Below are 112621 nucleotides of genomic sequence, written 5' to 3'. Positions count from 1 at the left end.
GAGGAGCAATGGCACACGCGAAAGCCCAGCGCCGCGGGCAGAGGCAGCGAAGGTTGACGGCAGAACAGTGCTCGGTTTGAACACGGAGAGGGAAAGCGAGGGGAAGGTGGCCGAAGCCGGCCGCAGTCTCTGAGCTCTCCTCCTCCTGATTGTTTTCTCTCAAAGCCATTTCTGTCTGTGTGCGGGCACCCGGAGCCGGCAGAAGTCCCCGTGAAGTCCTTCGGCAGGACGGAGGGCTGCGTGGGCTCCAGTGAGAGAGGGAGTTAGGAGAATCTTATCAAGTAGAGATAGAGCGCTGACAGCGTTAAACTAGGATGCTACTTAGCGTCTTTGCTAACTATGGTGCATTGTGCCAATTAACTAAAGCAAGAAGCCTTGGGCCCCTTACCAAGGTCAGTCTCCTAATAAGAGAGTGAGCCTGTCTTAAGAAACTGGGAGAAACTGGTCCTGCAGATGGACAAGAGCCAAGGAGCAACTGAGTCTGTGCAAAGACAAGAGGTCAACTAGCGGTGACGAGGAAGAGTCATCAATCTTCATGCCCACGACCTCCCGTGCTGCCCAGCGCTGAATAAACATACCTACTTTACAATCTCACTGATTGTGGAGTCCCTTTTCCGCAAGTCACTAGCAGCGGTTTCTTCCGCAGAGGTTTTCCCAGAGCCGCTTCAAAGCTTCCCTCGCGGAGCTGGGGCGTCGCAGGGGGTCGTCAAAGCACGCACACACACACACACACACACACACACAGGCGTTGTTGTCCAAACAGAAAGTATTTACAACAAATTCGACAAGCGGTTTTCCTCTGCCAGCAGCAAATGCCTGAGGGCCCCTACAGCTTCACAAATCATAGCACAAAGAGCCTAAAGTTCCTCTAAAATTTAGGGAAATGATTCAAAATAGATCTGCTAGGGGAAAACGATCACTGGCGGCAGGGTACACAATACACGCGAGTCTCAGCTCTCCTCCGCAGGGTCAGTGCCCACGCCCAAGTGCGACGCTGATGGCACCCGAACATTTGCTGTAGCAGGCAGCAGAGCCAGCAGCTCAGGGGAGCAATTTTAAAAACCACGAGGCACTTAAACCAACCCTTAATTGACCCAGTTACTGCAGGAGAGTCCCGACTACTCGCCCTGGAGTCCTACTGTCACCAGCAAAAAGCACCAACCAAAGCTTGGGGGAACTTTGGTACAGCACAAGAGAAGGGAGTGGGGGTAGCGTAGCCGTATCGCAGAGCTGCTGCTTTTCACACCATTTTATCATCCCTGATAATTGAAAGTAAGGCCGGGTGGGCTGACCCCACCACCACCACTCCTGGCAGCATGTTTGGTCCACAACGCTAGAATAATTATTTTGCTCCCTCCCGCCCTTACAGCTTCATCATCTGAAAAGATTACAGTCAAAACAATGGCATACACAAATAAAAGTCAAGAGTTGACATAGTAACTCCGGGATTTGGGTATCAACTGTCCGAGAAATCAGAACACCCAGGCTTCACAATGTGCCCAACATCGAGCTGTGCCAAGGGGGGGCGGAAGGAAGAAGCTTTCCGTTTAAGCCTTCAGAGCATCGCTCCATCACTACGTCAATTCACAGCCACCACAGCGTGCCGATGGACATCTTTCTGTGCCAAAAGAAACAAGTGTTTTGTCCTCTTGATATCAAAGGTAGCCACCTCTACTTACGGAACCATGCACAAGACCTTAACTCTGACCAGCAGGGAAACTTAGGACAACTGAGTGCAAATCCTGCCAATTTCTACCAGTTCCAACTGTGCTTTAAGTCTCATTGCAAAGCCTCAGTTAGAAAAAGGATCACCTCAGGGTATCCAACAAGAAGAAGAGTTGGTTTTTTTTTGTTTTTTTTTTTTTTGTTTTGTTTTTTTAATATACCATAGGACTATGCAGTTCAATCATCAATCATCTTGGAAAGCTCAAGGAGGAGGTCATCCTCATCCTTCCCTGGGTCCAAGTCGAGCTCGGCTTCCAGTATGCCGTCTGAGAGTTCCCAAAGTAGCATCTCTAAATCCTCGTCTACAGATACGGGCGCGTTGCCTGTGGAACTCAGCCGGCGTGTCCTTGCTTCTTCTAGCTGGGAAGAAGCTGAAGTCGAGCTTGAGAACTCCATTGGCTCCACGGATTCTGCCTGGCTTCCAAGATGTGCTTCAGGTCTTGGCAGAGCAAGGAAGAGAACAATCAGTATATGCTATTTCTTAACGGGAAATCCCTTTTCTGCAAACCGGCTCTTAAAACCGTAGCCAACCCCTCCTGCACTTCAATCTTACCCAGGGATTGTTATTCAATTAACCCAGGGCTACATTTAGAGCCCAATATATTAGCAGGTACATTTTTCAGTTTGGGGGTTTCTCTGTGAAGCCAGAGCACCCGGAGTCTAGCAAAGATGGGAAACCAACATGGCCTCCCGGAAGCCCAGTGTCCGAGAACTACATCTCCCGGCATGCTCTGGGAAAACAATATGGACTCCCGGAAACCCGGTGGCCAAGAACTACATTTCCCAGCACTCCCCAGAAAATTGAGCCTCGCACCTTGCCGTAGGACGCCATTTTTTGCTCTGTTACATTACCGGTTTTGTGTTTATGGAGGGTTTTCCCGCCGTTTTGGGGGGTTTCCCCTCAATTTTGGGTTTTCAGCTCTCCATTTCAGAGTTCTTCCCCGCAATTTTGGGGTTCCTTCCCCTAATTTGGTGCTTCGCCCCCCCCCCCACTTTTGGGGTTCCCCCTCCATTTTGGGGATTCCCCCCAATTCCAAGCCCCCCACAATTCTGGAGGCCCCCACCATCCTTTCTTGGCCTGCCACCCTAATATTAAGGTTCTTTCCCCCAGTGTTGGGGTTCTCACCACATGTTTGAGGTTCCTTCCCTTAATTTGGGGCTTAGCTCCCCGGGATCTGGGGCTTTAACCCCAAATTTGGGGGTCGCCCCCAAGTTTGGGGATTCCTCCCCAGGTCTGGGGGGGGTCCACATTCAATTCTGGAATTTCACACTTCCATTTAAGTCTTCTTCCCCCCAATTTGGGGGTTCACCCACCCAATTTTGGGGGTTCCTCCCTTAATTTGGGGGGACACAACCAATTTTGGGGGTCCCCCCCAATTGTAGAGTCCCCCACCCTCCTTTTTTGGGTTCCCCCCTAATATTAAAGAGTTCTTCCGCCCAATTTTGGGGGACCCCACAATTTGGCCGTTCCTTCCCCTAATTTTGGGCTTCAACCCTTCGATTTTGGGGGGGGCTCCCCCCCTCTTATTTTGGCCTTCCGCCCTAATATTAGGCCTAACCCCTAAGAACCTTGACCCCTAAGCCTATGGCAACCACGGATCTAACCCTAACCCCTACCCCAACAAACCCTAGAAACCCTTACCCTAAAAACCCTTGCAGCCCTAACCCGATAAAATTTACCACACTAAACCCCTGAAGACTGTTCTGGGGGGTCCACATTCAATTCTGGAATTTCACACTTCCATTTAAGTGTTCTTCCCCCCCAATATGGGGGTTCGCCCACCCAATTTTGGGGGTTCCTCCCCTAATTGGGGGGGACACAACCAATTTTGGGGGGGACACAACCAATTTTGGGGGGGACACAACCAATTTTAGAGTCCCCCACCCTCCTTTTTTGGGTTTCCCCCAATATTAAGAGCTCTTCCGCTCAATTTTGGGGGACCCCACAATTTTGACGTTCCTTCCCCTAACTTTGGGCTTCAACCCTTCAATTTTGGGTGGGCTCCTCCCCTCTTATTTTGGCCTTCCGCCCTAATATTAGGCCTAACCCCTAAGAACCTTGACCCCTAAGCCTATGGCAACCACGGATCTAACCCTAACCCCTACCCCAACAAACCCTAGAAACCCTAACCCTAAAAACCCTTACAGCCCTAACCCAATAAAATTTACCACACTAAACCCCTGAAGACTGTTCTGGGGGGTCCACATCCAATTCTGGAATTTCACACTTCCATTTAAGTCTTCTTCCCCCCAATTTGGGGGTTCGCCCACCCAATTTTGGGGGTTCCTCCCCTAATTTGGGGGGGACACAACCAATTTTGGGGGGGACACAACCAATTTTGGGGGGGACACAACCAATTTGGGGGGGTCCCCCCAATTTTAGAGTCCCCCACCCTCCTTTTTTGGGTTTCCCCCAATATTAAGAGCTCTTCCGCCCAATTTTGGGGGACCCCACAATTTTGACGTTTCTTCCCCTAAATTGGGGCTTCGACCCTTCAATTTTGGGGGGGGCTCCCCCCTTAGTTTGGCCTTCCACCCTAATATTGGGCCTTACCCCTAAGAACCCTGACCCCTAACACTACGGCTCCCACGGATCTAACCCTAACCCCTACCCCAACAAACCCTAGAAACCCTAACCCTAAAAACCCTTACAGTCCTAACCCGATAAAATTTACCACACTAAACCCCTGAAGACTGTTCTGGGGGGTCCACATTCAATTCTGGAATTTCACACTTCCATTTAAGTGTTCTGCCCCCCCAATCTGGGGGTTCGCCCACCCAATTTTGGGGGTTCCTCCCCTAATTGGGGGGGACACAACCAATTTTGGGGGGGACACAACCAATTTGGGGGGGGACACAACCAATTTGGGGGGGTCCCCCCAATTTTAGAGTCCCCCACCCTCCTTTTTTGGGTTTCCCCCAATATTAAGAGCTCTTCCGCCCAATTTTAGGGGACCCCACAATTTTGACGTTTCTTCCCCTAAATTGGGGCTTCGACCCTTCAATTTTGGGGGGGGCTCCCCCCTTAGTTTGGCCTTCCACCCTAATATTGGGCCTTACCCCTAAGAACCCTGACCCCTAACACTACGGCTCCCACGGATCTAACCCTAACCCCTACCCCAAAAAACCCTAGAAACCCTAACCCTAAAAACCCTTACAGTCCTAACCCGATAAAATTTACCACACTAGACCTACGCCTAAAAGCCCTAACCCTAAAAATTAAGACCCTCTAAACCCTAACCCAAAACGTAAAGATTCTCAAAGCCCTAACGCTGGAGACCCTAACCTTAAAAAAACCCTAACCCTAAATACCTGACCATAACTAAAACCCTAAGACCCTAACCCTAAAACCCCTATCAACACTAAAACCACAAAATACTTTAAAACCTTAACACACTAACCCGCAAACCCTAACCCTTATAACTCCAACCCTAACAACCTTACAATCCTAACCCTAAACCCTGGAAACCCTAACCCTGAAACCCAACCCTAGTGCCTTAGCCCTGAAACCTTAAAACCCTAACACCTTATTAGAAACACTCTGTAACCAATACCATAGGCTCAGGCAAGTATCTCAGTGAGGTAGCATTTTTATTCATGATTGCAATGGCAGGCGTCCCACAAGCCACCTACTAGTTCCATAACACAGTTTATATAATTTTTTTTTTCCTCTCGGTGACCAGGACCCTCCCCAGTTTCCCCATTGACTGGGTAATCCATGTTCACGATCTATCCAGTGCTTCACAGAAAATACACAGCTGCTGGCCTGTTACTAGTCAATTTTATTTTTTTCTTGACTGTTTTCCTCTTTGAGGTGGTAATGTTTCTTACACCGTGATTTCCACCCAATTGCTCTAAGGATTCTGGTTGTCTGCATTTTACAAGGTTGTCTGTTAAGCTTTCTTATCACTGCAAGCATATATCAATACCACCTTCCTTCCCTCTAAACGATGTAACTCTGTGCAAAAACATTTTTATTCCCACAACCTTGATCCCCTTACCCTAAAATCCTTATTCTCTTTAACCCTAACAACTCTAACCACAACCCTAACCCTTCATATCAACCCCCCGACGCTAATGACACTGACTAATGATCCAAACCCCAAACCCCAGGCAACCAACAAAGAAACAGACACAAAGCTGAAAACTACAAAAAAGGCAAAACCCTGGATACAGACCCCAAATCACAAACACGCTACCAAAATGCTACAGAAAAGCCCCAGACGCAGGCCCCAAGCACTACAGCTAGGCCCCAGAAGCTCTAGACACATCCCAAAGCCAAAATGCAATCCCCAAACACTACAGAAAAGCCCCCAAACACCAGACACAGGCTGCAGAAGTCTACAAGCAGGCCCCAGCCACACCCGGATGCAGACCCCAACTGTCCACAAGCAGCTCCCAACCCACCCCCCCCATGAACTGGACCCCCCACCACCACCACCCAGATGCATGCCCCAGGCCCCAGGCCTCAGCCCCAGCCCCCACACCCCAGACTCAGGCCCCAAAGGTGTACAACCAGCTCCCAACTGCCCCCCTCAAAGGGAGGCCCCAAAGCCTGCCAGAGGACCCTAGAGCGTACAAGCAGCTCCCAACCCCCCTGGCACAGGCCCCAACCCCCCCCGCAGACACAGGCCCCAAAGGTGTACAAGCAACTCCCCATCCTCCCCAGAGGCACGCCCCAAAGGTGTACAAACAGCCCCAACCCCCCAAGACCCAGACCCCTACAGCGTAGAAGCAGCTCCCAACCCCATGCCCCCAAGGCACATGCCCCAACCCCTCCCCCAAGGCAGGCCCTAACAGTGTACAAGCAGCTCCCACCCCCCCCCCAGACGCAGGCCCCAAAGGTGTACAAGCAGGCCCCTACAGTATACAAGCAGCTCACAACCACCCCCCCAAAGGCAGGCCCCAACCCCCTCCAGATGCAAGCCCGAAAGGTTAAAACCAGCTCCAACCCCCCAACCCCCCCCGCCCCGCGCAGACGCAGGCCCCAAAGGTGTACAAGCAGTTCCCAACCCCTCCAAGGCAGGCCCCAAAAGTGTACAGGCAGGCCCCTACAGTGTAGAAACGCTCCAACCCCCCCCGCTTCCACCTCGAGGGAGGCCCTCCCCCCCCAGTATACACGAAGCTCCCAACCCCCTCTCAGAGGAATGCCTAAAAAAGTATACAAGCAGCTCCTAACACCCCCCCCCCCCCCCCCCCCCAAAGAGGCAGTCCCCAAAGGTGTACAAGCAGGCCCTCAAATCCCTTAGGTGTACAAGCAGGCCCTTCAAATCCCTTAGCCCCTGCGCCAGCTTTATTGGCGAGCAGCGAGGCTGGGGGGGGAGGGGGGCAAGACAGCCTTAAATAAAATACAAATATAAAAAGTGTTATAAATGGCTGTTATAAATCCAAATAGGATTACAATCAAAGTTTACAATTTATTAAACGAATAGAGGCAAGCAAGCAGCGCTGGGTGCGCCGGGAGTCTCTGCTCCCCCAGGACGCACGCCTGTTACGTAAGGCGGCTGGTTTTGATGCTCCCAGGCTAATACATATTCATTACTACTTCGAGAAGAGGCAGGGTTATTAGAATTGGTTTCCGGAATCCGAAACCCCTCCCAGGGGCGCCTGCGTACCAGTCTCTGGTGGTCTCTCGGGGCTTGCTCAGGCTGAATGCTGGTTGTCTTCCTCTCAGGCTTTTGTCCTTCAATTGTCCTTCAGCTCCCCCTTCCTCCTCGTTTGGGAGCCTCTGCGCCGGATTTCAGAAACTCTAGCAACATCCCCTGCAGTAGTCAGCACTTTTCCCTAAAAACCCCTTTGTTCTCTTATCACCTAGACCCGGGCCTCGATGTTAACCCTTCAAATCCCTTAGTGACACGAATTGCTGGACCATTCCTTACAAAAGGAAGGATAAAATATGTAGAGGAGCAATGGCACACGCGAAAGACCAGCGCCGCGGGCAGAGGCAGCGAAGGTTGACGGCAGAACAGTGCTCGGTTTGAACACGGAGAGGGAAAGCGAGGGGAAGGTGGCCGAAGCCGGCCGCAGTCTCTGAGCTCTCCTCCTCCTGATTGTTTTCTCTCAAAGCCATTTCTGTCTGTGTGCGGGCACCCGGAGCCGGCAGAAGTCCCCGTGAAGTCCTTCGGCAGGACGGAGGGCTGCGTGGGCTCCAGTGAGAGAGGGAGTTAGGAGAATCTTATCAAGTAGAGATAGAGCGCTGACGGCGTTAAACTAGGATGCTACTTAGCGTCTTTGCTAACTATGGTGCATTGTGCCAATTAACTAAAGCAAGAAGCCTTGGGCCCCTTACCAAGGTCAGTCTCCTAATAAGAGAGTGAGCCTGTCTTAAGAAACTGGGAGAAACTGGTCCTGCAGATGGACAAGAGCCAAGGAGCAACTGAGTCTGTGCAAAGACAAGAGGTCAACTAGCGGTGACGAGGAAGAGTCATCAATCTTCATGCCCACGACCTCCCGTGCTGCCCAGCGCTGAATAAACATACCTACTTTACAATCTCACTGATTGTGGAGTCCCTTTTCCGCAAGTCACTAGCAGCGGTTTCTTCCGCAGAGGTTTTCCCAGAGCCGCTTCAAAGCTTCCCTCGCGGAGCTGGGGCGTCGCAGGGGGTCGTCAAAGCACGCACACACACACACACACACACACACACACAGGCGTTGTTGTCCAAACAGAAAGTATTTACAACAAATTCGACAAGCGGTTTTCCTCTGCCAGCAGCAAATGCCTGAGGGCCCCTACAGCTTCACAAATCATAGCACAAAGAGCCTAAAGTTCCTCTAAAATTTAGGGAAATGATTCAAAATAGATCTGCTAGGGGAAAACGATCACTGGCGGCAGGGTACACAATACACGCGAGTCTCAGCTCTCCTCCGCAGGGTCAGTGCCCACGCCCAAGTGCGACGCTGATGGCACCCGAACATTTGCTGTAGCAGGCAGCAGAGCCAGCAGCTCAGGGGAGCAATTTTAAAAACCAGGAGGCACTTAAACCAACCCTTAATTGACCCAGTTACTGCAGGAGAGTCCCGACTACTCGCCCTGGAGTCCTACTGTCACCAGCAAAAAGCACCAACCAAAGCTTGGGGGAACTTTGGTACAGCACAAGAGAAGGGAGTGGGGGTAGCGTAGCCGTATCGCAGAGCTGCTGCTTTTCACACCATTTTATCATCCCTGATAATTGAAAGTAAGGCCGGGTGGGCTGACCCCACCACCACCACTCCTGGCAGCATGTTTGGTCCACAACGCTAGAATAATTATTTTGCTCCCTCCCGCCCTTACAGCTTCATCATCTGAAAAGATTACAGTCAAAACAATGGCATACACAAATAAAAGTCAAGAGTTGACATAGTAACTCCGGGATTTGGGTATCAACTGTCCGAGAAATCAGAACACCCAGGCTTCACAATGTGCCCAACATCGAGCTGTGCCAAGGGGGGGCGGAAGGAAGAAGCTTTCCGTTTAAGCCTTCAGAGCATCGCTCCATCACTACGTCAATTCACAGCCACCACAGCGTGCCGATGGACATCTTTCTGTGCCAAAAGAAACAAGTGTTTTGTCCTCTTGATATCAAAGGTAGCCACCTCTACTTACGGAACCATGCACAAGACCTTAACTCTGACCAGCAGGGAAACTTAGGACAACTGAGTGCAAATCCTGCCAATTTCTACCAGTTCCAACTGTGCTTTAAGTCTCATTGCAAAGCCTCAGTTAGAAAAAGGATCACCTCAGGGTATCCAACAAGAAGAAGAGTTGGTTTTTTTTTTGGTTTTTTTTTTTTTTTTTTTTAATATACCATAGGACTATGCAGTTCAATCATCAATCATCTTGGAAAGCTCAAGGAGGAGGTCATCCTCATCCTTCCCTGGGTCCAAGTCGAGCTCGGCTTCCAGTATGCCGTCTGAGAGTTCCCAAAGTAGCATCTCTAAATCCTCGTCTACAGATACGGGCGCGTTGCCTGTGGAACTCAGCCGGCGTGTCCTTGCTTCTTCTAGCTGGGAAGAAGCTGAAGTCGAGCTTGAGAACTCCATTGGCTCCACGGATTCTGCCTGGCTTCCAAGATGTGCTTCAGGTCTTGGCAGAGCAAGGAAGAGAACAATCAGTATATGCCATTTCTTAACGGGAAATCCCTTTTCTGCAAACCGGCTCTTAAAACCGTAGCCAACCCCTCCTGCACTTCAATCTTACCCAGGGATTGTTATTCAATTAACCCAGGGCTACATTTAGAGCCCAATATATTAGCAGGTACATTTTTCAGTTTGGGGGTTTCTCTGTGAAGCCAGAGCACCCGGAGTCTAGCAAAGATGGGAAACCAACATGGCCTCCCGGAAGCCCAGTGTCCGAGAACTACATCTCCCGGCATGCTCTGGGAAAACAATATGGACTCCCGGAAACCCGGTGGCCAAGAACTACATTTCCCAGCACTCCCCAGAAAATTGAGCCTCGCACCTTGCCGTAGGACGCCATTTTTTGCTCTGTTACATTACCGGTTTCGTGTTTATGGAGGGTTTTCCCGCCGTTTTGGGGGGTTTCCCCTCAATTTCGGGTTTTCAGCTCTCCATTTCAGAGTTCTTCCCCGCAATTTTGGGGTTCCTTCCCCTAATTTGGTGCTTCGCCCCCCCCCCCACTTTTGGGGTTCCCCCTCCATTTTGGGGATTCCCCCCAATTCCAAGCCCCCCACAATTTTGGAGGCCCCCACCATCCTTTCTTGGCCTGCCACCCTAATATTAAGGTTCTTTCCCCCAATGTTGGGGTTCTCACCACATGTTTGAGGTTCCTTCCCTTAATTTGGGGCTTAGCTCCCCGGGATCTGGGGCTTTAACCCCAATTTTGGGGGTCGCCCCCAAGTTTGGGGATTCCTCCCCAGGTCTGGGGGGGGTCCACATTCAATTCTGGAATTTCACACTTCCATTTAAGTCTTCTTCCCCCCAATTTGGGGGTTCACCCACCCAATTTTGGGGGTTCCTCCCCTAATTTGGGGGGACCTGACCAATTTTGGGGGTCCCCCCCAATTGTAGAGTCCCCCACCCTCCTTTTTTGGGTTCCCCCCTAATATTAAAGAGTTCTTCCGCCCAATTTTGGGGGACCCCACAATTTGGCCGTTCCTTCCCCTAACTTTGGGCTTCAACCCTTCGATTTTGGGGGGGGGCTCCCCCCCTCTTATTTTGGCCTTCCGCCCTAATATTAGGCCTAACCCCTAAGAACCTTGACCCCTAACGCTATGGCAACCACGGATCTAACCCTAACCCCTACCCCAACAAACCCTAGAAACCCTAACCCTAAAAACCCTTGCAGCCCTAACCCGATAAAATTTACCACACTAAACCCCTGAAGACTGTTCTGGGGGGTCCACATTCAATTCTGGAATTTCACACTTCCATTTAAGTGTTCTTCCCCCCCAATATGGGGGTTCGCCCACCCAATTTTGGGGGTTCCTCCCCTAATTGGGGGGGACACAACCAATTTTGGGGGGGACACAACCAATTTTGGGGGGGACACAACCAATTTTAGAGTCCCCCACCCTCCTTTTTTGGGTTTCCCCCAATATTAAGAGCTCTTCCGCTCAATTTTGGGGGACCCCACAATTTTGACGTTCCTTCCCCTAACTTTGGGCTTCAACCCTTCAATTTTGGGTGGGCTCCTCCCCTCTTATTTTGGCCTTCCGCCCTAATATTAGGCCTAACCCCTAAGAACCTTGACCCCTAACCCTATGGCAACCACGGATCTAACCCTAACCCCTACCCCAACAAACCCTAGAAACCCTAACCCTAAAAACCCTTACAGCCCTAACCCGATAAAATTTACCACACTAAACCCCTGAAGACTGTTCTGGGGGGTCCACATCCAATTCTGGAATTTCACACTTCCATTTAAGTCTTCTTCCCCCCAATTTGGGGGTTCGCCCACCCAATTTTGGGGGTTCCTCCCCTAATTTGGGGGGGACACAACCGATTTGGGGGGGGACACAACCAATTTGGGGGGGTCCCCCCAATTTTAGAGTCCCCCACCCTCCTTTTTTGGGTTTCCCCCAATATTAAGAGCTCTTCCGCCCAATTTTGGGGGACCCCACAATTTTGACGTTTCTTCCCCTAAATTGGGGCTTCGACCCTTCAATTTTGGGGGGGGCTCCCCCCTTAGTTTGGCCTTCCACCCTAATATTGGGCCTTAGCCCTAAGAACCCTGACCCCTAACACTACGGCTCCCACGGATCTAACCCTAACCCCTACCCCAAAAAACCCTAGAAACCCTAACCCTAAAAACCCTTACAGTCCTAACCCGATAAAATTTACCACACTAGACCTACGCCTAAAAGCCCTAACCCTAAAAATTAAGACCCTCTAAACCCTAACCCAAAACGTAAAGATTCTCAAAGCCCTAACGCTGGAGACCCTAACCTTAAAAAAACCCTAACCCTAAATACCTGACCATAACTAAAACCCTAAGACCCTAACCCTAAAAACCCTATCAACACTAAAACCACAAAATACTTTAAAACCTTAACACACTAACCCGCAAACCCTAACCCTTATAACTCCAACCCTAACAACCTTACAATCCTAACCCTAAACCCTGGAAACCCTAACCCTGAAACCCAACCCTAGTGCCTTAGCCCTGAAACCTTAAAACCCTAACACCTTATTAGAAACACTCTGTAACCAATACCATAGGCTCAGGCAAGTATCTCAGTGAGGTAGCATTTTTATTCACGATTGCAATGGCAGGCGTCCCACAAGCCACCTACTAGTTCCATAACACAGTTTATATAATTTTTTTTTTTCCTCTCGGTGACCAGGACCCTCCCCAGTTTCCCCATTGACTGGGTAATCCATGTTCACGATCTATCCAGTGCTTCACAGAAAATACACAGCTGCTGGCCTGTTACTAGTCAATTTTATTTTTTTCTTGACTGTTTTCCTCTTTGAGGTGGTAATGTTTCTTACACCTTGATTTCCACCCAATTGCTCTAAGGATTCTGGTTGTCTGCATTTTACAAGGTTGTCTGTTAAGCTTTCTTATCACTGCAAGCATATATCAATACCACCTTCCTTCCCTCTAAACGATGTAACTCTGTGCAAAAACATTTTTATTCCCACAACCTTGATCCCCTTACCCTAAAATCCTTATTCTCTTTAACCCTAACAACTCTAACCACAACCCTAACCCTTCATATCAACCCCCCGACGCTAATGACACTGACTAATGATCCAAACCCCAAACCCCAGGCAACCAACAAAGAAACAGACACAAAGCTGAAAACTACAAAAAAGGCAAAACCCTGGATACAGACCCCAAATCACAAACACGCTACCAAAATGCTACAGAAAAGCCCCAGACGCAGGCCCCAAGCACTACAGCTAGGCCCCAGAAGCTCTAGACACATCCCAAAGCCAAAATGCAATCCCCAAACACTACAGAAAAGCCCCCAAACACCAGACACAGGCTGCAGAAGTCTACAAGCAGGCCCCAGCCACACCCGGATGCAGACCCCAACTGTCCACAAGCAGCTCCCAACCCACCCCCCCCATGAACTGGACCCCCCCCCACCACCACCCAGGTGCATGCCCCAGGCCCCAGGCCTCAGCCCCAGCCCCCACACCCCAGACTCAGGCCCCAAAGGTGTACAACCAGCTCCCAACTGCCCCCCTCAAAGGGAGGCCCCAAAGCCTGCCAGAGGACCCTAGAGCGTACAAGCAGCTCCCAACCCCCCCGGCACAGGCCCCAACCCCCCCCCAGACACAGGCCCCAAAGGTGTACAAGCAACTCCCCATCCTCCCCAGAGGCACGCCCCAAAGGTGTACAAACAGCCCCAACCCCCCAAGACCCAGACCCCTACAGCGTAGAAGCAGCTCCCAACCCCATGCCCCCAAGGCACATGCCCCAACCCCTCCCCCAAGGCAGGCCCTAACAGTGTACAAGCAGCTCCCACCCCCCCCCCAGACGCAGGCCCCAAAGGTGTACAAGCAGGCCCCTACAGTATACAAGCAGCTCACAACCACCCCCCCAAAGTCAGGCCCCAACCCCCTCCAGATGCAAGCCCGAAAGGTTAAAACCAGCTCCAACCCCCCAACCCCCCCCGCCCCGCGCAGACGCAGGCCCCAAAGGTGTACAAGCAGTTCCCAACCCCTCCAAGGCAGGCCCCAAAAGTGTACAGGCAGGCCCCTACAGTGTAGAAACGCTCCAACCCCCCCCGCTTCCACCTCGAGGGAGGCCCTCCCCCCCCAGTATACACGAAGCTCCCAACCCCCTCTCAGAGGAATGCCTAAAAAAGTATACAAGCAGCTCCTAACACCCCCCCCCCCCCCAAAAGAGGCAGTCCCCAAAGGTGTACAAGCAGGCCCTCAAATCCCTTAGGTGTACAAGCAGGCCCTTCAAATCCCTTAGCCCCTGCGCCAGCTTTATTGGCGAGCAGCGAGGCTGGGGGGGGAGGGGGGCAAGACAGCCTTAAATAAAATACAAATATAAAAAGTGTTATAAATGGCTGTTATAAATCCAAATAGGATTACAATCAAAGTTTACAATTTATTAAACGAATAGAGGCAAGCAAGCAGCGCTGGGTGCGCCGGGAGTCTCTGCTCCCCCAGGACGCACGTCTGTTACGTAAGGCGGCTGGTTTTGATGCTCCCAGGCTAATACATATTCATTACTACTTCGAGAAGAGGCAGGGTTATTAGAATTGGTTTCCGGAATCCGAAACCCCTCCCAGGGGCGCCTGCGTACCAGTCTCTGGTGGTCTCTCGGGGCTTGCTCGGGCTGAATGCTGGTTGTCTTCCTCTCAGGCTTTTGTCCTTCAATTGTCCTTCAGCTCCCCCTTCCTCCTCGTTTGGGAGCCTCTGCGCCGGATTTCAGAAACTCTAGCAACATCCCCTGCAGTAGTCAGCACTTTTCCCTAAAAACCCCTTTGTTCTCTTATCACCTAGACCCGGGCCTCGATGTTAACCCTTCAAATCCCTTAGTGACACGAATTGCTGGACCATTCCTTACAAAAGGAAGGATAAAATATGTAGAGGAGCAATGGCACACGCGAAAGCCCAGCGCCGCGGGCAGAGGCAGCGAAGGTTGACGGCAGAACAGTGCTCGGTTTGAACACGGAGAGGGAAAGCGAGGGGAAGGTGGCCGAAGCCGGCCGCAGTCTCTGAGCTCTCCTCCTCCTGATTGTTTTCTCTCAAAGCCATTTCTGTGTGTGTGCGGGCACCCGGAGCCGGCAGAAGTCCCCGTGAAGTCCTTCGGCAGGACGGAGGGCTGCGTGGGCTCCAGTGAGAGAGGGAGTTAGGAGAATCTTATCAAGTAGAGATAGAGCGCTGACAGCGTTAAACTAGGATGCTACTTAGCGTCTTTGCTAACTATGGTGCATTGTGCCAATTAACTAAAGCAAGAAGCCTTGGGCCCCTTACCAAGGTCAGTCTCCTAATAAGAGAGTGAGCCTGTCTTAAGAAACTGGGAGAAACTGGTCCTGCAGATGGACAAGAGCCAAGGAGCAACTGAGTCTGTGCAAAGACAAGAGGTCAACTAGCGGTGACGAGGAAGAGTCATCAATCTTCATGCCCACGACCTCCCGTGCTGCCCAGCACTGAATAAACATACCTACTTTACAATCTCACTGATTGTGGAGTCCCTTTTCCGCAAGTCACTAGCAGCGGTTTCTTCCGCAGAGGTTTTCCCAGAGCCGCTTCAAAGCTTCCCTCGCGGAGCTGGGGCGTCGCAGGGGGTCGTCAAAGCACGCACACACACACACACACACACACACACAGGCGTTGTTGTCCAAACAGAAAGTATTTACAACAAATTCGACAAGCGGTTTTCCTCTGCCAGCAGCAAATGCCTGAGGGCCCCTACAGCTTCACAAATCATAGCACAAAGAGCCTAAAGTTCCTCTAAAATTTAGGGAAATGATTCAAAATAGATCTGCTAGGGGAAAACGATCACTGGCGGCAGGGTACACAATACACGCGAGTCTCAGCTCTCCTCCGCAGGGTCAGTGCCCACGCCCAAGTGCGACGCTGATGGCACCCGAACATTTGCTGTAGCAGGCAGCAGAGCCAGCAGCTCAGGGGAGCAATTTTAAAAACCAGGAGGCACTTAAACCAACCCTTAATTGACCCAGTTACTGCAGGAGAGTCCCGACTACTCGCCCTGGAGTCCTACTGTCACCAGCAAAAAGCACCAACCAAAGCTTGGGGGAACTTTGGTACAGCACAAGAGAAGGGAGTGGGGGTAGCGTAGCCGTATCGCAGAGCTGCTGCTTTTCACACCATTTTATCATCCCTGATAATTGAAAGTAAGGCCGGGTGGGCTGACCCCACCACCACCACTCCTGGCAGCATGTTTGGTCCACAACGCTAGAATAATTATTTTGCTCCCTCCCGCCCTTACAGCTTCATCATCTGAAAAGATTACAGTCAAAACAATGGCATACACAAATAAAAGTCAAGAGTTGACATAGTAACTCCGGGATTTGGGTATCAACTGTCCGAGAAATCAGAACACCCAGGCTTCACAATGTGCCCAACATCGAGCTGTGCCAAGGGGGGGCGGAAGGAAGAAGCTTTCCGTTTAAGCCTTCAGAGCATCGCTCCATCACTACGTCAATTCACAGCCACCACAGCGTGCCGATGGACATCTTTCTGTGCCAAAAGAAACAAGTGTTTTGTCCTCTTGATATCAAAGGTAGCCACCTCTACTTACGGAACCATGCACAAGACCTTAACTCTGACCAGCAGGGAAACTTAGGACAACTGAGTGCAAATCCTGCCAATTTCTACCAGTTCCAACTGTGCTTTAAGTCTCATTGCAAAGCCTCAGTTAGAAAAAGGATCACCTCAGGGTATCCAACAAGAAGAAGAGTTGGGTTTTTTTTTGGTTTTTTTTTTTTTTTTTTTTTAATATACCATAGGACTATGCAGTTCAATCATCAATCATCTTGGAAAGCTCAAGGAGGAGGTCATCCTCATCCTTCCCTGGGTCCAAGTCGAGCTCGGCTTCCAGTATGCCGTCTGAGAGTTCCCAAAGTAGCATCTCTAAATCCTTGTCTACAGATACGGGCGCGTTGCCTGTGGAACTCAGCCGGCGTGTCCTTGCTTCTTCTAGCTGGGAAGAAGCTGAAGTCGAGCTTGAGAACTCCATTGGCTCCACGGATTCTGCCTGGCTTCCAAGATGTGCTTCAGGTCTTGGCAGAGCAAGGAAGAGAACAATCAGTATATGCCATTTCTTAACGGGAAATCCCTTTTCTGCAAACCGGCTCTTAAAACCGTAGCCAACCCCTCCTGCACTTCAATCTTACCCAGGGATTGTTATTCAATTAACCCAGGGCTACATTTAGAGCCCAATATATTAGCAGGTACATTTTTCAGTTTGGGGGTTTCTCTGTGAAGCCAGAGCACCCGGAGTCTAGCAAAGATGGGAAACCAACATGGCCTCCCGGAAGCCCAGTGTCCGAGAACTACATCTCCCGGCATGCTCTGGGAAAACAATATGGACTCCCAGAAACCCAGTGGCCAAGAACTACATTTCCCAGCACTCCCCAGAAAATTGAGCCTCGCACCTTGCCGTAGGACGCCATTTTTTGCTCTGTTACATTACCGGTTTAGTGTTTATGGAGGGTTTTCCCGCCGTTTTGGGGGGTTTCCCCTCAATTTTGGGTTTTCAGCTCTCCATTTCAGAGTTCTTCCCCGCAATTTTGGGGTTCCTTCCCCTAATTTGGTGCTTCGCCCCCCCCCCCCCACTTCTGGGGTTCCCCCTCCATTTTGGGGATTCCCCCCAATTCCAAGCCCCCCACAATTTTGGAGGCCCCCACCATCCTTTCTTGGCCTGCCACCCTAATATTAAGGTTCTTTCCCCCAATGTTGGGGTTCTCACCACATGTTTGAGGTTCCTTCCCTTAATTTGGGGCTTAGCTCCCCGGGATCTGGGGCTTTAACCCCAATTTTGGGGGTCCCCCCCAAGTTTGGGGATTCCTCCCCAGGTCTGGGGGGGGTCCACATTCAATTCTGGAATTTCACACTTCCATTTAAGTCTTCTTCCCCCCAATTAGGGGGTTCACCCACCCAATTTTGGGGGTTCCTCCCCTAATTTGGGGAGACCCGACCAATTTTGGGGGTCCCCCCCCAATTGTAGAGTCCCCCACCCTCCTTTTTTGGGTTCCCCCCTAATATTAAAGAGTTCTTCCGCCCAATTTTGGGAGACCCCACAATTTGGCCGTTCCTTCCCCTAACTTTGGGCTTCAACCCTTCGATTTTGGGGGGGGCTCCCCCCCTCTTATTTTGGCCTTCCGCCCTAATATTAGGCCTAACCCCTAAGAACCTTGACCCCTAACGCTATGGCAACCACGGATCTAACCCTAACCCCTACCCCAACAAACCCTAGAAACCCTAACCCTAAAAACCCTTGCAGCCCTAACCCGATAAAATTTACCACACTAAACCCCTGAAGACTGTTCTGGGGGGTCCACATTCAATTCTGGAATTTCACACTTCCATTTAAGTGTTCTTCCCCCCCAATATGGGGGTTCGCCCACCCAATTTTGGGGGTTCCTCCCCTAATTGGGGGGGACACAACCAATTTTGGGGGGGACACAACCAATTTTGGGGGGGACACAACCAATTTTAGAGTCCCCCACCCTCCTTTTTTGGGTTTCCCCCAATATTAAGAGCTCTTCCGCTCAATTTTGGGGGACCCCACAATTTTGACGTTCCTTCCCCTAACTTTGGGCTTCAACCCTTCAATTTTGGGTGGGCTCCTCCCCTCTTATTTTGGCCTTCCGCCCTAATATTAGGCCTAACCCCTAAGAACCTTGACCCCTAACCCTATGGCAACCACGGATCTAACCCTAACCCCTACCCCAACAAACCCTAGAAACCCTAACCCTAAAAACCCTTACAGCCCTAACCCGATAAAATTTACCACACTAAACCCCTGAAGACTGTTCTGGGGGGTCCACATCCAATTCTGGAATTTCACACTTCCATTTAATTCTTCTTCCCCCCAATTTGGGGGTTCGCCCACCCAATTTTGGGGGTTCCTCCCCTAATTTGGGGGGGACACAACCGATTTGGGGGGGGACACAACCAATTTGGGGGGTCCCCCCAATTTTAGAGTCCCCCACCCTCCTTTTTTGGGTTTCCCCCAATATTAAGAGCTCTTCCGCCCAATTTTGGGGGACCCCACAATTTTGACGTTTCTTCCCCTAAATTGGGGCTTCAACCCTTCAATTTTGGGGGGGGCTCCCCCCTTAGTTTGGCCTTCCACCCTAATATTGGGCCTTACCCCTAAGAACCCTGACCCCTAACACTACGGCTCCCACGGATCTAACCCTAACCCCTACCCCAAAAAACCCTAGAAACCCTAACCCTAAAAACCCTTACAGTCCTAACCCGATAAAATTTACCACACTAGACCTACGCCTAAAAGCCCTAACCCTAAAAATTAAGACCCTCTAAACCCTAACCCAAAACGTAAAGATTCTCAAAGCCCTAACGCTGGAGACCCTAACCTTAAAAAAAAAAAAATAAGACCTTAAAACCCTAACCCTAAATACCTGACCATAACTAAAACCCTAAGACCCTAACCCTAAAAACCCTATCAACACTAAAACCACAAAATACTTTAAAACCTTAACACACTAACCCGCAAACCCTAACCCTTATAACTCCAACCCTAACAACCTTACAATCCTAACCCTAAACCCTGGAAACCCTAACCCTGAAACCCAACCCTAGTGCCTTAGCCCTGAAACCTTAAAACCCTAACACCTTATTAGAAACACTCTGTAACCAATACCATAGGCTCAGGCAAGTATCTCAGTGAGGTAGCATTTTTATTCACGATTGCAATGGCAGGCGTCCCACAAGCCACCTACTAGTTCCATAACACAGTTTATATAATTTTTTTTTTTCCTCTCGGTGACCAGGACCCTCCCCAGTTTCCCCATTGACTGGGTAATCCATGTTCACGATCTATCCAGTGCTTCACAGAAAATACACAGCTGCTGGCCTGTTACTAGTCAATTTTATTTTTTTCTTGACTGTTTTCCTCTTTGAGGTGGTAATGTTTCTTACACCTTGATTTCCACCCAATTGCTCTAAGGATTCTGGTTGTCTGCATTTTACAAGGTTGTCTGTTAAGCTTTCTTATCACTGCAAGCATATATCAATACCACCTTCCTTCCCTCTAAACGATGTAACTCTGTGCAAAAACATTTTTATTCCCACAACCTTGATCCCCTTACCCTAAAATCCTTATTCTCTTTAACCCTAACAACTCTAACCACAACCCTAACCCTTCATATCAACCCCCCGACGCTAATGACACTGACTAATGATCCAAACCCCAAACCCCAGGCAACCAACAAAGAAACAGACACAAAGCTGAAAACTACAAAAAAGGCAAAACCCTGGATACAGACCCCAAATCACAAACACGCTACCAAAATGCTACAGAAAAGCCCCAGACGCAGGCCCCAAGCACTACAGCTAGGCCCCAGAAGCTCTAGACACATCCCAAAGCCAAAATGCAATCCCCAAACACTACAGAAAAGCCCCCAAACACCAGACACAGGCTGCAGAAGTCTACAAGCAGGCCCCAGCCACACCCGGATGCAGACCCCAACTGTCCACAAGCAGCTCCCAACCCACCCCCCCCATGAACTGGACCCCCCCCCACCACCACCCAGATGCATGCCCCAGGCCCCAGGCCTCAGCCCCAGCCCCCACACCCCAGACTCAGGCCCCAAAGGTGTACAACCAGCTCCCAACTGCCCCCCTCAAAGGGAGGCCCCAAAGCCTGCCAGAGGACCCTAGAGCGTACAAGCAGCTCCCAACCCCCCCGGCACAGGCCCCAACCCCCCCCCAGACACAGGCCCCAAAGGTGTACAAGCAACTCCCCATCCTCCCCAGAGGCACGCCCCAAAGGTGTACAAACAGCCCCAACCCCCCAAGACCCAGACCCCTACAGCGTAGAAGCAGCTCCCAACCCCATGCCCCCAAGGCACATGCCCCAACCCCTCCCCCAAGGCAGGCCCTAACAGTGTACAAGCAGCTCCCACCCCCCCCCAGACGCAGGCCCCAAAGGTGTACAAGCAGGCCCCCCAATTTTGGGGGTTCCTCCCCTAATTGGGGGGGGGACACAACCAATTTTGGGGGGGACACAACCAATTTTGGGGGGGACACAACCAATTTTGGGGGGGACACAACCAATTTTAGAGTCCCCCACCCTCCTTTTTTGGGTTTCCCCCAATATTAAGAGCTCTTCCGCTCAATTTTGGGGGACCCCACAATTTTGACGTTCCTTCCCCTAATTTTGGGCTTCAACCCTTCAATTTTGGGTGGGCTCCTCCCCTCTTATTTTGGCCTTCCGCCCTAATATTAGGCCTAACCCCTAAGAACCTTGACCCCTAACGCTATGGCAACCACGGATCTAACCCTAACCCCTACCCCAACAAACCCTAGAAATCCTAACCCTAAAAACCCTTGCAGCCCTAACCCGATAAAATTTACCACACTAAACCCCTGAAGACTGTTCTGGGGGGTCCACATCCAATTCTGGAATTTCACACTTCCATTTAAGTCGTCTTCCGCCCAATTTGGGGGTTCGCCCAACCAATTTTGGGGGTTCCTCCCCTAATTTGGGGGGGACACAACCGATTTGGGGGGGGACACAACAAATTTGGGGGGTCCCCCCAATTTTAGAGTCCCCCACCCTCCTTTTTTGGGTTTCCCCCAATATTAAGAGCTCTTCCGCCCAATTTTGGGGGACCCCACAATTTTGACGTTTCTTCCCCTAAATTGGGGCTTCGACCCTTCAATTTTGGGGGGGGCTCCCCCCTTAGTTTGGCCTTCCACCCTAATATTGGGCCTTACCCCTAAGAACCCTGACCCCTAACACTACGGCTCCCACGGATCTAACCCTAACCCCTACCCCAAAAAACCCTAGAAACCCTAACCCTAAAAACCCTTACAGTCCTAACCCGATAAAATTTACCACACTAGACCTACGCCTAAAAGCCCTAACCCTAAAAATTAAGACCCTCTAAACCCTAACCCAAAACGTAAAGATTCTCAAAGCCCTAACGCTGGAGACCCTAACCTTAAAAAAAAAAAAATAAGACCTTAAAACCCTAACCCTAAATACCTGACCATAACTAAAACCCTAAGACCCTAACCCTAAAAACCCTATCAACACTAAAACCACAAAATACTTTAAAACCTTAACACACTAACCCCCAAACCCTAACCCTTATAACTCCAACCCTAACAACCTTAAAATCCTAACCCTAAACCCTGGAAACCCTAACCCTGAAACCCAACCCTAGTGCCTTAGCCCTGAAACCTTAAAACCCTGTTGTGGTTTAACCCGGCTGGCAGCTAAACACCACACAGCCGTTCGCTCACCCTCCCCCCTCCCTCTCTGGGATGGGGGAGAGAAACGGGAAAGTGAAGCCTGTGAGTTGAGATAAAGACAGTTTATTAAGACAGGAAAATAATAATAACAATAATAATAATAATAGTGATAATGGTAATAGTATTAACAATAATAATGTGTAAGAAAACAAGTGATGCACAATGCAATTGCTCACCACCCGCTGACCGATGCCCAGCCTATTCCCGAGCAGCCGGCCCCCCACCCCGGCCAGCCACCCCTATATATTGTTTAGCATGACGTCAGACGGTATGGAATACCCCTTTGGCCAGTTTGGGTCAGCTGTCCTGGGTCTGTCCCCTCCCAGCTCCTGCTGCACCCCCAGCCTGCTCGCTGGCAGGACAGAGCAAGAAGCCGAAAAGTCCTTGGCCTGGTGTAAACACTGCTCTGCAACAATTAAAACATCAGCATGTTATCAGCGCTCTTCTCATCCTAATCCAAAACATAGCACCCTACCAGCTACTATGAGCTACTTAACTCTGTCCTAACTGGAACCAGGACAGATATCCACCCCTTATTCCATACCATTTATGTCATGCTCAGGTTACACTCTGTCCAATACATTCTAATTAATCACCATTTTCATCTATGATATATAGCAATCATGGTAGTGATGACATACATTATTATATAATAATTAACATACTACAATTCAAATCATGGGCTATTCTCACCCAGTATCAAATCCCCTTGAGGTACACACCGGACCTCCCCATTCTTTTGCATTACCCACCAAGTGCATCCAGGTCCCTGAGCAAAAGCAATTCCACGAATGGGTTTGCCTTTTCCTGAGGCAGGAGTAGCCCAGACTGTTTTACCCAGCATGTTTCTTACGTGCACTACAGGAACTTTATCCCCTTCTACAGTGCGTAACAGGTTTGATTGGGCAGGTCCAGCTCGGTTGGCAGATCCCCTGGTATTGACTAACCAGGTGGCCTTTGCCAAATGTGTATCCCAATTTTTGAATGTCCCAGCACCCATTGCTTTCAGTGTAGTCTTCAACAGTCCATTGTATCGTTCAACTTTTCCAGAGGCTGGTGCATGATAGGGGATGTGATACACCCACTCAATACCATGTTCTTTGGCCCAAGTGTCTATAAGGTTGTTTCGGAAATGAGTCCCGTTGTCTGACTCAATTCTCTCTGGGGTGCCATGTCGCCATAAGACTTGCTTTTCAAGGCCCAGGATAGTGTTCCGGGCGGTGGCATGGGGCACAGGATATGTTTCCAGCCATCCGGTGGTTGCTTCCACCATTGTAAGTACGTGGCGCTTGCCGTTGCGGGTTTGAGGGAGTGTGATGTAATCAATCTGCCAGGCCTCTCCATATTTATATTTCAGCCATCGTCCTCCATACCAAAGAGGTTTTGACCGTTTGGCTTGCTTGATTGCAGCACATGTTTCACAGTCATGAATAACCTGTGCTATAGTGTCCATGGTCAGGTCCACCCCTCGATCACGAGCCCATCTGTAGGTTGCATCTCTACCTTGATGGCCTGAGGTGTCATGGGCCCATCGGGCTATAAATAATTCACCTTTATGTTGCCAGTCCAGGTCCACCTGAGCCACTTCAATCTTAGCAGCCTGATCCACCTGCTGGTTGTTTTGGTGTTCTTCAGTAGCCCGATTCTTGGGCACATGAGCATCTACATGGCGTACCTTTACAACCAGGTTCTCTACCCGGGCAGCAATATCTTGCCACAATGCCGCAGCCCAGATGGGCTTGCCCCTGCGCTGCCAGTTGTTCTGCTTCCATTGCTGTAACCACCCCCACAGGGCATTTGCTACCATCCATGAATCAGTATAGAGATAGAGAACTGGCCACTTTTCTCGTTCAGCAATATCTAAAGCCAGCTGAATGGCTTTTACTTCTGCAAACTGACTCGATTCACCTTCTCCCTCAGCAGCTTCTGCAACTCGTCGTGTAGGACTCCATACAGCAGCTTTCCATCTCCGATGCTTTCCCACAATACGACAGGACCCGTCAGTGAACAAGGCATATTTCTTCTCATTTTCCGGTAGCTTGTTGTACAGGGGGGCTTCTTCAGCACGAACCACCTCCTCCTCTGGTGATATCCCAAAGTATTTGCCTTCTGGCCAGTCCATAATCACCTCCAAGATTCCTGGGCGACTGGGGTTTCCTATTCGAGCCCGCTGAGTAATCAGTGCAACCCACTTGCTCCATGTAGCATCAGTTGCATGATGCGTAGAGGGGACCCTTCCTTTGAACATCCAGCCTAGTACCGGCAGTCGGGGTGCCAGGAGGAGCTGCGCTTCAGTACCGACCACTTCCGAAGCAGATCGAACTCCTTCATATGCTGCCAATATCTCCTTTTCAGTTGGAGTATAGCGGGCTTCAGATCCTCTGTATCCCCGACTCCAAAACCCCAGGGGTCGACCTCGAGTTTCCCCAGGTTCTTTCTGCCAGAGGCTCCAGGTGGGACCATTCTCTCCGGCTGCGGTGTAGAGCACATTCTTTACATCTGGTCCTGTTCGGACTGGCCCGAGGGCTACTGCATGAACTATTTCCTGCTTAATTTGTTCAAAGGCTTGTCGTTGCTCAGGGCCCCATTCAAAAGCATTCTTCTTACGGGTTACTTGGTAGAGCGGGTTTACAATCAGACTGTAATTTGGAATATGCATTCTCCAAAACCCCACGACACCTAGGAAAGTTTGTGTTTCTTTTTTGCTAGTTGGTGGAGACATAGCTGTTATTTTGTTGATCACATCCATTGGGATTTGACGGCGTCCATCTTGCCATTTTATTCCTAAAAACTGGATCTCTCGTGCAGGTCCTTTAACTTTATTCTGTTTTATGGCAAAACCAGCCTTCAGAAGGATTTGGACTATTTTCTTCCCTTTCTCGAAAACTTCTTCTGCAGTGTCACCCCACACAATGATGTCATCGATGTACTGCAGGTGTTCAGGAGCTTCCCCCTGCTCCAGCGCAGACTGGATCAGTCCATGGCAAATGGTAGGGCTGTGTTTCCACCCCTGGGGCAGCCGATTCCAAGTATATTGGACTCCCCTCCAAGTGAAAGCAAACTGTGGCCTGCACTGTGCTGCTAGAGGGATGGAGAAAAATGCATTAGCGATATCAATTGTGGCATACCACTTGGCTGCCTTTGATTCCAGTTCATACTGGAGTTCTAGCATGTCCGGCACTGCAGCACTCAGTGGTGGCGTGACTTCGTTCAGGCCACGATAGTCCACTGTTAGTCTCCACTCACCATTAGACTTTCGCACTGGCCATATGGGACTATTAAAAGGTGAATGAGTCTTGCTGATCACTCCTTGGCTCTCCAGTTGACGAATTAGCTTATGGATGGGACTCAGGGAGTCTCGGTTGGTGCGATATTGCCGCCGGTGCACAGTTGTGGTAGCGATCGGCACTTGCTGTTCTTCAACCCTCAGCAACCCCACAACAGAAGGGTCCTCTGAGAGACCAGGCAAGGTAGACAACTGTTTAATGTCCTCTGTCTCCAAAGCAGCTATGCCAAAAGCCCAGCGGAACCCTTTTGGGTCCTTGAAATATCCTCTTCTAAGATAGTCTATGCCAAGGATGCACGGAGCATCTGGGCCAGTCACAATACGGTGCTTTTGCCACTCATTACCGGTTAGACTCACTTCAGCCTCCAATACAGTTAACTGCTGGGATCCCCCCGTCACACCATAAATACAGATGGGCTCTGGCCCTTTATAGCTTGATGGCATTAGAGTACATTGTGCACCGGTGTCTACCGAAGCCTTATACTTCTGTGCGTCTGACGTGCCAGGCCATCGAATCCACACAGTCCAATAAACTCGATTGTCCCTTTCCTCCCCCTGGCTGGAGGCAGGGCCCCTCTAGTCCTGGTCAGAATCTTCATTTCTGTGTTTAAAGGACTGCCTGCTGGAAGTTGGAGCAGCAAACCTTTCAGAGAACTCCTTTTTCCCAATTGTTTTCCTTTGCAATTCACGTACCCGTGCCTCTAGGGTCGCAGTAGATTTTCCATCCCATTTTCTCATGTCCTCTCCATGGTCACACCTTATTAGAAACACTCTGTAACCAATACCATAGGCTCAGGCAAGTATCTCAGTGAGGTAGCATTTTTATTCACGATTGCAATGGCAGGCGTCCCACAAGCCACCTACTAGTTCCATAACACAGTTTATATAATTTTTTTTTTCCTCTCGGTGACCAGGACCCTCCCCAGTTTCCCCATTGACTGGGTAATCCATGTTCACAATCTATCCAGTGCTTCACAGAAAATACACAGCTGCTGGCCTGTTACTAGTCAATTTTATTTTTTTCTTGACTGTTTTCCTCTTTGAGGTGGTAATGTTTCTTACACCGTGATTTCCACCCAATTGCTCTAAGGATTCTGGTTGTCTGCATTTTACAAGGTTGTCTGTTAAGCTTTCTTATCACTGCAAGCATATATCAATACCACCTTCCTTCCCTCTAAACGATGTAACTCTGTGCAAAAACATTTTTATTCCCACAACCTTGATCCCCTTACCCTAAAATCCTTATTCTCTTTAACCCTAACAACTCTAACCACAACCCTAACCCTTCATATCAACCCCCCGACGCTAATGACACTGACTAATGATCCAAACCCCAAACCCCAGGCAACCAACAAAGAAACAGACACAAAGCTGAAAACTACAAAAAAGGCAAAACCCTGGATACAGACCCCAAATCACAAACACGCTACCAAAATGCTACAGAAAAGCCCCAGACGCAGGCCCCAAGCACTACAGCTAGGCCCCAGAAGCTCTAGACACATCCCAAAGCCAAAATGCAATCCCCAAACACTACAGAAAAGCCCCCAAACACCAGACACAGGCTGCAGAAGTCTACAAGCAGGCCCCAGCCACACCCGGATGCAGACCCCAACTGTCCACAAGCAGCTCCCAACCCACCCCCCCCATGAACTGGACCCCCCCCCACCACCACCCAGATGCATGCCCCAGGCCCCAGGCCTCAGCCCCAGCCCCCACACCCCAGACTCAGGCCCCAAAGGTGTACAACCAGCTCCCAACTGCCCCCCTCAAAGGGAGGCCCCAAAGCCTGCCAGAGGACCCTAGAGCGTACAAGCAGCTCCCAACCCCCCCGGCACAGGCCCCAACCCCCCCCCAGACACAGGTCCCAAAGGTGTACAAGCAACTCCCCATCCTCCCCAGAGGCACGCCCCAAAGGTGTACAAACAGCCCCAACCCCCCAAGACCCAGACCCCTACAGCGTAGAAGCAGCTCCCAACCCCATGCCCCCAAGGCACATGCCCCAACCCCTCCCCCAAGGCAGGCCCTAACAGTGTACAAGCAGCTCCCACCCCCCCCCAGACGCAGGCCCCAAAGGTGTACAAGCAGGCCCCTACAGTATACAAGCAGCTCACAACCACCCCCCCAAAGGCAGGCCCCAACCCCCTCCAGATGCAAGCCCGAAAGGTTAAAACCAGCTCCAACCCCCCAACCCCCCCCCGCCCCGCGCAGACGCAGGCCCCAAAGGTGTACAAGCAGTTCCCAACCCCTCCAAGGCAGGCCCCAAAAGTGTACAGGCAGGCCCCTACAGTGTAGAAACGCTCCAAACCCCCCCGCTTCCACCTCGAGGGAGGCCCTCCCCCCCCAGTATACACGAAGCTCCCAACCCCCTCTCAGAGGAATGCCTAAAAAAGTATACAAGCAGCTCCTAACACCCCCCCCCCCCCCCCCCCCCCCAAAAAGAGGCAGTCCCCAAAGGTGTACAAGCAGGCCCTCAAATCCCTTAGGTGTACAAGCAGGCCCTTCAAATCCCTTAGCCCCTGCGCCAGCTTTATTGGCGAGCAGCGAGGCTGGGGGGGGAGGGGGGCAAGACAGCCTTAAATAAAATACAAATATAAAAAGTGTTATAAATGGCTGTTATAAATCCAAATAGGATTACAATCAAAGTTTACAATTTATTAAACGAATAGAGGCAAGCAAGCAGCGCTGGGTGCGCCGGGAGTCTCTGCTCCCCCAGGACGCACGCCTGTTACGTAAGGCGGCTGGTTTTGATGCTCCCAGGCTAATACATATTCATTACTACTTCGAGAAGAGGCAGGGTTATTAGAATTGGTTTCCGGAATCCGAAACCCCTCCCAGGGGCGCCTGCGTACCAGTCTCTGGTGGTCTCTCGGGGCTTGCTCGGGCTGAATGCTGGTTGTCTTCCTCTCAGGCTTTTGTCCTTCAATTGTCCTTCAGCTCCCCCTTCCTCCTCGTTTGGGAGCCTCTGCGCCGGATTTCAGAAACTCTAGCAACATCCCCTGCAGTAGTCAGCACTTTTCCCTAAAAACCCCTTTGTTCTCTTATCACCTAGACCCGGGCCTCGATGTTAACCCTTCAAATCCCTTAGTGACACGAATTGCTGGACCATTCCTTACAAAAGGAAGGATAAAATATGTAGAGGAGCAATGGCACACGCGAAAGCCCAGCGCCGCGGGCAGAGGCAGCGAAGGTTGACGGCAGAACAGTGCTCGGTTTGAACACGGAGAGGGAAAGCGAGGGGAAGGTGGCCGAAGCCGGCCGCAGTCTCTGAGCTCTCCTCCTCCTGATTGTTTTCTCTCAAAGCCATTTCTGTCTGTATGCGGGCACCCGGAGCTGGCAGAAGTCCCCGTGAAGTCCTTCGGCAGGACGGAGGGCTGCGTGGGCTCCAGTGAGAGAGGGAGTTAGGAGAATCTTATCAAGTAGAGATAGAGCGCTGACAGCGTTAAACTAGGATGCTACTTAGCGTCTTTGCTAACTATGGTGCATTGTGCCAATTAACTAAAGCAAGAAGCCTTGGGCCCCTTACCAAGGTCAGTCTCCTAATAAGAGAGTGAGCCTGTCTTAAGAAACTGGGAGAAACTGGTCCTGCAGATGGACAAGAGCCAAGGAGCAACTGAGTCTGTGCAAAGACAAGAGGTCAACTAGCGGTGACGAGGAAGAGTCATCAATCTTCATGCCCACGACCTCCCGTGCTGCCCAGCGCTGAATAAACATACCTACTTTACAATCTCACTGATTGTGGAGTCCCTTTTCCGCAAGTCACTAGCAGCGGTTTCTTCCGCAGAGGTTTTCCCAGAGCCGCTTCAAAGCTTCCCTCGCGGAGCTGGGGCGTCGCAGGGGGTCGTCAAAGCACGCACACACACACACACACACACACACAGGCGTTGTTGTCCAAACAGAAAGTATTTACAACAAATTCGACAAGCGGTTTTCCTCTGCCAGCAGCAAATGCCTGAGGGCCCCTACAGCTTCACAAATCATAGCACAAAGAGCCTAAAGTTCCTCTAAAATTTAGGGAAATGATTCAAAATAGATCTGCTAGGGGAAAACGATCACTGGCGGCAGGGTACACAATACACGCGAGTCTCAGCTCTCCTCCGCAGGGTCAGTGCCCACGCCCAAGTGCGACGCTGATGGCACCCGAACATTTGCTGTAGCAGGCAGCAGAGCCAGCAGCTCAGGGGAGCAATTTTAAAAACCAGGAGGCACTTAAACCAACCCTTAATTGACCCAGTTACTGCAGGAGAGTCCCGACTACTCGCCCTGGAGTCCTACTGTCACCAGCAAAAAGCACCAACCAAAGCTTGGGGGAACTTTGGTACAGCACAAGAGAAGGGAGTGGGGGTAGCGTAGCCGTATCGCAGAGCTGCTGCTTTTCACACCATTTTATCATCCCTGATAATTGAAAGTAAGGCCGGGTGGGCTGACCCCACCACCACCACTCCTGGCAGCATGTTTGGTCCACAACGCTAGAATAATTATTTTGCTCCCTCCCGCCCTTACAGCTTCATCATCTGAAAAGATTACAGTCAAAACAATGGCATACACAAATAAAAGTCAAGAGTTGACATAGTAACTCCGGGATTTGGGTATCAACTGTCCGAGAAATCAGAACACCCAGGCTTCACAATGTGCCCAACATCGAGCTGTGCCAAGGGGGGGCGGAAGGAAGAAGCTTTCCGTTTAAGCCTTCAGAGCATCGCTCCATCACTACGTCAATTCACAGCCACCACAGCGTGCCGATGGACATCTTTCTGTGCCAAAAGAAACAAGTGTTTTGTCCTCTTGATATCAAAGGTAGCCACCTATACTTACGGAACTATGCACAAGACCTTAACTCTGACCAGCAGGAAAACTTAGGACAACTGAGTGCAAATCCTGCCAATTTCTACCAGTTCCAACTGTGCTTTAAGTCTCATTGCAAAGCCTCAGTTAGAAAAAGGATCACCTCAGGGTATCCAACAAGAAGAAGAGTTGGTTTTTTTTTTTTTTTTTTTTTTTTTTTAATATACCATAGGACTATGCAGTTCAATCATCAATCATCTTGGAAAGCTCAAGGAGGAGGTCATCCTCATCCTTCCCTGGGTCCAAGTCGAGCTCGGCTTCCAGTATGCCGTCTGAGAGTTCCCAAAGTAGCATCTCTAAATCCTCGTCTACAGATACGGGCGCGTTGCCTGTGGAACTCAGCCGGCGTGTCCTTGCTTCTTCTAGCTGGGAAGAAGCTGAAGTCGAGCTTGAGAACTCCATTGGCTCCACGGATTCTGCCTGGCTTCCAAGATGTGCTTCAGGTCTTGGCAGAGCAAGGAAGAGAACAATCAGTATATGCCATTTCTTAACGGGAAATCCCTTTTCTGCAAACCGGCTCTTAAAACCGTAGCCAACCCCTCCTGCACTTCAATCTTACCCAGGGATTGTTATTCAATTAACCCAGGGCTACATTTAGAGCCCAATATATTAGCAGGTACATTTTTCAGTTTGGGGGTTTCTCTGTGAAGCCAGAGCACCCGGAGTCTAGCAAAGATGGGAAACCAACATGGCCTCCCGGAAGCCCAGTGTCCGAGAACTACATCTCCCGGCATGCTCTGGGAAAACAATATGGACTCCCGGAAACCCGGTGGCCAAGAACTACATTTCCCAGCACTCCCCAGAAAATTGAGCCTCGCACCTTGCCGTAGGACGCCATTTTTTGCTCTGTTACATTACCGGTTTCGTGTTTATGGAGGGTTTTCCCGCCGTTTTGGGGGGTTTCCCCTCAATTTTGGGTTTTCAGCTCTCCATTTCAGAGTTCTTCCCCGCAATTTTGGGGTTCCTTCCCCTAATTTGGTGCTTCGCCCCCCCCCCCCACTTTTGGGGTTCCCCCTCCATTTTGGGGATTCCCCCCAATTCCAAGCCCCCCACAATTTTGGAGGCCCCCACCATCCTTTCTTGGCCTGCCACCCTAATATTAAGGTTCTTTCCCCCAATGTTGGGGTTCTCACCACATGTTTGAGGTTCCTTCCCTTAATTTGGGGCTTAGCTCCCCGGGATCTGGGGCTTTAACCCCAATTTTGGGGGTCCCCCCCAAGTTTGGGGATTCCTCCCCAGGTCTGGGGGGGGTCCACATTCAATTCTGGAATTTCACACTTCCATTTAAGTCTTCTTCCCCCCAATTTGGGGGTTCACCCACCCAATTTTGGGGGTTCCTCCCCTAATTTGGGGAGACCCGACCAATTTTGGGGGTCCCCCCCCAATTGTAGAGTCCCCCACCCTCCTTTTTTGGGTTCCCCCCTAATATTAAAGAGTTCTTCCGCCCAATTTTGGGAGACCCCACAATTTGGCCGTTCCTTCCCCTAACTTTGGGCTTCAACCCTTCGATTTTGGGGGGGGCTCCCCCCCTCTTATTTTGGCCTTCCGCCCTAATATTAGGCCTAACCCCTAAGAACCTTGACCCCTAACGCTATGGCAACCACGGATCTAACCCTAACCCCTACCCCAACAAACCCTAGAAACCCTAACCCTAAAAACCCTTGCAGCCCTAACCCGATAAAATTTACCACACTAAACCCCTGAAGACTGTTCTGGGGGGTCCACATTCAATTCTGGAATTTCACACTTCCATTTAAGTGTTCTTCCCCCCCAATATGGGGGTTCGCCCACCCAATTTTGGGGGTTCCTCCCCTAATTGGGGGGACACACAACCAATTTTGGGGGGGACACAACCAATTTTGGGGGGGACACAACCAATTTTAGAGTCCCCCACCCTCCTTTTTTGGGTTTCCCCCAATATTAAGAGCTCTTCCGCTCAATTTTGGGGGACCCCACAATTTTGACGTTCCTTCCCCTAACTTTGGGCTTCAACCCTTCAATTTTGGGTGGGCTCCTCCCCTCTTATTTTGGCCTTCCGCCCTAATATTAGGCCTAACCCCTAAGAACCTTGACCCCTAAGCCTATGGCAACCACGGATCTAACCCTAACCCCTACCCCAATAAACCCTAGAAACCCTAACCCTAAAAACCCTTACAGCCCTAACCCAATAAAATTTACCACACTAAACCCCTGAAGACGGTTCTGGGGGGTCCACATCCAATTCTGGAATTTCACACTTCCATTTAAGTCTTCTTCCCCCCAATTTGGGGGTTCGCCCAACCAATTTTGGGGGTTCCTCCCCTAATTTGGGGGGGACACAACCGATTTGGGGGGGGACACAACCAACTTGGGGGGTCCCCCCAATTTTAGAGACCCCCACCCTCCTTTTTTGGGTTTCCCCCAATATTAAGAGCTCTTCCGCCCAATTTTGGGGGACCCCACAATTTTGACGTTTCTTCCCCTAAATTGGGGCTTCGACCCTTCAATTTTGGGGGGGGCTCCCCCCTTAGTTTGGCCTTCCACCCTAATATTGGGCCTTACCCCTAAGAACCCTGACCCCTAACACTACGGCTCCCACGGATCTAACCCTAACCCCTACCCCAAAAAACCCTAGAAACCCTAACCCTAAAAACCCTTACAGTCCTAACCCGATAAAATTTACCACACTAGACCTACGCCTAAAAGCCCTAACCCTAAAAATTAAGACCCTCTAAACCCTAACCCAAAACGTAAAGATTCTCAAAGCCCTAACGCTGGAGACCCTAACCTTAAAAAAAAAAAAATAAGACCTTAAAACCCTAACCCTAAATACCTGACCATAACTAAAACCCTAAGACCCTAACCCTAAAAACCCTATCAACACTAAAACCACAAAATACTTTAAAACCTTAACACACTAACCCCCAAACCCTAACCCTTATAACTCCAACCCTAACAACCTTAAAATCCTAACCCTAAACCCTGGAAACCCTAACCCTGAAACCCAACCCTAGTGCCTTAGCCCTGAAACCTTAAAACCCTAACACCTTATTAGAAACACTCTGTAACCAATACCATAGGCTCAGGCAAGTATCTCAGTGAGGTAGCATTTTTATTCACGATTGCAATGGCAGGCGTCCCACAAGCCACCTACTAGTTCCATAACACAGTTTATATAATTTTTTTTTTCCTCTCGGTGACCAGGACCCTCCCCAGTTTCCCCATTGACTGGGTAATCCATGTTCACAATCTATCCAGTGCTTCACAGAAAATACACAGCTGCTGGCCTGTTACTAGTCAATTTTATTTTTTTCTTGACTGTTTTCCTCTTTGAGGTGGTAATGTTTCTTACACCGTGATTTCCACCCAATTGCTCTAAGGATTCTGGTTGTCTGCATTTTACAAGGTTGTCTGTTAAGCTTTCTTATCACTGCAAGCATATATCAATACCACCTTCCTTCCCTCTAAACGATGTAACTCTGTGCAAAAACATTTTTATTCCCACAACCTTGATCCCCTTACCCTAAAATCCTTATTCTCTTTAACCCTAACAACTCTAACCACAACCCTAACCCTTCATATCAACCCCCCGACGCTAATGACACTGACTAATGATCCAAACCCCAAACCCCAGGCAACCAACAAAGAAACAGACACAAAGCTGAAAACTACAAAAAAGGCAAAACCCTGGATACAGACCCCAAATCACAAACACGCTACCAAAATGCTACAGAAAAGCCCCAGACGCAGGCCCCAAGCACTACAGCTAGGCCCCAGAAGCTCTAGACACATCCCAAAGCCAAAATGCAATCCCCAAACACTACAGAAAAGCCCCCAAACACCAGACACAGGCTGCAGAAGTCTACAAGCAGGCCCCAGCCACACCCGGATGCAGACCCCAACTGTCCACAAGCAGCTCCCAACCCACCCACCCCATGAACTGGACCCCCCCCCCACCACCACCCAGATGCATGCCCCAGGCCCCAGGCCTCAGCCCCAGCCCCCACACCCCAGACTCAGGCCCCAAAAGTGTACAACCAGCTCCCAACTGCCCCCCTCAAAGGGAGGCCCCAAAGCCTGCCAGAGGACCCTAGAGCGTACAAGCAGCTCCCAACCCCCCCGGCACAGGCCCCAACCCCCCCCCAGACACAGGTCCCAAAGGTGTACAAGCAACTCCCCATCCTCCCCAGAGGCACGCCCCAAAGGTGTACAAACAGCCCCAACCCCCCAAGACCCAGACCCCTACAGCGTAGAAGCAGCTCCCAACCCCATACCCCCAAGGCACATGCCCCAACCCCTCCCCCAAGGCAGGCCCTAACAGTGTACAAGCAGCTCCCACCCCCCCCCAGACGCAGGCCCCAAAGGTGTACAAGCAGGCCCCTACAGTATACAAGCAGCTCACAACCACCCCCCCAAAGGCAGGCCCCAAGCCCCTCCAGATGCAAGCCCGAAAGGTTAAAACCAGCTCCAACCCCCCAACCCCCCCCCGCCCCGCGCAGACGCAGGCCCCAAAGGTGTACAAGCAGTTCCCAACCCCTCCAAGGCAGGCCCCAAAAGTGTACAGGCAGGCCCCTACAGTGTAGAAACGCTCCAACCCCCCCCGCTTCCACCTCGAGGGAGGCCCTCCCCCCCCAGTATACACGAAGCTCCCAACCCCCTCTCAGAGGAATGCCTAAAAAAGTATACAAGCAGCTCCTAACACCCCCCCCCCCCCAAAAGAGGCAGTCCCCAAAGGTGTACAAGCAGGCCCTCAAATCCCTTAGGTGTACAAGCAGGCCCTTCAAATCCCTTAGCCCCTGCGCCAGCTTTATTGGCGAGCAGCGAGGCTGGGGGGGGAGGGGGGCAAGACAGCCTTAAATAAAATACAAATATAAAAAGTGTTATAAATGGCTGTTATAAATCCAAATAGGATTACAATCAAAGTTTACAATTTATTAAACGAATAGAGGCAAGCAAGCAGCGCTGGGTGCGCCGGGAGTCTCTGCTCCCCCAGGACGCACACCTGTTACGTAAGGCGGCTGGTTTTGATGCTCCCAGGCTAATACATATTCATTACTACTTCGAGAAGAGGCAGGGTTATTAGAATTGGTTTCCAGAATCCAAAACCCCTCCCAGGGGCGCCTGCGTACCAGTCTCTGGTGGTCTCTCGGGGCTTGCTCGGGCTGAATGCTGGTTGTCTTCCTCTCAGGCTTTTGTCCTTCAATTGTCCTTCAGCTCCCCCTTCCTCCTCGTTTGGGAGCCTCTGCGCCGGATTTCAGAAACTCTAGCAACATCCCCTGCAGTAGTCAGCACTTTTCCCTAAAAACCCCTTTGTTCTCTTATCACCTAGACCCGGGCCTCGATGTTAACCCTTCAAATCCCTTAGTGACACGAATTGCTGGACCATTCCTTACAAAAGGAAGGATAAAATATGTAGAGGAGCAATGGCACACGCGAAAGCCCAGCGCCGCGGGCAGAGGCAGCGAAGGTTGACGGCAGAACAGTGCTCGGTTTGAACACGGAGAGGGAAAGCGAGGGGAAGGTGGCCGAAGCCGGCCGCAGTCTCTGAGCTCTCCTCCTCCTGATTGTTTTCTCTCAAAGCCATTTCTGTGTGTGTGCGGGCACCCGGAGCCGGCAGAAGTCCCCGTGAAGTCCTTCGGCAGGACGGAGGGCTGCGTGGGCTCCAGTGAGAGAGGGAGTTAGGAGAATCTTATCAAGTAGAGATAGAGCGCTGACGGCGTTAAACTAGGATGCTACTTAGCGTCTTTGCTAACTATGGTGCATTGTGCCAATTAACTAAAGCAAGAAGCCTTGGGCCCCTTACCAAGGTCAGTCTCCTAATAAGAGAGTGAGCCTGTCTTAAGAAACTGGGAGAAACTGGTCCTGCAGATGGACAAGAGCCAAGGAGCAACTGAGTCTGTGCAAAGACAAGAGGTCAACTAGCGGTGACGAGGAAGAGTCATCAATCTTCATGCCCACGACCTCCCGTGCTGCCCAGCGCTGAATAAACATACCTACTTTACAATCTCACTGATTGTGGAGTCCCTTTTCCGCAAGTCACTAGCAGCGGTTTCTTCCGCAGAGGTTTTCCCAGAGCCGCTTCAAAGCTTCCCTCGCGGAGCTGGGGTGTCGCAGGGGGTCGTCAAAGCACGCACACACACACACACACACACACACACAGGCGTTGTTGTCCAAACAGAAAGTATTTACAACAAATTTGACAAGCGGTTTTCCTCTGCCAGCAGCAAATGCCTGAGGGCCCCTACAGCTTCACAAATCATAGCACAAAGAGCCTAAAGTTCCTCTAAAATTTAGGGAAATGATTCAAAATAGATCTGCTAGGGGAAAGCGATCACTGGCGGCAGGGTACACAATACACGCGAGTCTCAGCTCTCCTCCGCAGGGTCAGTGCCCACGCCCAAGTGCGACGCTGATGGCACCCGAACATTTGCTGTAGCAGGCAGCAGAGCCAGCAGCTCAGGGGAGCAATTTTAAAAACCAGGAGGCACTTAAACCAACCCTTAATTGACCCAGTTACTGCAGGAGAGTCCCGACTACTCGCCCTGGAGTCCTACTGTCACCAGCAAAAAGCACCAACCAAAGCTTGGGGGAACTTTGGTACAGCACAAGAGAAGGGAGTGGGGGTAGCGTAGCCGTATCGCAGAGCTGCTGCTTTTCACACCATTTTATCATCCCTGATAATTGAAAGTAAGGCCGGGTGGGCTGACCCCACCACCACCACTCCTGGCAGCATGTTTGGTCCACAACGCTAGAATAATTATTTTGCTCCCTCCCGCCCTTACAGCTTCATCATCTGAAAAGATTACAGTCAAAACAATGGCATACACAAATAAAAGTCAAGAGTTGACATAGTAACTCCGGGATTTGGGTATCAACTGTCCGAGAAATCAGAACACCCAGGCTTCACAATGTGCCCAACATCGAGCTGTGCCAAGGGGGGGCGGAAGGAAGAAGCTTTCCGTTTAAGCCTTCAGAGCATCGCTCCATCACTACGTCAATTCACAGCCACCACAGCGTGCCGATGGACATCTTTCTGTGCCAAAAGAAACAAGTGTTTTGTCCTCTTGATATCAAAGGTAGCCACCTATACTTACGGAACTATGCACAAGACCTTAACTCTGACCAGCAGGAAAACTTAGGACAACTGAGTGCAGATCCTGCCAATTTCTACCAGTTCCAACTGTGCTTTAAGTCTCATTGCAAAGCCTCAGTTAGAAAAAGGATCACCTCAGGGTATCCAACAAGAAGAAGAGTTGGTTTTTTTTTTTTTTTTTTTTTTTTTAATATACCATAGGACTATGCAGTTCAATCATCAATCATCTTGGAAAGCTCAAGGAGGAGGTCATCCTCATCCTTCCCTGGGTCCAAGTCGAGCTCGGCTTCCAGTATGCCGTCTGAGAGTTCCCAAAGTAGCATCTCTAAATCCTCGTCTACAGATACGGGCGCGTTGCCTGTGGAACTCAGCCGGCGTGTCCTTGCTTCTTCTAGCTGGGAAGAAGCTGAAGTCGAGCTTGAGAACTCCATTGGCTCCACGGATTCTGCCTGGCTTCCAAGATGTGCTTCAGGTCTTGGCAGAGCAAGGAAGAAACAATCAGTATATGCTTTTTCTTAACAGGAAATCCCTTTTCTGCAAACCGGCTCTTAAAACCGTAGCCAACCCCTCCTGCACTTCAATCTTACCCAGGGATTGTTATTCAATTAACCCAGGGCTACATTTAGAGCCCAATATATTAGCAGGTACATTTTTCAGTTTGGGGGTTTCTCTGTGAAGCCAGAGCACCCGGAGTCTAGCAAAGATGGGAAACCAACATGGCCTCCCGGAAGCCCAGTGTCCGAGAACTACATCTCCCGGCATGCTCTGGGAAAACAATATGGACTCCCGGAAACCCGGTGGCCAAGAACTACATTTCCCAGCACTCCCCAGAAAATTGAGCCTCGCACCGTGCCGTAGGACGCCATTTTTTGCTCTGTTACATTACCGGTTTCGTGTTTATGGAGGGTTTTCCCGCCGTTTTGGGGGGTTTCCCCTCAATTTCGGGTTTTCAGCTCTCCATTTCAGAGTTCTTCCCCGCAATTTTGGGGTTCCTTCCCCTAATTAGGTGCTTCGCCCCCCCCCCCCACTTTTGGGGTTCCCCCTCCATTTTGGGGATTCCCCCCAATTCCAAGCCCCCCACAATTTTGGAGGCCCCCACCATCCTTTCTTGGCCTGCCACCCTAATATTAAGGTTCTTTCCCCCAATGTTGGGGTTCTCACCACATGTTTGAGGTTCCTTCCCTTAATTTGGGGCTTAGCTCCCCGGGATCTGGGGCTTTAACCCCAATTTTGGGGGTCCCCCCCAAGTTTGGGGATTCCTCCCCAGGTCTGGGGGGGTCCACATTCAATTCTGGAATTTCACACTTCCATTTAAGTCTTCTTCCCCCCAATTTGGGGGTTCACCCACCCAATTTTGGGGGTTCCTCCCCTAATTTGGGGGGACCCGACCAATTTTGGGGGTCCCCCCCAATTGTAGAGTCCCCCACCCTCCTTTTTTGGGTTCCCCCCTAATATTAAAGAGTTCTTCCGCCCAATTTTGGGGGACCCCACAATTTGGCCGTTCCTTCCCCTAACTTTGGGCTTCAACCCTTCGAATTTGGGGGGGGCTCCCCCCCTCTTATTTTGGCCTTCCGCCCTAATATTAGGCCTAACCCCTAAGAACCTTGACCCCTAAGCCTATGGCAACCACGGATCTAACCCTAACCCCTACCCCAACAAACCCTAGAAACCCTAACCCTAAAAACCCTTGCAGCCCTAACCCGATAAAATTTACCACACTAAACCCCTGAAGACTGTTCTGGGGGGTCCACATTCAATTCTGGAATTTCACACTTCCATTTAAGTGTTCTTCCCCCCCAATATGGGGGTTCGCCCACCCAATTTTGGGGGTTCCTCCCCTAATTGGGGGGGACACAACCAATTTTGGGGGGGACACAACCAATTTTGGGGGGGACACAACCAATTTTAGAGTCCCCCACCCTCCTTTTTTGGGTTTCCCCCAATATTAAGAGCTCTTCCGCTCAATTTTGGGGGACCCCACAATTTTGACGTTCCTTCCCCTAACTTTGGGCTTCAACCCTTCAATTTTGGGTGGGCTCCTCCCCTCTTATTTTGGCCTTCCGCCCTAATATTAGGCCTAACCCCTAAGAACCTTGACCCCTAACCCTATGGCAACCACGGATCTAACCCTAACCCCTACCCCAACAAACCCTAGAAACCCTAACCCTAAAAGCCCTTACAGCCCTAACCCGATAAAATTTACCACACTAAACCCCTGAAGACTGTTCTGGGGGGTCCACATCCAATTCTGGAATTTCACACTTCCATTTAAGTCTTCTTCCCCCCAATTTGGGGGTTCGCCCACCCAATTTTGGGGGTTCCTCCCCTAATTTGGGGGGGACACAACCGATTTTAGAGTCCCCCACCCTCCTTTTTTGGGTTCCCCCCTAATATTAAAAGTTCTTCCGCCCAATTTTGGGGGACCCCACAATTTTGACGTTCCTTCCCCTAACTTGGGGCTTCAACCCTTCAATTTCGGGGGGGGCTCCCACCCTCTTATTTTGGCCTTCCGCCCTAATATTAGGCCTAACCCCTAAGAACCTTGACCCCTAACGCTATGGCAACCACGGATCTAACCCTAACCCCTACCCCAACAAACCCTAGAAACCCTAACCCTAAAAACCCTTACAGCCCTAACCCGATAAAATTTACCACACTAAACCCCTGAAGACTGTTCTGGGGGGTCCACATTCAATTCTGGAATTTCACACTTCCATTTAAGTGTTCTGCCCCCCCAATATGGGGGTTCGCCCACCCAATTTTGGGGGTTCCTCCCCTAATTGGGGGGGACACAACCAATTTTGGGGGGGACACAACCAATTTGGGGGGGGACACAACCAATTTGGGGGGTCCCCCCAATTTTAGAGTCCCCCACCCTCCTTTTTTGGGTTTCCCCCAATATTAAGAGCTCTTCCGCCCAATTTTGGGGGACCCCACAATTTTGACGTTTCTTCCCCTAAATTGGGGCTTCGACCCTTCAATTTTGGGGGGGGGTCCCCCCTTAGTTTGGCCTTCCACCCTAATATTGGGCCTTACCCCTAGGAACCCTGACCCCTAACACTACGGCTCCCACGGATCTAACCCTAACCCCTACCCCAAAAAACCCTAGAAACCCTAACCCTAAAAACCCTTACAGTCCTAACCCGATAAAATTTACCACACTAGACCTACGCCTAAAAGCCCTAACCCTAAAAATTAAGACCCTCTAAACCCTAACCCAAAACGTAAAGATTCTCAAAGCCCTAACGCTGGAGACCCTAACCTTAAAAAAAAAAAAATAAGACCTTAAAACCCTAACCCTAAATACCTGACCATAACTAAAACCCTAAGACCCTAACCCTAAAAACCCTATCAACACTAAAACCACAAAATACTTTAAAACCTTAACACACTAACCCCCAAACCCTAACCCTTATAACTCCAACCCTAACAACCTTAAAATCCTAACCCTAAACCCTGGAAACCCTAACCCTGAAACCCAACCCTAGTGCCTTAGCCCTGAAACCTTAAAACCCTAACACCTTATTAGAAACACTCTGTAACCAATACCATAGGCTCAGGCAAGTATCTCAGTGAGGTAGCATTTTTATTCACGATTGCAATGGCAGGCGTCCCACAAGCCACCTACTAGTTCCATAACACAGTTTATATAATTTTTTTTTTCCTCTCGGTGACCAGGACCCTCCCCAGTTTCCCCATTGACTGAGTAATCCATGTTCACAATCTATCCAGTGCTTCACAGAAAATACACAGCTGCTGGCCTGTTACTAGTCAATTTTATTTTTTTCTTGACTGTTTTCCTCTTTGAGGTGGTAATGTTTCTTACGCCGTGATTTCCACCCAATTGCTCTAAGGATTCTGGTTGTCTGCATTTTACAAGGTTGTCTGTTAAGCTTTCTTATCACTGCAAGCATATATCAATACCACCTTCCTTCCCTCTAAACGATGTAACTCTGTGCAAAAACATTTTTATTCCCACAACCTTGATCCCCTTACCCTAAAATCCTTATTCTCTTTAACCCTAACAACTCTAACCACAACCCTAACCCTTCATATCAACCCCCCGACGCTAATGACACTGACTAATGATCCAAACCCCAAACCCCAGGCAACCAACAAAGAAACAGACACAAAGCTGAAAACTACAAAAAAGGCAAAACCCTGGATACAGACCCCAAATCACAAACACGCTACCAAAATGCTACAGAAAAGCCCCAGACGCAGGCCCCAAGCACTACAGCTAGGCCCCAGAAGCTCTAGACACATCCCAAAGCCAAAATGCAATCCCCAAACACTACAGAAAAGCCCCCAAACACCAGACACAGGCTGCAGAAGTCTACAAGCAGGCCCCAGCCACACCCGGATGCAGACCCCAACTGTCCACAAGCAGCTCCCAACCCACCCCCCCCATGAACTGGACCCCCCCCCCCCACCACCACCCAGATGCATGCCCCAGGCCCCAGGCCTCAGCCCCAGCCCCCACACCCCAGACTCAGGCCCCAAAGGTGTACAACCAGCTCCCAACTGCCCCCCTCAAAGGGAGGCCCCAAAGCCTGCCAGAGGACCCTAGAGCGTACAAGCAGCTCCCAACCCCCCCGGCACAGGCCCCAACCCCCCCCCAGACACAGGCCCCAAAGGTGTACAAGCAACTCCCCATCCTCCCCAGAGGCACGCCCCAAAGGTGTACAAACAGCCCCAACCCCCCAAGACCCAGACCCCTACAGCGTAGAAGCAGCTCCCAACCCCATGCCCCCAAGGCACATGCCCCAACCCCTCCCCCAAGGCAGGCCCTAACAGTGTACAAGCAGCTCCCACCCCCCCCCAGACGCAGGCCCCAAAGGTGTACAAGCAGGCCCCTACAGTATACAAGCAGCTCACAACCACCCCCCCAAAGGCAGGCCCCAAGCCCCTCCAGATGCAAGCCCGAAAGGTTAAAACCAGCTCCAACCCCCTAACCCCCCCCGCCCCGCGCAGACGCAGGCCCCAAAGGTGTACAAGCAGTTCCCAACCCCTCCAAGGCAGGCCCCAAAAGTGTACAGGCAGGCCCCTACAGTGTAGAAACGCTCCAACCCCCCCCGCTTCCACCTCGAGGGAGGCCCTCCCCCCCCAGTATACACGAAGCTCCCAACCCCCTCTCAGAGGAATGCCTAAAAAAGTATACAAGCAGCTCCTAACACCCCCCCCCCCCCCCCAAAAGAGGCAGTCCCCAAAGGTGTACAAGCAGGCCCTCAAATCCCTTAGGTGTACAAGCAGGCCCTTCAAATCCCTTAGCCCCTGCGCCAGCTTTATTGGCGAGCAGCGAGGCTGGGGGGGGAGGGGGGCAAGACAGCCTTAAATAAAATACAAATATAAAAAGTGTTATAAATGGCTGTTATAAATCCAAATAGGATTACAATCAAAGTTTACAATTTATTAAACGAATAGAGGCAAGCAAGCAGCGCTGGGTGCGCCGGGAGTCTCTGCTCCCCCAGGACGCACGCCTGTTACGTAAGGCGGCTGGTTTTGATGCTCCCAGGCTAATACATATTCATTACTACTTCGAGAAGAGGCAGGGTTATTAGAATTGGTTTCTGGAATCCGAAACCCCTCCCAGGGGCGCCTGCGTACCAGTCTCTGGTGGTCTCTCGGGGCTTGCTCGGGCTGAATGCTGGTTGTCTTCCTCTCAGGCTTTTGTCCTTCAATTGTCCTTCAGCTCCCCCTTCCTCCTCGTTTGGGAGCCTCTGCGCCGGATTTCAGAAACTCTAGCAACATCCCCTGCAGTAGTCAGCACTTTTCCCTAAAAACCCCTTTGTTCTCTTATCACCTAGACCCGGGCCTCGATGGTAACCCTTCAAATCCCTTAGTGACACGAATTGCTGGACCATTCCTTACAAAAGGAAGGATAAAATATGTAGAGGAGCAATGGCACCCGCGAAAGCCCGGCGCCGCGGGCAGAGGCAGCGAAGGTTGACGGCAGAACAGTGCTCGGTTTGAACACGGAGAGGGAAAGCGAGGGGAAGGTGGCCGAAGCCGGCCGCAGTCTCTGAGCTCTCCTCCTCCTGATTGTTTTCTCTCAAAGCCATTTCTGTCTGTGTGCGGGCACCCGGAGCCGGCAGAAGTCCCCGTGAAGTCCTTCGGCAGGACGGAGGGCTGCGTGGGCTCCAGTGAGAGAGGGAGTTAGGAGAATCTTATCAAGTAGAGATAGAGCGCTGACAGCGTTAAACTAGGATGCTACTTAGCGTCTTTGCTAACTATGGTGCATTGTGCCAATTAACTAAAGCAAGAAGCCTTGGGCCCCTTACCAAGGTCAGTCTCCTAATAAGAGAGTGAGCCTGTCTTAAGAAACTGGGAGAAACTGGTCCTGCAGATGGACAAGAGCCAAGGAGCAACTGAGTCTGTGCAAAGACAAGAGGTCAACTAGCGGTGACGAGGAAGAGTCATCAATCTTCATGCCCACGACCTCCCGTGCTGCCCAGCGCTGAATAAACATACCTACTTTACAATCTCACTGATTGTGGAGTCCCTTTTCCGCAAGTCACTAGCAGCGGTTTCTTCCGCAGAGGTTTTCCCAGAGCCGCTTCAAAGCTTCCCTCGCGGAGCTGGGGCGTCGCAGGGGGTCGTCAAAGCACGCACACACACACACACACACACACACACACACAGGCGTTGTTGTCCAAACAGAAAGTATTTACAACAAATTCGACAAGCGGTTTTCCTCTGCCAGCAGCAAATGCCTGAGGGCCCCTACAGCTTCACAAATCATAGCACAAAGAGCCTAAAGTTCCTCTAAAATTTAGGGAAATGATTCAAAATAGATCTGCTAGGGGAAAACGATCACTGGCGGCAGGGTACACAATACACGCGAGTCTCAGCTCTCCTCCGCAGGGTCAGTGCCCACGCCCAAGTGCGACGCTGATGGCACCCGAACATTTGCTGTAGCAGGCAGCAGAGCCAGCAGCTCAGGGGAGCAATTTTAAAAACCAGGAGGCACTTAAACCAACCCTTAATTGACCCAGTTACTGCAGGAGAGTCCCGACTACTCGCCCTGGAGTCCTACTGTCACCAGCAAAAAGCACCAACCAAAGCTTGGGGGAACTTTGGTACAGCACAAGAGAAGGGAGTGGGGGTAGCGTAGCCGTATCGCAGAGCTGCTGCTTTTCACACCATTTTATCATCCCTGATAATTGAAAGTAAGGCCGGGTGGGCTGACCCCACCACCACCACTCCTGGCAGCATGTTTGGTCCACAACGCTAGAATAATTATTTTGCTCCCTCCCGTCCCTACAGCTTCATCATCTGAAAAGATTACAGTCAAAACAATGGCATACACAAATAAAAGTCAAGAGTTGACATAGTAACTCCGGGATTTGGGTATCAACTGTCCGAGAAATCAGAACACCCAGGCTTCACAATGTGCCCAACATCGAGCTGTGCCAAGGGGGGCGGAAGGAAGAAGCTTTCCGTTTAAGCCTTCAGAGCATCGCTCCATCACTACGTCAATTCACAGCCACCACAGCGTGCCGATGGACATCTTTCTGTGCCAAAAGAAACAAGTGCTTTGTCCTCTTGATATCAAAGGTAGCCACCTATAGTTACGGAACCATGCACAAGACCTTAACTCTGACCAGCAGGAAAACTTAGGACAACTGAGTGCAGATCCTGCCAATTTCTACCAGTTCCAACTGTGCTTTAAGTCTCATTGCAAAGCCTCAGTTAGAAAAAGGATCACCTCAGGGTATCCAACAAGAAGAAGAGTTGTTTTCTTTTTTTTCTTTTTTTTTTTGGTTTTTTTTAATATACCATAGGACTATGCAGTTCAATCATCAATCATCTTGGAAAGCTCAAGGAGGAGGTCATCCTCATCCTTCCCTGGGTCCAAGTCGAGCTCGGCTTCCAGTATGCCGTCTGAGAGTTCCCAAAGTAGCATCTCTAAATCCTCGTCTACAGATACGGGCGCGTTGCCTGTGGAACTCAGCCGGCGTGTCCTTGCTTCTTCTAGCTGGGAAGAAGCTGAAGTCGAGCTTGAGAACTCCATTGGCTCCACGGATTCTGCCTGGCTTCCAAGATGTGCTTCAGGTCTTGGCAGAGCAAGGAAGAGAACAATCAGTATATGCCATTTCTTAACGGGAAATCCCTTTTCTGCAAACCGGCTCTTAAAACCGTAGCCAACCCCTCCTGCACTTCAATCTTACCCAGGGATTGTTATTCAATTAACCCAGGGCTACATTTAGAGCCCAATATATTAGCAGGTACATTTTTCAGTTTGGGGGTTTCTCTGTGAAGCCAGAGCACCCGGAGTCTAGCAAAGATGGGAAACCAACATGGCCTCCCGGAAGCCCAGTGTCCGAGAACTACATCTCCCGGCATGCTCTGGGAAAACAATATGGACTCCCGGAAACCCGGTGGCCAAGAACTACATTTCCCAGCACTCCCCAGAAAATTGAGCCTCGCACCTTGCCGTAGGACGCCATTTTTTGCTCTGTTACATTACCGGTTTCGTGTTTATGGAGGGTTTTCCCGCCGTTTTGGGGGTTTCCCCTCAATTTCGGGTTTTCAGCTCTCCATTTCAGAGTTCTTCCCCGCAATTTTCGGGTTCCTTCCCCTAATTTGGTGCTTCGTCCCCCCCCCACTTTTGGGGTTCCCCCTCCATTTTGGGGATTCCCCCCAATTCCAAGCCCCCCACAATTTTGGAGGCCCCCACCATCCTTTCTTGGCCTGCCACCCTAATATTAAGGTTCTTTCCCCCAATGTTGGGGTTCTCACCACATGTTTGAGGTTCCTTCCCTTAATTTGGGGCTTAGCTCCCCGGGATCTGGGGCTTTAACCCCAATTTTGGGGGTCCCCCCCAAGTTTGGGGATTCCTCCCCAGGTCTGGGGGGGGTCCACATTCAATTCTGGAATTTCACACTTCCATTTAAGTCTTCTTCCCCCCAATTTGGGGGTTCACCCACCCAATTTTGGGGGTTCCTCCCCTAATTTGGGGGGACCCGACCAATTTTGGGGGTCCCCCCCAATTGTAGAGTCCCCCACCCTCCTTTTTTGGGTTCCCCCCTAATATTAAAGAGTTCTTCCGCCCAATTTTGGGGGACCCCACAATTTGGCCGTTCCTTCCCCTAATTTTGGGCTTCAACCCTTCGATTTTGGGGGGGGCTCCCCCCCTCTTATTTTGGCCTTCCGCCCTAATATTAGGCCTAACCCCTAAGAACCTTGACCCCTAAGCCTATGGCAACCACGGATCTAACCCTAACCCCTACCCCAACAAACCCTAGAAACCCTAACCCTAAAAACCCTTGCAGCCCTAACCCGATAAAATTTACCACACTAAACCCCTGAAGACTGTTCTGGGGGGTCCACATTCAATTCTGGAATTTCACACTTCCATTTAAGTGTTCTTCCCCCCCAATACGGGGGTTCGCCCACACAATTTTGGGGGTTCCTCCCCTAATTGGGGGGGACACAACCAATTTTGGGGGGGACACAACCAATTTTGGGGGGGACACAACCAATTTTAGAGTCCCCCACCCTCCTTTTTTGGGTTTCCCCCAATATTAAGAGCTCTTCCGCTCAATTTTGGGGGACCCCACAATTTTGACGTTCCTTCCCCTAACTTTGGGCTTCAACCCTTCAATTTTGGGTGGGCTCCTCCCCTCTTATTTTGGCCTTCCGCCCTAATATTAGGCCTAACCCCTAAGAACCTTGACCCCTAAGCCTATGGCAACCACGGATCTAACCCTAACCCCTACCCCAACAAACCCTAGAAACCCTAACCCTAAAAGCCCTTAGAGCCCTAACCCGATAAAATTTACCACACTAAACCCCTAAAGACTGTTCTGGGGGGTCCACATTCAATTCTGGAATTTCACACTTCCATTTAAGTGTTCTGCCCCCCCAATATGGGGGTTCGCCCACCCAATTTTGGGGGTTCCTCCCCTAATTGGGGGGGACACAACCAATTTTGGGGGGGACACAACTAATTTGGGGGGGGACACAACCAATTTGGGGGGGTCCCCCCAATTTTAGAGTCCCCCACCCTCCTTTTTTGGGTTTCCCCAAATATTAAGAGCTCTTCCGCCCAATTTTGGGGGACCCCACAATTTTGACGTTTCTTCCCCTAAATTGGGGCTTCGACCCTTCAATTTTGGGGGGGGCTCCCCCCTTAGTTTGGCCTTCCACCCTAATATTGGGCCTTACCCCTAAGAACCCTGACCCCTAACACTACGGCTCCCACGGATCTAACCCTAACCCCTACCCCAAAAAACCCTAGAAACCCTAACCCTAAAAACCCTTACAGTCCTAACCCGATAAAATTTACCACACTAGACCTACGCCTAAAAGCCCTAACCCTAAAAATTAAGACCCTCTAAACCCTAACCCAAAACGTAAAGATTCTCAAAGCCCTAACGCTGGAGACCCTAACCTTAAAAAAAAAAAAATAAGACCTTAAAACCCTAACCCTAAATACCTGACCATAACTAAAACCCTAAGACCCTAACCCTAAAAACCCTATCAACACTAAAACCACAAAATACTTTAAAACCTTAACACACTAACCCCCAAACCCTAACCCTTATAACTCCAACCCTAACAACCTTAAAATCCTAACCCTAAACCCTGGAAACCCTAACCCTGAAACCCAACCCTAGTGCCTTAGCCCTGAAACCTTAAAACCCTAACACCTTATTAGAAACACTCTGTAACCAATACCATAGGCTCAGGCAAGTATCTCAGTGAGGTAGCATTTTTATTCACGATTGCAATGGCAGGCGTCCCACAAGCCACCTACTAGTTCCATAACACAGTTTATATAATTTTTTTTTTCCTCTCGGTGACCAGGACCCTCCCCAGTTTCCCCATTGACTGAGTAATCCATGTTCACGATCTATCCAGTGCTTCACAGAAAATACACAGCTGCTGGCCTGTTACTAGTCAATTTTATTTTTTTCTTGACTGTTTTCCTCTTTGAGGTGGTAATGTTTCTTACGCCGTGATTTCCACCCAATTGCTCTAAGGATTCTGGTTGTCTGCATTTTACAAGGTTGTCTGTTAAGCTTTCTTATCACTGCAAGCATATATCAATACCACCTTCCTTCCCTCTAAACGATGTAACTCTGTGCAAAAACATTTTTATTCCCACAACCTTGATCCCCTTACCCTAAAATCCTTATTCTCTTTAACCCTAACAACTCTAACCACAACCCTAACCCTTCATATCAACCCCCCGACGCTAATGACACTGACTAATGATCCAAACCCCAAACCCCAGGCAACCAACAAAGAAACAGACACAAAGCTGAAAACTACAAAAAAGGCAAAACCCTGGATACAGACCCCAAATCACAAACACGCTACCAAAATGCTACAGAAAAGCCCCAGACGCAGGCCCCAAGCACTACAGCTAGGCCCCAGAAGCTCTAGACACATCCCAAAGCCAAAATGCAATCCCCAAACACTACAGAAAAGCCCCCAAACACCAGACACAGGCTGCAGAAGTCTACAAGCAGGCCCCAGCCACACCCGGATGCAGACCCCAACTGTCCACAAGCAGCTCCCAACCCACCCCCCCCATGAACTGGACCCCCCCCACCACCACCACCCAGATGCATGCCCCAGGCCCCAGGCCTCAGCCCCAGCCCCCACACCCCAGACTCAGGCCCCAAAGGTGTACAACCAGCTCCCAACTGCCCCCCTCAAAGGGAGGCCCCAAAGCCTGCCAGAGGACCCTAGAGCGTACAAGCAGCTCCCAACCCCCCCGGCACAGGCCCCAACCCCCCCCCAGACACAGGCCCCAAAGGTGTACAAGCAACTCCCCATCCTCCCCAGAGGCACGCCCCAAAGGTGTACAAACAGCCCCAACCCCCCAAGACCCAGACCCCTACAGCGTAGAAGCAGCTCCCAACCCCATGCCCCCAAGGCACATGCCCCAACCCCTCCCCCAAGGCAGGCCCTAACAGTGTACAAGCAGCTCCCACCCCCCCCCAGACGCAGGCCCCAAAGGTGTACAAGCAGGCCCCTACAGTATACAAGCAGCTCACAACCACCCCCCCAAAGGCAGGCCCCAAGCCCCTCCAGATGCAAGCCCGAAAGGTTAAAACCAGCTCCAACCCCGTAACCCCCCCCGCCCCGCGCAGACGCAGGCCCCAAAGGTGTACAAGCAGTTCCCAACCCCTCCAAGGCAGGCCCCAAAAGTGTACAGGCAGGCCCCTACAGTGTAGAAACGCTCCAACCCCCCCCGCTTCCACCTCGAGGGAGGCCCTCCCCCCCCAGTATACACGAAGCTCCCAACCCCCTCTCAGAGGAATGCCTAAAAAAGTATACAAGCAGCTCCTAACACCCCCCCCCCCCCCCAAAAGAGGCAGTCCCCAAAGGTGTACAAGCAGGCCCTCAAATCCCTTAGGTGTACAAGCAGGCCCTTCAAATCCCTTAGCCCCTGCGCCAGCTTTATTGGCGAGCAGCGAGGCTGGGGGGGGAGGGGGGCAAGACAGCCTTAAATAAAATACAAATATAAAAAGTGTTATAAATGGCTGTTATAAATCCAAATAGGATTACAATCAAAGTTTACAATTTATTAAACGAATAGAGGCAAGCAAGCAGCGCTGGGTGCGCCGGGAGTCTCTGCTCCCCCAGGACGCACGCCTGTTACGTAAGGCGGCTGGTTTTGATGCTCCCAGGCTAATACATATTCATTACTACTTCGAGAAGAGGCAGGGTTATTAGAATTGGTTTCTGGAATCCGAAACCCCTCCCAGGGGCGCCTGCGTACCAGTCTCTGGTGGTCTCTCGGGGCTTGCTCGGGCTGAATGCTGGTTGTCTTCCTCTCAGGCTTTTGTCCTTCAATTGTCCTTCAGCTCCCCCTTCCTCCTCGTTTGGGAGCCTCTGCGCCGGATTTCAGAAACTCTAGCAACATCCCCTGCAGTAGTCAGCACTTTTCCCTAAAAACCCCTTTGTTCTCTTATCACCTAGACCCGGGCCTCGATGTTAACCCTTCAAATCCCTTAGTGACACGAATTGCTGGACCATTCCTTACAAAAGGAAGGATAAAATATGTAGAGGAGCAATGGCACCCGCGAAAGCCCGGCGCCGCGGGCAGAGGCAGCGAAGGTTGACGGCAGAACAGTGCTCGGTTTGAACACGGAGAGGGAAAGCGAGGGGAAGGTGGCCGAAGCCGGCCGCAGTCTCTGAGCTCTCCTCCTCCTGATTGTTTTCTCTCAAAGCCATTTCTGTCTGTGTGCGGGCACCCGGAGCCGGCAGAAGTCCCCGTGAAGTCCTTTGGCAGGACGGAGGGCTGCGTGGGCTCCAGTGAGAGAGGGAGTTAGGAGAATCTTATCAAGTAGAGATAGAGCGCTGACAGCGTTAAACTAGGATGCTACTTAGCGTCTTTGCTAACTATGGTGCATTGTGCCAATTAACTAAAGCAAGAAGCCTTGGGCCCCTTACCAAGGTCAGTCTCCTGATAAGAGAGTGAGCCTGTCTTAAGAAACTGGGAGAAACTGGTCCTGCAGATGGACAAGAGCCAAGGAGCAACTGAGTCTGTGCAAAGACAAGAGGTCAACTAGCGGTGACGAGGAAGAGTCATCAATCTTCATGCCCACGACCTCCCGTGCTGCCCAGCGCTGAATAAACATACCTACTTTACAATCTCACTGATTGTGGAGTCCCTTTTCCGCAAGTCACTAGCAGCGGTTTCTTCCGCAGAGGTTTTCCCAGAGCCGCTTCAAAGCTTCCCTCGCGGAGCTGGGGCGTCGCAGGGGGTCGTCAAAGCACGCACACACACACACACACACACACACACACACAGGCGTTGTTGTCCAAACAGAAAGTATTTACAACAAATTCGACAAGCGGTTTTCCTCTGCCAGCAGCAAATGCCTGAGGGCCCCTACAGCTTCACAAATCATAGCACAAAGAGCCTAAAGTTCCTCTAAAATTTAGGGAAATGATTCAAAATAGATCTGCTAGGGGAAAACGATCACTGGCGGCAGGGTACACAATACACGCGAGTCTCAGCTCTCCTCCGCAGGGTCAGTGCCCACGCCCAAGTGCGACGCTGATGGCACCCGAACATTTGCTGTAGCAGGCAGCAGAGCCAGCAGCTCAGGGGAGCAATTTTAAAAACCAGGAGGCACTTAAACCAACCCTTAATTGACCCAGTTACTGCAGGAGAGTCCCGACTACTCGCCCTGGAGTCCTACTGTCACCAGCAAAAAGCACCAACCAAAGCTTGGGGGAACTTTGGTACAGCACAAGAGAAGGGAGTGGGGGTAGCGTAGCCGTATCGCAGAGCTGCTGCTTTTCACACCATTTTATCATCCCTGATAATTGAAAGTAAGGCCGGGTGGGCTGACCCCACCACCACCACTCCTGGCAGCATGTTTGGTCCACAACGCTAGAATAATTATTTTGCTCCCTCCCGTCCCTACAGCTTCATCATCTGAAAAGATTACAGTCAAAACAATGGCATACACAAATAAAAGTCAAGAGTTGACATAGTAACTCCGGGATTTGGGTATCAACTGTCCGAGAAATCAGAACACCCAGGCTTCACAATGTGCCCAACATCGAGCTGTGCCAAGGGGGGCGGAAGGAAGAAGCTTTCCGTTTAAGCCTTCAGAGCATCGCTCCATCACTACGTCAATTCACAGCCACCACAGCGTGCCGATGGACATCTTTCTGTGCCAAAAGAAACAAGTGCTTTGTCCTCTTGATATCAAAGGTAGCCACCTATAGTTACGGAACCATGCACAAGACCTTAACTCTGACCAGCAGGAAAACTTAGGACAACTGAGTGCAGATCCTGCCAATTTCTACCAGTTCCAACTGTGCTTTAAGTCTCATTGCAAAGCCTCAGTTAGAAAAAGGATCACCTCAGGGTATCCAACAAGAAGAAGAGTTGTTTTCTTTTTTTTCTTTTTTTTTTTGGTTTTTTTTAATATACCATAGGACTATGCAGTTCAATCATCAATCATCTTGGAAAGCTCAAGGAGGAGGTCATCCTCATCCTTCCCTGGGTCCAAGTCGAGCTCGGCTTCCAGTATGCCGTCTGAGAGTTCCCAAAGTAGCATCTCTAAATCCTCGTCTACAGATACGGGCGCGTTGCCTGTGGAACTCAGCCGGCGTGTCCTTGCTTCTTCTAGCTGGGAAGAAGCTGAAGTCGAGCTTGAGAACTCCATTGGCTCCACGGATTCTGCCTGGCTTCCAAGATGTGCTTCAGGTCTTGGCAGAGCAAGGAAGAGAACAATCAGTATATGCCATTTCTTAACGGGAAATCCCTTTTCTGCAAACCGGCTCTTAAAACCGTAGCCAACCCCTCCTGCACTTCAATCTTACCCAGGGATTGTTATTCAATTAACCCAGGGCTACATTTAGAGCCCAATATATTAGCAGGTACATTTTTCAGTTTGGGGGTTTCTCTGTGAAGCCAGAGCACCCGGAGTCTAGCAAAGATGGGAAACCAACATGGCCTCCCGGAAGCCCAGTGTCCGAGAACTACATCTCCCGGCATGCTCTGGGAAAACAATATGGACTCCCGGAAACCCGGTGGCCAAGAACTACATTTCCCAGCACTCCCCAGAAAATTGAGCCTCGCACCTTGCCGTAGGACGCCATTTTTTGCTCTGTTACATTACCGGTTTCGTGTTTATGGAGGGTTTTCCCGCCGTTTTGGGGGTTTCCCCTCAATTTCGGGTTTTCAGCTCTCCATTTCAGAGTTCTTCCCCGCAATTTTCGGGTTCCTTCCCCTAATTTGGTGCTTCGTCCCCCCCCCACTTTTGGGGTTCCCCCTCCATTTTGGGGATTCCCCCCAATTCCAAGCCCCCCACAATTTTGGAGGCCCCCACCATCCTTTCTTGGCCTGCCACCCTAATATTAAGGTTCTTTCCCCCAATGTTGGGGTTCTCACCACATGTTTGAGGTTCCTTCCCTTAATTTGGGGCTTAGCTCCCCGGGATCTGGGGCTTTAACCCCAATTTTGGGGGTCCCCCCCAAGTTTGGGGATTCCTCCCCAGGTCTGGGGGGGGTCCACATTCAATTCTGGAATTTCACACTTCCATTTAAGTCTTCTTCCCCCCAATTTGGGGGTTCACCCACCCAATTTTGGGGGTTCCTCCCCTAATTTGGGGGGACCCGACCAATTTTGGGGGTCCCCCCCAATTGTAGAGTCCCCCACCCTCCTTTTTTGGGTTCCCCCCTAATATTAAAGAGTTCTTCCGCCCAATTTTGGGGGACCCCACAATTTGGCCGTTCCTTCCCCTAACTTTGGGCTTCAACCCTTCGATTTTGGGGGGGGCTCCCCCCCTCTTATTTTGGCCTTCCGCCCTAATATTAGGCCTAACCCCTAAGAACCTTGACCCCTAAGCCTATGGCAACCACGGATCTAACCCTAACCCCTACCCCAACAAACCCTAGAAACCCTAACCCTAAAAACCCTTACAGCCCTAACCCGATAAAATTTACCACACTAAACCCCTGAAGACTGTTCTGGGGGGTCCACATTCAATTCTGGAATTTCACACTTCCATTTAAGTCTTCTTCCCCCCAATTTGGGGGTTCACCCACCCAATTTTGGGGGTTCCTCCCCTAATTTGGTGGGACCCGACCAATTTTGGGGGTCCCCCCCAATTGTAGAGTCCCCCACCCTCCTTTCTTGGGTTCCCCCCTAATATTAAAGAGTTCTTCCGCCCAATTTTGGGGGACCCCACAATTTGGCCGTTCCTTCCCCTAACTTTGGGCTTCAACCCTTCGATTTTGGGGGGGGCTCCCCCCCTCTTATTTTGGCCTTCCGCCCTAATATTAGGCCTAACCCCTAAGAACCTTGACCCCTAAGCCTATGGCAACCACGGATCTAACCCTAACCCCTACCCCAACAAACCCTAGAAACCCTAACCCTAAAAACCCTTGCAGCCCTAACCCAATAAAATTTACCACACTAAACCCCTGAAGACTGTTCTGGGGGGTCCACATTCAATTCTGGAATTTCACACTTCCATTTAAGTGTTCTTCCCCCCCAATACGGGGGTTCGCCCACCCAATTTTGGGGGTTCCTCCCCTAATTGGGGGGGACACAACCAATTTTGGGGGGGACACAACCAATTTTGGGGGGGACACAACCAATTTTAGAGTCCCCCACCCTCCTTTTTTGGGTTTCCCCCAATATTAAGAGCTCTTCCGCTCAATTTTGGGGGACCCCACAATTTTGACGTTCCTTCCCCTAACTTTGGGCTTCAACCCTTCAATTTTGGGTGGGCTCCTCCCCTCTTATTTTGGCCTTCCGCCCTAATATTAGGCCTAACCCCTAAGAACCTTGACCCCTAAGCCTATGGCAACCACGGATCTAACCCTAACCCCTACCCCAACAAACCCTAGAAACCCTAACCCTAAAAGCCCTTACAGCCCTAACCCGATAAAATTTACCACACTAAACCCCTAAAGACTGTTCTGGGGGGTCCACATTCAATTCTGGAATTTCACACTTCCATTTAAGTGTTCTGCCCCCCCAATATGGGGGTTCGCCCACCCAATTTTGGGGGTTCCTCCCTAATTGGGGGGGACACAACCAATTTTGGGGGGGACACAACTAATTTGGGGGGGGACACAACCAATTTGGGGGGGTCCCCCCAATTTTAGAGTCCCCCACCCTCCTTTTTTGGGTTTCCCCCAATATTAAGAGCTCTTCCGCCCAATTTTGGGGGACCCCACAATTTTGACGTTTCTTCCCCTAAATTGGGGCTTCGACCCTTCAATTTTGGGGGGGGCTCCCCCCTTAGTTTGGCCTTCCACCCTAATATTGGGCCTTACCCCTAAGAACCCTGACCCCTAACACTACGGCTCCCACGGATCTAACCCTAACCCCTACCCCAAAAAACCCTAGAAACCCTAACCCTAAAAACCCTTACAGTCCTAACCCGATAAAATTTACCACACTAGACCTACGCCTAAAAGCCCTAACCCTAAAAATTAAGACCCTCTAAACCCTAACCCAAAACGTAAAGATTCTCAAAGCCCTAACGCTGGAGACCCTAACCTTAAAAAAAAAAAAATAAGACCTTAAAACCCTAACCCTAAATACCTGACCATAACTAAAACCCTAAGACCCTAACCCTAAAAACCCTATCAACACTAAAACCACAAAATACTTTAAAACCTTAACACACTAACCCCCAAACCCTAACCCTTATAACTCCAACCCTAACAACCTTAAAATCCTAACCCTAAACCCTGGAAACCCTAACCCTGAAACCCAACCCTAGTGCCTTAGCCCTGAAACCTTAAAACCCTAACACCTTATTAGAAACACTCTGTAACCAATACCATAGGCTCAGGCAAGTATCTCAGTGAGGTAGCATTTTTATTCACGATTGCAATGGCAGGCGTCCCACAAGCCACCTACTAGTTCCATAACACAGTTTATATAATTTTTTTTTTCCTCTCGGTGACCAGGACCCTCCCCAGTTTCCCCATTGACTGGGTAATCCATGTTCACAATCTATCCAGTGCTTCACAGAAAATACACAGCTGCTGGCCTGTTACTAGTCAATTTTATTTTTTTCTTGACTGTTTTCCTCTTTGAGGTGGTAATGTTTCTTACACCGTGATTTCCACCCAATTGCTCTAAGGATTCTGGTTGTCTGCATTTTACAAGGTTGTCTGTTAAGCTTTCTTATCACTGCAAGCATATATCAATACCACCTTCCTTCCCTCTAAACGATGTAACTCTGTGCAAAAACATTTTTATTCCCACAACCTTGATCCCCTTACCCTAAAATCCTTATTCTCTTTAACCCTAACAACTCTAACCACGACCCTAACCCTTCATATCAACCCCCCGACGCTAATGACACTGACTAATGATCCAAACCCCAAACCCCAGGCAACCAACAAAGAAACAGACACAAAGCTGAAAACTACAAAAAAGGCAAAACCCTGGATACAGACCCCAAATCACAAACACACTACCAAAATGCTACAGAAAAGCCCCAGACGCAGGCCCCAAGCACTACAGCTAGGCCCCAGAAGCTCTAGACACATCCCAAAGCCAAAATGCAATCCCCAAACACTACAGAAAAGCCCCCAAACACCAGACACAGGCTGCAGAAGTCTACAAGCAGGCCCCAGCCACACCCGGATGCAGACCCCAACTGTCCACAAGCAGCTCCCAACCCACCCACCCCATGAACTGGACCCCCCACCACCACCACCCAGATGCATGCCCCAGGCCCCAGGCCTCAGCCCCAGCCCCCACACCCCAGACTCAGGCCCCAAAGGTGTACAACCAGCTCCCAACTGCCCCCCCTCAAAGGGAGGCCCCAAAGCCTGCCAGAGGACCGTAGAGCGTACAAGCAGCTCCCAACCCCCCCCGGCACAGGCCCCAACCCCCCCCCAGACACAGGCCCCAAAGGTGTACAAGCAACTCCCCATCCTCCCCAGAGGCACGCCCCAAAGGTGTACAAACAGCCCCAACCCCCCCAAGACCCAGACCCCTACAGCGTAGAAGCAGCTCCCAACCCCATGCCCCCAAGGCACATGCCCCAACCCCTCCCCCAAGGCAGGCCCTAACAGTGTACAAGCAGCTCCCACCCTCCCCCAGACGCAGGCCCCAAAGGTGTACAAGCAGGCCCCTACAGTATACAAGCAGCTCACAACCACCCCCCCAAAGGCAGGCCCCAAGCCCCTCCAGATGCAAGCCCGAAAGGTTAAAACCAGCTCCAACCCCCCAACCCCCCCCGCCCCGCGCAGACGCAGGCCCCAAAGGTGTACAAGCAGTTCCCAACCCCTCCAAGGCAGGCCCCAAAAGTGTACAGGCAGGCCCCTACAGTGTAGAAACGCTCCAAACCCCCCCGCTTCCACCTCGAGGGAGGCCCTCCCCCCCCAGTATACACGAAGCTCCCAACCCCCTCTCAGAGGAATGCCTAAAAAAGTATACAAGCAGCTCCTAACACCCCCCCCCCCCCCCCCCCCCCAAAGAGGCAGTCCCCAAAGGTGTACAAGCAGGCCCTCAAATCCCTTAGGTGTACAAGCAGGCCCTTCAAATCCCTTAGCCCCTGCGCCAGCTTTATTGGCGAGCAGCGAGGCTGGGGGGGGAGGGGGGCAAGACAGCCTTAAATAAAATACAAATATAAAAAGTGTTATAAATGGCTGTTATAAATCCAAATAGGATTACAATCAAAGTTTACAATTTATTAAACGAATAGAGGCAAGCAAGCAGCGCTGGGTGCGCCGGGAGTCTCTGCTCCCCCAGGACGCACGTCTGTTACGTAAGGCGGCTGGTTTTGATGCTCCCAGGCTAATACATATTCATTACTACTTCGAGAAGAGGCAGGGTTATTAGAATTGGTTTCCGGAATCCGAAACCCCTCCCAGGGGCGCCTGCGTACCAGTCTCTGGTGGTCTCTCGGGGCTTGCTCGGGCTGAATGCTGGTTGTCTTCCTCTCAGGCTTTTGTCCTTCAATTGTCCTTCAGCTCCCCCTTCCTCCTCGTTTGGGAGCCTCTGCGCCGGATTTCAGAAACTCTAGCAACATCCCCTGCAGTAGTCAGCACTTTTCCCTAAAAACCCCTTTGTTCTCTTATCACCTAGACCCGGGCCTCGATGTTAACCCTTCAAATCCCTTAGTGACACGAATTGCTGGACCATTCCTTACAAAAGGAAGGATAAAATATGTAGAGGAGCAATGGCACACGCGAAAGCCCAGCGCCGCGGGCAGAGGCAGCGAAGGTTGACGGCAGAACAGTGCTCGGTTTGAACACGGAGAGGGAAAGCGAGGGGAAGGTGGCCGAAGCCGGCCGCAGTCTCTGAGCTCTCCTCCTCCTGATTGTTTTCTCTCAAAGCCATTTCTGTGTGTGTGCGGGCACCCGGAGCCGGCAGAAGTCCCCGTGAAGTCCTTCGGCAGGACGGAGGGCTGCGTGGGCTCCAGTGAGAGAGGGAGTTAGGAGAATCTTATCAAGTAGAGATAGAGCGCTGACAGCGTTAAACTAGGATGCTACTTAGCGTCTTTGCTAACTATGGTGCATTGTGCCAATTAACTAAAGCAAGAAGCCTTGGGCCCCTTACCAAGGTCAGTCTCCTGATAAGAGAGTGAGCCTGTCTTAAGAAACTGGGAGAAACTGGTCCTGCAGATGGACAAGAGCCAAGGAGCAACTGAGTCTGTGCAAAGACAAGAGGTCAACTAGCGGTGACGAGGAAGAGTCATCAATCTTCATGCCCACGACCTCCCGTGCTGCCCAGCGCTGAATAAACATACCTACTTTACAATCTCACTGATTGTGGAGTCCCTTTTCCGCAAGTCACTAGCAGCGGTTTCTTCCGCAGAGGTTTTCCCAGAGCCGCTTCAAAGCTTCCCTCGCGGAGCTGGGGCGTCGCAGGGGGTCGTCAAAGCACGCACACACACACACACACACACACACACACAGGCGTTGTTGTCCAAACAGAAAGTATTTACAACAAATTCGACAAGCGGTTTTCCTCTGCCAGCAGCAAATGCCTGAGGGCCCCTACAGCTTCACAAATCATAGCACAAAGAGCCTAAAGTTCCTCTAAAATTTAGGGAAATGATTCAAAATAGATCTGCTAGGGGAAAACGATCACTGGCGGCAGGGTACACAATACACGCGAGTCTCAGCTCTCCTCCGCAGGGTCAGTGCCCACGCCCAAGTGCGACGCTGATGGCACCCGAACATTTGCTGTAGCAGGCAGCAGAGCCAGCAGCTCAGGGGAGCAATTTTAAAAACCAGGAGGCACTTAAACCAACCCTTAATTGACCCAGTTACTGCAGGAGAGTCCCGACTACTCGCCCTGGAGTCCTACTGTCACCAGCAAAAAGCACCAACCAAAGCTTGGGGGAACTTTGGTACAGCACAAGAGAAGGGAGTGGGGGTAGCGTAGCCGTATCGCAGAGCTGCTGCTTTTCACACCATTTTATCATCCCTGATAATTGAAAGTAAGGCCGGGTGGGCTGACCCCACCACCACCACTCCTGGCAGCATGTTTGGTCCACAATGCTAGAATAATTATTTTGCTCCCTCCCGCCCCTACAGCTTCATCATCTGAAAAGATTACAGTCAAAACAATGGCATACACAAATAAAAGTCAAGAGTTGACATAGTAACTCCGGGATTTGGGTATCAACTGTCCGAGAAATCAGAACACCCAGGCTTCACAATGTGCCCAACATCGAGCTGTGCCAAGGGGGGGCGGAAGGAAGAAGCTTTCCGTTTAAGCCTTCAGAGCATCGCTCCATCACTACGTCAATTCACAGCCACCACAGCGTGCCGATGGACATCTTTCTGTGCCAAAAGAAACAAGTGCTTTGTCCTCTTGATATCAAAGGTAGCCACCTATAGTTACGGAACCATGCACAAGACCTTAACTCTGACCAGCAGGAAAACTTAGGACAACTGAGTGCAGATCCTGCCAATTTCTACCAGTTCCAACTGTGCTTTAAGTCTCATTGCAAAGCCTCAGTTAGAAAAAGGATCACCTCAGGGTATCCAACAAGAAGAAGAGTTTTTTTTTGTTGTTGTTTTTTTTTTTTTTTTTTTTTTTAATATACCATAGGACTATGCAGTTCAATCATCAATCATCTTGGAAAGCTCAAGGAGGAGGTCATCCTCATCCTTCCCTGGGTCCAAGTCGAGCTCGGCTTCCAGTATGCCGTCTGAGAGTTCCCAAAGTAGCATCTCTAAATCCTCGTCTACAGATACGGGCGCGTTGCCTGTGGAACTCAGCCGGCGTGTCCTTGCTTCTTCTAGCTGGGAAGAAGCTGAAGTCGAGCTTGAGAACTCCATTGGCTCCACGGATTCTGCCTGGCTTCCAAGATGTGCTTCAGGTCTTGGCAGAGCAAGGAAGAGAACAATCAGTATATGCCATTTCTTAACGGGAAATCCCTTTTCTGCAAACCGGCTCTTAAAACCGTAGCCAACCCCTCCTGCACTTCAATCTTACCCAGGGATTGTTATTCAATTAACCCAGGGCTACATTTAGAGCCCAATATATTAGCAGGTACATTTTTCAGTTTGGGGGTTTCTCTGTGAAGCCAGAGCACCCGGAGTCTAGCAGAGATGGTTCAATTTTTGTAGCAAGAGGCACTTTGCCACCTTGCTTAATTTTCCTGTAAAAATGTTAAGAAGTCTCCATCTGCAAATATCTGTTTACTAAGTTAGTCATTTTTCCCACGGCACACTCAGCAGAGTTTGCTCCCCACTACAGGAAGCTGATCTGCAGCCATCACTTCCCTCTGCTCTCCCTGCACTCTTGTCACCTTGTATGTTTGTTCGGGTGGCATTCTTGAGGACCAAAAGGCAGAGGACACTACTCATCATTTATCACCTCACGAGGAAGTAGAAGAACTTCACCTCATCCTCATTTAGGTATTCAGACAGAGCAAGAAGTCACTGGAAAGCTGTACCGACTTGCAGCATTTAAAGAAAGTAAGTCTAATTAAGCATTCCTGCTAGCTGCTAGGAAGTCATTTCACGTGACTTATTTATCTTATAAGATAAATAAGTGACTTATCCTCTGATGGATTTGGGCTTTAATTATCTCAGAACCCTCCTTTTTTCCCCACCTGTGACAGAACTTATGTTTCACTGGGGATATACACCGATTGAGAAAAAGAACAAGTTGTGGTCATCACCTGTTTTGGGGATTTTCTTCAAGTCTGGTGGCTGGGACGTGCTCCAGCGTGGCTGGAACAGCCTAGAAAGCAGCAAAACAGTGTTTAGGACTCATGGGTAAAAGATTCCTTACTAGCTTTTTCCTCCATGCTGCTTCTCCTCTGGCATTGCGGAACCTTAGCCAAAATACAAAACCAAGGTGCTCCTGAAGAAAGTTAATATTCACTTGGAGGTTACTAATGATCTTGTGTCTTTTAAGAACACAGCATTAATGGACAAAATCCTCCACACCAGAGAAATCACAGAATCACAGAGGACTAAGTAAATAGTGCCATTAATCTAATAAATATGGAAGGGTACTACAAGAATTCTGTAGGCAGCTACTGGATTTAAAAGGAAACAGAAGGCCTGTAGAACATTTGAGTTTTCCATCTTTTCTCCTAGAGGAGGGTATAAATTTTACAAGGGATCCATTTCTGCATTAGCCCCTGTCCTTACCATAGCTGCTTTTTTGGCTGGAGGTCCCATTGTGTCTGCATCGGAGGCAGTCCGTGGTTTCACAGCTGCTACAGCAGAGGGAAAACTGCCAGGTGCCTTACGTTTCAGTGCCTTCTTCTTGGGGGAAGCGACTTTCCCATCCCAAGGCTTCGCAAACATGTTAAAGTTGGCTAGAGTAAAAGGAAGAGAGAACTGATACAGTCTTGCTCTGCCTCATGAAAAATCCACGTTCTCTTCCTCATTTCCACGGCCCTTCTACACAGTTAACTGTATTTGGCCAGCAGAATTACACTGCCATTGCCTGGATTCTCAGCAATATCTTCCACATAGTAAACTCCGTCTACCAACAATCCATACAAAGGAACAAAGAAAGTGAATGGCTACAGTAAATCATAATCCAGGACGAGGGAAACTCAGACACAGAGCGATCCCAAGTGCAAGCAATACTCTAAGACGTTGTATGAAGTCTAGTAAGATTCACAAATGTTGACAGCTTTTGTATTTAAAGTCTTGCTCCCTCTAGGAAAGGAAAAGCAGCAGGTATAGTAAGACAAGAGAGTGTATGCAACTGTTGTACCAGCTTCCTCTCCCCTGCAGTGATGTCCCACAAAATTTATTAAGTTGTTCTACAAAATCCAAATTTGTAGAGTCATATTCTAGTCTCCCATTCCTGACCTAACGTCTGGCTGGCAGGAGAAGAAACGAAAGAAAGCTGGGTACTTGTTTTCTTTGTGTGTTTATTTCCTCGTGTCCCGTGAGACAGAGAGAAAGGCTACAATGTGCAGTGCATGCAGCCTTTAAGCCCTCCTTATCTCCCTCACACAATCTCATTTTACAAAGTTGATATAATCTTAACAACGAGGCCTTTGATCCTCTGTCATTTTTGACAGAAACTGGCCCCCCACATTAAGATGCTGATGCATGCTTTACAAACACATACACGTGTCAAGCTAAGCAACACATGCCAAAGAGGAAGGTGAACTTGAACTCAACACAGGGAGGACTTCATACCATAAACAGATGGCAGAAAAAAACAGAATACCAAAATTAGACTAAAAAGCCCCTCAATGTGTTAATTTTCTAGTGGGAAATACAGAATACCGTCACGTAATTAACGAAAACAGACATGGTTGCACGTTCTGGCCCTTCTTTGCCTTTGAACTTTGTAGCTTTAAACTCTTTTATCCTCCGCATTGAAGGAAAAAGCAAAGCAGATCCTGAGCAAATGGAACTTGCTCAATATGGGAAGCACCTCACCGGGGCAGGTATTAAAGCATCTTATTACCTGATAGCTTTGTGTTCCATAACGATTTCTGCCCGGCTGGGGCAGGTCCAGGTTGTGCTGGGGGAGCTGGCACATTTCCTCCACTCTGCTGCATCCGCAGAGCTTTCTCGCGCTTTATTTCTTCCAGGGTTTTAACACGCACTTCTCCTTCTGGCTTGGCTTTACCTGCCGGCTCCTTCGACTGCACTTTGCTGGGCCCGGAAAGAGTGAGCACACTCTGCTTCTTGGGCTCACCCTCAATTTTTGCCCCTGCGCTGGGATCTTTGGTTTTACCATGCCATTCAGCCTGGGCTTTGGCTTGACTTTCTCGAAGAGCTCTCTCACGATGGATTTCCTCCAGTGTTTTCACATGGATCTCTCCCTTTGGCTTAGCAGCCTTCCCTGTCATCATCAAGAAATGAGAAGCACCAGCATTTAAAGAGAGTCCAACAATAGTTTAAGTCTCCAAAATTTGTCACAGTACTAAGGAAAACTAAGCCTGAGCGTTCCCAATAACCCATCTTAGGACAATAGCCTAACATTCTCCTCCTCCTCTGAGCCACTTGTTGTATTTTGAAGACCAGCCCTATCCAGAGAGAGTTGCTACACAGAAATGCTAGTTTACTTGATTACTTTTTCAGACTGCATTTCAAATTCCTGCTCCCGGCAGTGGCTCTATTCTAATTGTATATGATGGTTCACAGAAGCAGCTTAAAACCTTGACAAGGCACAAGCGGAAAATAAACACACACCTAGAGGCAGATTTCTGATAGTGGCTGTCAGAAGAGCTTCAGCACTCGAGCAAGGGGAACCAGTTCTTTGTTTTCATTTGAATTCCTTTTTAGGGCTGTATGAAAACGGTCTAAGTTCACGGAAAGGAAGAAGGAGAAAGTATATTTAATAGCCAGTTGTTACCTTTCGCAGTACTAGTCCGTTGAGAAGGTAATCCTAGTCTCTCCTTCACAGACTTGGGAACTTGAACTGCAAAACAGAAAAAGACCAAATTAGGGAGGCTGCATAAACGTCAACTTTGTGTTCACATTCGAAAACAAGGCAGGAAAGGTAACTTTGAATCCCGGTGATTAAGACCTCAGCCAACATGCAAAAAGAAACATCGCAGGAAAAGGACAAACAGAGAGCCTAAATACAAAACCCGTGAATCACATCCAGATGCCTGTTTAGTAGCTGTACCTCTCTTTGGTGCTTTGTCAGCATTTCCCGGAACCTCCACCTTCTTCCCCAGCCTTTCAGCAAGGCTGCGCTTCACGGGAAGGGCGCTTACATCAGCTTCAGACAGAGAAAACAAGGAATATTTTAAGAACATTTCTTTGCAGGAAGATTTGAGAACAGTCAACCACAAGCTTCTATTTTTCAAGCATATTTTCATAAAATTGCCTTTCAGCTGCTAAATGGTTTTTTTGCCATTTCTGCAGTCAACACAGATCTCCACTGCAACGCATTTTCCTCTCACACGTCAAAAATACTCTTCGATGCAGTCATATAGAGAAGGCGGCACCTAAATAACAGCTCATAAAAAGTTCTTACCCATGGAGGCTTTCCGTTTTCCTTGTTTCTCAGCAAGATCTAGTCGAACCACAGGTTCCTCCCCTAAAACAAAAGTAAAATTTTTCTATTTCATAGAGACCAGTAGCCAATAGAAATAGTATACTGTTAGCCCATGTCCAAAAAAACCCAGCAAGACACTGTTTTGACAGCTAAACCACACAAACTCATATTACAACTATAATTAACTTAGAAAAAGTATCCATAGTCTCAGTGTTTGCCTCAAATTCCAGCTGAATGTAGTCGAGAATGAATCTGAGTCTGCTTGACAGCTATACTTTGTGCAGAACAGAGCTGCATAAGCAAGCAGAATATTATTAGGTACCAATGCTGAGAAATATTCCTTTCTAAGGTGAATGTCTATGAGTAAAAGTACTTCTTCACTTCTTTCCCTTTCAAAGGAATTTGCACAACTCTAAACAATATAATTTATACACAGACTCCTATCGCACTACTGTCCACACGTGCCACTGTCAGCCTCTTTAAAGCTTCAGAAATTGCTTCTTACATAGCACTGTCCTCTAGAGCTCTTTCTTCTCGTTACTCTCCTGTTTTTCAGTTATCCCCCTATTTGCATACTGACACATTTTTTTCTTTCTCCTGCTACTGCACTTAACCTGAGCACCAAAGCTTTCCAGTACAACCAGGGACTTTCAGCATAAAAGCATGTTTTGAACAGAAGGCGGCAGCACCAGGAGGCTAACAGGGGTGAATTGCCTTCCTTCTTGCTTAACCTTCCAGTTGAGGAGTAATGAAATCAAAACAAAAGCATTAATTATTACCTTCCTCTGTAGACAGTGTCACAGTTCTCACCACTGTCCGGACATTTTCCTTTTCCGGAGCAGGAAAAATCATAGAATCGACGGGAGGAAGAGAAGATCTTGAAGGACCTTCTGCTCAGAGCAAGCAAAACATAAGGAAGTTTACCAAACAGAAAAAACTATCACGAAGAACAAAAAACTTTAATTATTCATTACTGTCAAACATACAGTGACCAGAGCATGCAAATAAGAGAGGTGACTAATTTGCCTCTGGTTGCCCTTGGAATTCCCATCTAGAATACCAGCTGGCTGAGAATCAGGTTGCTCGATGCCCCCAGCTAAACATGGAAGTCTATCCCTCAAGCAGCTCCCAGCCACCATCACCTGCCATTCTGAAGCCAATCAAATTTCACTTCTTTGGCAAATAGTTGGATTCACCAAAGCATAGCCAGCTACCCGGTATTACTGGAAGAATTTTTTTTTGAAAGAAAAATCATCACACAGGATGAAGGTGAAGAGGGTAAGAAAGTAGGGAATATTAACTCACCACCGTGTCTCTTAGTTTTTTCCTTCATTTTCTGCAATTTGATTTCTTCAAGTGTTTTTATTCCAAAATTCAGACCGTCCTCTGAAAACAGAAAACAGTTAATGAGACTAAGGCTTAGAGGCACTCACTGAGGACCACAGATCCTCAGGCTTCTTAGTGCTCAGGAACTTTCAGAAGTATTTAGAATAAAGCCTGTCAACACTCCTCACAAGTGAAACAACCATAGAATCAATGGCATTTTGCCCCTCCTTTCACCCTTCAGGGTAAAAACTGTAGTTTTAATTTTAATCCATTTACGTGATATTAGATCCCTCTATCGTTAGATATGGCTTTCAACAGTGGTTGCCAGGCTGCACGTGCAGCCATTTAAACTCCATGCTGTGACCCTGTTTTGTTCTCCAAAAGGAAAGAAAAGGAGTTCAACTTTCTGACCCAATGGGCACATGATGGTATCAGGGAGAAATGAGATCATGGAAATAACCGAGTCCATTCAGCACCCCTACATTCTGTTGTGTTTTTACGCCACATTGCTTTTGAGTTAATTGTCAAGTTCTCCTTCCGATTTATCCTACTACAGGTGCTGGAATACCTTGTTTAGCAGTAGTAGCACTGGCTTTCCGAGTGGAAATCATCCGTAATCCATTTTGGCCTTCCTCAGCTGGTTGCTGGACGGGAGTTTTAGTTTCTTCTCCTTCCGCAGAAAGCTGGTCTGAAGGGGAAAAATCTATTCAGTTATGCATAGGCCAGATTGTTCGTGATTATGTAGCTCATGCAATGACACTTCAGTCCATGGTTCCTATAAAAAAGCTTTTTTTTTTTTTTTTTTTTTTTTTAATACAGCTACACTGACCTGATGAACTCGTAAGTAGACTACCCTAGGACAAAACATCTAGGACTCTAGATTCTCTCTGCAGCTTTAACTACTACACAACATATTACTCTTCAGACAAAAAAAAAGGAATTTCCTTCCTAGTTTCACATAGAGCTTTACACAACAGACCAACTAAAGCCAAGAGTGGTTCTAAGCTTTCCTCCAACATTTCAGGTTCTGTCCACTGACTGCCAGACAAAGCCACCAGTGACCTGACCAGACTGCCTGCCCTATCGCTAGTCAGACCTCAGGTCATCTGTGATTTATACATTGATTTACAGCACAAATTCCTTCCAAGAACCAAAGACTTACACAATCATTTACAGCACAAATTCCTTCCAAGAACCAAACCATGCTCACCATCATCATCTTTATCATCATCTGCAGCATTGATTACAACTGGAGGGTGTGTAGGGCTTGGGACATTTTCCGAGTTTTCCACTACTTCAGGCTACTTCAGCAGGTTATTTATTTATTTATTTATTTTTAACTGTATTGAACCTCTCAAGTAAGCTAGGAGCAGACTAGGAACAACTGAGCACTTGTTAGAGTGTGCCTTTTCACCTGGACTCATGTTACTTTGAATAAATTAACAAGGATAGCTAGTGATAATTTGTGATTTAAGGAAAATCCAGATACGTGAGAGAAAGAGCAGCGTTAAAGCAGTTAAATTCCTGCATTCCTAAGTGCTCTCTCTAGCCAGTTTCTGAATGCTTCTGTTCTGTGGCTAGGATTTGGTCCGCTTGACCACAAGATCACTAGTAAAACAAGGATGCCGTCCAGTCAAACCTTCAAATGAATGTAACTTACCTAAGGTCTACCGTTTGCTATCAAAGCAGGTAGCTTTGTCCTAATATTCTGTACAGTTGACCAATTTTAGCACGGAACTGAAATGCAGTCAGTTTAATGGGAGGGCTTTGGAAGCTGCCTTCAACAGTCAGTTCAGCCCTGTAGTCAGAGAGCAGATCAAGCCATGTGCAGGGTTGTGACTTCTCTCTTTAGAAAGAAAACCACTGAGCCAGACAGTTCCATGTTGAGTATCACAACAGGGAATGACATTTCTTCCCTTTGTCTTTCAGATGCAGAGCTTACTGATGGAAGCCTTCAATACTCAGACTAAACCTACCATCAAAACCGACGACCTTTTTACCGTCCAAACCAACCATTTTTCCATCAAACCCAACAACTTGGGTTTTGAAATGAAACTGGTAAGCCACAAGTCTTTATTGAATCTATTTTTCAGTGAAAGGGTTTTCTCTGTAACCTGATCATTTAAACTGTTGTGCTTAAAAGAAGGTCACTTGCAAGAGCGGTTATAATCCATGCTATAAAATCGAATCATCCTCTGGAAAGGGAAAAAAGGAGCAATTATCTTGCATGTACTCTTGATAAAGGAGGAGCTACACAATGGTATATAGTTTCACACTTTGTTTTTGAGAATGTCCAGGCTTAAGTAACAGCTCTTGATGATAAATGAAAAGATTAATACGCAGTGGATTTACACAGAACATTACGTTTTTAACAATGATCGATACAGAGTATTTGTCATGCATATCACCTGTGTACACCAAGAAATACTTATTTCAATATATATCTGTACAGTATTTACATTTTATATTTAAACTCTAACTCAAAACTTTTTCCAAGAAAATACAGAAATGAAACTGGTAAGCCACAAGTCTTAATCTGCAGCATTTGGTCTACAACAGACCTGGCTTTTCCAGCAAGCGTATCTACATAGATATGTAACAAATCTTAAAAATAGGCATTGTTTTTATATATGAAGCATTATAAATGCTGCTTGGTTTATAAAGCTTCGGTTTTGTACCCGTTTAAAACTCTTCAAAATGTCAAGTGATTTAGAGCTTACTTTGTCAGAATATTTTATAATGTAAGTCAGTCCAGGGGAGTTTAACTATTATATACAGTTCTCTCCCTAGATTGCACTGGCAACGGGGCAGCAATTTAATGCTAGAAATAATATACTTCCTGCTACGATCTCCTCAGTTACATGTTACTCTAAATAATTATTTCTGCAGGGTATAAGAACTTCAAATACAGCAAACGAACTCTCAAGGCATTTCCTTTGTGCTTACAGGTAGACACCGTCGCCTGGCTGGATAAACAGATTTTCTTGAAGGTGTTATTTCAGCATATAAGAATTGATTAAAAAAAAAAAAAAAAGTGCTTCATGGCTTATTGGTTTTGTAATCTCACAGTTCTCCAGGAACACTTGATTTGCTGCATTTCACCATTACGCTCGTCAGTAGCACTGATTCTGGTTTATCACTATTTGCATTACAAATCTCCTTGTCCAAAGCCTAAACTGATGTATGCACTGCTTGAAAACAAAATTTGAAGTTGCAGAGCAGAAGACTCAAGTCATTAGGTTAGCAGCTGCGTAACCATACTGCTTTCCAAATATAAGATGTAGAGCTTATTGAGTTTCTATGAAGAGTTTAAATGGCTCCCATTAAGCAAAGATGTCCCCACACTGATACTTCCTCTTAAGCAAGGATTCTACCTCCTTTGGCTGAGGCTTGCTCCCTTACATTCGAACATTCATCCAAGTAGCCTGCAATTCCACATTCGTGGGGGAAAGTCTATAGAATAGAAAAGGTTCCTCCAGTCTCTTCCTCTCAGCCTTTTTTTGAAGCATGCAATAAAGCAAAACATTCACAGGCTGACCTTCCATGCAAAACAAGGCAACTTAGTAAGACAGGAACCGCAAAACTGATTGCTCTTTAAAGTTAAAATGAGATTTGAAATAGATCAAGTTAGCAAGTGGTGTTAAGTCTGTAAGTAAGTCTGTTTTTGCCAGTGCAGCACAGTTCCCTATCATGTAGCCAGAGCTGCTTCTGTAGCTCCAAGAAGCAAAACTGCTTTGACAAAATACTGTGTCATGAAAGCATTCGTTGGTGCGGTAGGCACAGCTCAGGTTCAACAAGTTTCTGAAAAAATGAGTACTAACAGAAGCAGCAGCGTCCAAAGAAACACTTTATGTCCCCACTGCAAAATGAGGGGCTTTACCTTGAGTGTTATGCACACTGTCAATAGAAAAGCACCGTAACAGAATCTGCCACGGCAGTTTGTATGTTACTGAAAGACCATCAGAGTGGGACTGCAGAAAGATCTTTCAGAAGTTCCAAAAAGCATGTGGGGGTGGGAGTATAGTTGTGTTAGATAACACAATCTTAGATAAAGATTTTGGTCTTAACGTAAAAGTAAGGGCGTCTACCGATTTCTTCAACTCCAACAACTGAAGCACAAGTCTGAAAAATCGCCTTTAAGAATGCAATGAAAATATTTAACTCTTCTGTATGTTCATAGTTTGTTGTCAAGCAAAGGAATGAATGCTGATGCCTTAACTATCAAGAGCTGTAGCTTACAGAAGGACTACACCTTCCTGGTTTTTTCCCTTTAAAAACGTTAAATGCATGTGAAATTATTTGGGGGTGTTTTCACATGCAAAGCCTAATGCGATGCGTGCAAGCCCTGTCATCTTCTTCCTTTAGTAGTGTCGCATTAAGGGGTGTAGCCGATTGACCGTTACGGGTGCGGTCGGCTTCAGGGTACTGAACTATCACGGCCACGGATCCACCACCAACGCAGCACGCCCTCGCTCTAGTCGCGTTCAAGGAGAACTGTCACGGCCAGGAACAATGCAATTAAGTGCAGTTTATTACGGCAACAGATACACAGGTCCTTTGGATTGCCAGTGATAAATTCACTGTCTGCAAAAGCAAGCTAGCATGCATGAAATGCACAGGTACACGGCCTAGGTATTAAGACGTTAAAAAGCATAAAGACGCTAGAGATTTCTAAGTTTCCGTGGAGACGCCTGGTATAACCAAGCGTTCAGATCTTACCTCGCAGCATCCCAGTGGGCGGGGGGGGGGGGGGGGGGGATGAGAGGCTCAGCCTGTCGACTGATGTCAGAAGGTATCCTTCGTGACAGTATCTCCCCCAACATTCCCTTTCTCTTAAGCCAATTGATATTATTTTCTATCTTTTAGGTGGAGCTTGAGTGACTCCAGTCATGCGTATCTTGGTTGTGATTGGTAGAAATTACCTCGCTTGCGTTTAAAGGTACAGGCTCCGAGAAATTCAGAGGATGTGCTCAGTGAGGGGTGGTTGCACCTTGGAGGCGGGTAGCTTTTGGGATGGAGGGGTGCTTATAATGCCTAGTCATTTAAGGCAATTACTCCACAAGGAGAAGCAAGGAAGAGAAGGGATAAAAGGGAAAAAACAAGAAGGAGAAAACCAGCTCCAGACTGACCTATAGTAACCTTTTGCTCATTAAGGGTCATTAAGGGTTAACACATTAGAAATCACACCTGTCAAAATGCTAATCCTTGCTAATGTGGGATTCGGTGTGTGTCCCCCTCCTCCTGTACCCCCTCCCCCCCGGTGTTCCTCTGTAATGCGCAAGCTCAGTAGAGATAAGTTAGGTGAGCTGTAATAACCAATCAAAAGGAGCCAAAGAGAGAGTTTTCACAAATTTCCTGTGTATGAATGACAGTGATTCGAGTCAGAGGTGTGCTTGCTTCGCGAAAGATAGCCAAGTACCTGACTCTGCAGAGTTCTGTAATTAATTATGTAATTAAAAGACCTTGGTGTGCATTCCAACTCTGGGTGAATAATTGGCGCGGTGCACTGGGCACGAACCTGCGGATAACATCTGTACTCAGTGTGATGCCTACAGACAATCCTTTACTGTTGGGACCTGCATATTTTTCTGTGCGTTCAACACAAACCCTTTGGCACAACTAGTTCCCTACGTAGCTGCCAGTTCACCACTCAGTTGCACTTCTGAAGAGGAAAAGCTATTTCCATCTAATGTAGGAGCACATACTCTAAATGCAAGCTTCACTCAGCTGGTCATTTACTGCAGGACAAGATTTGAAAACTGTTGTGGAGATTCTGTTGGGTTTTCTGCTTACAGAAAAATTAAGTGCTAGATCGCCCTCTACTCCACTTTGTAGTGCTGCGTTTAATGGAGATTCAAAGAATTTCATTTGCTCCTCCGTTTATGGACAATGAGCTGAAGGAACAGGTACAGCACGTTAGCCTGGAATGCCTTCCCTCCCAACCAAAGTAAACTGGAGCTGTAACTAACACAAGCAGAAACAAGGCTTCCACGTTTTCAGCTGAATAAAGTTCCAACAAAATCATCCTCTGGGATTTGAAGCTTACTTCAAATTACATGCCAACAACTCTTTTCCCTGAAAGGTCTTGCCCAGTTCTTACGTCATAGTAAAGTGTGTACCTATAAAATTTACAGTTAACGTCTTCACTTAGTTTGTCCAATTTTTGCATTATCGCTCAGCTGTGTGCTCATTTATAAGTTGATGCATGTATACAAGCTGCTGCTCAAGTCCTACGTCTTGTTTGCAATTCTTTGTTTCCTTGTTGCCAGCCTATTGTAAAGCGGATCCCTGCTGCTACTTGCTCTAGAAGAAAAGGAATCATCGGTTTGGTTACCAAATACCCGCTTCTGGAAACCAGAAGTGTTTTGGTCTCTCTTCCCTTCGAATGACTCCACACCTCTCATCAGATAATGGATTGCTGACCTAGAATCAGAGAACATCCCAAGGTGGAAAGGGCTCACAATAATGAGCGAGTCCAACTCCTGGCTCCACACAGGACCACCCCAAAAGCAGAGCCTATGTCTGAGAGCATTGTTCAAACACTTCTGGACCCCCGTCAGGCTCGGTGCCATGACCATTGCCCTGGGCAGCTGTCCCAGTGCCTGAGCACCCTCTCAGGGCAGCACCTGAGGCGCACGGGTCTCGGCGGGGCGGCCCGGGAGGGGAGGAGGACGGCGGGGCGAAGCGGCCGCTCCCTCAGAGCTGTCTCCCCGCCGCCTCGCCCGCAAGTCGGGGCTTTTTCGTGTCGGGGCTTTTTCGTGTCGCGCCCTCTGGCTCTCGCCGCGGGCGACATGCCGCTCCCCAGCGCGGACAGCTTGCGCGCGGGGCCTGCCCGCGGCGGCGGCGGGAGGGAAACCCCAACCGCAAAGCCCTCCCAGCAGGGAGAGCTCGGGGTGAGGGCCGGTCCGGCACCGACAGTAAAGACACGCCGGAGGAAACGCTCTGCTTTTAGCCGTGAGCACCGCGGCCAGGTTGAAAAGGCGTCACGCTGGAGCTCCGAGTTGGGCGGCGTTCCGAGGCCGTTGTGGCAGTTGTGGAGACGGCCTCGGCTGAGGTGGCGGCTGCTGTCGCTGCTGTCCCCTCTGTCCCCGCTGTTGCCGCTGTTCCCGGCGCCTGGAGACCCCCGGCAGCCCCCTGTGACAGGACCTGTGGCCCCGGGGAGCAGGACCTGTGGCCCCCTGTGCCCGCCGCCTCGTCGGCCATCCCGGCAGCAATCCTGCCAGCACAGAATAGCTCACTGGCTTTACGTGCGTTTCAGGGTAAAGTGACGATTAACTTCTATTTCCTGGCTTGGGTGCTGCTTTATTCTTTAACGGAGCTTCAGGTTTAAAGGTTAAACTCAGTTCTGTCAAGGTTAAACTCAGTTTCGTGAATGGCATCTTGGACAAAATCTTAAGCTGTGATTGACTCTCTGCTTAACAGAGGCCAAACGTGTACCTACTGAGAAGCAGGTCATAGGTGATAAGCCCTCACAAATTAACTTGCTATCACAAAGTGACGCCCAGAAAAAGTGTATTCAAAAGCTAGGCTCATTATAGAATCACAACAAAGCCATCATGACTGGTGCAGTAGACAGTGAGGTAGAGGGTGAGCCCTGGAAAGACAGAAGTAAAGTAGCAGCGAAATGCAGGTACCTTTGTGCACACGAAGCAGAAAAGCGCAGGCAGTAAAGTAATAGTGCTCCATTACTAGCGTGAGCAACAATTATATATAAATCGCAACCATTATCTATTAGATAATAGGTAATAATTAATAGATAATTGCAAAGCTCCAAAAATGCAATAAATAACTGATTCCCCTCAGAGAATGTCATTTGCATTTTTATATTAAAAAGACTCCAGAGTTGTAATGGATTAAAATCCTACGAAAGTGAAAGAAATGGCATCAGCCACTAGTTCTGCAGAAGCTAAAAGTAATACTGATAGAGTTTTGATGGAAATTTTTCCTTTGTGTGTTTAGTTTGGGGATTCCTTTTAAATCATTCATACCAGCAATTTAGTTCTTCAAGGCCGTTTCTTTGAGATTAAGTGACAGGACTTGTACTACTCTTTTCTTCTTGGAATGCTTCTTGGTATTCTTACGTCAGCCAGAACATTTGTCTCTGCCGCAGATGAGAACAATGACCATAGTTAACAAGCCCAAATCTTCAAAGTCTAAAAAGCCATCTTCAAGGCGGTCTGGCAAATCCAAGAAACCGAGTACTAAAAAACCGATGTCACGCACCGCAAACTGGGGCCGGATACCACCTGCAGAAGATTCAAGCCAAGTCTCTGTGGCCCAAGGATGTGGAGGTGCTATTTATTGTAGATCCTCTGAAAAATCTAAGCCTTTTGCCCAAAGAGATCTAAGTAAGTGTGCGCTTTATCCTGCCTCTGTTTTCTTCAAAACAAAAGTAGAAAGTGCAGTTCTTACTTGTTGCACTGATAGAGAACGGGACTACTGTGAATAAAGACTTCCAAAGCGATTCTCCTAAGGCAACTGAAGTGACTGACGTTACAGAAATTAATTTTGATATATTTACAGTCGACAGAGAAATATGGGGAGCATTTTGTAATGCACAGATTCATCCATATCTTTTCTGTTTTGCAAAGAAAAGTGTTTGATTGTTGCTATTCACAGGTTCCATTATTCACAGGTTTTTGAATGCTAAGATTGCTCAGGAAAAGATCTGATATTTGTAGGGGTACCGTCATTCCTAGTTATTTGTTTTTACATTGTCCTTGCATTTATTACCATATAATTTCAAGTCTAAGTTTGTGGTTGAAGTTATAATAAGGAAAAAAGCATATAATAAGGAAAAAATTAAAATGGTTGACTAAACTTTTTTTTCCCAAAACGTTGTGTTGACCAGCCAATTTGAATATGGCGGTATTAAAGGTGTCTGCAATAAGTTTTTCTGTTTTGGATTGTAGCTAGTTCCTCTAGGTGCTCCCGCAGAATAGTATTTTTACTATGCCTATATATACTTTATATATTTACTATACCTATATATACTTAATACCTTTCTTAGAAACAAACAAACAAAATCTCTTTTTAAATATAACTTTCTTGCAGTTGTTAATGATGGAATTGCTCCGCCACAAAGGATTCTTTTTCCACCTGAGAAGATACGTATGGATTGGCAAGAAACACAAAGTGTTGGAGTTGGCCTGTACAATCTTGGCAACACGTGTTTTCTTAATGCTACTCTACAGTGTTTGACCTACACCCCCCCACTTGCCAATTACATGCTTTCTCTTGAGCACAGCCAGTCATGTGAGTACTTTCTAACAGTATTTTAAATCTGTTGGATAGCTGTGAAGGTGAAAGAACAGCAGTGATTCTGTGAGACAAACTTACTTGCCTGATTTTACCTGTAGAAGCTGGCTTTGAGCATTGTATTAGCAGCGGGCTCGGAATAGCATATGGAGTGCGTTTAATGCACCATGTGTTTTTTTTGTTTGTTTGTTTGTTTGTTTTTTTAAAAGGATCTTTTCTTGCTTCATGGGAATAATGAAGTGCATTGGACAGTAATGCATTTAATGAACATTTGGCATTTGGGCTATTTGGGCTTCCTGCTGCTAGAAAGGCAATAAAATTTAGGATGTTGGCATCATAGGTCTTTAGTCTGCACAGCCGAGGTTCCATAATGCACTACAATAAAGGGTCTGTTTGTTGTTGAACCAATTAAAAAAAAAAAAAAAAAAAAACCTAGAAAGCAATATGAGCTGTTATGAACACGACTAGATTTTTTTGTGGGACTGAATTAAAATCTAGACTGATTTTGTCCTAAATAAAATGTTGTACTATAAAGTAAATGTTGTACTAAACCTGTATGCTTTTTAGGCTGGTATCTTTGTATCGATACCTAGAAATTTAACTGTTTTCTTCCTGTATATAGAAATCGTTTCAGTTAAGAATCCTGTTGAAAAAAGGAGGGCAGAAGTACTATTACATACATTACTGTAATTTTTCCTTTCTCCCAAAGGACTCGTAGCTCTGTATCATGAAGCTCACCTGACAGCACTGTGCTGAAAATAACCCACATTCTCTTAATGCTGTATCATCAACGTCAAATATTCTTTCCTCATACATTTTGCAACCTGTGGAGTTCACATTCCTGTCAGCCTTTACAAACGTGACTTTGCAGTAGTCTTTTAGATTTCTCATCACAAAATGCACTTGAATACAGGCTTAATGGATATTTTTATTCTATAAAGTTGTGTGAAATGAAATGTTAGGAGGCTGTTGGGACAAGGAGAGTGGATATTGTATCTATAGTTTAAATGTTACTTATATGTTTGTTTGTAGTTATGTCTGTTTCGCTAGACTGGGATGCTTTCTTCTTTCACTCTTCAGGTCGTGAACAAGATTTTTGCATGATGTGCACGATGGAGACTCACATTAACCAGGCCCTGCGTTGCACTGTTGATGCCATCGAGCCTACGCGTGTTATCAATAATCTCAGTCGTAAGTGGCTTCAGATGTGTTTCTTTTTCAGCATCTTGTAATCTTCAAATAATTATTTGATGTGTATAAATGGTTTTAACACTATAAAGAAGAGAGATTTTAGAAACAGGAGAATTACTTCATTTTTAAATGAGGTAAATACTATCATCTTCTTATTTAGGAATAGGACAACATTTCCGTTTTGGCAGTCAAGAAGACGCACACGAGTTCTTGCGCTATACTGTTGATGCTATGCAGGAAGTGTGCTTGAATGGAAGCACCAAGTAAGCATAAACAAATTCACTTTTATACGTTCTCTAGCACCTTTTAGGCCTTTATTTACTATCAAAACTGAAAGTCTAGGTCATCCTTGGTTTTCATAAAACTCTTTGAAGAGTTAACTGTGTGCCTTAAATCTTCTGAGGTCTGATTATAATTTATTTCCAGATTGGACAGATCTTCTCAAGCTACCACCACCATTCATCAAATATTTGGAGGATTTCTAAGATCAAGAGGTACTTTTAAAAATATTCCTGTCCTTAGAACTGATCTGTGTCTTTTGTCGGTAGTAAAGCAGTCTGTAGTTTGTCTGAAGTAGTATCTATCGACAACTTGAATGTGGACAGTTAGTCTCCTTCACGTGTTGTTAAGCATTTATATTTTGCTTCCAGTGAAGTGCTTGTATTGCAAAGCAGTTTCGGATACGTATGAGGCATTTCTTGATATCACTTTGGATGTAAAGGTAGGAGGTTTTGTAAATATAATTCATGATGTTTAAGTACATGTATAACTTTCTAAATTAAACTTGTTTAACTTAAAAAACCAAACCACGTACAATGTTAAAATATAAGAGCTTGGTGGTGGTTAGAAAGTGGATTGGACTTTGTCCTTCTGTGGAACCCCTGTAAATAGTCTCCACGTCTGCATTGGGTTTAAGGGGAAAGAATTTTACTGCTGCACAAAGTATAATACTGTCACACTTCTTTGTTGTTCTACCTCAATATACATCTAATTGTTAGACTGCTGGATTTGTTGCCAGTATTGATGACAAAGCACACTATAGATGCTGTCTGCGTTACTGGAAAATGATTTGTTTCAAAGTAGAATGACTTCCAGGTGAGGTAAACGCTGAGCATGCTCTTTCTGCCTCCTTCTTGACAGTGCTCATAGTAGATCGCTTAAGTATGTATTAGTCAGGTTCTCTTATAAACTCCTAGTGCGTCTCTGGAATTTTGAATTTACAGTGACTTTACGCTCTTCTTTCTCGCTCCTCTAGGCGGTTTCATCTGTTACCAGAGCTCTAGAACTATTTGTGAAACCTGAAGAGCTGGATGGAGAGAATTGCTATAAATGTAGCGAGTAAGATCATTACTAATTATGTCTTAATACTAGATATTAGTTTTATATATTACATGACTTAGAGCGTAAGTTATCCTTTAACTTCATTTAGAAATAAGGAGACGCAGCTTTGTTGTTGTTGTTGTTGTTGCTTCATTTCGTAGTAGTGGTGAGCTGAAGCAAGGAGCTATGGAGAATGATTTGGAGTGGAAGGCAGCAGCAGGTTCCTGCAGGTCCCAGCGTTCACTGTGAAACAAAGTTAGATTGAGTGTCAGGGAATGTGAGCTGGCTCCGTGGTAATGAATGTTAGCAGCCTGTGCTGGCTCACTAAACAGCGTCTTGCACAGCTCTTGAACTGTGAAACCTGTCGATGTGGACTAATGCCTGAAATGAGCTCCCTTAAGCCTAACCCGTGCACAGGGAAAGCCTATTGAGTTCAGGCGCTCTCTGTGCTGATCAATATGTAAGATGTTTCTACGTATGTGAGAAACAATTGAACATTTGCATAAGATGGTTTGGCAAAACAAGCTGTTAGTCAAACATCCCCTCAGAAAAGCACAGAGTGCCCGGCTCAGTTCTGTAGGATTCATGCCTGACCCCTCTAAATGAAAAATGCAGTATCCACTTCTTGTTGTCGGATACTAAGGAAATTAGGGTGTCGAATCAAGAGCGTCCAATAGGTTATTAAAGCAATTTAATCCCAGGTTCGTCTTGGCCTGCGGATCCTAGAAAGCAACATGCAGCGTATTCAGGATTCTCATAACTGATGTCTGAGGAAGAGAAAGAACTGTAATAGCACCTCACATCTGAATTGCATGGTCTTTCCTTAATGTGCTCTTTGAGGTGTGATCGGTTCAGTCACACTTAAAGCCAGAATTTTCTGTCTTTTTGTGAGCTTAAAAGGAAAGGCCTTGCACATGTACAGTACTTTTTCCATTGCTGATAACTGTTATTAGTCTTATATATAACTCATTTTTAATATTTTTTGTTTATATTTTATAACTCCCTGGTAATACGCTTTCATGAGAGATTCCTGTTCCCGCTGTGCTCTGAGTTGTTGGTAAAACTTACCTTCTTCTCTGTATTAACAAACGTGACATGCAGTGCATGGGTTTATGAAAAGAAAAAACCAAACATATGATGCAAGTAAATATCATTCAAATAGCATAAGCATGCGTGAGACATTAAAAGGAGTTTGTTTTGGGGGCGAAAAAGAAGATGCTTTCAAACACTTGTCTCTGCTTGTTTTTAAGGTGTAAAAAGATGGTTCCTGCATCCAAGAGATTTACCGTACACCGTTCTTCCAACGTTCTCACAATATCACTGAAAAGATTTGCAGATTTCACAGGTGGAAAGATCAACAAGGTATATTAAGAATATACCTTAAGAATATAGAGAAATGGTCTGCTTTTATTTTCATTTTCTCTTTTTTTCACTTTTCTCTTAATATCAGTAAAGTTCCTGCTTGACAAGAAGCATAAACTTTCCTCTGAGAAGGCTAATTCATCAGGAAACAGTTGTCTGCAACTTCTAGTATTAAACGTTGCTTATGGGAAGACTTATTTTTAGTGAATCAAGAGATATATTCATATAATTCCAGTCTCTGTTTTTTGGAAATGTTTTTCTCTGGCTAGTCTGCGAAGTACTCTGATATAATTTTTCTATCTTCTTGGTCTCTCTTTAGGAGGTAAAATATCCTGAATATTTGGACCTCCGAGCCTACATGTCTCAATCAAGTGGAGAACCACTCCTCTATGCCTTATATGCGGTGCTGGTGCATCATGGAATCAACTGTCGCACAGGACACTATGTATGCTACATGAAGGTAGAAGTCAACATCATTTCTAACAGGGTAAAAGGTTGTGCTGGCAAACCAGTTAAAGTGTTACTAGTAGTACTGTTTCTAGGCAAAAAGATTTTCTGAAATAATCCCAAACTTGAAAATGGGATCTTGTATAAAATCTTAAGCTGTGATTGACTCTCTGCTTAAGAGAGGCCAAACGTGTACCTACTGAGAAGCTAGGTGATAAGTGTTTTTGTACACTTATAAGTGGTCATTTTGTAAAGAGACTGCTGAAAAATCTGAACAGTGCTGCTGCAGAACTCTGAATGGGGGGCTAGCAACTGTCTTAACTGATCTGGAATCTTGAGTTTACTTTTCAGTGGACAGGAGGAGAGTCTCTCAAGGCAAACAGAGAGAGAAATAACACCCGATACTCATGTCAACATAAATTTATGCTCAGAGTGTAGGTGTAGGAACAGCGTCGGTATGTATATGGAACATCGGGAGAGGAAACTATATCGGTATTTACAGCTTTTCTACTTCCTTGTCAGAGAGACGTTATCTCCAAATTAGAAATTGATGTATTTTGAATAAGGGCTGGTGGATCGGATTTATTCTTACTAGTGTTAATATTTGCTCTTGAATAGTACTTAATATCTGGTAACGCATCAATCAATCGTCAAAAATAAACTTAAAAATGTGTAAGGCTTATCTCGTTGGTCGATACAAAGACCAAGGTCTTTTCTCTTTTCTCTTTTTTTTTTTTTTCCCAGTATTGTTTTTCTGTTTTCCTTCTCACTGCAGTCTTGATTTTGTTTCTTGTCCCTTAAGTATGTTTTCAATGTGTTGTTGAAACATTTTCCCTTTCAATCCGAAAAAAGGAGCTGTCACTGGTGTCTGCAAGTTGAAGACTGGAGCTTATCCGAAAATCACTGAGCCCAAGAGCTGTCACCTTAGTCTTCCAATAGGACGGGGATGTCTTCATTTCTCAGTTAAATGCATTTTTCAGGTTTGTGTATTATTTTCTCAGGAACGGAAAGTGTGCGCACAATTTGCCAGTTGTGGGACTAGGAGTTCTCCTATTTCCTGTGCTTTGTTTAACCTGTCTTAAGTTTAATGGATAGCAATCAAGGTGTACTAGAAATCTGAAAACACTTTATGCTTTGTTCTCTCAGTCATTTTGGTATAACAAACTAGCTTATGGTTTAAACCCTCCATTAGGTTAGCATTTTCCCTAAACGTAACAAGTCCCTGTGTGCTACAGGAAGACAGTAACAAAAAATTAAGTATAGATATTCATCCTGTCATTATTCAGCTTCTGCCTATGGACACACAATTACGCTTATTTAAAGCGGTATCCTCTTGAAACCTAATCAGCATGTTAGAAAGGACTTAGTTATCGGCTTTTGTCCTGGAGGGCTGAGGTTTGGTCTGTTTTGTTTTACATTCAGCATTTCCTTTTCTAGCTTCCATTCCCCTGTTGTTTTGCATGAGGAAAACATGCAGCTTTACAAAGTAGAACGGAAAGAGATGCTTTTCAGTCTAACTTTTCAGTTTTTTGTAGGAGTTTTAAATGTGGTGGGTGCAAAACAGCATAAGTACTGCTGCCAAAGTTATATTCAAACAAGTATTTCTTGGAGAAGCAGAAGAAGCCCAGGGAGAAATAAATTTACAAACATGCTCTTCATGCTCTCCTTTCCCAAGATTTCTCTGAGATATATCCCATAGTCTGTGGGTTTTGAGGTATGTGGTTCCCAGGAGTGAAAAGGAGGGCCAAACAGCTCTCCTCTTGGATCTCAACGTGCCAGGGCTTTAGTGTACTGCCACTTATGGCTCCGCTTTTCACCTGGAAAAAGCGACCTCATGCTGTAAACTGAGGAGCCCTGCAATTGTTCTACTTGTTGTTCACTTGTGGTCACTTTGAAAAATACCAGCTAAATTACTGGCAAGACTGCACCCGTTCTTAAAAACAAACAACCCCCCCAAATCATCTGTTTTCCTCTTACAGGTAATTGAAGTACTCCCCAAAGAAGACAGTTCACTATCCATAGGCAAGTTTTATTTTTAAACATTTTCTACATTTTATACCTAGCCACAACTTAACAACCAGTTAACAGTTGGTGACAATCCTGTTCAGTGTTGAAAATGTCATTCTGGCATAGGAAACAAAGGACTTCATCTTCTTGCTTTACAGCTGAATGTCTTCTACATAATGTTTGGAGAAGTGAAATCTTGCAAGAGGTTTTCAAAAATTCTGCCCGGTTTGGATGATGAAGTAAATTGCCATAGTCAGTAGATTCTGGCACTGACAAGTTCCTTCAAGCTAAAGAGGGAGTGCGATTGTTGCAAAGCATGTCTGTATTTTGAGACAGGGACGACCACAAGTTTTAATCTTAAAATACGACATGGAGGGGAGGCTGGTTGTTCACACATTCTTGCAAACATTAATACAATCTGTCCCATTATCAAGAACAAAATTAGGGACTGAACGGAGGTCTTTCAAATACCAGTGTTGCAAAAATAGACTTTTTATGCTACTAATGTCAAAAGAATCCTGATTGTACTAAACTGTAAGTGTCTCTTCTAGCTGATAAATCAGGAACAGCACAGAAGAAAATGCGTCTGCTCTAATGCTCTTTGGGCTTCGGTGAATTCTCTGGCCAGCAGATGGCGAACTCGCTTATTCTAAACCAGTCAAAAGTATAGGGAGAAAGTAAATGTCTTGCACACATTACACAAGTCCAGGGCATTGGGATCACTGGGCTACATGAGTGAAAGAGATGCACCCCAACAGTACCCCACTTAGATACGCTGCTTGAAACATAAGCAGGATAGGAGGGCTGTGCAAAGCAATTTTGGTAAATTGAGAAATTCATGTATTTCATCAAGCCTGAAGATACTAATTAGTTTCATGTGGGGGAAGGTCAGTCTTTCAAAGAAAAGAAAAAACGTCTCTTAAGCAGGATTTTCTGAATGGTGGAATCTAATCTGAAAAAAGGCTACTTCAGCAGGTTATTTATTTATTTATTTATTTTTAACTGTATTGAACCTCTCAAGTAAGCTAGGAGCAGACTAGGAACAACTGAGCACTTGTTAGAGTGTGCCTTTTCACCTGGACTCATGTTACTTTGAATAAATTAACAAGGATAGCTAGTGATAATTTGTGATTTAAGGAAATTCCAGATACGTGAGAGAAAGAGCAGCGTTAAAGCAGTTAAAGTCCTGCTCTCTCTAATAAGTGCTCTCTCTAGCCAGTTTCTGAACGCTTCTGTTCTGTGGCTAGGATTTGGTCAGCTTGACCACAAGATCACTAGTAAAACAAGGATGCCGTCCAGTCAAACCTTCAAATGAATGTAACTTACCTAAGGTCTACCATTTGCTATCAAAGCAGGTAGCTTTGTCCTAATATTCTGTACAGTTGACCAATTTTAGCACGGAACTGAAATGCAGTCAGTTTAATGGGAGGGCTTTGGAAGCTGCCTTCAACAGTCAGTTCAGCCCTGTAGTCAGAGAGCAGATCAAGCCATGTGCAGGGTTGTGACTTCTCTCTTTAGAAAGAAAACCACTGAGCCAGACAGTTCCATGTTGAGTATCACAACAGGGAATGACATTTCTTCCCTTTGTCTTTCAGATGCAGAGCTTACTGATGGAAGCCTTCAATACTCAGACTAAACCTACCATCAAAACGGACGACCTTTTTACCATCCAAACCAACCATTTTTCCATCAAACCCAACAACTTGGGTTTTGAAACGAAACTGGTAAGCCACAAGTCCTTATTGAATCTATTTTTCAGTGAAAGGGTTTTCTCTGTAACCTGATCATTTAAACTGTTGTGCTTAAAAGAAGGTCACTTGCAAGAGCGGTTATAATCCATGCTAATCCATGCTCCGTGCTGTTCCTTACAGTCAGCACACCAGGTTCCCCCAGTGCGGTAACATGTAAGGGTGGAAGCCTAGGGAACACTCAGGTAATGCTGCTATAGCATACCCTGAAAGCCTCCTCAATGCTCTACAGTTTCTTTAAAATGTGAATGTTAGTTTAATTTTCCTAGTCACTTTAAGCAATTACTCCACAAGACCTTATTGTTCTCCACAACTCCCTCTTAGAGGTTGTAGCAGCGTGGGGGTTGGTCTTTCTCCCAAGCAGCAAGCAACAGGAGAAGAGGAATTGGCCTCAAGTTTCACCCAGGAAGGCATGGGGTGGATATGAGGAAAAAATTCTTCCCTGAAAGGATTGTGAGTCCTTGGAAGAGGCTGCCCAGGGAAGGAGTTGAATCACCGTCCCTGCAGCTCTGCAAAAGACGTGTAGATGTGGTGCTTGGGGACGTGGTTTAGTGGTAGACTTGGCAGGGCTGGGTTAGCGCTTGGACTTGATGACCTCAGAGCTCTTTTCCAGCCTAAAGGATTTGACAATTCTATGGTAATAAGCACAAGTGCTGAGACACAGAGCTGACCAAGCAAACATAGAGACAAGGACAAGACATGAACCATGAGGATTCTTAACAGAAGAGTAGAGAAAGCAGCTAGAAATAGAAGATCTTTTTAGAAGAGAACTTTCCAAGCTAGAGAAAGAGGAAAGCATATGTGTGTAACTTCAAACTTGAACAAGAAAGGAAAAGCATGCTAAACACTGACAAGAAAAACACAAAGAAATATAAACACCAACACTTCAGACTAAAACTTCAAGAATGATTTGGCATTTGTTATCTTGTTGAGGTTTACGGAAGTTGCCAGAAATATTTTTTTTCTGGGGGTGAATCTGATAAATTATCTTAAATTTAACTGTCACTGACAAACCTGTGAGTCCGAGGAAATAGATACTGAGTGGTGTCCCAGTAGGCAGGAGGGCAGCGGTGGCTGTGTCACCCAGGTGTCACAATGGGCAGCGGTGGCTGTGTCATCCAGGCGTCACAGTGGGGCCGTGACATGGCAGCCCAGTCAGGATAAAAGGCCCCTGGTTGCAGGCAGGCCCCAGTCGGGATGGAAGCCCCTGGCAGCAGGCAGCAGAGGGCAGAGCAGGGCAGGACAGGGAGGTGAGTGCGCGATGGAGCAGGGGCTGAAGTGCAGTGCGAGCCTGAATGGTCCAGGAACCAATGTGGGGAGGAGATGCTTGTGTGCTCATCCCAGTGCAGAGATGATGCCTGGGTGCCTGAGAAGGTGCCCGCGGGACTCAGGAGCTGCTTTCTTGCTTGATGGAAGTTCTTGGCTATGGCAAGAAGAATCTGGGTGCTCCCCAGGCTTCTTAGCTGCTGTGTCCAGATACTCCCTGGGTGTGCAGGGAGATGCTTGGTTTCTCCAAGAAGACAGCTGGGTGATGCAGAGATTTTTTTGGATGTCTCAGGAAGATGGATTGGTGATCCTGGCTGTTTCTTGGTGGCTCCAGAGAAATGCTTGAGTGCTATTTGGGGATGCTTGTGTACCCTAGGAGATGTGGTTGTGTGCCCAAGGGAGAGGCTAGTTTGATCCAGGGTAAAGCTGTGTTTCTCCAGGGAGGATTTTGGGTGCTCCAGGGAGATGGTTGGGTGCTTTTTGTGTGATGCTTGGCTCCAGGGAGATGCTGGAGTGCTGTGGGGAGATGCTTAGTTCCTGCTCTTTGGTATCTGTGTCCCCTGGGGGGGTGCGTGCATGAGCACGGGGACATACTTGAATGACCCTGGTAGGTACTTGTGCAGCCCTCAGAAGCTCTTGGGTGCCAAGGGAGGTGCTTCCCATGTCCAGTGGGATGTTTGTGTGCCCCAGGTGGTGTTTTGGTGCCCTGGGGAGATGCTTGGGTTCTCCAGTCAGATGTAGGACTGTGGTGGGAAGGTTCCTGTGTGAGGTGCAATGAGGTGCTTGGGTATTGCAGGGAGGTGCTTCTGTGCTGCAGGGAGATGCTTGGGTGCCTGGGGCAGAGCTTTGTGTGATTAGGGGATAGATTTTTGTGCTCTAAGGTGCAGCCAAACATTCCCCAGACCATTCCCCATCTTGGGAGCACCCAAGCATCTCCCCAGAGCACCCAACCATATTGTACTAGGAGTACCCAAGCAGCTCCCCAGAGTACACGAGCATGTCCAAGGAGCATTCAGGCACCTCCCTAGAGAAGACATGAACCTCCCTAGGGAAAGAACCAGTCTCCCTTGGGAATACAAGCATCTTCCTGGAGCACTCTCCACGACACCCAAGCCTCTCGCCAAGGAACATAAGCACCTCTTGAAATCACCGAGATTTTCCCCAGGGCACACAAGCCTTGTGTTGGAGTAGACAAGCATCTCCCCAGGACACCTAAGCACTACATTCTACCTGTGAGGCATCATCCAAGAGCATTCCAGCACCTTCCAGGAGATCCCAACATCACCCTGAGCTCACAAGGTTCTGCCGGGCTCAGCCAGGCATCTCTCTGGAGCACCCAAGCATCATTGTAGGGCATCCAAACATGACCCTTTTAAGGACCCAAGCATTTTGGGTAGACCTGTGCGGTGCCAGGGGTTGGACTTGATCATCCTTATGGGTCCCTTCCAACTCGGGCTATTCTATGATTCTACGATTCCCCAGCAGCAGCAAAGCATTTCCCCAGGAACACGGCTATTTCCCTGAGGCACACAAGCATAACCCCCCGAGAACGCAAGCATCTTCCTGGAGAACCCACGCATCTCCCCACAGCACTCAGGCACCCCACTGCAGCATTATTGAAACATCTCCCCAGGGAACCCAAGCACATCCCAAGGTACTTTGACATCCGTCCAGAGCTCCCAAGCAAGTTCTTTCAGCATCTCGGTCGTTCAAAAAGCACCTCTGTGAAGCATGCAGAGACCTCTGTGGAGTACCCTAACTTGTCCCTGGGGTAGGAGAGGTAGATACCCAGGATCCCCAAGCATCACTCTGGTACACCCATCACATCCTTGGTACGCAAAAGCACCTCCCCGTGCTGCACAAGCAATTTGCTGAGGCAGCCAAAGATCTCCCCAGAGCACCCAGTCACCTGCGTGGGATATTCAAAAAGCAAAGCGCGGACAGAAAAGCAAAGCAAAAAAGGTCCAAAAATAAAACAAAGCAATGCAATGAATATGTACCTATAAAAAAAAAAAAAAAAAAAGGACAAAAAAACCCAAGGAAAGCAGGGCCAGGAAAAGCAAAGTAAAGCATGTCCAGGAAAGGCAAAGCAGTGCAAGGCAGAGCAAAGAAAAGCAGAGCAGAGAAAGTAAAGCAAAGCCATGGCAGGAATACAAAGCAAAGCAAACCAAAGGAAAGCACGGCCTGAAAAAGCATGGTCAGGAAAGGCAACGCAGAGCAAGGCAAAGCGAAGCAGTGCAAAGCGAAGCAGTGTAAACTTGTACAAGGAAAGTCCCAGCAGTGCCAGGAAACGTATAGCAAAGTAAAGAAAGCAGTTTGAGGCAAGGCAAAGCAGAGCAGAGACAGTAAAACCAAGAGGTGCCAGGAATAGGAAGCGAAGCAAAGCACGACAAAAGAAAGTGTGGCCTGAAAAAGCAAAAGAAAACATGGCCAGTGGAGGCAAAGCAGAGCAAGGCAAAGCAAAGCAAAGCAAAGTAGCACGAGGAAAAGCAAAGCATTGCCAGGAAAGACAAAGCAAACAAAGCAAAGCAAAGCAATCTGAGGCAAAGCAAAGCAAAGCAGGGGCAGGAACAGCAGAGGAAAGCAGAGAAGGAAAACCAAAAGTGTGCCCGGAAGAGCAGAGCAGAGCAAAGCAAAGCAGAGCAAGGAAAAACAAAGAGAAGCGAAGCAAATGTAAGGAGCTGGCGGCCAGCCCTCTTGCCGGTTCCCAGTGTCTGCGGGGCAAAGACCGCAAGGCCCTCATGCCGGGTAGAGCTGGCGGCCAGACTCGGACGGTGGCTATACCCTGCTCGCCCGCTCCCCGGCCTCCTTGACACCTCATAGTCCGCCGTGGCAGTGGGCAAGAACCATGTCTTGCTTTACCTGGGTTTATATTTACTTATTTATTGATTGATTGATTGATTTATTGTTGCCTTTCTTCCACTGTACTTATCGTCGTTGAAAACCTCACCCAACACCGTCCCCGGAAGGGTAACTGTGGGGACCGCCTAGCGGCAGGCCACACGGCTGGGGCCACAGAACTGATAATGTCGGGTGGCCAGGCCTGCTGCCCCCACCCTCGAGTTGCGAGGGGACAGTGTCCGGGCTGCGGGGAGGCCCAGCTGTGTGTCTGAGGGTTTATGCGTTCCGAAATATACCGATAGCCTCATCGGCAAAATCGTCGGGACAGTCTGCAAAGGAAGCCTAGCGCAGCACAGGAGAGCAGAGAAATGAAGAGGAAAGCAGAGCAAGGCAAAGCAAAGCAGTGCAAACTGGTACAAGGAAAGTCCCAGCAGTGCCAGGAAACGTAGAGCAGAGTAAAGAAAGCAGTTTGAGGCGAGGCAAAGCACAGCAGGAGTAGGAAAAGCAAAGCAGAGCAGAGAAGGTAAAGCAAAGCTGTGGCAGGAAAACAAAGCGAAGCAAGACAAAGGAAAGCGTGGCCTGAAAAAGCAAAAGAAAACATGGCCAGTGGAGGCAAAGCAGTGCAAGGCAAAGCAAAGCAGTGCAAACTTGTACAACGAAAGTCCCAGCAGGGCCAGGAAACGTAGAGCAAAGTAACGAAAGCAGTTTGAGGCAAGGCAAAGCAGAGCAGGGGTAGGACAAGCAGAGCAGAGAAAGTAAAACCAAGAGGTGCCAGGAATACAAAGCGAAGCAAGACAAAGGAAAGCGTGGCCTGAAAAAGCATGGCCAGGAAAGGCAACGCAGAGCAAGGCAAAGCGAAGCAGTGCAAACTTGTACAAGGAAAGTCCCAGCAGTGCCAGGAAACATAGAGCAAAGTAAAGAAAGCAGTTTGAGGAGGCAAGACAAAGCACAGCAGGGGTAGGAAAAGCAAAGCAGAGCAGAGAAGGTAAAGCAAAGCCGTGGCAAGTATACGAAGCAAAGGAAAACAAAGGAAAGCGTGGCCTGAAAAAGCATGGCCAGGAAAAGCAAAGCGCGGCGAGGAAAACCAAAGCCAAAAGGTCCAAAAATAAAACAAAGCAATGCAATGAATATGTATCTAAAGTAAAAAAAATAAAATAAAATAAAAGGCAAAAAAAACCAACAAGCAAAGCAGGGCCAGGAAAAGCAAAGTAAAGCGTGTCCAGGAAAGGCAAAGCAGTGCAAGGCAGAGCAAAGCAAAGGAAAGTAGCACAAGGAAAAGCAAAGCAGTGCCAGGAAATGTAGAGCAAAAGAAAGAAAGCAGTTTGAGGAGGCAAGGCAAAGCACAGCAGGGGTAGGAAAAGAAAGCAACGTAGAGAAGGAAAAGCAAAGCAGTGCCAGGAATACAAAGCAAAGCAAAACAAAGGAAAGCATGGCCTGAAAAAGCATGGCCCGGAAAGGCAACGCAGAGCAAGGCAAAGCGAAGCAGTGCAAACTCGTACAAGGAAAGTCCCAGCAGGGCCAGGAAACGTAGAGCAAAGTAAAGAAAGCAGTTTGAGGTGAGACAAAGCACAGCAGGGGTAGGAAAAGCAAAGCAGAGCAGAGAAGGTAAAGCAAAGCCGTGGCAGGAATACGAAGCAAAGGAAAACAAAGGAAAGCATGGCCTGAAAAAGCATGGCCAGGAAAGGCAAAGCAGAGCAAGGCAAAGCAAAGCAGTGCAAACTCGTACAAGGAAAGTCCCAGCAGGGCCAGGAAACGTAGAGCAAAGTAACGAAAGAAGTTTGAGGCACGGCAAAGCAGAGCAGAGAAAGTAGAACCAAGAGGTGCCAGGAATACAAAGCGAAGCGAAGCAAGACAAAGGAAAGCATGGCCTGAAAAAGCATGGCCAGGAAAAGCAAAGCGCGGCCAGGAAGACCAAAGCAAAAAGGTCCAAAAATAAAACAAAGCAATGCAATGAAAATGTATCTATATTAAAATAAAACAAACAAACAAACAAACAAACAAAACAAAAAAACGCAAAAAAAAAGACCAAGCAAAGCAGGGCCAGGAAAAGCAAAGAAAAGCGTGTCCAGGAAAGGCAAAGCGGTGCAAGGCAGAGCAAAGCAAAGGAAAGTAGCACAAGGAAAAGCAAAGCAGGGCCAGGAAATGTAGAGCAAAAGAAAGAAAGCAGTTTGAGGAGGCAAAGCAAAGCACAGCAGGGGTAGGAAAAACAGAGCAGAGCAGAGAAAGTAAAACCAAGAGGTGCCTGGAATAAAAAGCAAAGCAAAACAACGGAAAGCGTGGCCGGAAAAAGCACGGCCAGGAAAGGCAAAGCAGAGCAAGGCAAAGCAAAGCAGTGCAAACTCGTACAAGGAAAGTCCCAGCAGGGCCAGGAAAGGTAGAGCAAAGTAACGAAAGCAGTTGGAGGCAAGGCAAAGCAGAGCAGAGAAAGTAAAGCCTAGAGGTGCCAGGAATACAAAGCGAAGCGAAACAAGACAAAGGAAAGCATGGCCTGAAAAAGCAAAAGAAAACATGGCCAGTGGAGGCAAAGCAGAGCAAGGCAAAGCAAAGCAGTGCAAACTCGTACAAGGAAAGTCCCAGCAGTGCCAGGAAACGTAGAGCAAAGTAAAGAAAGCAGTTTGAGGCAAGGCAAAGCACAGCAGGGGCAGGAAAAGCAAAGCAGAGCAGAGAAGGTAAAACCAAGAGGTGCCAAGAATACGAAGCAAAAAAAAGACCAAGCAAAGCAGGGCCAGGAAAAGCAAAGTAAAGCGTGTCCAGGAAAGGCAAAGCAGTGCAAGGCAGAGCAAAGCAAAGGAAAGTAGCACAAGGAAAAGCAAAGCAGTGCCAGGAAATGTAGAGCAAAAGAAAGAAAGCAGTTAGAGGAGGCAAGGCAAAGCACAGCAGGCGTAGGAAAAGCAAAGCAGAGCAGAGAAGGTAAAGCAAAGCCGTGGCAGGAATACAAAGCGAAGCAAAACAAAGGAAAGCGTGGCCTGAAAAAGCATGGCCCGGAAAGGCAACCCAGAGCAAGGCAAAGCAAAGCAGTGCAAACTGGTACAAGGAAAGTCTCAGCAGTGCCAGGAAACGTAGCGCAAAGTAAAGAAAGCAGTTTGAGGCGAGGCAAAGCACAGCAGGGGTAGGAAAAGCAAAGCAGAGCAGAGAAGGTAAAGCAAAGCCGTGGCAGGAATACAAAGCAAAGCATAACAAAGGAAAGCGTGGCCTGAAAAACAAAAGAAAACATGGCCAGTGGAGGCAAAGCAGAGCAAGACAAAGCAAAGCAAAGCAAAGTGAAGTAGCACGAGGAAAAGCAAAGCATTGCCAGGAAAGACAAAGCAAACAAAGCAAAGCAAAGCAATCTGAGGCAAAGCACAGCAGGGGCAGGAACAGCAGAGGAAAGTAGAGAAGGAAAACCAAAAGTGTGCCCGGAAGAGCAGAGCAGAGCAAAGCAAAGCAGAGCAAGGAAAAACAAAGAGAAGCGAAGCAAATGTAAGGAGCTGGCGGCCAGCCCTCCTGCCGGTTCCCAGTGTCTGCGGGGCAAAGACCGCAAGGCCCTCATGCCGGGTAGAGCTGGCGGCCAGACTCGGACGGTGGCTGTACCCTGCTCGCCCGCTCCCCGGCCTCCCTGACACCTCATAGTCCGCCGTGACAGCGGGCAAGAACCATGTCTTGCTTTACCTGGTTTTATCTTTATTTATTTATTTATTTATTTATTTATTGTTGGCTTCCATCCAATGTAGTTGTGGGAATCATGTAGTTACTTACCGTCGTTGAAAACCTCACCCAACGCCGTCCCCAGACGAATAGCAGTGGGGCCCGCCTAGCGGCAGGCCACACGGCTGGGGCCACAGAACTGACCATGTCGGGTGGCCGGGCCTGCTGCCCCCACCCTCGAGTTGCGAGGGGACAGTGTCCGGGCTGCGGGGAGGCCCAGCTGTGTGTCTGAGGGTTTATGCGTTCTGAAATATACCGATAGCCTCATCGGCAAAATCGTCGGGACAGTCTGCAAAGGAAGCCTAGCGCAGCACAGGAGAGCAGAGAAATGAAGAGGAAAGCAGAGCAAGGCAAAGCAAAGCAGTGCAAACTTGTACAAGGAAAGTCCCAGCAGTGCCAGGAAACGTAGAGCAAAGTAAAGAAAGCAGTTGGAGGCAAGGCAAAGCAGAGCAGAGAAAGTAAAGCCTAGAGGTGCCAGGAATACAAAGCGAAGCGAAGCAAGACAAAGGAAAGCGTGGCCTGAAAAAGCAAAAGAAAACATGGCCAGTGGAGGCAAAGCAGTGCAAGGCAAAGCAAAGCAGTGCAAACTTGTACAAGGAAAGTCCCAGCAGGGCCAGGAAACGTAGAGCAAAGTAAAGAAAGCAGTTGGAGGCAAGGCAAACCACAGCAGGGGTAGGAAAAGCAGAGCAGAGAAAGTAAAACCAAGAGGTGCCTGGAATAAAAAGCGAAGCAAGAAAAAGGAAAGCATGGCCGGAAAAAGCATGGCCAGGAAAGGCAAAGCAGAGCAAGGCAAAGCAAAGCAGTGCAAACTCGTACAAGGAAAGTCCCAGCAGGGCCAGGAAAGGTAGAGCAAAGTAACGAAAGCAGTTGGAGGCAAGGCAAAGCAGAACAGAGAAAGTAAAACCTAGAGGTGCCAGGAATACAAAGCGAAGCGAAGCAAGACAAAGGAAAGCGTGGCCTGAAAAAGCAAAAGAAAACATGGCCAGTGGAGGCAAAGCAGAGCAAGGCAAAGCAAAGCAGTGCAAACTCGAACAAGGAAAGTCCCAGCAGTGCCAGGAAACGTAGAGCAAAGTAACGAAAGCAGTTTGAGGCAAGGCAAAGCACAGCAGGGGTAGGAAAAGCAAAGCAGAGCAGAGAAGGTAAAGCAAAGCCGTGGCAGGAATACAAAGCAAAGCAAAACAAAGGAAAGCATGGCCTGAAAAAGCAAAAGAAAACATGGCCAGTGGAGGCAAAGCAGTGCAAGGCAAAGCAAAGCAAAGCAAAGCGAAGTAGCACGAGGAAAAGCAAAGCATTGCCAGGAAAGACAAAGCAAACAAAGCAAAGCAAAGCAATCTGAGGGAAAGCACAGCAGGGGCAGGAACAGCAGAGGAAAGTAGAGAAGGAAAACCAAAAGTGTGCCCGGAAGAGCAGAGCAGAGCAAAGCAAAGCAGAGCAAGGAAAAACAAAGAGAAGCGAAGCAAATGTAAGGAGCTGGCGGCCAGCCCTCCTGCCGGTTCCCAGTGTCTGCGGGGCAAAGACCGCAAGGCCCTCATGCTGGGTAGAGCTGGCGGCCAGACTCGGACGGTGGCTGTACCCTGCTCGCCCACTCCCCGGCCTCCCTGACACCTCATAGTCCGCCGTGACAGCGGGCAAGAACCATGTCTTGCTTTACCTGGTTTTATCTTTATTTATTTATTTATTTATTTATTTATTTATTTATTGTTGGCTTCCATCCAATGTAGTTGTGGGAATCATGTAGTTACTTACCGTCGTTGAAAACCTCACCCAACGCCGTCCCCAGACAAATAGCAGTGGGGCCCGCCTAGCGGCAGGCCACACGGCTGGGGCCACAGAACTGACCATGTCGGGTGGCCAGGCCTGCTGCCCCCACCCTCGAGTTGCGAGGGGACAGTGTCCGGGCTGCGAGGAGGCCCAGCTGTGTGTCTGAGGGTTTATGCGTTCCGAAATATACCGATAGCCTCATCGGCAAAATCGTCGGGACAGTCTGCAAAGGAAGCCTAGCGCAGCACAGGAGAGCAGAGAAATGAAGAGGAAAGCAGAGCAAGGCAAAGCAAAGCAGTGCAAACTTGTACAAGGAAAGTCCCAGCAGTGCCAGGAAACGTAGAGCAGAGTAAAGAAAGCAGTTTGAGGCGAGGCAAAGCACAGCAGGAGTAGGAAAAGCAAAGCAGAGCAGAGAAGGTAAAGCAAAGCTGTGGCAGGAAAACAAAGCGAAGCAAGACAAAGGAAAGCGTGGCCTGAAAAAGCAAAAGAAAACATGGCCAGTGGAGGCAAAGCAGTTCAAGGCAAAGCAAAGCAGTGCAAACTTGTACAAGGAAAGTCCCAGCAGGGCCAGGAAACGTAGAGCAAAGTAACGAAAGCAGTTTGAGGCAAGGCAAAGCAGAGCAGGGGTAGGACAAGCAGAGCAGAGAAAGTAAAACCAAGAGGTGCCAGGAATACAAAGCGAAGCAAGACAAAGGAAAGCGTGGCCTGAAAAAGCATGGCCAGGAAAGGCAACGCAGAGCAAGGCAAAGCGAAGCAGTGCAAACTTGTACAAGGAAAGTCCCAGCAGTGCCAGGAAACATAGAGCAAAGTAAAGAAAGCAGTTTGAGGAGGCAAGACAAAGCACAGCAGGGGTAGGAAAAGCAAAGCAGAGCAGAGAAGGTAAAGCAAAGCCGTGGCAAGTATACGAAGCAAAGGAAAACAAAGGAAAGCGTGGCCTGAAAAAGCATGGCCAGGAAAAGCAAAGCGCGGCGAGGAAAACCAAAGCCAAAAGGTCCAAAAATAAAACAAAGCAATGCAATGAATATGTATCTAAAGTAAAAAAAATAAAATAAAATAAAAGGCAAAAAAAACCAACAAGCAAAGCAGGGCCAGGAAAAGCAAAGTAAAGCGTGTCCAGGAAAGGCAAAGCAGTGCAAGGCAGAGCAAAGCAAAGGAAAGTAGCACAAGGAAAAGCAAAGCAGTGCCAGGAAATGTAGAGCAAAAGAAAGAAAGCAGTTTGAGGAGGCAAGGCAAAGCACAGCAGGGGTAGGAAAAGAAAGCAACGTAGAGAAGGAAAAGCAAAGCAGTGCCAGGAATACAAAGCAAAGCAAAACAAAGGAAAGCATGGCCTGAAAAAGCATGGCCCGGAAAGGCAACGCAGAGCAAGGCAAAGCGAAGCAGTGCAAACTCGTACAAGGAAAGTCCCAGCAGGGCCAGGAAACGTAGAGCAAAGTAAAGAAAGCAGTTTGAGGTGAGACAAAGCACAGCAGGGGTAGGAAAAGCAAAGCAGAGCAGAGAAGGTAAAGCAAAGCCGTGGCAGGAATACGAAGCAAAGGAAAACAAAGGAAAGCATGGCCTGAAAAAGCATGGCCAGGAAAGGCAAAGCAGAGCAAGGCAAAGCAAAGCAGTGCAAACTCGTACAAGGAAAGTCCCAGCAGGGCCAGGAAACGTAGAGCAAAGTAACGAAAGCAGTTTGAGGCGAGGCAAAGCAGAGCAGAGAAAGTAGAACCAAGAGGTGCCAGGAATACAAAGCGAAGCGAAGCAAGACAAAGGAAAGCATGGCCTGAAAAAGCATGGCCAGGAAAAGCAAAGCGCGGCCAGGAAGACCAAAGCAAAAAGGTCCAAAAATAAAACAAAGCAATGCAATGAAAATGTATCTATATTAAAATAAAACAAACAAACAAACAAACAAACAAAACAAAAAAACGCAAAAAAAAAGACCAAGCAAAGCAGGGCCAGGAAAAGCAAAGAAAAGCGTGTCCAGGAAAGGCAAAGCGGTGCAAGGCAGAGCAAAGCAAAGGAAAGTAGCACAAGGAAAAGCAAAGCAGGGCCAGGAAATGTAGAGCAAAAGAAAGAAAGCAGTTTGAGGAGGCAAAGCAAAGCACAGCAGGGGTAGGAAAAACAGAGCAGAGCAGAGAAAGTAAAACCAAGAGGTGCCTGGAATAAAAAGCAAAGCAAAACAACGGAAAGCGTGGCCGGAAAAAGCACGGCCAGGAAAGGCAAAGCAGAGCAAGGCAAAGCAAAGCAGTGCAAACTCGTACAAGGAAAGTCCCAGCAGGGCCAGGAAAGGTAGAGCAAAGTAACGAAAGCAGTTGGAGGCAAGGCAAAGCAGAGCAGAGAAAGTAAAGCCTAGAGGTGCCAGGAATACAAAGCGAAGCGAAACAAGACAAAGGAAAGCATGGCCTGAAAAAGCAAAAGAAAACATGGCCAGTGGAGGCAAAGCAGAGCAAGGCAAAGCAAAGCAGTGCAAACTCGTACAAGGAAAGTCCCAGCAGTGCCAGGAAACGTAGAGCAAAGTAAAGAAAGCAGTTTGAGGCAAGGCAAAGCACAGCAGGGGCAGGAAAAGCAAAGCAGAGCAGAGAAGGTAAAACCAAGAGGTGCCAAGAATACGAAGCAAAAAAAAGACCAAGCAAAGCAGGGCCAGGAAAAGCAAAGTAAAGCGTGTCCAGGAAAGGCAAAGCAGTGCAAGGCAGAGCAAAGCAACGGAAAGTAGCACAAGGAAAAGCAAAGCAGTACCAGGAAATGTAGAGCAAAAGAAAGAAAGCAGTTAGAGGAGGCAAGGCAAAGCACAGCAGGCGTAGGAAAAGCAAAGCAGAGCAGAGAAGGTAAAGCAAAGCCGTGGCAGGAATACAAAGCGAAGCAAAACAAAGGAAAGCGTGGCCTGAAAAAGCATGGCCCGGAAAGGCAACCCAGAGCAAGGCAAAGCAAAGCAGTGCAAACTGGTACAAGGAAAGTCTCAGCAGTGCCAGGAAACGTAGCGCAAAGTAAAGAAAGCAGTTTGAGGCGAGGCAAAGCACAGCAGGGGTAGGAAAAGCAAAGCAGAGCAGAGAAGGTAAAGCAAAGCCGTGGCAGGAATACAAAGCAAAGCATAACAAAGGAAAGCGTGGCCTGAAAAACAAAAGAAAACATGGCCAGTGGAGGCAAAGCAGAGCAAGACAAAGCAAAGCAAAGCAAAGTGAAGTAGCACGAGGAAAAGCAAAGCATTGCCAGGAAAGACAAAGCAAACAAAGCAAAGCAAAGCAATCTGAGGCAAAGCACAGCAGGGGCAGGAACAGCAGAGGAAAGTAGAGAAGGAAAACCAAAAGTGTGCCCGGAAGAGCAGAGCAGAGCAAAGCAAAGCAGAGCAAGGAAAAACAAAGAGAAGCGAAGCAAATGTAAGGAGCTGGCGGCCAGCCCTCCTGCCGGTTCCCAGTGTCTGCGGGGCAAAGACCGCAAGGCCCTCATGCCGGGTAGAGCTGGCGGCCAGACTCGGACGGTGGCTGTACCCTGCTCGCCCGCTCCCCGGCCTCCCTGACACCTCATAGTCCGCCGTGACAGCGGGCAAGAACCATGTCTTGCTTTACCTGGTTTTATCTTTATTTATTTATTTATTTATTTATTTATTGTTGGCTTCCATCCAATGTAGTTGTGGGAATCATGTAGTTACTTACCGTCGTTGAAAACCTCACCCAACGCCGTCCCCAGACAAATGGCAGTGGGGCCCGCCTAGCGGCAGGCCACACGGCTGGGGCCACAGAACTGACCATGTCGGGTGGCCGGGCCTGCTGCCCCCACCCTCGAGTTGCGAGGGGACAGTGTCCGGGCTGCGGGGAGGCCCAGCTGTGTGTCTGAGGGTTTATGCGTTCTGAAATATACCGATAGCCTCATCGGCAAAATCGTCGGGACGGTCTGCAAAGGAAGCCTAGCGCAGCACAGGAGAGCAGAGAAATGAAGAGGAAAGCAGAGCAAGGCAAAGCAAAGCAGTGCAAACTTGTACAAGGAAAGTCCCAGCAGTGCCAGGAAACGTAGAGCAAAGTAAAGAAAGCAGTTGGAGGCAAGGCAAAGCAGAGCAGAGAAAGTAAAGCCTAGAGGTGCCAGGAATACAAAGCGAAGCGAAGCAAGACAAAGGAAAGCGTGGCCTGAAAAAGCAAAAGAAAACATGGCCAGTGGAGGCAAAGCAGTGCAAGGCAAAGCAAAGCAGTGCAAACTTGTACAAGGAAAGTCCCAGCAGGGCCAGGAAACGTAGAGCAAAGTAAAGAAAGCAGTTGGAGGCAAGGCAAACCACAGCAGGGGTAGGAAAAGCAGAGCAGAGAAAGTAAAACCAAGAGGTGCCTGGAATAAAAAGCGAAGCAAGACAAAGGAAAGCATGGCCGGAAAAAGCATGGCCAGGAAAGGCAAAGCAGAGCAAGGCAAAGCAAAGCAGTGCAAACTCGTACAAGGAAAGTCCCAGCAGTGCCAGGAAAGGTAGAGCAAAGTAACGAAAGCAGTTGGAGGCAAGGCAAAGCAGAACAGAGAAAGTAAAACCTAGAGGTGCCAGGAATACAAAGCGAAGCGAAGCAAGACAAAGGAAAGCGTGGCCTGAAAAAGCAAAAGAAAACATGGCCAGTGGAGGCAAAGCAGAGCAAGGCAAAGCAAAGCAGTGCAAACTCGTACAAGGAAAGTCCCAGCAGTGCCAGGAAACGTAGAGCAAAGTAAAGAAAGCAGTTTGAGGCAAGGCAAAGCACAGCAGGGGTAGGAAAAGCAAAGCACAGCAGAGAAGGTAAAGCAAAGCCGTGGCAGGAATACAAAGCAAAGCAAAACAAAGGAAAGCATGGCCTGAAAAAGCAAAAGAAAACATGGCCAGTGGAGGCAAAGCAGAGCAAGGCAAAGCAAAGCAAAGCAAAGCGAAGTAGCACGAGGAAAAGCAAAGCATTGCCAGGAAAGACAAAGCAAACAAAGCAAAGCAAAGCAATCTGAGGCAAAGCACAGCAGGGGCAGGAAGAGCAGAGGAAAGTAGAGAAGGAAAACCAAAAGTGTGCCCGGAAGAGCAGAGCAGAGCAAAGCAAAGCAGAGCAAGGAAAAACAAAGAGAAGCGAAGCAAATGTAAGGAGCTGGCGGCCAGCCCTCCTGCCGGTTCCCAGTGTCTGCGGGGCAAAGACCGCAAGGCCCTCATACTGGGTAGAGCTGGCGGCCAGACTCGGACGGTGGCTGTACCCTGCTCGCCCGCTCCCCGGCCTCCCTGACACCTCATAGTCCGCCGTGGCAGCGGGCAAGAACCATGTCTTGCTTTACCTGGTTTTATCTTTATTTATTTATTTATTTATTTATTTATTGTTGGCTTCCATCCAATGTAGTTGTGGGAATCATGTAGTTACTTACCGTCGTTGAAAACCTCACCCAACGCCGTCCCCAGACAAATAGCAGTGGGGCCCGCCTAGCGGCAGGCCACACGGCTAGGGCCACAGAACTGACCATGTCGGGTGGCCGGGCCTGCTGCCCCCACCCTCGAGTTGCGAGGGGACAGTGTCCGGGCTGCGGGGAGGCCCAGCTGTGTGTCTGAGGGTTTATGCGTTCCGAAATATACCGATAGCCTCATCGGCAAAATCGTCGGGACAGTCTGCAAAGGAAGCCTAGCGCAGCACAGGAGAGCAGAGAAATGAAGAGGAAAGCAGAGCAAGGCAAAGCAAAGCAGTGCAAACTTGTACAAGGAAAGTCCCAGCAGTGCCAGGAAACGTAGAGCAGAGTAAAGAAAGCAGTTTGAGGCGAGGCAAAGCACAGCAGGAGTAGGAAAAGCAAAGCAGAGCAGAGAAGGTAAAGCAAAGCTGTGGCAGGAAAACAAAGCGAAGCAAGACAAAGGAAAGCGTGGCCTGAAAAAGCAAAAGAAAACATGGCCAGTGGAGGCAAAGCAGTTCAAGGCAAAGCAAAGCAGTGCAAACTTGTACAAGGAAAGTCCCAGCAGGGCCAGGAAACGTAGAGCAAAGTAACGAAAGCAGTTTGAGGCAAGGCAAAGCAGAGCAGGGGTAGGACAAGCAGAGCAGAGAAAGTAAAACCAAGAGGTGCCAGGAATACAAAGCGAAGCAAGACAAAGGAAAGCGTGGCCTGAAAAAGCATGGCCAGGAAAGGCAACGCAGAGCAAGGCAAAGCGAAGCAGTGCAAACTTGTACAAGGAAAGTCCCAGCAGTGCCAGGAAACATAGAGCAAAGTAAAGAAAGCAGTTTGAGGAGGCAAGACAAAGCACAGCAGGGGTAGGAAAAGCAAAGCAGAGCAGAGAAGGTAAAGCAAAGCCGTGGCAAGTATACGAAGCAAAGGAAAACAAAGGAAAGCGTGGCCTGAAAAAGCATGGCCAGGAAAAGCAAAGCGCGGCGAGGAAAACCAAAGCCAAAAGGTCCAAAAATAAAACAAAGCAATGCAATGAATATGTATCTAAAGTAAAAAAAATAAAATAAAATAAAAGGCAAAAAAAACCAACAAGCAAAGCAGGGCCAGGAAAAGCAAAGTAAAGCGTGTCCAGGAAAGGCAAAGCAGTGCAAGGCAGAGCAAAGCAAAGGAAAGTAGCACAAGGAAAAGCAAAGCAGTGCCAGGAAATGTAGAGCAAAAGAAAGAAAGCAGTTTGAGGAGGCAAGGCAAAGCACAGCAGGGGTAGGAAAAGAAAGCAACGTAGAGAAGGAAAAGCAAAGCAGTGCCAGGAATACAAAGCAAAGCAAAACAAAGGAAAGCATGGCCTGAAAAAGCATGGCCCGGAAAGGCAACGCAGAGCAAGGCAAAGCGAAGCAGTGCAAACTCGTACAAGGAAAGTCCCAGCAGGGCCAGGAAACGTAGAGCAAAGTAAAGAAAGCAGTTTGAGGTGAGACAAAGCACAGCAGGGGTAGGAAAAGCAAAGCAGAGCAGAGAAGGTAAAGCAAAGCCGTGGCAGGAATACGAAGCAAAGGAAAACAAAGGAAAGCATGGCCTGAAAAAGCATGGCCAGGAAAGGCAAAGCAGAGCAAGGCAAAGCAAAGCAGTGCAAACTCGTACAAGGAAAGTCCCAGCAGGGCCAGGAAACGTAGAGCAAAGTAACGAAAGAAGTTTGAGGCACGGCAAAGCAGAGCAGAGAAAGTAGAACCAAGAGGTGCCAGGAATACAAAGCGAAGCGAAGCAAGACAAAGGAAAGCATGGCCTGAAAAAGCATGGCCAGGAAAAGCAAAGCGCGGCCAGGAAGACCAAAGCAAAAAGGTCCAAAAATAAAACAAAGCAATGCAATGAAAATGTATCTATATTAAAATAAAACAAACAAACAAACAAACAAACAAAACAAAAAAACGCAAAAAAAAGACCAAGCAAAGCAGGGCCAGGAAAAGCAAAGAAAAGCGTGTCCAGGAAAGGCAAAGCGGTGCAAGGCAGAGCAAAGCAAAGGAAAGTAGCACAAGGAAAAGCAAAGCAGGGCCAGGAAATGTAGAGCAAAAGAAAGAAAGCAGTTTGAGGAGGCAAAGCAAAGCACAGCAGGGGTAGGAAAAACAGAGCAGAGAAAGTAAAACCAAGAGGCGCGAGGAATACAAAGCGAAGCAAGACAAAGGAAAGCATGGCCTGAAAAAGCACGGCCAGGAAAGGCAAAGCAGAGCAAGGCAAAGCAAAGCAGTGCAAACTCGTACAAGGAAAGTCCCAGCAGGGCCAGGAAAGGTAGAGCAAAGTAACGAAAGCAGTTGGAGGCAAGGCAAAGCAGAGCAGAGAAAGTAAAACCTAGAGGTGCCAGGAATACAAAGCGAAGCGAAGCAAGACAAAGGAAAGCATGGCCTGAAAAAGCAAAAGAAAACATGGCCAGTGGAGGCAAAGCAGAGCAAGGCAAAGCAAAGCAGTGCAAACTCGTACAAGGAAAGTCCCAGCAGTGCCAGGAAACGTAGAGCAAAGTAAAGAAAGCAGTTGGAGGCGAGGCAAAGCACAGCAGGCGTAGGAAAAGCAAAGCAGAGCAGAGAAGGTAAAACCAAGAGGTGCCAAGAATACGAAGCAAAAAAAAGACCAAGCAAAGCAGGGCCAGGAAAAGCAAAGTAAAGCGTGTCCAGGAAAGGCAAAGCAGTGCAAGGCAGAGCAAAGCAAAGGAAAGTAGCACAAGGAAAAGCAAAGCAGTACCAGGAAATGTAGAGCAAAAGAAAGAAAGCAGTTAGAGGAGGCAAGGCAAAGCACAGCAGGCGTAGGAAAAGCAAAGCAGAGCAGAGAAGGTAAAGCAAAGCCGTGGCAGGAATACAAAGCGAAGCAAAACAAAGGAAAGCGTGGCCTGAAAAAGCATGGCCAGGAAAGGCAACCCAGAGCAAGGCAAAGCAAAGCAGTGCAAACTGGTACAAGGAAAGTCTCAGCAGTGCCAGGAAACGTAGAGCAAAGTAAAGAAAGCAGTTTGAGGCGAGGCAAAGCACAGCAGGGGTAGGAAAAGCAAAGCAGAGCAGAGAAGGTAAAGCAAAGCCGTGGCAGGAATACAAAGCAAAGCAAAACAAAGGAAAGCGTGGCCTGAAAAACAAAAGAAAACATGGCCAGTGGAGGCAAAGCAGAGCAAGACAAAGCAAAGCAAAGCAAAGTGAAGTAGCACGAGGAAAAGCAAAGCATTGCCAGGAAAGACAAAGCAAACAAAGCAAAGCAAAGCAATCTGAGGCAAAGCACAGCAGGGGCAGGAACAGCAGAGGAAAGTAGAGAAGGAAAACCAAAAGTGTGCCCGGAAGAGCAGAGCAGAGCAAAGCAAAGCAGAGCAAGGAAAAACAAAGAGAAGCGAAGCAAATGTAAGGAGCTGGCGGCCAGCCCTCCTGCCGGTTCCCAGTGTCTGCGGGGCAAAGACCGCAAGGCCCTCATGCCGGGTAGAGCTGGCGGCCAGACTCGGACGGTGGCTGTACCCTGCTCGCCCGCTCCCCGGCCTCCCTGACACCTCATAGTCCGCCGTGACAGCGGGCAAGAACCATGTCTTGCTTTACCTGGTTTTATCTTTCTTTATTTATTTATTTATTTATTTATTTATTTATTTATTTATTTATTTATTTATTGTTGGCTTCCATCCAATGTAGTTGTGGGAATCATGTAGTTACTTACCGTCGTTGAAAACCTCACCCAACGCCGTCCCCAGACGAATAGCAGTGGGGCCCGCCTAGCGGCAGGCCACACGGCTGGGGCCACAGAACTGACCATGTCGGGTGGCCGGGCCTGCTGCCCCCACCCTCGAGTTGCGAGGGGACAGTGTCCGGGCTGCGGGGAGGCCCAGCTGTGTGTCTGAGGGTTTATGCGTTCCGAAATATACCGATAGCCTCATCGGCAAAATCGTCGGGACGGTCTGCAAAGGAAGCCTAGCGCAGCACAGGAGAGCAGAGAAATGAAGAGGAAAGCAGAGCAAGGCAAAGCAAAGCAGTGCAAACTGGTACAAGGAAAGTCCCAGCAGTGCCAGGAAACGTAGAGCAAAGTAAAGAAAGCAGTTGGAGGCAAGGCAAAGCAGAGCAGAGAAAGTAAAGCCTAGAGGTGCCAGGAATACAAAGCGAAGCGAAGCAAGACAAAGGAAAGCGTGGCCTGAAAAAGCAAAAGAAAACATGGCCAGTGGAGGCAAAGCAGTGCAAGGCAAAGCAAAGCAGTGCAAACTTGTACAAGCAAAGTCCCAGCAGGGCCAGGAAACGTAGAGCAAAGTAACGAAAGCAGTTTGAGGCAAGGCAAAGCACAGCAGGGGTAGGAAAAGCAGAGCAGAGAAAGTAAAACCAAGAGGCGCCAGGAATACAAAGCGAAGCAAGACAAAGGAAAGCGTGGCCTGAAAAAGCATGGCCAGGAAAGGCAACGCAGAGCAAGGCAAAGCAAAGCAGTGCAAACGCGTACAAGGAAAGTCCCAGCAGTGCCAGGAAACGTAGAGCAACGTAAAGAAAACAGTTTGAGGCAAGGCAAAGCAGAGCAGAGAAAGTAAAACCTAGAGGTGCCAGGAATACAAAGCGAAGTGAAGCAAGACAAAGGAAAGCGTGGCCTGAAAAAGCAAAAGAAAACATGGCCAGTGGAGGCAAAGCAGTGCAAGGCAAAGCAAAGCAGTGCAAACTTGTACAAGGAAAGTCCCAGCAGGGCCAGGAAACGTAGAGCAAAGTAACGAAAGCAGTTTGAGGCAAGGCAAAGCAGAGCAGGGGTAGGAAAAGCAGAGCAGAGCAGGGAAAGTAAAACCAAGAGGTGCCAGGAATACGAAGCGAAGCAAGACAAAGGAAAGCGTGGCCCGAAAAAGCATGGCCAGGAAAGGCAACGCAGAGCAAGGCAAAGCAAAGCAGTGCAAACTTGTACAAGGAAAGTCCCAGCAGTGCCAGGAAACGTAGAGCAAAGTAACGAAAGCAGTTTGAGGCGAGGCAAAGCACATCAGCGGTAGGACAAGCAGAGCAGAGCAGAGAAGGTAAAACCAAGAGGTGCCAGGAATACGAAGCGAAGCAAGACAAAGGAAAGCGTGGCCTGAAAAAGCATGGCCAGGAAAGGCAACGCAGAGCAAGGCAAAGCAAAGCAGTGCAAACTTGTACAAGGAAAGTCCCAGCAGTGCCAGGAAACGTAGAGCAAAGTAAAGAAAGCAGTTGGAGGCAAGGCAAAGCAGAGCAGGGGTAGGAAAAGCAAAGCGGAGCAGAGAAGGTAAAGCAAAGCCGTGGCAGGAATACAAAGCAAAGCAAGACAAAGGAAAGCGTGGCCTGAAAAGCAAAAGAAAACATGGCCAGTGGAGGCAAAGCCGAGCAAGGCAAAGCAAAGCCCTGCTAGGGAAAAGAATACGGCATAAGGAAAAGAAATGACAAGCAGGGCCAGGGAAAGCAAAGCGCGGCCAGGAAAACCAAAGCAAAGAGGTCCAAAAATAAAACAAAGCAATGCAATGAATGTGTAACTATATTAAAAAAACAAACAAACAAACAAAAAAAACGCAAAAAAAAGACCAAGCAAAGCAGAGCCAGGAAAAGCAAAGTAAAGCGTGTCCAGGAAAGGCAAAGCAGTGCAAGGCAGAGCAAAGCAAAGGAAAGTAGCACAAGGAAAAGCAAAGCAGTACCAGGAAATGTAGAGCAAAAGAAAGAAAGCAGTTAGAGGAGGCAAGGCAAAGCACAGCAGGCGTAGGAAAAGCAAAGCAGAGCAGAGAAGGTAAAGCAAAGCCGTGGCAGGAATACAAAGCGAAGCAAAACAAAGGAAAGCGTGGCCGGAAAAAGCATGGCCAGGAAAGGCAACGCAGAGCAAGGCAAAGCAAAGCAGTGCAAACTTGTACAAGGAAAGTCCCAGCAGTGCCAGGAAACGTAGAGCAAAGTAAAGAAAGCAGTTGGAGGCAAGGCAAAGCACAGCAGGGGTAGGAAAAGCAAAGCGGAGCAGAGAAGGTAAAGCAAAGCCGTGGCAGGAATACAAAGCAAAGCAAGACAAAGGAAAGCGTGGCCTGAAAAGCAAAAGAAAACATGGCCAGTGGAGGCAAAGCCGAGCAAGGCAAAGCAAAGCCCTGCTAGGGAAAAGAATGCGGCATAAGGAAAAGAAATGACAAGCAGGGCCAGGGAAAGCAAAGCGCGGCCAGGAAAACCAAAGCAAAGAGGTCCAAAAATAAAACAAAGCAATGCAATGAATGTGTAACTATATTAAAAAAACAAACAAACAAACAAAAAAAACGCAAAAAAAAGACCAAGCAAAGCAGAGCCAGGAAAAGCAAAGTAAAGCGTGTCCAGGAAAGGCAAAGCAGTGCAAGGCAGAGCAAAGCAAAGGAAAGTAGCACAAGGAAAAGCAAAGCAGTACCAGGAAATGTAGAGCAAAAGAAAGAAAGCAGTTAGAGGAGGCAAGGCAAAGCACAGCAGGCGTAGGAAAAGCAAAGCAGAGCAGAGAAGGTAAAGCAAAGCCGTGGCAGGAATACAAAGCGAAGCAAAACAAAGGAAAGCGTGGCCTGAAAAAGCATGGCCAGGAAAGGCAACCCAGAGCAAGGCAAAGCAAAGCAGTGCAAACTGGTACAAGGAAAGTCTCAGCAGTGCCAGGAAACGTAGAGCAAAGTAAAGAAAGCAGTTTGAGGCGAGGCAAAGCACAGCAGGGGTAGGAAAAGCAAAGCAGAGCAGAGAAGGTAAAGCAAAGCCGTGGCAGGAATACAAAGCAAAGCAAAACAAAGGAAAGCGTGGCCTGAAAAACAAAAGAAAACATGGCCAGTGGAGGCAAAGCAGAGCAAGACAAAGCAAAGCAAAGCAAAGTGAAGTAGCACGAGGAAAAGCAAAGCATTGCCAGGAAAGACAAAGCAAACAAAGCAAAGCAAAGCAATCTGAGGCAAAGCACAGCAGGGGCAGGAACAGCAGAGGAAAGTAGAGAAGGAAAACCAAAAGTGTGCCCGGAAGAGCAGAGCAGAGCAAAGCAAAGCAGAGCAAGGAAAAACAAAGAGAAGCGAAGCAAATGTAAGGAGCTGGCGGCCAGCCCTCCTGCCGGTTCCCAGTGTCTGCGGGGCAAAGACCGCAAGGCCCTCATGCCGGGTAGAGCTGGCGGCCAGACTCGGACGGTGGCTGTACCCTGCTCGCCCGCTCCCCGGCCTCCCTGACACCTCATAGTCCGCCGTGACAGCGGGCAAGAACCATGTCTTGCTTTACCTGGTTTTATCTTTATTTATTTATTTATTTATTTATTTATTTATTTATTGTTGGCTTCCATCCAATGTAGTTGTGGGAATCATGTAGTTACTTACCGTCGTTGAAAACCTCACCCAACGCCGTCCCCAGACAAATGGCAGTGGGGCCCGCCTAGCGGCAGGCCACACGGCTGGGGCCACAGAACTGACCATGTCGGGTGGCCGGGCCTGCTGCCCCCACCCTCGAGTTGCGAGGGGACAGTGTCCGGGCTGCGGGGAGGCCCAGCTGTGTGTCTGAGGGTTTATGCGTTCTGAAATATACCGATAGCCTCATCGGCAAAATCGTCGGGACGGTCTGCAAAGGAAGCCTAGCGCAGCACAGGAGAGCAGAGAAATGAAGAGGAAAGCAGAGCAAGGCAAAGCAAAGCAGTGCAAACTTGTACAAGGAAAGTCCCAGCAGTGCCAGGAAACGTAGAGCAAAGTAAAGAAAGCAGTTGGAGGCAAGGCAAAGCAGAGCAGAGAAAGTAAAGCCTAGAGGTGCCAGGAATACAAAGCGAAGCGAAGCAAGACAAAGGAAAGCGTGGCCTGAAAAAGCAAAAGAAAACATGGCCAGGAAAGGCAACGCAGAGCAAGGCAAAGCAAAGCAGTGCAAACTTGTACAAGGAAAGTCCCAGCAGTGCCAGGAAACGTAGAGCAAAGTAAAGAAAGCAGTTGGAGGCAAGGCAAAGCAGAGCAGGGGTAGGAAAAGCAAAGCGGAGCAGAGAAGGTAAAGCAAAGCCGTGGCAGGAATACAAAGCAAAGCAAGACAAAGGAAAGCGTGGCCTGAAAAGCAAAAGAAAACATGGCCAGTGGAGGCAAAGCCGAGCAAGGCAAAGCAAAGCCCTGCTAGGGAAAAGAATGCGGCATAAGGAAAAGAAATGACAAGCAGGGCCAGGGAAAGCAAAGCGCGGCCAGGAAAACCAAAGCAAAGAGGTCCAAAAATAAAACAAAGCAATGCAATGAATGTGTAACTATATTAAAAAAACAAACAAACAAACAAAAAAAACGCAAAAAAAAGACCAAGCAAAGCAGAGCCAGGAAAAGCAAAGTAAAGCGTGTCCAGGAAAGGCAAAGCAGTGCAAGGCAGAGCAAAGCAAAGGAAAGTAGCACAAGGAAAAGCAAAGCAGTACCAGGAAATGTAGAGCAAAAGAAAGAAAGCAGTTAGAGGAGGCAAGGCAAAGCACAGCAGGCGTAGGAAAAGCAAAGCAGAGCAGAGAAGGTAAAGCAAAGCCGTGGCAGGAATACAAAGCGAAGCAAAACAAAGGAAAGCGTGGCCTGAAAAAGCATGGCCCGGAAAGGCAACCCAGAGCAAGGCAAAGCAAAGCAGTGCAAACTCGTACAAGGAAAGTCTCAGCAGTGCCAGGAAACGTAGAGCAAAGTAAAGAAAGCAGTTTGAGGCGAGGCAAAGCACAGCAGGGGTAGGAAAAGCAAAGCAGAGCAGAGAAGGTAAAACAAAGCCGTGGCAGGAATACAAAGCAAAGCAAAACAAAGGAAAGCGTGGCCTGAAAAACAAAAGAAAACATGGCCAGTGGAGGCAAAGCAGAGCAAGACAAAGCAAAGCAAAGCAAAGTGAAGTAGCACGAGGAAAAGCAAAGCATTGCCAGGAAAGACAAAGCAAACAAAGCAAAGCAAAGCAATCTGAGGCAAAGCAAAGCAAAGCAGGGGCAGGAACAGCAGAGGAAAGCAGAGAAGGAAAACCAAAAGTGTGCCCGGAAGAGCAGAGCAGAGCAAAGCAAAGCAGAGCAAGGAAAAAGAAAGAGAAGCGAAGCAAATGTAAGGAGCTGGCGGCCAGCCCTCCTGCCAGTTCCCAGTGTCTGCGGGGCAAAGACCGCAGGGCCCTCATGCCGGGTAGAGCTGGCGGCCAGACTCGGACGGTGGCTGTACCCTGCTCGCCCGCTCCCCGGCCTCCCTGACACCTCATAGTCCGCCGTGACAGCGGGCAAGAACCATGTCTTGCTTTACCTGGTTTTATATTTATTTATTTATTTATTTATTTATATTTTTATTTATTCTTGCCTTCCATCAACTGTAGTTGTGGGAATCATGTAGTTACTTACCGTCGTTGAAAACCTCACCCAACGCCGTCCCCAGACGAATAGCAGTGGGGCCCGCCTAGCGGCAGGCCACACGGCTGGGGCCACAGAACTGACCATGTCGGGTGGCCGGGCCTGCTGCCCCCACCCTCGAGTTGCGAGGGGACAGTGTCCGGGCTGCGGGGAGGCCCAGCTGTGTGTCTGAGGGTTTATGCGTTCCGAAATATACCGATCGCCTCATCGGCAAAATCGTCGGGACGGTCTGCAAAGGAAGCCTAGCGCAGCACAGGAGAGCAGAGCAATGAAGAGGAAAGCCGAGCAAGGCAAAGCAAAGCCCTGCTAGGGAAAAGAATGCGGCATAATGAAAAGAAATGACAGGCAGGGCCAGGGAAAGCAAACGCGGCCAGGAAAACCAAAGCAAAAAGGTCCAAAAATAAAACAAAGCAATAAAATGAATATGTATCTATATTAACAAAAAAAAAAAAAAAGAAAAAAAAAAGAAACAACAACAACAAAAAAAATAAAAGTAATCTGAGGCAAACCAATCTGAGGCAAAGGAAAGCAAAGCAGAGGCAAAAACAGCAGAGGAAAGCAGAGAAGGAAAAGCAAAACTGTGCCCGGTAGAGCAGAGCAAAGCAAAGCAGAGCAAGGAAAAACAAAGAGAAGCGAAGCAAATGTAAGGAGCTGGCGGCCAGCACTCCTGCCGGTTCCCAGTGTCTGCGGGGCAAAGACCGCAGGGCCCTCATGCTGGGTAGAGCTGGTGGCCAGACTCGGACGGTGGCTGTACCCTGCTCGCCCGCTCCCCGGCCTCCCTGAACCCTCATAGTCCGCCGTGACAGTGGGCAAGAACCATGTCTTGCTTTACCTTTTTTTTTTTTTTTCTTTTTTCTTTTTTCCCTGCATTTATTTATTTATTTATTGTTGCCTTCCATCCAATGTAGTTGTGGGAATCACATATTTACTGATCGTCGTTCAAAACCTCACCCAACGCCGTCCCCAGACGGGTAGCAGTGGGGCCCGCCTAGCAGCAGGACACACGGCTGGGGCCACAGAACTGACCGTGTCGGGTGGCTGGGCCTGCTGCCCCCACCCTCGAGTTGCGAGGGGACAGTGTCCGGGCTGCGGGGAGGCCCAGCAGTGTGTCTGAGGGTTTATGCGTTCCGAAATATACCGATAGCCTCATCGGCAAAATCGTCGGGATGGTCTGCAAAGGAAGCCTAGCGCAGCACAGGAGAGCAGAGCAATGAAGAGGAAAGCCGAGCAAGGCAAAGCAAAGCAGTGCAAACTTGTACAAGGAAAGTCCCAGCAGTGCCAGGAAAGGTAGAGCAAAGTAACGAAAGCGGTTTGAGGAGGCAAGGCAAAGCACAGCAGGGGTAGGAAAAGCAAAGCAGAGCATAGAAGGTAAAACCAAGAGGCGCCAGGAATACGAAGCAAAGGAAAACAAAGGGAAGCATGGCCTGAAAAAGCATGGCCAGGAAAGGCAAAGCAGAGCAAGGCAAAGCAAAGCAGTGTAAACTGGTACAAGGAAAGTCCCAGCAGTGCCAGGAAAGGTAGAGCAAAGTAACGAAAGCAGTTTGAGGCAAGGCAAAGCACAGCAGGGGTAGGAAAAGCAAAGCAGAGCAGAGAAGGTAAAGCAAAGCCGTGGCAGGAATACAAAGCAAAGGAAAACAAAGGAAAGCATGGCCTGAAAAAGCATGGCCAGGAAAGGCAACGCAGAGCAAGGCAAAGGAAAGCAGTGCAAACTGGCACAAGGAAAGCCCCAGCAGTGCCAGGAAACGTAGAGCAAAGTAACGAAAGCAGTTTGAGGCGAGGCAAAGCACAGCAGGGGTAGGAAAAGCAAAGCAGAGCAGAGAAAGTAAAACCAAGAGGTGCCAGGCATACGAAGCAAAGGAAAACAAAGGAAAGCATGGCCTGAAAAAGCATGGCCAGGAAAGGCAACGCAGAGCAAGGCAAAGCAAAGCAGTGCAAACTCGTACAAGGAAAGTCCCAGCAGTGCCAGGAAAGGTAGAGCAAAGTAACGAAAGCAGTTGGAGGCGAGGCAAAGCACAGCAGGGGTAGGAAAAGCAAAGCAGAGCAGAGAAGGTAAAGCAAAGCCGTGGCAGGAATACAAAGCGAAGCAAAACAACGGAAAGCATGGCCTGAAAAAGCATGGCCAGGAAAGGCAACGCAGAGCAAGGCAAAGCAAAGCAGTGCAAACTCGAACAAGGAAAGTCCCAGCAGTGCCAGGAAACGTAGAGCAAAGTAAAGAAAGCAGTTGGAGGCAAGGCAAAGCAGAGCAGAGAAAGTAAAGCCTAGAGGTGCCAGGAATACAAAGCGAAGCGAAGCAAGACAAAGGAAAGCGTGGCCTGAAAAAGCAAAAGAAAACATGGCCAGTGGAGGCAAAGCAGTGCAAGGCAAAGCAAAGCAGTGCAAACTTGTACAAGGAAAGTCCCAGCAGGGCCAGGAAACGTAGAGCAAAGTAACGAAAGCAGTTTGAGGCAAGGCAAAGCACAGCAGGGGTAGGACAAGCAGAGCAGAGAAAGTAAAACCAAGAGGTGCCAGGAATACAAAGCGAAGCAAGACAAAGGAAAGCGTGGCCGGAAAAAGCATGGCCAGGAAAGGCAACGCAGAGCAAGGCAAAGCGAAGCAGTGCAAACTTGTACAAGGAAAGTCCCAGCAGTGCCAGGAAACATAGAGCAAAGTAAAGAAAGCAGTTTGAGGAGGCAAGACAAAGCACAGCAGGGGTAGGAAAAGCAAAGCAGAGCAGAGAAGGTAAAGCAAAGCCGTGGCAAGTATACGAAGCAAAGGAAAACAAAGGAAAGCGTGGCCTGAAAAAGCATGGCCAGGAAAAGCAAAGCGCGGCGAGGAAAACCAAAGCCAAAAGGTCCAAAAATAAAACAAAGCAATGCAATGAATATGTATCTAAAGTATAAAAAATAAAATAAAATAAAATAAAAGGCAAAAAAAACCAACAAGCAAAGCAGGGCCAGGAAAAGCAAAGTAAAGCGTGTCCAGGAAAGGCAAAGCAGTGCAAGGCAGAGCAAAGCAAAGGAAAGTAGCACAAGGAAAAGCAAAGCAGTGCCAGGAAATGTAGAGCAAAAGAAAGAAAGCAGTTTGAGGAGGCAAGGCAAAGCACAGCAGGGGTAGGAAAAGAAAGCAACGTAGAGAAGGAAAAGCAAAGCAGTGCCAGGAATACAAAGCAAAGCAAAACAAAGGAAAGCATGGCCTGAAAAAGCATGGCCCGGAAAGGCAACGCAGAGCAAGGCAAAGCGAAGCAGTGCAAACTTGTACAAGGAAAGTCCCAGCAGGGCCAGGAAACGTAGAGCAAAGTAAAGAAAGCAGTTTGAGGCAAGGCAAAGCACAGCAGGGGTAGGAAAAGCAAAGCAGAGCAGAGAAGGTAAAGCAAAGCCGTGGCAGGAATACGAAGCAAAGGAAAACAAAGGAAAGCATGGCCTGAAAAAGCATGGCCAGGAAAGGCAAAGCAGAGCAAGGCAAAGCAAAGCAGTGCAAACTTGTACAAGGAAAGTCCCAGCAGGGCCAGGTAACGTATAGCAAAGTAACGAAAGCAGTTTGAGGCGAGGCAAAGCAGAGCAGAGAAAGTAAAACCAAGAGGTGCCAGGAATACAAACCGAAGCGAAGCAAGACAAAGGAAAGCATGGCCTGAAAAAGCATGGCCAGGAAAAGCAAAGCGTGGCCAGGAAGACCAAAGCAAAAAGGTCCAAAAATAAAACAAAGCAATGCAATGAAAATGTATCTATATTAAAATAAAACAAACAAACAAACAAACAAACAAAACAAAAAAACGCAAAAAAAAGACCAAGCAAAGCAGGGCCAGGAAAAGCAAAGAAAAGCGTGTCCAGGAAAGGCAAAGCGGTGCAAGGCAGAGCAAAGCAAAGGAAAGTAGCACAAGGAAAAGCAAAGCAGGGCCAGGAAATGTAGAGCAAAAGAAAGAAAGCAGTTTGAGGAGGCAAGGCAAAGCACAGCAGGGGTAGGAAAAACAGAGCAGAGCAGAGAAAGTAAAACCAAGAGGTGCCTGGAATAAAAAGCAAAGCAAAACAAAGGAAAGCGTGGCCGGAAAAAGCACGGCCAGGAAAGGCAAAGCAGAGCAAGGCAAAGCAAAGCAGTGCAAACTCGTACAAGGAAAGTCCCAGCAGGGCCAGGAAAGGTAGAGCAAAGTAACGAAAGCAGTTGGAGGCAAGGCAAAGCAGAGCAGAGAAAGTAAAACCTAGAGGTGCCAGGAATACAAAGCGAAGCGAAGCAAGACAAAGGAAAGCATGGCCAGAAAAAGCAAAAGAAAACATGGCCAGTGGAGGCAAAGCAGAGCAAGGAAAAAGGAAAGCAGTGCAAACTCGTACAAGGAAAGTCCCAGCAGTGCCAGGAAACGTAGAGCAAAGTAAAGAAAGCAGTTTGAGGCAAGGCAAAGCACAGCAGGGGTAGGACAAGCAAAGCAGAGCAGAGAAGGTAAAACCAAGAGGTGCCAAGAATACGAAGCAAAGGAAAACAAAGGAAAGCATGGCCTGAAAAAGCATGGCCAGGAAAGGCAACGCAGAGCAAGGCAAAGCAAAGCAGTGCAAACTCGAACAAGGAAAGTCCCAGCAGTGCCAGGAAACGTAGAGCAAAGTAACGAAAGCAGTTTGAGGCAAGGCAAAGCACAGCAGGGGTAGGAAAAGCAAAGCAGAGCAGAGAAGGTAAAGCAAAGCCGTGGCAGGAATACAAAGCAAAGCAAAACAAAGGAAAGCGTGGCCTGAAAAAGCAAAAGAAAACATGGCCAGTGGAGGCAAAGCAGAGCAAGGCAAAGCAAAGCAAAGCAAAGCGAAGTAGCATGAGGAAAAGCAAAGCATTGCCAGGAAAGACAAAGCAAACAAAGCAAAGCAAAGCAATCTGAGGCAAAGCACAGCAGGGGCAGGAACAGCAGAGGAAAGTAGAGAAGGAAAACCAAAAGTGTGCCCGGAAGAGCAGAGCAGAGCAAAGCAAAGCAGAGCAAGGAAAAAGAAAGAGAAGCGAAGCAAATGTAAGGAGCTGGCGGCCAGCCCTCCTGCCGGTTCCCAGTGTCTGCGGGGCAAAGACCGCAAGGCCCTCATGCCGGGTAGAGCTGGCGGCCAGACTAAGACGGTGGCTGTACCCTGCTCGCCCGCTCCCCGGCCTCCCTGACACCTCATAGTCCGCCGTGACAGCGGGCAAGAACCATGTCTTGCTTTACCTGGTTTTATCTTTATTTATTTATTTATTTATTTATTTATTTATTTATTTATTTATTTATTGTTTGCTTCCATCCAATGTAGTTGTGGGAATCATGTAGTTACTTACCGTCGTTGAAAACCTCACCCAACGCCGTCCCCAGACAAATAGCAGTGGGGCCCGCCTAGCGGCAGGCCACACAGCTGGGGCCACAGAACTGACCATGTCGGGTGGCCGGGCCTGCTGCCCCCACCCTCGAGTTGCGAGGGGACAGTGTCCGGGCTGCGGGGAGGCCCAGCTGTGTGTCTGAGGGTTTATGCGTTCCGAAATATACCGATAGCCTCATCGGCAAAATCGTCGGGACAGTCTACAAAGGAAGCCTAGCGCAGCACAGGAGAGCAGAGAAATGAAGAGGAAAGCAGAGCAAGGCAAAGCAAAGCAGTGCAAACTGGTACAAGGAAAGTCCCAGCAGTGCCAGGAAACGTAGAGCAGAGTAAAGAAAGCAGTTTGAGGCAAGG

General features: G+C 48.4%; 2 protein-coding genes and 4 long non-coding RNA genes across 6 annotated transcripts; 1 reads left to right on the top strand and 5 right to left on the bottom strand.

Annotated features, from left to right (window-relative positions):
- Positions 1-8944: 8944 nt before the first annotated feature.
- Positions 8945-12102, bottom strand: LOC308186566. The gene is made up of 2 exons (XR_013944108.1): positions 9902-12102; positions 8945-9787 (listed from the first exon to the last, which is right to left on the bottom strand). It is a non-coding gene; the product is annotated as an uncharacterized lncRNA (long non-coding RNA).
- Positions 12103-16033: 3931 nt separating this feature from the next.
- Positions 16034-17731, bottom strand: LOC308186574. The gene is made up of 2 exons (XR_013944114.1): positions 16992-17731; positions 16034-16877 (listed from the first exon to the last, which is right to left on the bottom strand). It is a non-coding gene; the product is annotated as an uncharacterized lncRNA (long non-coding RNA).
- Positions 17732-29839: 12108 nt separating this feature from the next.
- Positions 29840-32349, bottom strand: LOC308186568. The gene is made up of 2 exons (XR_013944110.1): positions 32300-32349; positions 29840-31809 (listed from the first exon to the last, which is right to left on the bottom strand). It is a non-coding gene; the product is annotated as an uncharacterized lncRNA (long non-coding RNA).
- A 4593-nt stretch (positions 32350-36942) lies between these two features.
- LOC308186567 lies at positions 36943-38016 on the bottom strand. Its single transcript, XR_013944109.1, has 2 exons — positions 37892-38016; positions 36943-37778 (listed from the first exon to the last, which is right to left on the bottom strand). It is a non-coding gene; the product is annotated as an uncharacterized lncRNA (long non-coding RNA).
- A 20338-nt stretch (positions 38017-58354) lies between these two features.
- On the bottom strand, positions 58355-66751 carry LOC308186570 (zinc finger CCCH domain-containing protein 11A-like). The gene is made up of 6 exons (XM_080608701.1): positions 63838-66751; positions 63562-63627; positions 62668-63048; positions 61383-61552; positions 60905-60966; positions 58355-60099 (listed from the first exon to the last, which is right to left on the bottom strand). Exons 1-6 carry the CDS (start codon positions 64031-64033, stop codon positions 59838-59840), a joined length of 1137 nt encoding a protein of 378 aa, XP_080464827.1. The 5' UTR covers positions 64034-66751; the 3' UTR covers positions 58355-59837.
- A 3760-nt stretch (positions 66752-70511) lies between these two features.
- Positions 70512-81797, top strand: LOC308186571 (ubiquitin carboxyl-terminal hydrolase 42-like). Its single transcript, XM_080608702.1, has 10 exons — positions 70512-72797; positions 73649-73886; positions 74593-74793; positions 75877-75987; positions 76148-76250; positions 76414-76481; positions 76638-76708; positions 77243-77325; positions 78558-78669; positions 78989-81797. The coding sequence occupies exons 1-10, from the start codon at positions 72057-72059 to the stop codon at positions 79226-79228; spliced, it is 1968 nt and encodes a 655-aa protein (XP_080464828.1). The 5' UTR covers positions 70512-72056; the 3' UTR covers positions 79229-81797.
- The last annotated feature ends 30824 nt before the right edge of the window (positions 81798-112621 follow it).

Source organism: Anser brachyrhynchus (assembly GCF_964034855.1).
Source record: "Anser brachyrhynchus genome assembly, contig: SCAFFOLD_234, whole genome shotgun sequence".
Lineage (NCBI taxonomy): Eukaryota > Metazoa > Chordata > Aves > Anseriformes > Anatidae > Anser > Anser brachyrhynchus.
The sequence above is the reverse complement of the archived record's forward strand: the minus strand, read 5'-3'. Positions and strand labels throughout refer to the sequence as shown.

Coding starts and splice junctions, on each gene's coding strand:
- LOC308186570 (XM_080608701.1), bottom strand. CDS start 64,033: ATGAAAATATGCTTGAAAAATAGAAGCTTGTGGTTGACTGTTCTCAAA. Junction 63,628..63,837: donor TGACAAAGCACCAAAGAGAG/GTACAGCTACTA, acceptor TCTGTTTTGCAG/TTCAAGTTCCCAAGTCTGTG. Junction 60,967..61,382: donor CAGCCAAAAAAGCAGCTATG/GTAAGGACAGGG, acceptor GCTGCTTTCTAG/GCTGTTCCAGCCACGCTGGA.
- LOC308186571 (XM_080608702.1), top strand. CDS start 72,057: ATGTCTGAGAGCATTGTTCAAACACTTCTGGACCCCCGTCAGGCTCGG. Junction 76,482..76,637: donor AGGATTTCTAAGATCAAGAG/GTACTTTTAAAA, acceptor TTTTGCTTCCAG/TGAAGTGCTTGTATTGCAAA. Junction 76,709..77,242: donor ATATCACTTTGGATGTAAAG/GTAGGAGGTTTT, acceptor TCGCTCCTCTAG/GCGGTTTCATCTGTTACCAG.